General features: G+C 34.4%; 9 protein-coding genes and 1 long non-coding RNA gene across 13 annotated transcripts; 4 read left to right on the plus strand and 6 right to left on the minus strand.

Annotated features, from left to right (window-relative positions):
* Window positions 1–259: 259 nt before the first annotated feature.
* LOC125050295 (voltage-dependent calcium channel subunit alpha-2/delta-4-like) lies at window positions 260–20,806 on the minus strand. Its single transcript, XM_047650034.1, has 26 exons — window positions 20,377–20,806; window positions 19,697–19,973; window positions 19,036–19,201; window positions 18,801–18,932; window positions 17,554–17,715; window positions 17,144–17,262; window positions 16,659–16,885; window positions 16,298–16,520; window positions 15,748–15,882; window positions 14,964–15,056; window positions 14,842–14,865; window positions 14,593–14,619; window positions 14,269–14,349; window positions 13,711–13,785; window positions 13,177–13,284; window positions 12,719–12,978; window positions 12,263–12,420; window positions 11,466–11,603; window positions 6,448–6,641; window positions 5,664–5,801; window positions 5,020–5,274; window positions 4,768–4,864; window positions 3,930–4,096; window positions 3,568–3,726; window positions 2,602–2,724; window positions 260–393 (listed from the first exon to the last, which is right to left on the minus strand). The coding sequence occupies exons 1-26, from the start codon at window positions 20,604–20,606 to the stop codon at window positions 274–276; spliced, it is 3,888 nt and encodes a 1,295-aa protein (XP_047505990.1). The 5' UTR covers window positions 20,607–20,806; the 3' UTR covers window positions 260–273.
* A 1,320-nt stretch (window positions 20,807–22,126) lies between these two features.
* On the minus strand, window positions 22,127–27,818 carry LOC125050258 (uncharacterized PE-PGRS family protein PE_PGRS54-like). The gene is made up of 3 exons (XM_047649986.1): window positions 27,710–27,818; window positions 26,270–27,199; window positions 22,127–25,183 (listed from the first exon to the last, which is right to left on the minus strand). The coding sequence occupies exons 1-3, from the start codon at window positions 27,714–27,716 to the stop codon at window positions 22,236–22,238; spliced, it is 3,885 nt and encodes a 1,294-aa protein (XP_047505942.1). The 5' UTR covers window positions 27,717–27,818; the 3' UTR covers window positions 22,127–22,235.
* A 4,777-nt stretch (window positions 27,819–32,595) lies between these two features.
* On the plus strand, window positions 32,596–38,502 carry LOC125050460 (protein AF-9-like). Of its 4 annotated transcripts, none has more exons than XM_047650338.1 (5): window positions 32,630–32,752; window positions 32,824–32,909; window positions 36,316–36,427; window positions 36,498–36,684; window positions 37,251–38,502. In XM_047650338.1, exons 2-5 carry the CDS (start codon window positions 32,899–32,901, stop codon window positions 37,877–37,879), a joined length of 939 nt encoding a protein of 312 aa, XP_047506294.1. In that variant the 5' UTR covers window positions 32,630–32,752; window positions 32,824–32,898; the 3' UTR covers window positions 37,880–38,502. The 4 variants fall into 4 exon arrangements, with proteins under 4 accessions (XP_047506296.1, XP_047506294.1, XP_047506295.1 ...); XM_047650339.1 differs by having other exon boundaries at window positions 36,328–36,427; XM_047650340.1 differs by lacking the exon at window positions 36,316–36,427 and having other exon boundaries at window positions 32,596–32,752.
* Window positions 38,503–39,672: 1,170 nt separating this feature from the next.
* On the minus strand, window positions 39,673–40,072 carry LOC125050461. The gene is made up of 2 exons (XR_007117145.1): window positions 39,839–40,072; window positions 39,673–39,764 (listed from the first exon to the last, which is right to left on the minus strand). It is a non-coding gene; the product is annotated as an uncharacterized LOC125050461 (long non-coding RNA).
* Window positions 40,073–41,887: 1,815 nt separating this feature from the next.
* Window positions 41,888–42,418, plus strand: LOC125050598 (UPF0729 protein AAEL015238). Its single transcript, XM_047650536.1, has one exon. The coding sequence runs from the start codon at window positions 42,101–42,103 to the stop codon at window positions 42,359–42,361; it is 261 nt and encodes an 86-aa protein (XP_047506492.1). The 5' UTR covers window positions 41,888–42,100; the 3' UTR covers window positions 42,362–42,418.
* A 396-nt stretch (window positions 42,419–42,814) lies between these two features.
* LOC125050596 (46 kDa FK506-binding nuclear protein) lies at window positions 42,815–46,520 on the minus strand. Its single transcript, XM_047650533.1, has 8 exons — window positions 46,344–46,520; window positions 45,723–45,950; window positions 45,475–45,647; window positions 44,269–44,414; window positions 43,939–44,158; window positions 43,667–43,843; window positions 43,407–43,579; window positions 42,815–43,198 (listed from the first exon to the last, which is right to left on the minus strand). Exons 1-8 carry the CDS (start codon window positions 46,351–46,353, stop codon window positions 43,117–43,119), a joined length of 1,209 nt encoding a protein of 402 aa, XP_047506489.1. The 5' UTR covers window positions 46,354–46,520; the 3' UTR covers window positions 42,815–43,116.
* A 1,882-nt stretch (window positions 46,521–48,402) lies between these two features.
* LOC125050597 (40S ribosomal protein S17) lies at window positions 48,403–49,763 on the plus strand. The gene is made up of 3 exons (XM_047650535.1): window positions 48,403–48,516; window positions 48,656–48,807; window positions 49,494–49,763. The coding sequence occupies exons 1-3, from the start codon at window positions 48,514–48,516 to the stop codon at window positions 49,738–49,740; spliced, it is 402 nt and encodes a 133-aa protein (XP_047506491.1). The 5' UTR covers window positions 48,403–48,513; the 3' UTR covers window positions 49,741–49,763.
* Window positions 49,764–58,756: 8,993 nt separating this feature from the next.
* On the plus strand, window positions 58,757–66,873 carry LOC125050430 (ubiquitin carboxyl-terminal hydrolase 3-like). The gene is made up of 10 exons (XM_047650281.1): window positions 58,757–59,046; window positions 59,465–59,609; window positions 59,875–60,145; window positions 60,355–60,699; window positions 60,988–61,136; window positions 61,598–61,715; window positions 62,095–62,226; window positions 63,122–63,264; window positions 64,441–64,587; window positions 65,428–66,873. Exons 1-10 carry the CDS (start codon window positions 58,956–58,958, stop codon window positions 65,588–65,590), a joined length of 1,704 nt encoding a protein of 567 aa, XP_047506237.1. The 5' UTR covers window positions 58,757–58,955; the 3' UTR covers window positions 65,591–66,873.
* LOC125050431 lies at window positions 66,869–68,414 on the minus strand. Its single transcript, XM_047650282.1, has 2 exons — window positions 68,371–68,414; window positions 66,869–68,299 (listed from the first exon to the last, which is right to left on the minus strand). The coding sequence occupies exons 1-2, from the start codon at window positions 68,399–68,401 to the stop codon at window positions 66,888–66,890; spliced, it is 1,443 nt and encodes a 480-aa protein (XP_047506238.1). The 5' UTR covers window positions 68,402–68,414; the 3' UTR covers window positions 66,869–66,887.
* A 28,802-nt stretch (window positions 68,415–97,216) lies between these two features.
* On the minus strand, window positions 97,217–98,721 carry LOC125050449 (forkhead box protein L3). Its single transcript, XM_047650310.1, has one exon. It carries the CDS (start codon window positions 98,708–98,710, stop codon window positions 97,748–97,750), a length of 963 nt encoding a protein of 320 aa, XP_047506266.1. The 5' UTR covers window positions 98,711–98,721; the 3' UTR covers window positions 97,217–97,747.
* Window positions 98,722–112,336: the final 13,615 nt, after the last annotated feature.

Raw genomic sequence — 112,336 nt, forward strand, 5'->3', positions numbered from 1 at the left:
TGGATATAAATTTGATCTTAGCTTGAGTGTTTGATTATTGTGATTTTAACAGAAGTAAAAATTATACAATTCTGTTACGTTATACATACACAAAAGCGACAGAAAAACGTCGAGACACACAAGCTTTTTGCTAATCAAATTGTCGAAACTCACCAATTGACCCTTTTTTGAACTTTGTCTAGATTTATGTATTATTTATTAGTCTAGATATTATTGACTAATTGCAATTCGGGTATGAAGTTACATTCCAAGGTTACGAATTCAATTACGCTACTAAGTGAGATATAAAACGAAGTGAATTAATAATAGCCAAAATATTTTACTAAATTGTAACGAGTTTGCATCGTTTTCTGAATCTGGAAGCCAAGGCCCGCACTGTCTGTATCCTTCCTCCTGTGGAATGTAAAATAGGTTATAAAACCGAGATGCATTTAAGTATCAACTTATTTTATACTGGTAGACTCGGCCAAGCGTTGCTGTGGCTAAGATTTTTGTTATATTACATAGTAGTAAACTATTCAAGAGAAAAGGCAGGAGAACACCAATCCACCATGCTTTTTTGGTGGTTATGCCATTAAATTGTAGCTTATGTGAAACGTTGGTAATTATTTTGATAAGGATCAATACCTAGGTACGAATAAAGAGCCTTTTCTAGCGGTGGTATTTTATTTTTATAGATAGTGATGTGTGAGTGATTTTATTATTATAGATAGTGATGTGTCGAGAAAATTGTAATACATCATTTTGTTCTATCATTAATAGTTTTCACAGCGCACGCGATTGAAGGAAGTTTTTTGTTTATTTTTTTACACCTTGGGTTAGATTATTCAAGTTTTAGTAAGCATCCCTAATTTTTTTGAAAATGAAACATAGTCTATGTCACTCGGGAATAGTGTAGCTTGCCAACGGTGAAAGAATTTTTGAAATCGGTCCAGTAGTTTCAGAGTCTATTCATTTCAAACAAACAAAAAATCAAACCTTTCCTCTTTATAATATTAGTATAAATAAATTTGTTCATATTCTCGCATTGTTCTAAATAGGTTTTGTATATGTATGCAATTTGTAGGTTGACCACAAAGGAAGAGCTGCTAAGGTCGAGTAGTATAGGGTATTTCAACAAGAAGTTTGTTTTTCAATTGTGGCAACACCGAGAACGTGATAGTTTTGACATTTAGTTTTTGGCGGTATTCGTAGCAGGTGCTTTGGCAATTATTACAATGAATTCAATTTCGCTCGAAAATCGCATTAAAATAATTCAAATCCACTATAAAAATGGTGGTTCTGTTAAAGTTACATTTCGTAAAATTCGTGATATTTTCGGCCAGCATAATCGTCCTTCTGAGACCGCTGTTAAGAATTTGGTCGCGAAATTTGAGTCGACAGGCTCGGTACAAAATGTGCCAACACCAACACGTGTTCGACCGGGTCGTTCAACAGAAAACATCGCCGCCGTGAGCCAGTGTTGAAGAAGATCAAAATTTGTCAATTTCACGACGTTCTCAACAATTGGGGTTATCCAAAAGCACAACATGGCGAATTTTGCGAAAGGATTTGGCTTTGAAGCCTTACAAGATTCAACTGGTGCAGGAATTAAAGCTGATCGACTATTCAAATCGCCGCAGATTCGCTCAGTTCATTCAGGAACAACCTGCTGGTTTTTCTGAAAAAATCATTTTTTCAGACGAAGCCCATTTTCATTTGTCAGGGTACGTCAACAAGCAAAATTGTCGCATTTGGGCTTCTGAAAATCCTAAAGCAATTATTGAGAAGGCTTTGCATACTCAACGTGTTACTGTGTGGTGCACTATGTGGTCTGGAGGCGTGATTGGGCCGTTTTTTTTCGAAGATGAGGCTGGAAATGCGGTAACAGTCAATGGATCACGGTATCGCGAGATGTTAACCACTAAATTTTGGCCTATTATTGATGACATGGATATCACTGAAATGTGGTTTCAACAGGACGGTGCCACATGTCACACAGCCAATGAAACGATCAATTTATTGCAAACCAAATTTCCGGAGCGCATAATTTCGCGAAATTCAGCTGTTAAGTGGCCAGCCAGATCGTGTGATTTAACACCACTGGATTATTTTTTGTGGGGCTATGTTAAAGACAGAGTCTATACGGAGCCAATCGAATCGATTGCAGCCTTAAAACTCAAAATCCGTGATGTCATTAACGAAATAGACCCTCCATTTTGCCAAAAAGTGATTAAAAATTTTGATGAAAGAATCAACATCTGTCAGCGTGGTCGTGGTGGACATTTGCCAGATATCATTTTTCATTCATAATTGCCAAACTTTTCTCTTTGTAATACAATAAAAATTTTATTCATTTTCCTCTAAATTCTTTGTTTTATTTTGTTTTAGAAAACAAAGTTCTTGTTGAAAAACCCTTTATATCCTTAGCGGTCAAATTAACTTTGTTCGCGCGTTTTAGGCAGTGACTATATCGCAGTGATTGTAGATTGTGTATATCGGTACAGACATGATCCTATCAATTTGTTTTCCGTAATTAGAATTCTTGATAGTTTTAAGATTGTTATCATTGAAAAATACGTAAACATGATTGTGAAACGGTGAATAACCGTGGTGACTTACGGATGTGAAGTTATGTGGGTAGCAGGTTGTGTGGGGTTGTCTTGCAGGCAAAGGAATCCGGTTCCGCCAGCATGCAAGACGACTCGCTGAACCAAATACGTCGCCATCTTGTTCCATTACCACCTACAAGTATTTTTTTTATATATAATATGGGGGCAAACGTGCTTACGGGACGTCCAAAAAGGACAGTTATCGCAGCCCATGCTACAGCCCAGCGGTGTAGGGAAGACCCCCACGGGAAGTCGATTCCACAGTACGCTAGTTCGCTAATGAAAGTACCTTCTGAAACGAACTGTGGAAGACTTCCAGCCATCAAGGTGATGTTGATGAAATTTTGAATTGGTACCGGTGTTTAAACGAGGCAGAAGGGATCAACCCAAACAATTCTTCAGAACACTCACCGTAGAACACTTTATAGAAAACGCAAAGAGACGCAATGTCTCTGCGTAGAGAGAGAGAATGAAGCCCTTCAGTAATACCTTGGAGATTGACAATTCGAAAAGCCCTTCGCTGCATTTGGTCAAAAGGAAGAAGCTGGTATTTGGGAGCACAACTCACAGCATTTAATTATTTGCAACATCGAAATGCTAACTAATTGAATTATTTATTAGCAGGCCCGATATAATCACTCGGTCTACATAGTTTATGCTTATTATATATATTAGGGATAGGATCTATAAATGTAACCAGAATAAATATAACTTATTGACTGCTATCCACAGTTGTTTTAAGGGCAGGAGGCTCGCCTGATGTTAAGTGACACCGCCGTCCATAGACACACACATTAACAGATGGCATGCAACGCCAAGTCCGTTGCCGTTTTAAGATAAGTTTTATTTGGCTTGCTTGGTAACGTAATCTAGAGGTCTTAATTTCGATTCCCAGTGAAACATTGTTTTGAGTCGCTGAAAGGGAATGTCAATCAAGAACTTAAATTGAAAGTCAATAAATCAATCAGTTACTTACAGGCTCATTATATAAGGAGTCGTTTAACTGCATGGAGATTTTGCAAGATTTGAACACAGCTAATAGAAGTAAATTGGTTCGAGGGACCTCGGTGGCGACTAATGGCCATTCACAGATTTCCGCGGGGCGATTCAGTGCTTCCATGGAATTTTTGTTTCGCTGAAATATTGTTAATTAGGTAGCGATTTTTTTTAACATATAACTTTTGCCGCCTTAACTAAAGTTTTTTGGTAAGAAATGGACATTGTAGGTTATTTTTGATACGTTTGTACTATTTAGGAAAACATTATTTTAAGATTTTTTAGTGATTTAGAAACAAGAAAGACAAAGCTTCGCAAGTGCTAATCACATAAAAATCTCACCTGTAACTCGTAAATAGCTCGAGTCCTATCACAAGCAGCAAATCGCGTGCGATTCAAAATCACTTTGGAGTCAAAAAGTCGCTCAAACTTTTCACGTTCGTAATCATGCCTGATTCGTTCGCGACGTTTCTTCTTCTCTGTTTCAGTATCGCAGCTAACTATTGTGTCTTGTATAAAAATAGGTTTTAGTTAAAACAATATTTCGATTGATTGATACACTTATTAGCCCGAAGGAGTATGCCTAGACCACATGCATGCTCGTCGGCTATTGGATCAAAGATGTTAAATATTTATTTAAGCAAATCAATTTTTTACTTAAATATATTTGAAGTCCAGTACTGGGATAGTCTTACATTACCTATGTAATTAGAATCTTTCTTTCAAAACTTTGAAAAGATTAATCTACTAATTATGTGTTTTTGGTAAGGCTTGTCAATACTAGTTTTTGCTAGGGAATCTTTCTAAGTTGCCAGAAACCAGTCTGAAACTATACGTGAAATTGAAACGTGTAACACAACACGCTTACATACTAAAAGAAGTATATATATGATAGAGAGTTTTATATAAGTGTGTTCGAACCAAAGACAATTAAAAAAATAACTTTAATTGTCTTTGCGTATATCCATAAAATTTTAAGACCACAATTCTCACACTATCCAAAACAAGTAGCTATAGCTGGTAAGAAGTAAAAAATATATAAACACAGTTTTGCATAATTTTCGTTGTTGTGTTGGTGTGCACAACTGAACGCAACGCATACATTCAAACCATTTTGTAGGTGTAAAATAACGAACTATTATTCGATGCTTCAATTAATGCACCTAAGTTATGTACTTACTAGACATCATGACATAAAGAACAGTGAAGATATTGTGAGACGCATAAATGACGATCTTGATTGTACTCCACAAACTTATTATTATTGAAGGCAATCTCTGAAAAATTATTTGTGATTTTAAATATAATACATAACTTACATAATTAATAGTAAAGTATTTGGATAATCTTTCAAAATGATAACGATTGGCATGTTCTCTGCTTTAAAAAAAAAAATTAACCATTTAATATTAATAATTTTACAAATACTCACAGTAGATGCAGCCTTTGCTTTCTCATCCTCTGGTGGAAAGCAAACGCCTTGGTAATCATGAACCCAGCGAATACGGAACACTCCAGCATCAAGTAATGCCTTCATGGCTGCCGGATGCTCCGTAGACAAATGCTTATTAATTCTTTCATCTTCAGTCTGGTCTGCTATAACCCACCCCTCTTCGTCAATTAGAAGACACGCCCAAGTATCATTGTCACACCGTTGTTCACATTTGGATTCGTCTTCTTCGTTACACTGCCGAATTTGAGTATTTATCTATCACTAACCACATAAGAGATCTTTAAGAGAACTTCGAATATAAGAAACTAATTTGTCTTTAGCTACTCTCCGATACTTGCTGACATATTTTATTATAGAAAAATATACTTATTCATATTTAGACTAATATGAATTAATAATAAATCTAATATCATTTCAGCATATCATTCGGGTTAAATTGAGTATCAATGTTTTTGGCCACTTTCTCCACAAATCCCGGAACCAGATTAAATGTTTTTCGCCGAATACAATTTATTGAACGATAACTAGATTTCTCTTTTACAGTAAAAATAGTAATCTTGGTTTATTTTTAAATTATCAATTTATACTTCTGAGATCCATCGAAACTGTTCTTTTTTACTTACATGAAAGTTTGTGATGGAATCTAGGAGGTCGTCTAAATGTCTAGGATAGAAATGGTATCCCGCAACACCAATGATGCCATGTTTTGTCGGATGGCCCAAAGTACGCGCCGCAGTAAGCCATTGCCAACGTTCATCTAACTAAAGAGCAAATGTATAAGTTATGTTATTCAATATCGCTTAAAATTCAATATGTAGGTAATGTGTGTAACCGACCGTGAAAACCGTAAAAAGCCGACGACCCTTATTAGATGTTCAACAATATATGTGTTACTGTAAAAGCTCGAACTACGGTTAATCTTAAGATATGTGCCTGCATTTCCATATTTTGTATTTCATCATCGGACGTCAAGGTAGAATACAAAATTCCATCCGTATCACCTCGACGTCGGTCGTTCCACGACTAAGTGTTTTATAAGGCAGTTTTTGCCACTATTTGGGACCAGCTGCCCACTGAAGTATTTTCGAACCAATTCGACTTAGGTTCCTTTAAGCTGAATAATTCTTCTGTGAGTGTGTATGTCACTGAACTTCTCTCAAACGACTGGACCGATTTTGATGAAATTTTTTGTGTGTGTTCAAGGGGATCTGGGAATGGTTTAGATTCACAAATCAGCCCGCCAAATGGCGCTGCAGTCGGTACTTTCATACTTTGCTTTACTAATTGCTTGAAATATCATGCAGGACAACGTCTGTCGGGTCCACTAGTTTAATATAGGTTTCACGTATCAATTTCAAATATTTTCAAGTTCTCAATGGCAAAAACTAACGTGAAACAGAAACTTACAGCAGGTGGGCTAGAGTCAGTATTCCTCAAAAGCATCACAGGTGGTATTGGTGCATGAATGACCAAAGTGTCAGGATTGGCTGTAGCACGGCGGTAAAGAGGTTCTTCTGGTCCCAATGACCATACTGAACCCTCGGGGGGATCAGCATGTGCCGTAGTCGCGTGGTATAATTGCCAACGGGTTAAACCGCTTTCTGTCAATCATGAGTGAATTTTCAGATTTTTATTTCTATCTTGAATAGTATTATTTTTAAACAAATCTTAAATGGCTATATCATATCATGATAATTTATCTTTTAATTGTATTGAACACATAACAGATAAATATACTGATAATATTTTTTGAGTTTTTGCAAATTAAGCATGACTACATATTTGTGTTTCAAGTAATAATATTTATATAGAAAACTAGCTGAACTGGCCAATGTCGTTTTGCCATGTATATCATGCATTATTTACAAGACATGCATCGAAATCCGAAATGTTCCCAAACAATCACCAACCCCAACGAAGTCGGAGCTTTTCGATCTCATATTGAAACTTTGTTCTGGGCTTAGTATTGAGTTACACTCCGGTGATATAAGAGATGTTAGCCGTTTTACCAACAGGAAAGATAACATGAGTTGGAACCTTAACGTTGAACTGTCGAACACCCTCCTAAAGAACAACATTTTAAGTGCGACACGCAAGTACAACATTGAGAATAGATCTAACAAGCTGAACGCCAGCCATTTGGGACTAGGAGGTAGCACACCTATATATGTATCAGAATATTTAACACCTAAAGCAAAGCGCCTCTATTTTCTTGCAAGGGAAATTGCGAAGTCAGAACAGTACGAGTACTGCTGGTCTGTTAATGGTAACGTATATCTTAGGAAGAAGAACGGCTTTCCTTACATTCTAATAAAAAATGAAGATCACCTTAACTCGCTAAACAAAGCATGACTGGTGTTAATTGTAGTTTTATGTTTTTTAATGTTCTTGTTTATATTTAAATTCCTCACTTTTTTTAAATTCTACACAAAGTTTAACTCGTTCTACAAACAAATATCCTATACTGAACCACTCCACAGATACGATAAACCTATATTTTTAAAAACTACTACACATATATTGTTACTCATACACTACTCACTCAACTATATTCAGTCTAGTATACCTATTATGCAAGCTAGAACTATCGTAAAATACTATATCCTAAGTACCAATAAACTTAACTTACATTCTCGTCCTATTTGTGTGCACAGTCCGACCCAATTAAATCACAGTGTATAGACAAATCAACGATAGTAACCTTTTATATAACGACCTAGATTCATACAAAAATATTCAATTTTCAATCTGTGATCCTGAGGAATGTCAAAATGTGATCAAAAGTACTAGCAAATCCTTATCAATCCTGTCGCAAAATATAAGAAGTTTACCCTGTAATATTAATAGTTTTATCACTCTAGTAATGCGAATTAATATGTCCTGGGATTTACTCGTTTTGACCGAATGCTGGCTTCCGTCTACTAAATCTATACCAAATATACAAGGATACAACTACGCTGCCACTATAAATAACTTAACACAAAATGAAGGAGTCATAGTCTATTATAGGAAAGGTTCTAGTCCACTCATCGAGGAACCCCAAGAATTTTATGACGCTAACTGTTTAGTAATTAAATTTGATCCCTCTACTGTCATCATTTCTATCTATCGTCCACCGGGATATAGAGAGCCATTAATTTTTATTAATTCATTAACCCTACTTTTAAACAAATTAAAATCTTATAAAAACATAATTATTATAGGTGACATAAATATTGACATTGCACAAGGGACAAGTGACCAGCGCTCATGGGACTATCTGAATCTACTTGCAGAGTTTAACATCCACCCCGGGTATAACGTTCCTACCCACAACCGAACATGTTTGGACCATATTATGGTTAAATCAGATAATGAAGCACACTGCCTTATAATTCAATCTTCCATAACCGATCATAACAGTGTTGCACTCCTCTTAAAGATCGAAAAGGACTATCCTCTAACTCCCCTTCAATATAAAAACAGTATCAACCTTGCTGGCTTAGATTTAGCGATTCAGGGACTGGATTTTTCGCATTTGTATTGTCTGAAAAATGTGAATGAGGTAGCTAGGTTATTTAGTGACTTATTGACAAAAGCTATTACCGATAACACCAAAGAGATAGTTGTACCCAGACGTAAAAGAATTATTAAACCCTGGGTTACACCTGGGCTCCTCAGATGTATGCGTAACAGGGATAACCTTCACAAAAAAACTAAAAAGAACCCAGCTGACGAAATTTTAGCAGTGACATATAAAAGATACAGAAAATTTTGTAATTCGTTATTAAAAAAGGCTAGGCGTGCATATGAAAGGGATGAAATTAACAAACATAATACAAATAGTAGGAAACTCTGGGAGACCATCAATAATATTACTCAATACAAAAAACCTAGATCATCATCTACAGAACTTATGAAAAATTGTAATCCACAAGAAAAAGTAAACAGTGTAAATTCATTCCTTGCAAATGTGGGGAAAAACATTGCTGCTGGGCTTGGTAATTATAATTGTAATCGCTCCTATGCGACCACTACACCACCCCCATTAAGTAATTCTCTTGTCCTCTTGCCCACTGACAAATCAGAAGTAGAGAGCTTGGTGATGAATCTGCGCGATAAATGTGCTGTTGGTAACGACATGATATCTGGCCGGCTTCTTAAACAACATGCCAAAGTTTTGGTACCACCCATCACTTACATATGCAACCTCTCCATGGAAACAGGTGTGTTTCCGGAAATCTACAAGAAAGCTCTAATAACGCCTATCTACAAGGGAGGTGACGGAAGCCTTGTAGACAACTATAGGCCTATCTCTTTACTTCCCATCCTGTCCAAAATCTTGGAACGATTATTGAACAGGCGATTGGTTGATTTCCTCGACAAACACAATATTATTTCAGACTCCCAATATGGTTTTCGTTTCGGTAGGTCTACTGATGACGCAGTTCATAGCGTGACAGATTTTATTGTTAGGAATATGGACAGGAGGGAAAAAGTGATTGGTGTGTTCATTGACTTGTGCAAGGCGTTTGACACTGTTTCGGTAGAAATCCTCTTGCACAGAATGGAGAGGTTGGGCATCAGGGGTATGCCTCACCAACTCTTTACGAGTTACATGTCTGAACGCACGCAAGTTGTCAGGGTGGGAGAGTGGACTAGCACCGAGTTACCAGTCACCTTTGGTGTGCCGCAGGGCAGCGTTCTTGGGCCCACATTGTTCCTCATTTACATTAATGAATTATGTGGGATGAACCTAAGAAATGGAAAAATTGTTGCCTTTGCTGATGACGCAGCCTTAGTGTTCCATGGTCAAGATTGGTTTCAGGCCTTTCGACATGCTCAGCGGGGTCTGAATTTGGTATCGGATTGGCTACATCGCAGTTCTCTGGCCCTTAATACCGAAAAGACCAAATTCATGACCTTCGCAATGTCCAGGCGCGACATTCCTTCTGGTCAGGTACTTGTGTCACATGCTGGTTCATGTCTGACCGGGGAGCACTGCGGGTGTCCAAAGCTCAACTCCGCAGGCACAGTGAAGTACTTGGGAGTCATACTAGATACCTATCTAAATTTCCAGGCTCATATTGACCTACTGGCAGGTAGAATTAGAAAACTGATATATGTATTCAAAATTTTGAGGCACATTGCTAATAACACAATTATAAAAACTGTCTACCTGTCGCTAGGTCAATCCATTCTGAGCTATTGCATCTCCACTTGGGGTGGCTCAGCAAAAACCCACCTTCTGAAAGTGGAGAGAGCTCAGAGGGCAATACTCAAGGTTAGTGCCTCCCTTCCCTTCATTTGTCCCACCACAGAGGTATACAGACATTGGAAGGTACTCTCTGTGCGTCAAATGTTCATTCTTGCCACAATTTTACGCAAGCACTCACTTATCAATTATGACCAACACCTTAAAGATAACAAGCGTAGAAAAGGCATAGTGATCACTTCGAAGCCCTTTCGCACAAGTTTTGCCCAGAAATTCTTCTGTTTTTTGGGGGATTACTTGTATAATAAGGTCAACTCATGCGTTTCCACATATCCCCTAACTAAATACGAGTGCAAGAAGACGGTTGCACTGTGGCTACTGGACCTCAACTATGAGGAAACAGAAAAAATGCTGACAATAATTAAATAGTTGAGTTTAAAGTTGATTCTAATCTTTGTTAATAATAGGGAATAAATTTTTAGTATAATAGTTTTAGCTTTAATAGACTAACACTTAAGCAATAAAATATAAAACATACACAGACTCACACCCACACACATACACATAATTTACACCTACACACATACCCTATGTGGTTTCCTCTATATATTGTAATGTAATGTATTGTAATGTAATGGTTTGTATTGTATTGTATTGTATTGTATCTTCTGTCGATCCGAAGTGGTGGAGGCCTGATGACCTGTAACACAGGTACTATTACCTTTAGCAGGCATCAGTCTCACACAGACTTGCTTTTTTCATAAACAGAAGTATAATATAACTGTCACTTCCTTATGTCCTAAGTTTAAGTTTTTGTGAGAAAATAAATAAATAAATAAATAAATAAATAAATAAAAATTTATAATAAAAAATAGGGATTGATCGTAGAGGGGTGAAAATTAGGGGTTGTATGTATTTTTTAATGCTGTATCATAAAAAAAATTTTTTATCTAAAAATAAAAAAATAATAATTTAGAGGGATGAAAAATAGATGTTGTCCGATTCTCAGACATACCCAATATGCACACAAAGTTTCATGAGAATCAGTCAAGCTATTTCAGAGGAGTTTAACTACAAACACCGGGACACGAGAATTTTATACATCAGATTTATGTATAGAAACAAAAACGCAGATTTTTTCTTCAATTGTTTAGAAACTATTCTCCCTATTTAATACTCGTAGACTTGATATTGGTTGAATTTACTTTATAGTTAAAGAAATAAGATATACCTGTGGCAAAGAAAGCAGTATTGGAGCCAAGAAGACAACCAGAGCATTCCCTTTCTGTGTCAGGATCTTCGTGCTCGAGTGCCCATTGCTTCGTCGCAACTGCCTCGTGACTTAATCGTGCCATCAGCTCTTCATTACCTATAAAAATTGAGATAAAGTCACTCTAAAAACAATAAAGTCTATTTTATTTTGTTACTAATATTTTTTTTATTATAGTTGTGTGTATGCGTATTTTGTTATATTTTCTAATACCACGAACTTAAGATTTTTGTATGTAAAAGGTCTTCTAATCTCATATTTTGTGTAAAATGTAATTCTCAGCTAATATCTATGTTATCTAATTGGAATAAATGATTAGTATTAACTAAATTAATTTTTTTTGCAAGAAAGTGGATGATCAGCATGCAATAATTATAAAACATTTTTTTTTCGCAATATAACAGGCCTTGCATGTAAAATTCATTGAATAAATAGTAATCAATCGAGTTATATGATAGAAACGATTATAATTTAGGCACACATATTTAATTAGCACGTATTGTTTTTTTAAAGTCACGGTAATTTTGAACAAATGTCAGTGAAATGATAAATACACAAGAGAAATGATATCAAAGCCTGAAAAACTTTACTTGCACATCTTGCCCACTATTTAGTGTCCGTTTGGAAGCGCTTTATTTATATTTTTCGTAGTCGTAAGAAGATTTCTAAGTGAATATGAAAAAAATGCCGAGTAGAACGTCTATGAACCCGGCCATAAACTAAGTATAATTAAGCAATGGTAAACTTTGATACCGTACAGTGATAGGTTTTTTCAAGTAATGTTGGTGGAAACGCTGCAAAGATGTGTTTAATCTTTTGCATCGCGAAGTTAGGTTCGTCTTTCCTTCTTCTAAGGAAATGCAGTATTTCAAACTTCCGGGAATCAAAATGTGGTTCCACGTGTCTGCAGTAGAGCCTACAATTAAATATAATCTTCGTATAAAAAGCTTAAGACAAAATCAGTTTCACTTCACCAAGCTCACAGACACTTATATATAAAGAAACAAAATAACTGTTGGAAAATGCATAAGATTTATTCGAAAGTATATTATTTGGTTAGTTATTTTGCTATTCAATCTTCCGAAATCATGTTGGGGAGTAGGACTTAATTTAGGTATACGAAAGTTTGGATTTGTAATACTACGCTGAATAACATTTTCATTATAAAACAAAAGCCAAGGTCTAAAATCTTAAGTTTCATTTAACATACAAACCACTCAGGATGGACGGCAAAATCGGTGTTCCATAATGCTTTATAAGCTTCCTCGCCTAACTCTTGTGTAAATTTTCCATCTGGTACTGCATGTAATAAATTATACTTAGGCAAAGAGACAACCAGTGTGTAATGGTCATGAATCCTCTGCCAATGGTAATCCTTTACTTCTATTATGGCTCTCATACCACCTTCGAAAATACTCTTGACGTACATCGACCTTGAGCCATTAGGTTCGTCAATTACCAGTGCTTGACGAAACTAAAATTGAAGTGAACTTTGAAGCTACTAATTTGGCAGAACTTATGTAAATAAATTCAGAGTGCTTTAAGGGCTAAATTAAAACATGTTTTTTTCTTAATCGAGAAAACTGTACTATAATTTTTTGACATTTGTCTTTATAATATATATAAATAAAAAATAATACATTGTTCTATAGATAAAATGAATAATTCTTACATCGAGCCATTCTTGTGGGTAATGTCTGGGATAATGATCTATTCCTGGTTGCTCCACATCTAAGATGTCTACAGTACGATATCCAGGTTTTAGGATATCGCCGTCAAACTAGAAACGATCAAAAATATAATGCATCTTATACCCTTTGTAAAATATTCATCATAATATTTAGTACATATTTTATATCGTAAACATTGGATCATTACAATAAAAAAGGCATTATATTATTATTCTATTTAGCTTATAAACTTTTTAAACTATATATACATTACATACTATTTACTTTTAAGTTTTCTCATATCGTAAATATCACAAAGAAATTAAATAGTAATTTTATCAACGAACTTATTCTTGTCTTGAAATATAGGTTTAGGCGTTTTAGGAGGTGCTCTATGTCCTGTGTTTTGTTGTCATGCAAAATTGCATATTACTAGCATTAGGCAAAAGTTAATCCTAAGTTACCGACTCATTTGCTTGAGAACTAACATTACTTTAGTCCAAATGTAAGTAATATAAAATACTGTTAATACTCACGACAGGTTTTGTATTGTTGTGCAGTACGATATTACCGCGATGATCAACTATGAACATGGTTCCGCTTGCGCCTATCTATAATTAAAATAAGATCTTTTTCTCCTTTTCTTTATTATCTCTCTCGACCTTTTTTTTAATTTTCGTTCAAATTGTTTGTGTTATTCACGTGTACGCCAGGCAGATGATTAGGATAGTACGAAATAACTAATAAGATGATAGTTTCGAAGGCAAACACCCAGTTTGGATCTTAGAGGACTTAGTCTAAGTCTCGCTAATATCTCTAACTCTAACGAGCAACTTTGTTAATCAAACACCAGCATCTGTATGAGTAAAATAAAATTTTAACAACAGACGATACGATGGCGCGTTTCTTTTGTTCGTTGTTGATCAACAGCGTCACAGTTCCAACACGCGACATAAAACGTAATTTTTGATCTATCACGATCAAACGCACCGTTTTGACTTTCGTTATGTTGTCACACCCTGACTTTAGCACACTCGATTATCAAATTAAATAGGTTTTAACATACGTTACCTATATGTATACAATATACATACCAGAAAAAATGGCAATATGAGTTTTAAATGATCCAATGGTATGTCAACTCCAGCAACTCCTAGGAGACGATTTACTGGATACTAGAACGCAAAACATTTATTTCATTTAAAGATCGTGATTTTTTTAACTTTTACAACAATAACTAATATTTATTAGAAGAGATATTTCCACTTCATAAATATATTCTATTACAGAAAGCGATTTATCTTTAATCCATTAAATAATTATTACGTTATGTAAGATTTAATCAAAAAGATTTAATAAAATTAACGATATCTTATCAATAGATTTCTTTACGATATTAGCTCAAAAATTATATTTACCGCCCGCGTAGCATTACGTTGCATTTCCTGAAATAAAACTAATATTATATTTCCTGGAAAGTCCATTGATTTCAAAATGTGTATAAAAAAAGTATATATATTTAAAGAGTTCTATCATAAGAAAACATTCGCGAAAACAATCCTAGGTACTAACCTAAGATTGTTTTTAAATGTTACTAAACTGCCAGATAACAAATCGATTAAATAATATTACATATTATATGTTTGATAAAATTATACGATTCATACCTCGTCCAATTGAATAGTTATGTTCTGTAAAATAAACCATTTATCAAAACCACTCAATACAAAAGTATAAAATACATTATAATTATACATTTTTCAATAAATAATTAGTAATTAGCAATTACCTCAATAGTCGTGCTTTCGAAAACTGGAACTGAAACGCTCACTTGCAAGCGATAGTTCATGTCTTCGCCTTCATAATATTGACCCTTTTTATCCTGAAATGGGAACAAAAGGGATTAGAATGGAATGTGTAAGCTTACGCAGTTTCCTCGAGATTACTTTGAACCTCCGATCATTAATGTAATCCTGTATGAATAAACGAATTTTGATTCTTATACAAAAGGTCTCAATCACCAGCCTTTATTAACATAGGATTAATATTAACTATTATTAATATTCTATGTATACCAAACCACTATAACATTTATAATATTGTATATATCACGAGAATAACTATCATAACATTTGATTATTATATATTATGATATTTATTATATTCCATTTCCATTAAAAAAAACAACTACGAAGTTTTACGTAATAGCGTAGATCCTCTACGAGTCTTGTACCTTTTATTATTTAAATTAAATACAAGGATTTAATATATTTTATTCTAGGAAAGAGTTCAACGTATGTTCAAACGGACAAAGCTGTATTGATAAGGTTAAGTTTATTGTATTTTACAATTACAATATATTATTTCTCGTCTCTTCTTCTATCTTTTTATTTAGAGAACGGGCCAAACGAGGGTACTATCCGCTCACCTGAAACACCCGCCTATGAACATTAACACTTTCAAAAGGCTTGCAAGTGCGTTGCGCTCTTTTCTTGAAGGACCCAAAGTTCCCGACGGCTCATTGTTCCTATCTAGTTAGTATAAAATACTTTAATGTAAAAAATATTACTTACCAAGTTGTACATATGCATATCATCCTTATACAGATTTTTGAGGAACAAATCTTTATTTTGTCTTAACCTTTTGTACCGGTATTCTTGTTCGGCGCTTTCTTTTTGTTGCCAATGAAATTCTCCACGTCTTGGATCCTAATATTTTTCCAAATCATTATAATAAACTATTGCGTTATAGCCCTTTTTTTGTTAAAAAACCCCGTGATCGATATGGATCTTAGAAAAAATTATGAATAACGTCACTAAGCGTTTCAGGGTCATTAGCTCTTTTTGTTTTTAACTTTTAACGTATAAATAATGTACAAATACATGACATACATAGATTGGTCACAATTACCTATATATTTGTCATCCCATGTTATTTACATACGATGACCCTTTTACTATTATTAATTTATTATAGTTTTATAATGCGATACTTTGGAAAAACAAACATTGTTCGTGCATTGTTAGATATACTTTATTATAATTATAAAAAAAATACATAAATCTGCGACGCTAGGTAGATTTTTCACCGTCAAAGTTGCTCAAAAACATAACACTAACTTACCTCAATATGCGCATACACATCACTATAGGTCCGTAATCGTTGTTCCCTTTGCGCCACTAGAGGACGCTCTAACACTCTTAGAATTCTCATTACTTGTTCTGTGATCTCAGAGTGAGAAATGAACTCTGCAAAATAACCATCTCTCTCACAACTCACCGATTCCCCATACAAACGAGTGTAATCTCGCAGACCATTGCGATCGTGAAGCCACATTACAAAGAGCCTACGACAAAACTTCATTATAAAATTTCAAAATTATATTTGTTTCTGTTCAGTACTTAAAATAATTTATCAAGTGTCTTTCAAAGTGCGCCAAAGAGAAAGGTTCTAGCCCTAATGAGCGTGTGTCATTTCATATTACCTGATCTTCCCTTCGGGGTCGAGGCGTCGCATCAAAACAGTGTAATTATAATAAAGACTGTCAGTGACCAATACGATTGCCTGTTGACAAGCGCGTGGTCTATTCAATGTATTCTGCTTTTGAAGCAAACGTACTGAATACGTTAAAACATCTCCAATTAACGATTCGTTAACCAATGCCTGGCGTTTAAGTGCCGACATCATTGCTGCTGAGTTTACGTGGTTTGCCTGGAATAAACCTATAATGATCACATAAAAGATACCAAAAGCGACGATCTACGAGGCATAGACCCATTATTGCGTTTGAGTATAATGAGTAAAGCGACTCTAACGACGTCGAGGTTCGAATCAAATACGAAACCGGATATTGAACATAATTGTCATATGACACATTGTCTTTGTATTTCCCTTATAATATAATACGTAGACGTACCTACGTGCGTATTATCTTGATAAAAAAGTTTTTATTTTGTTTTGCTTACTTACCGGTACAAGTTTATCATTAAAGCAGCTAATTGGCGATTCGACCACAACATTGAATCTTAAGACATTCACTTGATCATCATCCGTCAGAGCGTTAAGGAGAGTTGATGTGAATAATTCGGCTAGAAAGAGTAAATATCTTTTTAAAAACCTTATTCTTTTGAAGTTCTCCCGCGTTTTTATTAAATGACAGTTTAGGCCGACCAAGCTTTCATTCAATATGACAAAAAAAAACCAACAAGTTTTATTTGTGGTACCAATTAATTTCACGTTAGTGTTTTCCTGCAGAGACCCATGATCCATGAGTCTATATTATTCTATACTTTTAATCTATTTTTATAAAAAACGCAATGTAACGTATATTAACCATGTATATTAACGATTTTAATAATTTAATACATAAATATTTGTACCAATAATTTGATTAGATGAGTTAGCCATCGATCCCGATGCGTCAAGTAGAATGAGTACATCTCTTGGTGCGCCACTGGCACTCACATACCATGGCCTCAAACGACAGTCGTACACATCCTCCGCTTCCACGTTCAAATTGTATAGACTTTGCCATAAAGCAGCTATATAAAACAAAAACGTGTAGGTATTGGTATCGGTACAATTATTAACGTCAAAAAGAATTTATGACTAAAATTGTACTATAAAATGGTGCAAGATTATTTAAATCAACTAACAATCGATGCGTGACATATAATGCGACTAAAAATTGTTGCGTTTGTTTTGCTAATATTTTTCTGTCAATGCAATTAGTGTCATTTTTCTTTATACATTATAGGTCTGATCATTTATGTATTAGTACATACCAGACAAATATCTAGTAATAATAGATCCAGAATTTACAGTGATAGAATGAGAAAGAGTAATTTGAGGGATTTAGAAAAAAAAATGTGCGTGTACTAGTGTACACACGTTAGAAGTGAAACTTCTTTATGACCTTATTTTTCGAAAAATTATCTATATGCAACTAACTTTACAGAAATTGGTTAAATAAAGTTAAATTAGATAAAGTTTAACAAAAGGCTTTTAATATCACAGACTTGAATACAAATAATACAATTATTTCATTTTACCTTATTACCACTAAGATTATTACAGAATTTCATAAATTGTAATATAATTTTTAGTATCATTGTTATAGTTATTATAAATTTTTGTTATTAATGGTTTAGAATCTCTTCGAATCAACCGTGGTAGGGACGAGAAAAAGACGCGCGTAACGGTCAAATGTGACGCGTAACCGAAACATGTGACGCGTAACCGAAACATGTGACGCGTAACTGAAAAATGTTACACTAAATTTTTTTCCAACCCCGATAAAGAAGTTTCACTTCAAAATCTAATTTTTATCCCTATTTTGTACGCAGAGTGCCCAACCATTGTTATATTAAAGAAAATTCAAGTCCTCAAATCTCATAGAAGACATCCAGCATATATGACACCGTTCGTTCTAAAAAGCTTTCGACGCTTTTGCTTTGTTAAGGTGGTTGTGGCCTACTTTAAGTGAGAAGCGAAGGTACAGAATCTATTCAATGTAACCAGCTTTTCTTATGTGTTTATACGTACTATTTTTCTGAGCCATCTTTTATGAATTTTTTTTTATGAATATTTAAATTCATTGGAGTTAAAATATTTAAATAGATTTTACCAGGATAATGTCTTAGAAATCCTTTTGCACTGCAGAAGTATTGAAAGTCCAGTGTGGCATCTTGAGCGTAGTTCTCACGAAAAGTAGCAAGAAGATTTTCCGACCAATAAATATGTGGTAGAACTCTATGATCTACATAAAAGGAAAGTTATTGTTAAAATGATTTAAGTATTAGTATTTAATATTTAACATTAACTGAATGAAAAATTTGAATGATTATATTTTAGTACCATACCACAAGCAAAAACTTCGGCAACGACATGAACGCTACTAGAATCCAATGAAACTTGTGCATTGAAATGTGAACTCTTTTGAAGTTTTATTTTATCTGTACTGATACAGGAAGATGATAGCTCCCATTCACTTTCAGTTGGCACCGCTTGCTTTAGTACATCTAAATCCTGAAATTGAGAATTTATTACAACATACAAATGCTAAACGATGTTTTTATTTATTTGTTTAAAGAAATTTAATAAGATTCCTGATTTCAATTAGCCACGAAAGTGCATATAACGTTTAACTGCATTTATGACACTGTACTGTAAACGAATGGTTTGATCAGTTGAAATGTTCACAATTCAAATATTAAGTAAATCAATGTGTAATTCATTTTCCTTGTTTGTACTTCAAGCACTTCAAGTGAACGACCATTAACTATGGCGCTTAAAGTACTTAAAATATAGCGCCGGTTAACATAATTAATTTATTATTTATATTTTTTGTGAACATAAAAAATTAACATACTTGACGAAATGGATTTGTTATTGCGGATTAACAGCACGCAAAATTAAAACAAACCCTAAAATTACTGACAAACAAATGAATATATAGTTACTTATTATTTATAAATATTAAATAAATACTGTTAAAAACATAAAAAAAATCAAGCTACTCACAACGCTATGATCAAACATATAGTCTGGGGGTGGTTGTATTTTATTTTCCAAAATGTATGTTGATAGCTCTTCCGCTTTCCTCATAATTGCCTCCGCCGCTTTCCCTCGCCTGTCCAACAGATCTTCGAGAGCTCTTGAAGCTCTTTGTAAAATTGCTGATCCATTCCTCATTTCTATCTTGATGTTTGAGAAACTTTGAGACAACACATCCCGTCGTACTACTTTTTTTTCTATTTCAAATAAATGCTCGTGGATTTCATATGCCCATTGCTTGAGACTGACAATTAAATATTTTATTAAATGTTTTTGAAATTATTATTATGTTATATTAGTTATTTTGTTTATATAAAAACACTAAACATAATTATAACTGAGACGACATCACAGGAGACCGAAGAGCTGGCGGCTACCTCGCACAAAGAATTAGTATAGCTATTTAAAGGGGGAACGTTGTCAGTATCTTCGGAACCTTGCCTAAAGGGACTCCTTTTAATAATATATTTTAGTTATTATATTTTAATGTTAGTTATTGTTTTTGTTATATTAATTTATGTTAGCTGTAGGATTACGAAATAAACTAAACATTATTTTTTATTATGTGACATTAAATATTTTACCGTTAGTGAGAGATTAAGGAATACAACCAAATTATCTATTTAATTCTATGTAAAAAAACTTACCGTTCACGAGTAATAAGAGTTGGTACATCTGGAGGTTTTCTCAGAGTGGTTTTTATTTTAACTTTCGTAACATTAGCGATTTTAAGATGTGTATTTTTTAATTTACTTTTATTGACCAATATATGCCCTTGGTGTTCTTCTAGTGACTTTTTAATTGTATCTTGTGTTACTTCTTTGGTTTCTAATGAGTTGATTAAGAATAAGAAAGGTATGATTATTTGTAAGCGCATTTTGTGAATGTTTCGGCACAGCTATCAACACGGCTAGTGAATAGGTACTGAGCGCAGCCTCTCATGATCTCTACGGATGGCTCCCGCCCGACTGGCGTCTACGGTCTCGCTTTCATTCCTGCCCTTCATCCCCTACTATCTAATACAATGAGTCATCTTGAGTCTTATTATACTTAATTTTGTAAGTGGAAATTATTCTTGTAATTTCTAGATGTGTTAAATTTGGAAATATTTGCCATAAATAAAACATACATAATCTTCTTTGACAAACTGTACAAAATACCGATGGGTATCAGATACATAATACTGATACCATACTTGCTTAAAAGTCGTCAATAAAACAATTGAATGATGAATTGTATGGTCAATTTGACCCACGCCCCATATATACGGGGATATGGTTACCTTTAGAAGCCGTAATCATAGATAGGTATTATCCTATATTAATAGGAAATCTTCACTTATAGTTATGACCGGTCGAAATAAATGTAAATTGATCCTCAAAACTCACAGTAAATCTTGTTTGATTTACATTTTCGTGTAAGTAAACACTTGGTACTTATTATGTTAGCATCTTTGTCAAATGGAAATAGTTGGATTCATTATTTATATAAAAAACATTATTGCATTCCATTTTTACTTAATTTAATTAATTGACAAAATGCGTTCAAAAACAACCTTTGTTTATGATGCCTGTAGATAGGACACGTCTAATATTACATTGAACATAATTAGCTAATTAAATTATCTGGTTAAATTCTTTGTCAAGCACTCCATTTTGAAGAGTTACTTTGATAACTTTCTGTATAAAATTATGGCCTATTGGGACATCAGTATCAGTTCAGTGAATTAAATAGAAAGATGAAAGGTAAGCATATACCACGTACAATTTCCTTAAATTGGAACTTACACATAAAACATATAAATCTTTTGGGTAAATTAATGTACAACTAGCCTTATTTAAAACTGTTGGGTCTGGATAACGAAAGGTGACTTTACATTTTAATTAAAGTAAAAATAGATATATATATATATAAAAGTTAAGTCCTCATTAATACGACTATTATATATTTGCGTCATACAAATTACCTAAAAGATTGGGAATTTGTTGAATTAGTTTCAAATTATTACTTTTTACAGCGGTTTTTGGTTACGTGCTGATAGCTATGGCTGTGGTGGTCGCATATTGCTGCGATTGTCCCAAAGATGGCACCGAAAAATACTATAAACACGAGGATTGCGACAAATTTTACCAATGTGCCAACGGCGAGAAAGTGGTAATGATATGCCCAGGACATCTCTATTTCAACGAGACCGTAAACCTATGTGATTGGCCTGAAAACGTAAATTGCACTGGGCGTAATATGCCTGTACGGAACGTGCTTGTAGAGGTCGAATAATTTTACTTTGCGATTTTATCATGTAATCAAACATATACCTAATATAATTTCAGCATTTCTCTTGTATTTTTCTTATTTACCTTTTAAATTAATTCTAAACCCTTAAATTAAAAACATGCCTATATTGTAATAATTTATTATAAAATTTTGAATAGAGAATACAGGTTATAAATAGTATATTAATTTAACATGGCAAATGTTTGTTTAAGAACAAGAAACTGTAAACTTGTTATGATCTAATTACGATTCTGTTGCCACATTTAACATTCTCAGGGTAGTCGCAAATCTTCTTGCTGGCGCTGTACATTAGGTTACCGGGACAGACAAATGGTATTGGTCGGCTATAAAAACATTTATAAAATTGATTACAGAATTCATGAACTAATAGATATCCCTCAGAATTGTTTTCTGCACACTTTTTAGGAGCTTCTTCTGGGTCATAATCAACATTACTGTCACTGTCATCTCCACCATCGTTTTCCCCATCGCCACCGTCTCCGCCTTCGTTGTCACCGTCATTTCCACCATTACCACCCTCTTCTTCTGGACAAGGAATGACTCTATCTCCACACTCAACATTCTGAGGCCAGTCACAGTACTCTTTGTACGGGTTGTACAAAAGATTTCCGGAACACGATTGGGTTACAGGTAAGCCGTGGTTACATTTGTAAAATTTGTTACAATTTTCGTGGGCAACCAAAGTGCCGTCCGAACCATTTTTAGCGCAAATAGATGGAGCTTCAGAGGGGTCGCAATTGCAGCTTTCTTGACCACCATCACCACCGCCGTTTCCTCCATCGCCACCGCCACCAGCATTTCCTCCATCGCCACCGTTTCCGCCGTCGTTGTCACCGTCATTGTCACCGTCATTTCCACCATTACCACCCTCATCTTCTGGACAAGGTATGACTCTGTCTCCACACTCAACATTCTGAGGCCAGTCACAGTACTCTTTGTACGGGTTGTACAAAAGATTTCCGGAACACGATTGGGTTACAGGTAAGCCGTGGTTACATTTGTAAAATTTGTTACAATTTTCGTGGGCAACCAAAGTGCCGTCCGAACCATCTTTAGCGCAAATAGATGGAGCTTCAGAGGGGTCGCAATTGCAGCTTTCTTGACCACCATCACCACCGCCGTTTCCTCCATCGCCACCGCCACCACCATTTCCTCCATCGCCACCGTTTCCGCCGTCGTTGTCACCGTCATTTCCACCATTACCACCCTCATCTTCTGGACAAGGTATGACTCTGTCTCCACACTCAACATTCTGAGGCCAGTCACAGTACTCTTTGTACGGGTTGTACAAAAGATTTCCGGAACACGATTGGGTTACAGGTAAGCCGTGGTTACATTTGTAAAATTTGTTACAATTTTCGTGGGCAACCAAAGTGCCGTCCGAACCATCTTTAGCGCAAATAGATGGAGCTTCAGAGGGGTCGCAATTGCAGCTTTCTTGACCACCATCACCACCGCCGTTTCCTCCATCGCCACCACCACCACCATTTCCTCCATCGCCACCGTTTCCGCCGTCGTTGTCACCGTCATTTCCACCATTACCACCCTCATCTTCTGGACAAGGTATGACTCTATCTCCACACTCAACATTCTGAGGCCAGTCACAGTACTCTTTGTACGGGTTGTACAAAAGATTTCCGGAACACGATTGGGTTACAGGTAAGCCGTGGTTACATTTGTAAAATTTGTTACAATTTTCGTGGGCAACCAAAGTGCCGTCCGAACCATCTTTAGCGCAAATAGATGGAGCTTCAGAGGGGTCGCAATTGCAGCTTTCTTGACCACCATCACCACCGCCGTTTCCTCCATCGCCACCGCCACCACCATTTCCTCCATCGCCACCGTTTCCGCCGTCGTTGTCACCGTCATTTCCACCATTACCACCCTCATCTTCTGGACTAGGTATGACTCTGTCTCCACACTCAACATTCTGAGGCCAGTCACAGTACTCTTTGTACGGGTTGTACAAAAGATTTCCGGAACACGATTGGGTTACAGGTAAGCCGTGGTTACATTTGTAAAATTTGTTACAATTTTCGTGGGCAACCAAAGTGCCGTCCGAACCATCTTTAGCGCAAATAGATGGAGCTTCAGAGGGGTCGCAATTGCAGCTTTCTTGACCACCATCACCACCGCCGTTTCCTCCATCGCCACCGCCACCACCATTTCCTCCATCGCCACCGTTTCCGCCGTCGTTGTCACCGTCATTTCCACCATTACCACCCTCATCTTCTGGACAAGGTATGACTCTGTCTCCACACTCAACATTCTGAGGCCAGTCACAGTACTCTTTGTACGGGTTGTACAAAAGATTTCCGGAACACGATTGGGTTACAGGTAAGCCGTGGTTACATTTGTAAAATTTGTTACAATTTTCGTGGGCAACCAAAGTGCCGTCCGAACCATCTTTAGCGCAAATAGATGGAGCTTCAGAGGGGTCGCAATTGCAGCTTTCTTGACCACCATCACCACCGCCGTTTCCTCCATCGCCACCGCCACCACCATTTCCTCCATCGCCACCGTTTCCGCCGTCGTTGTCACCGTCATTTCCACCATTACCACCCTCATCTTCTGGACAAGGTATGACTCTATCTCCACACTCAACATTCTGAGGCCAGTCACAGTACTCTTTGTACGGGTTGTACAAAAGATTTCCGGAACACGATTGGGTTACAGGTAAGCCGTGGTTACATTTGTAAAATTTGTTACAATTTTCGTGGGCAACCAAAGTGCCGTCCGAACCATCTTTAGCGCAAATAGATGGAGCTTCAGAGGGGTCGCAATTGCAGCTTTCTTGACCACCATCACCACCGCCGTTTCCTCCATCGCCACCGCCACCACCAATTCCTCCATCGCCACCGTTTCCGCCGTCGTTGTCACCGTCATTTCCACCATTACCACCCTCATCTTCTGGACAAGGTATGACTCTGTCTCCACACTCAACATTCTGAGGCCAGTCACAGTACTCCTTGTATGGGTTGTACAAAAGGTTTCCGGGGCACAATTGGGTTACAGGTAATCCGTGGGCACATTTGTAAAATTTGTTACAATTTTCGTGGGCAATCAAAGTGCCGTCCGAACCATCTTTAGCGCAAATAGATGGAGCTTCAGAGGGGTCGCAATTGCAGTTTTCTTGACCACCATCACCACCGCCGTTTCCTCCACCACCACCGCCGTTTCCTCCATCGCCACCGCCACCACCATTTCCTCCACCACCACCATTTCCTCCATCGCCACCGTTTCCGCCGTCGTTGTCACCGTCATTTCCACCATTACCACCCTCATCTTCTGGACAAGGTATGACTCTGTCTCCACACTCAACATTCTGAGGCCAGTCACAGTACTCCTTGTATGGGTTGTACAAAAGGTTTCCGGGGCACAATTGGGTTACAGGTAATCCGTGGGCACATTTGTAAAATTTGTTACAATTTTCGTGGGCAACTAAATTGCCGTCCGAACCATCTTTAGCGCAAACAGATGGAGCTTCAGAGGGGTCGCAATTGCAGTTTTCTTGACCACCATCACCACCGCCATTTCCTCCACCACCACCACCATTTCCCCCATCGCCACCGTTTCCTCCATCGCCACCATTTCCTCCATCGCCACCATCTCCGCCTTCGTTGTCACCGTCATTTCCACCATTACCACCCTCATCTTCTGGACAAGGAATGATTCTGTCTCCACACTCAACATTCTGAGGCCAGTCACAGTACTCCTTGTATGGGTTGTACAAAAGGTTTCCGGGGCACAATTGGGTTACAGGTAATCCGTGGGCACATTTGTAAAATTTGTTACAATTTTCGTGGGCAATCAAAGTGCCGTCCGAACCATCTTTAGCGCAAATAGATGGAGCTTCAGAGGGGTCGCAATTGCAGCTTTCTTGACCACCATCGCCACCGCCGTTTCCTCCATCGCCATCGCCACCACCATTTCCTCCATCGCCACCGTCTCCGCCTTCGTTGCCTTCGTCATTTCCACCATTACCACCCTCATCTTCTGGACAAGGTATGACTCTGTCTCCACACTCAACATTCTGAGGCCAGTCACAGTACTCTTTGTACGGGTTGTACAAAAGATTTCCGGAACACGATTGGGTTACAGGTAAGCCGTGGGCACATTTGTAAAAGTTGTTACAATTTTCGTGGGCAACCAAAGTGCCGTCCGAACCATCTTTAGCGCAAATAGATGGAGCTTCAGAGGGGTCGCAATTGCAGCTTTCTTGACCACCATCGCCACCGCCGTTTCCTCCATCGCCATCGCCACCACCATTTCCTCCATCGCCACCGTCTCCGCCTTCGTTGCCTTCGTCATTTCCACCATTACCACCCTCATCTTCTGGACAAGGTATGACTCTGTCTCCACACTCAACATTCTGAGGCCAGTCACAGTACTCTTTGTACGGGTTGTACAAAAGATTTCCGGAACACGATTGGGTTACAGGTAAGCCGTGGGCACATTTGTAAAAGTTGTTACAATTTTCGTGGGCAACCAAAGTGCCGTCCGAACCATCTTTAGCGCAAATAGATGGAGCTTCAGAGGGGTCGCAATTGCAGCTTTCTTGACCACCATCACCACCGCCGTTTCCTCCATCGCCACCGTCTCCGCCTTCGTTGCCTTCGTCATTTCCACCATTACCACCCTCATCTTCTGGACAAGGTATGACTCTGTCTCCACACTCAACATTCTGAGGCCAGTCACAGTACTCTTTGTACGGGTTGTACAAAAGATTTCCGGAACACGATTGGGTTACAGGTAAGCCGTGGGCACATTTGTAAAAGTTGTTACAGTTTTCGTGGGCAACCAAAGTGCCGTCCGAACCATCTTTAGCGCAAATTGACGGAGCCTCAGCGGGATCGCAGTTGCAGTTGGTGTTACCATCATCACCAATGTCTTCATCTGGCTGATTTACATCGTCTTCGTCTGGCTTCGGTATGATTCTGTCCCCGCAATTGACCGTAGAAGCGAAATCACACTGTTGTTTTTCAATGCTAAAGTAAAGATTGGCAGCGCACGTGTGCACTACAAGGTCTCCGTGGAAACATTGGTAAAACTTATGGCATTCCTCATGAGGGTATAGTTGTTCGACTGTATAATCTTCTGGACATCCCTTGGTATTTAACTGGATATTTCTTCCTAGTGCTACTGTGATTGTGCACGCCAAATAGATGGCTGCAGCTAAAAAGCAAAACAGTTTAATTACTTTATATTCAAATTTACAGTAACATTTTAATTAATTTAAAAAAAATGAAGTAAATATAAGCATAACAGCGTTTTAATATCATAAAAGAATAACTGTCTATAGAGCTTTATTTAGATTCCATTTGAATATAGTTTTAAATATAAACATCGTTATTTTCGTGTATTGAATAAATGTAGATTATTTCTACTATACATATCATGTATACTCGTATAAAAATATAGTAAGTTTTTATGTTTAGCCATATATAATCTGTAATAGACTGTATTTAATATTAATTAATAAATCAATTAATATTAATAATTTTGTAAATAAAACAGCATACAAAACATTTATAATAAAATACTAAAGTCGAAAATTTTCATTACTCAGGTGAGTATAACAAAAAATACCAAGACTTAACAAATATTATTTATTAAATAATACCAACAAAAGAAGTGTTGTGGAAAATGCTAGCTTTCCAGTTAACAAATAATTTTATACCTTACCTTTCATTTTGAAGCTTTTGAGAACTACACTTTTTCGAGTCTAATTAACTGTTTCCTCTTTAACAAGTGACTTAAGAAAGTGATAATTACCCTTTGTATTTATATAAATTGATAAAAATCAAAACACTTAGGCAACAATTTAATTATCATGATATCTAGTAATTAGATTAAAAGAATTGATATATTGTGTACAATATAGATCTGTAGATCCTGTTGATTTTGTGGAGCTAAGTTTGCACAGATATTTATAATCCTTTATGAGCTGTGAGCCTGTTTTATTACATACACATTAAAACTTTACATCTCTTCAAACAGATCTTATATATTAACCCGTAAATATTGAAAGTTATATACATAAACATTGCTCATAAATCCTTCTAAATGCTAGTGAAAATTGCATAAATTCTGTGCAGTAGTAGTTTTTGAGTTTATCGCAAAGAGACAGACAAATAGACATGACAGCGAGCAGACTTGTTTAAATATATCATAAAAGTAAGACACATGTGTCGCTGGCTTTTTCGTAGGCATTATCAAGCTCTACAATTTTTCTCTACTACACAATCGTATATCTCTCACAGTTAGTAAGAAACGTTTACTTTTAAAATCCGACTACCACGAAAATCTTTTAATTTTTCGGGTTAATACACTTACAAGAACGTGGCATTCTATTGGTAAAATAATGTTCAAAATCGGTTAAACAATACTACCTTACAACCTCACAAACTTTACCTCTTCATATTAGTATAGATAAAAAAATATTTAATCTTTCCTTAATCTATAGTCACTTAGTAACAGAGTTTCTACTTGTGAGTAAACAATACGTTTCGTAGAGCATCAACATTTGACTTCCTACTATTCGGTACATTGAGTCATTTGTACAGAGTCATATTTAGAGTGCGGGTTTTGGTTGTCTATCTGCTGGTACATTTGGTTTTGCTTAAGGTAAAAGAAGAGAAGCACCAAGCTAAACCGGCATAAGCCTTTTGTCCCACATTATGAGTTTATGTGTAACGATGTTTCAAGTGACAACAACCTCTATTAAATTTATTTAAAAATGTTTTTTATTAATGTGATAATATGATAAAGATAGGGCTATATCGATTCGAGATAGAGACTTGCATTCAAAGTGTCGGCATTATTAAATACATGATAATATACTCATTAACTAACCTCCCTCAAAGTTCTACTTAAAGGCTGAAACTTCTAAACCACGTTTACAAAGAAAATATATTCCTTCCTTGTATTAAAATTGAGTATAAATGTATTGTTTATATATGTATTTTTTAATATCTCTTTCGTTTCTAAGTAAACTTGTACTGTAAAGCTACACTTCAGGCACCAAAGTTAAATAGACCACTTAGTGATTGGTGTATTTGTGCACTTACGCCCCAATAATCAATCCACAATCTCAGATTGAAAACAATCTGAGATCAGACCGTTACAGTCGATCGATCTCCTATCTGCATCCCAATTTCCAAACCCTAAGAAGACGTTCCATTTTTGGCGACGGATAAAATGCTCTTTGTCGTTCCATTTTACCGAGCTTTCACTCATATTTGATAATCAATGTAAACCAAATAAAGTAAATAAAACCGTACAAATAACATTAAAATATACATGTGTATGTTTAAAACATAACAAATAGTTTTTTAATTATTAAAAAAACTGATTTAAGTTAAAATCCGTTAAAATAATTAACTGTAGAAATCAAACTTTCGTCAACTGTAATTTTCATACACATACAAGACACCACAGACACCGATACGACCTGCCATGGATAGCTTATATCGACAGATGGCTATTACAATCCGTCGATTGGTTATTGGCACCCTTGTAGATTAAGCTTACTATCTCAGATGGTGGATTACGGATTGAGTTAGGTTATTGGGTTCGGGCGTATATATAATGTTTAAATAATAATTCAAATTCAAAATCTAAATCATTTATTCATATAGGTAACACAATGTAGGTTATTTATACGTAGGTACATTTATGAACGTCAAAAATATATATATATGAAATGCTTCTAATTTTACATTTACTGCCAGTTCTCAAATCAAAGGCGTAGAACGGAAGAGAAGAACTGGCAATAAACTCTCCACCACTCTCCATTACACCATGTTCCACATGACATCTTAAGTATGAATAAAATTTAAAATACGTATTTGCATACTTATTACATTTTGGCACTTTTTATCAGGATTCGAACCCAAAACTCACAAGGTTACAGCTTTGATACACCGAATGAATAATTATGTTGCAATCATAAATTTATAGATACTTAATCAAAAACATGAAAGTTCCATTAATGCAGTTGCTGGAAAAATAATTAGTCATCCGATTGATGAAGTTAATTATTATATAAATGTTTTAGTATAGGTATTAAACTTAAAATATGGAATATATTTGAAGTCATAGTAACAGTATTTTACTTACCTTGCATTAATTCTAGTTAGAATATTATTGCACCACCCTTTAAGAGCGGGCATACCTAACTAAAAATCTAAGTATGTGACGTTTGAATTAACAACTCATTATAATATAAATTAGTGGAAAAGTCACCATTGAATCATTATTCAATTGTGGGGACCATTATGGAGCCAAAAATTAACTGAATTATCACATTAGCTTGGTCTTGACCTGTTACTAGTGATTTAATTTAATAGTGTATATTTTACAAGTTAGTTTTCGAGGTGTCAATCAAAAACAAATCAACGAATACTAACAATGGTTAAAAATATTAGAAAAAATCGTTCTTATGATTTTTCCTAGCGTATGTAAAATTTCATAATCCAAATTATGTTTAGAATCGATTTAGTACGTAGTTACCCTTACAGACAAACTAAAAAAAATAATAAGTTTTAAGTTTTTTATAATATGTATTAGTATACAAGATAATATAGAAGAAATTTGGGAAATTTCTACATTAGGTACGACACAATTGTATTGCATTGTAATTGTGTCAAAACACAAATCATAAACTAATATTTAATACGGCAAAAATAAATATATAATATGTTGGTATTTAGTAGTGCAATAGATTATTAAAGTCCCTATTCGGATCTGACAATTACAAAAACTACACTTAGGCGCAGATGAGCATGGGGCTTAATCAAGATGCCTTAACAGTACCTAGTGTATGTAGAAAGTCGAAAGCTAAATTTGTATAAGAATGACAGTTTGTGTCAACAAATGTAATTGTCAGAGCCGAATAGGGGCTCGTAACAATTGCTACTCTTGCCACGGGGTTAATCTGGGACTCGTTAGAAGTAACCTGTCAACATTATTTAACTTGATACCAATATTATATGACCTCACTAGAAATGCGTGGATAACCTTTAAACTACTTAGCAAATTTTAATTAAAGACACAAAATTATTACACTATACTTATTTATAAAAAAAGAAATCAGTCTAATTGCACCTGATTTAAATCAAAGGATCGTCTCGATATGAAGGTACAAGGTACATTCTAATTATTCGTATCTCAAGTCGCGCGCTGACAAAGTCAAACTTTATACAGATAAATATTTGATAGCCCATGAAAATAGACTTCAGTTCGATTTACGTTTTTACCGGCCTTAGTGCCGGAGAAATTCATGAACAAACATAAATCGGAAGGTTGATGTTCACTTACGGAATAAATAATAAAAAAACAAGATAAATTATTTAAATTGTAATTTGTAGGCAAGTAAATATTTCAACACAAGCCATTGATCTTTATGCAATATATCTACGGATTAGTTTTCAGTGCAGTGGTAAATGGCAATGGCCTGGCTATTGACTTAGCAGGCAATGAGCCGAGTATCCAAACTATCCAAAATATAAATATAACTACATATATCTAATATAAAAAAATCTCGTGTCACAATGTTCGTTCCCATACTCCTCCGAAACGGGTCGACCGATTATTATGAAATTTTTTATGCATATTCAGTAAATCTGAGAATCGCCTACTATCTATCTATTTTTTTAACCCCTAAATGATAAGGGGTAAAATTATTATTTTTATTTTTTAGACACTTTTTTTTGTTTTTATTTTTTATGATACAGCTTACAAAAATACATAACACATTAATTTTCATCAACCCTCTACTATCAACTCCTATTCTTTATTTGTTAGTTAGGATCTGATAACTTGAACTCTGCGGTTCAATAAATCAGTTCTTAACTAAAGAGAGAAAAATCACAGAAAAGCCTAAAAAGTTTTCATTCTGGAAAACCGAACAGTCCCTGGGGTAGCATAAGAAAATGTTCCATGTTGGTATGCACTAAAAAGGTAGCCTAAGTAAAATCACATTAAGGAGAAACGAAGTTCGTGGGGGCAGCTAGTATAATGCCGTATTTACATTCAGCCGTAGTGAGCAGGGAATTGGGCAGGACGAGTGTGTAAACGCGATATATGTATTAAAGTATCGCGAAAGGCTGAATGTAAAACTGGTATTACTATAAATTTTATAAGTCTAAACTATAAAAATAAAGCAAATTTAATAAGTAACGATAAAACAAAACATTGCTATTTACATATTGAAGGCGCAAATATTTGTCATAGTTTTTCTGACAATTACATAGTGATTTTCGCTTATCTTATACATGTATAAGAACCACAAATTTTACTTTACAAAAGCGAAAAAAACTATACTTAAAAATACTAATTTTTAAAAAAACCCACTTAGAGAATTATTTTTAATATTAAAATCAATGAAGACTGTTAAGGATTTCATTTTACCAATTTTAGTTTGTGAAATAATTTTGGCGCGAAAACAACGTGCAACAGACCATGTGTCCAGTACACGTCAGTGGGGCACGATAGCGTCAGCGGCAGCTGGCATTCGCGGTCAGAGGCAAGAGGTGCGGAGGAAGCGCCCTGGCCCGACGTCACTCTGACGTCACAGCACTCACGGCCGTTGCCTCTCAAGTCTCATGCAACCAGTGATAAACACACCTCGGCCACGGCTTCATGTCAGACATGCTGCGCGCTTAAATTACCGTCGAAAACCCATAACTACCTCATGCATCTTTGCCTGTCACCGACACAATACAAGTGAGACCTAGTTCACCTATTTGATTCTGTTTATCATAAAGATTATACATGACCTCGGTGGCCTGTTGCAGATGTCAGCCGTCGCCGCACGAGGAGCGGCGATTTTATCATATAATAGAAAATGACTGAAGGTCTCCGACAACAACATGAGAAGCCGGTGAGTGATCGACGTATTATAGTCGCGTGCGCAATTCACTTGTTTCAAGAAATCAGCGTAGCTAATATTAAAAGCGGCATGTATGATATCACTTGGAAAGTCCAACGTGACAGCGCCTAAATAGGATCAATATTTACATTTTCCTTATCGTGCGAAGCACGTAGGGACGTTGACCAAATCAATTTAATATTATATAAATGGTTTAATATCCATTTGTCCGACCGTTTAGTCTCGCTCGGCTGCATATCAAATGTAACTGGTTCCGATATGTAGTTATACGAAACACCTGCTAAGTGTTACTGTATAGCACGAGCGCCCTGAACACTTCCTTGTAATTAGATACATTCAACTTTTATCACAATTACGTAGCAGCATGATTAGTATTATAATTAATGCGCATCGCCGCTAATGTTAGGCAAAATAAACATGATAAGTGACATCTTTTGGACATATGTTTATTTACGAATCCTTAAATAGTTTATGTATATTTAGTATAAGTAATAAATTCTCAGAAACATTATTTATTTCCACCTAATTGTTTCCAAGAGCTTAAATCAGAACATTTTTTACTAAAATTATTAGTTGAAGCGTCTCCAACACAAATGTTGGATATAATATTTTCAAGTTATAATGCCTAATTCGGATTTACACTGCAGACCTTGGACCATTTGTACATAATAAAGATGACGTGGACTATTAAAATTTAAAATAAACAATTGAAGCTATCCTTGTAAAGAATTGATATCATTAAATTATTCATGACGTGAGTTATAACACAACATTTTAACCAATTTAAATTTTAAAACGTTAAAATATCTAAATAAATGTAAATTTTTCATACATTATAGAATCTAAAATCGAAGGTTTTCAGGTTTCATACTTGTGTTAACTACAATCATCTTTGTCATATGATGGCTCCTAATCTCAAGAACAAATTTAAATTTATGGTCGCTTGCATGCCTTTGATCTTATCTTTGATCAATGGTATTCCCCAAACATACTAATTTTGTATTTCTTGGCGAATCTAATAGAGTTTCTGTAGTAAGCTTATGGAATTCACTTGCTGTATGACCTGTATCAGATCGGCTTAGCACCCATTATATCCTTTAAATCGCTTTTGAAGCATTCCTCCCTCATCTCTAAATAATTTAGAATTCATTTATTTATTTTCTATTCCTACAGTAACTTAATACGAATACAATAAAAGAAAACTTATTAATATCAAAATTAAACTAAGAACATAATATTACATAATATAAACAAAATATAAAACATAAACCTTTTTATAACAACCTCTAAGGACTATATATACTACCTCTAAGGACCATAAAAAAAATTAATGTGATAGTAAAGTCTCTCCTTACCTCTAACTTGTTGTATCCTACCATACCCAAAACAAACAAAGTTGGATACATATCGGGGTAAAATGGATACACTCCATTTATCGTGATTCATATCAATTTTTGTCATGCTTTGTTCATATTTTTCTTAATTAATTTTTATTTCTATTCTATGAGTTATTATCTATTATTTGTAGTTATGCACTTCTTACGATATTCTATATTATTCAAGTTCAAGTTACGATTTAGTGCGATTAAGCCACCCGTTGCCTTTCTAATTATTTAAAAATTCTAATTGTACTAGTAGTGTTTTAATGAAGTGTTCAAACAACCAGACGATTACAATTAATATATAATTTAAAAAAATAATGCCATAAACTAGAGATGCATGAAACAAAATAAGTAAATACTGTTTACTTTAAAAAAAAAGAAACTCGAGCTAAAAATCCCCGATCAAACTGTTTAGAAACACATACCTATATACAAACTTTAACAAACTACAAACAAAAATTATAATATAAACATTTAAGGAACTTTTTGGTTATATTATTTTATTTATACAATTTTTTTTTGCTATTGGATTCCGATTTTATTTGTTTACATATCCATAATCGCTATCTCTGTCATTAGTTGGGTGGTAGCTATGGAGATACCCACATAAAACCAAATATAAGTAACCATTTTCTATATGATCATTATGTAATTATTTTGTCATTTAGAATAGTTTTTTTAATATATTATGGCAATATTTAAAATAGTTCATATTTTTTAATTCACTTTAATAATGTATACTCCTTAGAGGCTTGTACATAGATGATAGAGGGTCTTTAAAACTAACTACAGACTACGACACAATATTACATTTAGGTACAATATATTAAATCAATGTGTAAATATCAATTGAAAAAACGTCAGTCTAAACGACATACATGATACACATGCATTCTTTGTGTTACGCATTATAAATATATTGAACTTTAATTTCGGCCAAACAACATCTTACGAAGAAAAAACTCGTCTTCGGTTTAAACTTTAATTGGTATGTAAAAGATATAAAGAAATCTTATTCAATAATACACATTTGTTTGTATGGAAATTTTTCGTATTCAAATAGTTTTTAAATATTGCTTGATCTTGGTGCATTTACCGAATTTTATGCGGTTTTTTTCTGCAGTATTTGCTTATTTGTTAGCATACATCAAAGATCAAATTCTGTATCTATTAAGCCATTTGCGAATGATTGTCGCAGCGTCATTCGTTCTGTTGTGATGTAATATGATTAACAGCCACTCAGGGCCAAGGTCGTTTTAAACTTTCGTATTTGGTAAAGTAACCTAACTGCGTATACAGTAAACATTGAAGCTCGAATATAGTACTATACTTGTATTTGTATTGAAGTAATTTAACCGGTAAACAATAATTAATTTTTTGTTGTTTTTATTTTGTCTGCAAGTGGTGATTAAAGGGTTTCATTATTCAACGATGCGATGGTTGCCTGTTGGCTATTATTAGCTGATATGAATCGAGCTGATCGAATCAAACATTGACATTAAATTTACTGGTTATTTTAATACCATTATCTGTGAATTTGGTTATTAACCATTACCCGAGTGACTTATAGCCGGCAGTAGATAACGTAACCCACTCGTATAGGTACCTATATTATTACCTAACTAAATTACCTAAATAATAGATTATAAAAAAATGTGCGAATTCTTTAAGATTCCGATTTCAATAATCTATTCAACCATCTTCAAACAAACTTTCTATTAGAGGAAATAGTATAATACGCCACTTTTCTAATAGGCAAGTAGATGATCATCGTTTTGTGCCTGACACACTCTGCCGACATTTGGGTCTAAGGCATGCCGGTTTCCTTACGATGTTTGCCTTCACAGTAGAAGCGAGTGTTAAATGCGCACACAGACAGAAAGTCCATTGGTGCACAGCCGGGAATCGAACCTACGACCCCAGGGATTAGATTCGGATGCTCACTTCACTAGGCAAATACTGCTCTTATAATCGGTTGTAAAGATAACGAAAATCATGATTAATATATCCATTAGTTTTTCATTTAGTGATGTGAATGCTGACAACGCGCGCCAATTTCAGCCACAGTATGGGTGGCGAATGGCGATTGTGAATCAACATCAAATGAGCCGTTCACGTAAACCAAAAGTATGTGCGATTATAATTGCACTGCAACTGCTGCTATGGATTATAACTGCAATAACAGATATTATTTCAGATGTGTGTGCGCGTGTGGTTAGAGGTCGGTCATGCGTGTGAGCCGCGTCGCGCCGCATCGGGTCGCGCGTTGGCACTCGACTGGAGCGTGTACGTGCGCGGCGCGCGCGGCGCCGACATTAGCGCCTTTGTGCACAAGGTCGTCTTCCACCTCTACCCGGCTAGCGCCTTCGTCTATCCTAAGAGAGGTAACGCCTGTTTGAATTCAATTCATATTTATCTCAAGTATTTGAGGCTACTAAACGGTAAAACAGTCCTGCTCTGTTATTTCAATGCGTGTGTAGTATTCAGCTAAGAACAGGTTCACGGCTTAAAAATCGTTTTATGATAAAAAAATCGGCGGCCGAACCTACGACCTCGGAAACGTTTCACGTAGGTAAATTATTGATAAAAATATATAATATTTAGTGTATTGTTAATATCAGTCGTTGCCACTGCGTCATGCATTAAAAATTAATTATTTCAAAACACCGCGACCGATTAAATTTTCTGCTCATAATAATATTCACTTGCGGTCTAAGCGACTGGACCGGCAAGTTAGCTGACAGAATCAAGCGGAACAGGTTTTTGTCTAATAAGTATATGATGAGAAGTTAACTTTGAATATCGAAGCGAATCATGCTTATAGTATTAAAAACAGTCGCATGATATACACACGCTCATTATCGTTATCTCGCGTGTGTTGATAGTTGCCACGCAAATAACTTTAAACCCGTTATTACAAATTACTTAATTAAACATTAAACTGTTCCAGTACTTCAAGAGCCGCCGTATGAGATCCAGGAGTCGGGCTGCTCCTCCATTGATATCCCGATACACGTGTACCTAAAGTACAGCACTAAACCAAAGAGAATACGCCTCAGATACAGTTTGCACATAGAAAATAACAACGAGGCTAGTTCGGAGTCGAGGTGCCTTTATTACGACGTAAACAACCCCTCGGAGCAGCTATACAACGCCTTAATGAAGGGCGGCGGTGAGGTAATCGCGCGAACCAGCTCCGCAGATGCCAGCCACAAGCTTCTTGTGTTGCTCGATGAAGAGAAGAAAGACTTGAAAATACCACGCTCTAAAAGGTACAAGTTTGTGGAGCCACTTCGATGTAAACACGCGCCAAAAACCAAATACATTCTTGAAGAAATATGTCCTAAATGTGGCGATTCAATTAATGCGGGTTTCAGGAAACAGTTGCGTGCTGTTGATATGACACAAGACGAAATTGAACGAGTCTCGCACTTGTATTTGTCATTCAATAGTTACGAGAAGTCCTTGAATGCGATTAAGTTGCCGTCGTTTTCCGATCCAATTTATAGAGTGCCAGAACTACCGATATCCCTACGCGGTGCTCTCCGAGATGTGAAAACGGATTATACGGTGTTATGACGTGCCTCGCTTTCGACATATTTGTGCCATTGGAATATAAATATTTTATTTTTTCACTTTGTATGTGCAAATTTGAGAAACTATTCTTAAACTAGAATTTATTTACACGTTTTAATGTTACCCTTGTGGATATAGAATATATATTTTTTACTTTAACTAGGACCTAACATACGAAATATTGTTTGTTAAATAATTTTTAAAGCGTGCTGTGATGAAGATCTCAGAATTATTTACTTGATAAATAGTTTATTTTTAATTAACATTATATTGTAATATTATGAAGTTCTTAATATAAATAAACTCAAGAAAATTTATTGTGTACTGCTAAATCTAACGAATACCTACTGAAATATTTTTGTGCTCAAAAGTCAAATTATTATTTATTGTAAATAAAATATTATACATTCTACAATTATTACAGGGTACTTTTACGTAAATTTTAAGGGTAAAACTAAATGCTTTTTGTTTTTATGGTTAGGATTTTGTTTTTGTTTTTAGAAAATTATCATTTCGAAAATAATGTATGGTTACGATAATTTGGAAAGTTAAATGTTTAAGTTAAAATTTTTGTAGTCCTTAGTTATAAGATCTGTTGTTTTATTTATTTTACCAGAGACTCCAATTTTATAAGAATAAAAAGTTTTTCGTTGCGAATAAATTATAAAACGTTTATTTATTTTGTTTTGTTTCTATTCCATAGTCTTAAGTCTAAGCCCAGTCAAGCGAAGACTTCAAAAATATTTTTTTGTCGGAAATGTCGTTATGATTCAATTTTATTGTTTATCGTACCCATGATGGCATGTTTCATATTGATGTCGGTGAAAACCTATTTTTTTAGTATTAGATATGCTATTGTAGTCAAGTGTCAACAAAAATAAAAGAAGGCGTTAATTATGCAATTGCTCTTCGGCTTTGATTTTTCGGACGCGGGTCAAAGGACGGAAGGGGGGTGTGGCGAAAGAATCAATCACACTTTCGCGCTCGCTCCCTTTTTTGTTAGGATAATGACGCGCGCATTTTTTTTATCATCTCGGAGTGGATAAAAAAATGCGCGGTGGAGTTGCTCTATGTGTATTATGGAATTATATTAAATGAAACTAATCATTTAGAATCAAAAAGTGGGATCGGATAAGCAAAGCTAACTAAATATTATTATATTTAAAAAAATGAGACACTTGAGAAATAAAAAAACCTTAAATTAAATTATACCATTCCCTCTCCGAGCGGCTTGATCCTTTGGCGTTGCGTAGAGATGTGGGGTCACTCTGCATCTTCTACCGCATTTACCATGGAGAGTGTTCAGAGGAGTTGTTCGGATTAATACCTGCAGCTGAGTTTCATCATCGGACGTCGAGACAGAATACGAAATTCCACCCGTATCACCTCGACGTCCGCCGTTCCACAACTGAGCGTTTTTCAAGGCAGTTTTTGCCGCGCACCACCACTATGTGGAACCAGCTGCCCACTGAAGTATTTCCGAACCAATTCGACTTAGGGTCCTTCAAGAAAAGAGCGTACCAATTCTTAAAAGGCCGGCAACGCACTCGCGAGCACTCTGGCATTGAGAGTGTCCATGGGCGGCGGTATCACTTAACATCAGGTGAGCCTCCTGCCCATTTGCCCCCCGTCCTATAATAAAAAAAATTATACTGGCATATTATGACCTGTATCATATTTGGCTCTAATAAAGAAGTTCAAAGTTTAAACAATTGATAATGTTATTGTAATAAACAAATGATCTCACATTGTTGAACTTACATTATTTTAGTCAATTTATTGTTCATTTGTTTTTACGATTCACTATTTCGTTCACGATTTCAATCCAGTAGAAATATCGTAGCTTTGTATGCAAACCAAGTACTATGGTATATATTATCTTCAGCACCTGAAATTAAAGTGTTTTCTAGAATTAGTAGGGTTATAAAACTATTTAAATAATTGCCTACCTTTTCCTTTTACCTTTCCTGGTACCTGTATGTTTTGATGCTCGGGATGAGCTGGGTACCACAACACTGGTTTTGGTCTGTTTTAGAAAAATGCAGTTCGAGATACAAAGTTTTTTCTTTGTCTTCGTTGTCGTTCACTCCATATTTTCAAGAAATAATACGAGAGGAACGACGTGTGCTCGTGATGAGTACAGCTTAGCTTACTGAATACTGACTGAACCGCCTAACGCTCAAAGGATGCGCCAAAAAACCGACGTCAGCCAGACTAGTAACGCTCGAGGCTCATTGCTCGGTGGTTTCCCCGTAACACTATGTACTGACTGCAGGAATGCTCGCTGTGTAACATGTTACATTACACCTCGTAAAGTTGATCAGTACCCAGCTTATGAAGCTTTATGTTTTGTGGCAAGTTATTTTTCTATTGTAAAAGTTTTTATGTTATCTAATAATTAAAAAATAATAAACAGTATTAAAATTTATTGCTTTTTAAGAAAACCGACTCCGAAAGCACTCAAATTTATTAAAAAACAATATAGTTTTTGTATTTATTAGCCTTGTATTTCTAAGAGAATTAAATATATGTTGTGTTATAAGTTTATATAAACGGAGTTTATTTGAAGTGGGATGTTTTTACTGAATCGTAGGAGAGTTGGAGATTGGAGGACTTCAGGAGGAAAAGTAAGATCATAACGTCACAAATGATAACCTCGTATGTCAAAAAACCATTTATTTTTTATTCTTAGACTCTTGTCATTTAACTGGTGAAATAATAACATAAATAACTCCTTTTACAATTCAAAACTATGGACAAACGCACATAACAATATTTTAACAAACATTGACGAAATTATGTAATAGTTTTTTTCGTTTCCTGTAATGTTTGGTTCTCTGGACATACCAGATTATCATTCTACAGCGACGATAAACAATAAATAAATTATTTAATCCAACGCAAACAATATTTCGAGATTTCTGCAACTGTTTTCGCAAGAGTAACAGCATCAAAATATAAATAACAACCGTTTCTATAGTCATATTATATATGAAAGAAGTTACAACGTATTTTTACTTTATAATGGTTAACATGTATAATTATCCTATTGGGGTATTTTAAATAATAAAACATACCTCGAAGAACAAAGATTACCAATCCACTGTGTTTTATCGACAAAAATATCGATAAAAGACATTACTAGTGTTCGACTATATAACGTCCGTATCCAATAAAATAATGCGTTCAGGGTGCTGTTGCGGCTGCCTCGATTCTGCAGCGCATCGGGGTTGTTCGCTGAGGCGCGGGTGGATTGTTTCTACGCCACCATGCGCAAGAGATGTGCGTCCTTGGTGCGCAGGGTGCGAGCTAGCGGTAACAGCATCCTCCGTATGATCGCGGACCGAGTCGATTGCCCATGCCTCAATTACTGTTCCGCCATTTCATGCGGAATGATTCAGGTATGAACAATTGAAGCGGTATTTCTCCAATTCCTGTATTTTTGTGTGTTCTAATATGTAAACCTATTAACCCTTAGATTTAAGTTGTAATTACTAACATAGTTATGGAACCTCAACCATGTTTACTGAAATATTTTTTTTTATATAAATATTTTTTATTTTATAACGACTGCCAACCTAATTAAAATGATAAGAATAATCTCCACATTACGCAATGGTTTTAGAAAGTGAAGGACTAACATATTGTACATTTACTAATTTTTCGCGTCCATTCTATGTTATTCCGGGTTCCTGAAGTACACCTAGTACTCTTGGTAGGCACTATGTACATGTGGCCTAGGCAGCTAAGGCGTTGGGTTATCTCCGCCAAAAAAGGACAATATCGGTTCGCTAAAAACGTTTTAAGCTTTTCGATGATATTATTATTATATAATATAATGTAAAATAGAGATTGGTCTTTTATTATATTATGTGAGATTTTTACCTGGTATTTCAACTACTAATCTGAAAGTTAAAAATAATAAAGTTATAATCTGTGTTATGGTTAGAATTTGAGTTTGACAATTACTATAATATTTGGACAATTGGCATTATCAAAATTCGATGGGGACTTGTCATTCATTTCTAATTTCTGTCACAAATCACAATTGAAAATTTAGAAAAACCTTAAAAATATGAATTGCATTTCACAAAATCATTAACGTCACAACCAAAACGTGCTTAGTATCTCTCTAAATCTATTAAATTATTTCATATAAATATTAGAACGCGAGGGAAAGGGAGTTCTGAACCCAGTTGAAAGTATATAGGTAATTCAACAAAAATGGTTTGTGTCCCATGTTTCATCGTTCCAGTTCTGCTATTCTTATGGCACAAGTTTATTCAGCCTTACGTTTTACGTTTTTGGAACCCATGGGCTGTTAAAAATGCGGAAGGAAATACTACAACTGAATTCCCATTTAAGTGTGAAGGTGGTGTTTGTGCGTTTAAGAAAAATAAAGATGCTGACAATGTTGACAAGGTACCTACTGCCAACGTATCCAAAATTGAAAAAACTCCAGATGTGAGGCTTAAGTCGGAATAAAAATAACTGTGATAATTTATTATTTATACTAAATAAAATTAACGACCATTCATAACATACCTTGTTTTTATTGTTAGAGGAAAAAGAAAATATTGATTTCTACACTAATAATAATACTGACTGTGATTTAAATTTGTAGTTTTCTTTAATTTATTGAGGACTCCATAAAAAGCATAGAAGTACCTAGCAATGTTTGTTATTGTCCATTATAAATAAATGATTTATTCTACAGAACATAAGTAGTAAGACTATTTTTAGATTTTAGTCTGCAGATAGCATATCATAAAATAATTAGGAACCTATTGATATCAGGTGTACTTAAAAAATAAGAGAAGTCACTTATTATCATGAATGTATCAAAATAGGTGTAGTTAGTACATGTAAGGGTCTTAAGTCTTAACTAGAAATCATGGAAGGTGCATATTTAAATAAGGTTTGTAAGAAAATAGAATATATTTCATCAAATTTATTTCCGCTTAGTTTATGTCAATCAAGAGTAATTAGAGCATTACATTAACAAATCAGTTAATGACAACAGATTTTAGACAGACAAATACACCAAAAAAAATAAGCAAATATGAACTTAAACAAAAGCACTTTCTGTATTTTAAGACATATAAACTAGCTACACTAACATCACTTTTAAAGGTTCTTGGGAAGATGACAAATGGCAACTCTGGAACGTTCTCCACACTATAGTGTGTCAATATTATATAATAATCAAACAGTAACATAAAACACGGAATCTTAACTTTTTATTTAACATTCTTAAGTTCTACTTCAAAAACTAGTGTTGAATTTGGTGGAATAACTGGAGGCGATCCTTTAGCACCATATCTAAAAAAGAAACCACAAAGGTTAGTTGACCGGTTAGCAACCACGTTTCCTGACAATTTAAACAATCAAAAGTTTATAATATGTAACAGTACAATTCATTATTTACACTATTAACTATATTCTCTATGTTAAATTCTTTTAGTTTTTATTATATTATATAATTACATTTCGGAAAATAGGCCTAAGCATCATATTAATTAATACTCACGCCATAGCGGGCGGACAGACGATTTTCCTCTTGCCACCAACTTTCATACCAGCAACACCAACATCCCATCCTGCAATCACCTCTTTTCCACCTAATCTGAACTTAAATCCAGGTCCCTTTACACAGTTGTCAAACATCTTGTTGTTTTGTTTTAATCTTCCTTCATAATACACCTAAAAATTATACATAAAGTATTATTTTATTGATCAAGTCATAATATGCGTTTTTAACAGACATCACACAATTTTGAGATTACCCACCATTACAGTTTTGCCAGGTTTAGCTACAGGTCCAGACCCTACTTTAACATCTTCAACGAAAACACCACCACTAAGGGATTTCTTTTCCTTTTTTTCAGTAGCAACTACTGGAGACTCTTTTTCTTTTTTTCCTTCTGGCTTCTTTTTTTCTTGTTTTTGTGCCTCAGGTTTTTCTTTCTGCAAATGCAAATATAAACAAAATTTTAGTATTCAGATTGAATTTTTTTTTTGAAATTGTTATTTTACAGGTTGTAAATATTTTATATAGTTACCTTAGCCTTATCAACACCATTCTCTTGCCCTTGCTTTTCTTTCTGTAGTTTCTTTTTCAGGCGTTTCTTTTGGTTTTTGGTGAGCTTACTCATGTCAATCTGGCTATCATCCTTGCTTGTGTCCATAGACGATGCTTTGGATGTCTCAGCTTCATCTTCCTCATCCTCTTCTTCTTCTTCCTCTGCTTCCTCTTCATCATCATCACTCTCCTCTTCATCACTATATGATTAAACAAAAAATTATTACAGACATCAGTATATTATTATTTATAAAGCTGCCAGCTTTGCATGATCATGATAATAGATGTAAATCAAAAATTGTTATTCTACCTGTCAGCTTCTGCAGATGTATTCACTTTGAATGACTCATCATTTTCATCGCTATCAATATCTTCACCATTAAGGAACTTCTGCAATTGGTCATTGTTTTCATCTGAGTCTGAACTATCATCATCAGCAGTTGCTTTTTTGCCCTTCTGTGTATTAATAAATTTGTTTGTTATAAATCTGGTATATATCATAAGCTAGTACAAGAGACTTCATTGTAGCAAAATTTTGTTTTGTTATACTCCCTTCTTCGAAAATTTTAACAAGTTTACATTCAATTAGCACATAAAGGTTTTTTACAAAGAATTTTTTTTCTTTGCGTCACTATAAAATGGAAAACATGAAATATCGCGTAATTTACGACTAGGAGTTCCACCGTGCACGAGTGCTCCAGAAACGGCTCTAAGGATTAATAATGTATATGGTGGCGGTGACGCAAAAAAGATTTGATCTGCAGAAAAAGCCCTGTCGACGGGCGGAGACCCAAGTTGATAAACTACGTCTGAGTCTGTTGCTGTGTTAGTGATATAACTGTATTAATCATCTTGAGGCAAATTGGAGAGATGAATGATGAATGAATTCTCATGAATTGAGTGAAGAAAATCAATAAACGCGCTTCGACTGCTGCATAACATTACTCAACCTGCAGAACAATGAAGGGACTTTAAATCAAATCATTACCTATGATGAGTTGAGGACCCTGTACAATAATTTTTAAAGTTTCTTTAATTAGCTCCTATGTTAGGTCCATTAGAAAAAATTAAGATTCAGTAAAGAAAGCAATTCTTTAAATGTTTAGCATGTATTTTCTCAATAACTATAAATATGGAATCTTTTATTTACAAAGTACCCACTAACAAATACTTTAGCAAATTTACTCCTTCATTATATGAACTGTGAAAATAATGTAGAAATGCATCTACCATTTGCACAAAATGTAAAAGTACATTTCTGTGAAGAAATAGAAATAGTGCATTAAGTATAGTACTATGTCTAATGTAATACTAATGTACCTAACATTGCAAATCTCTTATCATCAAATCAAATAATACACTGCACATAGTTCTAATTTTCTGTTTAATTTTACAAAAAATATCCTGCGACTAAGGGTTAGGTTAATAAAAAATACCTAACCTCAAGTTTTGTAACTCGGGTTTCATGAATTCTTGGGAACGATTATATAAATTGTACATGTTTCATTTAGTTTACCTTCAGTTTTTTAGCTTGTGATTCACCGTTAGGTTCTAACTTCCTTTTGTTTTTAGCTGGTTTTGCTTCCTGTTGTTCCTCTGATTCCTCTTCCTCTTCTTCACCTTCCTCCTCAGATATTTCATCATCAAATTCAGGATCCACATATCCGGTCAAATGCACATTGCACTTTCCTAATCATTATTAATATTTAAATAACACAATATTAAGCAATAAAAAGTAATATGAAATCCCCAAAATGATCTTACCATTAGTCAAAAAAGCTACATTTTCACCAGTCTTGAAGTATAGGTCAAGAGGCATCTGAATAGACTGTTTCTTTTGTAATGTGCATACTAAGAAATTTTTGCCATCAACAACAATCATTACTTGGCATGGTTCATTGTCTCCAGTTGATATGTCCATAGCAGCGTGTGAGATGTGGAACGGCTTATCCACGATTTGTGTATACCGCTTGTTTGGTTCCATAATTAGTCCTATAAAGTTACAAAAGATAGTATATGTAAGAAACAGCATATAAAGCATATACGTGGAGACGAATGATTATTTCGGAATTTAGTTTCATATATATCAGAAATGATTAATTATGATATACAATCTTTATTCCTGTAAACAATTTCATTGAAGGCTATTGAATATAAGAAAATATCTTATATATAGTACCTCACAAGAACGTGGTGTGTGGTGGTAGACATTTTAGTGAAATAAGCATACGATGTTAAAATGATTATAAATAAAATCCATCAACTTTCAAAATCAATATTCAGTTGCTTTAATAACTTATTTAGAAATAAAAAACTCATGCTGAGTTTTTATGAGACACGTGGTGGTAAGGTTGCCGGTAGCACATTTATGACTCTATAACTTACCCCAAAACATTTTGCTGATTGTGTATCTTATTTTCAGTAATTAAAAGAATCTACGGCTAACGATATTCTTTAAGTAGATAAATATTTTAAGGAACGTTAGAAGACTAGCCGTTTCAACGCTTGTATCTTGAAATGTGCGCAAGCCTCAATCACCAATGTCGGCCCGCAGATTGCGCGCTTGCTCCTTGCCACAGAATATTGTTATAATCGTTTATCGTACTTCATATGCAGATAATGGTAATTCCATCTCGGTATGATACAAAACTTAAGGCCGATTTACATTATCTTAGTGTTTAGGAGAGTGCTTTAGGATAGTACTTTAGTTGAAACATGTAAACGCTACGCTAAAGAACTTGCCTTTCAAGTTGTACTAAAGCACTCCAAAACGCACTAATAATATTTTTTTATTTGCAATGATTGGTTTTGTTAACTGATAAAGACATTATATTATTAGCTGGAGCCAAATCATTGAATGTCTACATCATACGGTCGTAACTCGTAACTGCCAATTTATTCGTCAATCGCTAAACAGAGATCGAAGGTAAAGTCTTAAGTCACTAGTAATGATAAGATTCAGCAATGAGACCGCGAATTTTAATGTACGGAAGCCAGGCTTAACTCTAAGTCTCTCCTGAATCTTACCCTAGGGAACGGTGATGTGAACTTTTTAACTAGAATCAACAGTTGTTCGCTGTTGAAACCTTTTATTTTATTTTAGCGAATGATTTAATATATTATGTTAAGTAACCTGTAACAGAATAAACGCAAAGAAGCGCATAAAACATATTATTCCATGGACTGTTGAGTCGACAAAGACAGTCTATTAAATGTTTGTCCATTCATTTAATGAGATAGTTATCAAAATCGCTAGAACTATAAGTACTATGCTACTTCATAGCTAGAAAGGTCTTGTGCCAGCAGTTATCAGCTTAACATTAACAAATTATGTAATATACTGACGTGGGTTTACAAATGTTGGTTTAATAAGAAGGTTACACACTTGCACACGTACAGAACTACGAATTTCAGATCATTAAAACTATGGGTCCGATTGTCATAAGTTGTTGTAGCTGCAGTGACTGCGTACCTGGAAAGCAGCCACTAATAAAACTACTTACTCCAGAGAATGCTCGGTGAGAGTGAAACGCTTTGCTACAATTGCTTTCCATGTACACAGTACGCATTAAAGTATGTATTGAAAATTTTGTATTATTTTATTAATACCACTATGTAAATGATGGTGTCCTATCCTGGTGATCCTCAACCAGTTTAACCACTGTTTGACTGGCCGAAACCCGAGATTAATATCCAACAACTGTAATATCCTTAGCAGCCAGAAAAACGTTTTTGCGAATTTCAGTTTATGACATCATCGTAATGATTTGAAGGTGCAGGTTGCAGGTGTGAGTTATGACTGCACCACTATTCACTTCCGCTAGCGACGGTGAGCGGTTTAGATTTATCTTTGTCTCTTCATCTTATTAGTGCATTGAAATGTTACATTTGCTTTACATATTGTTAGAGGACGCAATTTATTTATCGGACATGTAGGGCAGGTCTATACAAGGTTAAGCCCATGTTTGTGGGGTTGGCAGCCTTGTCCCCCGGCCGCCATCTTGGAAAAAGGGGTGAAAACAAGTTTTTGGCTATATCTCCTAAACTATCCATCGTACAAAAAAAAATTAAAGACATATTTTGTAGCAAATCGCTTTGCCTACAATTATGTCCATGTGACTTTTTATCATAAAGCCAAAAGTTATAAGGGAAAAAAATCCTTTTTCGCTCCATAACTTTTTTACCCCAAAACAGTCAGTAATAAATAAGTAAAATTGTTGGAATTGAACAAAATGGACATTTCAATGGACTATTTATTTCAATAAACTGAAAAAAATCCAAGTAATGACATCTGAACTCTTTCTATGGGAACAATTCGCAAATATATCTTCTCTTTTTCTTCAGTGTTATTGGATCACGATTCACGTCTGTCTTAAAGTGACTTTGTCTCAAGCCCAGATTATTAATATTATATATCTGTACAGTGTATGTCACTTATTTTTAGGTTGACAGTGATATATGACCATAATGTCATCTCATGACGATTGAAGTTTGAACCTTGAAAACAATCCATCTTTTTGTGTATCTGTCAAGTTAAAGCTGCAGGTTTTTCACCATGGTAATGCATTTTAAAATTATTATCTCTTAAAATCAAGTTAATCTTATTAAGAAAGTATGGTTTAGGTTTTAAAACGTATTTCCCAGTTTCATTCTATCACCCAAAAGATGTATTTTACCTTATTATTATTTTCTTTTAGGGTCGCGTACGTACCAAAACTGTCAAAAAAGCTGCAAAAATCATTATTGAAAAGTACTACACCAGACTCACATTGGATTTTGATACAAACAAGAGAATATGTGAAGAAATAGCTATCATACCCACCAAGCCTCTTCGTAACAAAATTGCTGGGTAAGTTCTCTGTCTAACCTCAATCCAAGTTTTCTTTTATTATAATTTGGTATATTATGTTACTGAAATAAATTAAACTTCTATAGAATCATAGGGTAGTATTGATTAATTTAATTGCTTAATCAATAATTATGTATAATTTATGACAATGCATGAAAATAAAGTAAATAAATATCCCGTAGATATGTTGTGTGTTTATTAATCGAAAGGGAAATTTTTCTCGTAGGTATTCGCAACGTACTACATTGCCAAACTTAAACACAGCACATAATAACTGTTAATTCTCATTAAAAAAGTGTTTTTTTTAATCAATAAACTTGTAATAATTTTACTACAACTTCAAAAACTTATATTTTACAGAATTAAATTCTGAGAAATTTCAAGACTGAAACAACTTAGCCAATAAATAGAATAATAATTTTAAGTAAGGTTATTTATGGATAATAATGACAAAATTCATAACTATTGTATTTAAGTATATTTAAAAGACAATAATTTATATATAACAAAATGTTGGCTTAAAAGGTCTAAACCTTTTTTAATCAATTTAGATATGGGTGATCATTTTATTAAAGCTCATTGTCTTGTTGAATGTGTAGTTTTACTAATTGATTTGTTTAAGGAACATTAATACCTGCATTTTGTGCCGTGTGCTTAAATTTATGGAACTTACCATTATATTTCAGCTTTGCCACCCATTTGATGAGACGTCTCAGACATTCCCAAGTACGTGGTATCTCCATCAAATTGCAAGAAGAGGAGCGTGAAAGACGTGATAACTATGTTCCTGAGGTCTCCGCCTTGGAACATGATATCATTGAAGTTGACCCTGACACCAAGGAGATGTTGAAGATGTTAGATTTTAACAACATTAATGGCCTTCAACTCACCCAACCTGCTACACAGGGTGGATATGGTGGTAGACGTAATTAAGGATAATAAACATTAATAAAATATTACTGTTGTTTAACTATTAACAAACATTATCTTACATATTTTATCAAAAACTAGATAATGTACTATTACTTAACTTTTTTAAATAATGGTACAGTTACAGTATGCTTTTATTATTGCAATTCTCTTGCAATGTTACCTACACATTTATTTATGGGTTGATGGGCTGGAACTAAAGTTTCTCAAAGCTATGGCATCAATAGTGCATTTTCAACTAGAAAGTTTTAAGACATACTTAAAACAACAACTTTCCAGTATAAACAGTATATTGAGTGTATATTAACATGTTATCAGGTCATGAAAAATAATATGTAAAAAAGTATTAGCAAGTGTGCATACTGCCCTACGATATCATTATTCTCTTTGGTGTATTTTAGCAAAACCATCCAAAAAGATGTTTAAAGGCATTGTTAAGGAGTTATAGTTGAGAATTGATCACTAATTGATTGAGGGTCTTGAAATTAAATAAACTGCAATAATAACACGTGCGAATCGTATGACACTTTTATTTTAACTAAGTAAGAGTAGTGGACTGTATATACATATTTGGACATGCCGCCCACCAAAGGACGCAGTCCTTTAAAAGAAATAACATAAAAGAAAAAATAGACACTTAACAAAATTACAAACTATAGTTCACTACAATTGTTTCACGAAAGACACAATAGTATGCATCAGACATTGTCTTTCATCATATTTAAATGGCTTATTGACTATTGTACATAAAAATAAGACAAACCGCCCACCGTAATATGTCTGCATACATAGTTGGATATAGCATTACACAACAATTCACATGTTATAGTCTATTAATATATGTATATTATAGCGTAGTATAGTAAGTACACAGGCATCTAACACAGTATATAATAATTTTTAAAAACATACATAACAGGTAAGTATTAGATAGTTTGTATATTTTGTTTATTACATATTTCCAAATAAGGTTTTTGTTAACAATAGTAAGTTGATATATAAATTGATTTTCACTTTTAAATGACTAATGAACATTTATAATAATAAAGTAACAATTAAAAATAGACTAATTATTTAGTTAAAATGCATATTTTTGATACAGGTCTTTTGAGCGTTCCGCTTCTACATTTGATCGATACTACCCGAGTCACATTGTCGGGACCGATGTGCTTTTTAACTATTCTACCCATAATCCAGTTACCAGGAGGAACATTATCCTCCTGTATAACAACTACATCATCAATTTCCGGTTCTAAGTTATTTTTAACATTCCATTTGTACCTATTGTTTAGAATTACAAGATATTCTTTAGACCATCGGTTCCAGAAGTCAGTGACCATTTTTTGTGTTAACCGCCAACGATCGCGATAACTGATGTCTACATAAGCATGACTTTGGTCAGCTACATTAAGCACAGGTTCGCCGATCAAAAAATGTCCAGGCGTCAGTGGGAGAGGATCATTAGGGTTGTCACTTAAGACAGTCAGAGGTCGTGAGTTAAGGCAGGCTTCTATTTGAGTCAGCATAGTTGTGAGCTCCTCGTAAGTTAGAGTGGTATCGCCAATAACCTTTTTAAGGTGTGTTTTTGTGCTACGTACGCCAGCCTCCCACAAACCTCCAAAATTAGGAGCGTGTGGGGGTATGAAATGCCATGTAGTACGCTCTAATGTTAACATTTCTGCTATTTCACTAGGCACTGAAGATTTGGCACTGTTAAACATTGTCGTTAATTGTTTTTCTGCTCCTACAAAGTTTGTGCCATTGTCACTATAGATATCTTGACAGTGGCCTCGTCTTGCTGTAAACCTTCTAAAAGCGGCGATGAATGCCTTCGAAGTCATGTCTGTAACAGCCTCCAAGTGTATAGCGCGTGTGGCCATGCAAATAAACAAGCAAATATATCCTTTAAAGGACTTTGCTCCTCTACCTGGGGAGAATCTGATGTTAATAGGTCCAGCATAGTCCACACCGACCGACTTAAATGGTCTATTGGGAGTTACACGCACCTCTGGTAATTGACCCATTAACTGTGATGATTTACGTTTCGAATATCTAATGCAAGTCACACACTCACGGTAACATTTCTTTGTTTGATCTTTAGCTCGTAGTATCCAGTATTTTGTTCTCAAATAATTTATCATCAGTTGTGGTCCTCCATGCATTGTTTTCTGATGAGCATCCATAATTATAAGTCTGCTAAGATAGTTTTTAGCAGGTAATATTATAGGATGCTGTGTGTCGTACTCCACGTGTGACTGTTGTATTCTTCCGCTGACTCTTAGAATCCCATTTTCATCGATAATGGGCGTAAGACTTCGCAGTTTACTCTTTTTAGAAACATATCCCAGAGTCTTTAATTGTTTCATTTCATCCTTAAATTCAATCCCTTGAACTTGTTTAATGCAAATATCTAAGGATTCATTAATTTCTTTTGTTGAAATATAACTTGTATAACACCGACGCTTATCTTTAGTTGATTTTAAATTTAGCCATCTTCTACAGTATGAAATAACTCTCAATAACTTATTTAAATTAGAAAACTTAGACCATATAAATTCTTCTTCGGATGTACATAAAGCAGTTAAGGATTTAATCTTCTCTTCTTCTTGTGTATCTTCGATGTCGACCATACTCAAATTTACATCTAATAAAGATAGCCAGGCGGGTCCATTCCACCATAGCAAGTGATTTGATAGATCTAAAGCTTGTAGACCTCTTGACGCACAGTCGGCCGGGTTCATCTCAGAAGTAACGTGTCCCCATTGTTCGTAATTTAAAATATTTAGTATATCAGATACACGGTTACTTACGAACGTGTTCCAGCGACTAGGTCCTCCCCTTAGCCATGCCAGGACTATGGTTGAATCAGTCCATGCATGTAAGTATTCGTTAGATATGTTTAACACTTGTGATATTTCAGAAATTAGCTTGGCCGCCAACACAGCACCACATAATTCCAGTCGAGGTATTGAAATCTGTTTCGTAATTGGTGCAACCTTAGTTTTGGCTGATATTAAATTCACATAAACCTCATTGCCTTCAATGACTCGCATGTATACTGCTGCACCATATGCTGTCTGTGAAGCATCTGCAAAGACATGTAACTCTGCTTTAGATGTGGAAGAATAACGTAGCCACCTCGGTATATTAATGCATTTAATATGTATCAAATTTTCTCTAAATTGTAACCATTCCTTCAGTAAATCTCCTGTTATAGTGCTGTCCCAATCTAATCCAGTTAGCCATAACTTCTGGATTATTAACTTTGCTATAACAACAACAGGGGCTATCCATCCCAAAGGGTCATACAGTTTTGCTACTTCTGAGAGAATCTGCCGTTTAGTTATAGGTTCTTTTACTATAGGCACATTTAGAGTATATTCGAATTTGTCTATGTCTCTATTCCAACTCACTCCTAATACCTTAACTAGGTTATTTACCTTCAGAGGCAGTTCATGATCATCTCGTTTATTTTCACCAATATATTTTAGCACATTTTTACTATTACTGCTCCACTTTTGGAGCTCAAAACCTCCTAAATTCATTAATTTACTCATGTCATTATATATATTAATAGCATCAGCAACTGTCTCACATGACGTCATTAAATCATCGACGTAATAATCACATTTAGTTATATGAGCAGCAACAGGGAACTTCGATTGTTCATCATCAGCTAATCTCTGGAGTGACTTCACAGCGAGATAACGCGCACATGCTGACCCAAATGTTAATCTTAAAAGCTTGTAATGTTTTATTGGCTCACTCGGATTAAATCTCCATAGAACTCTTTGGTAATTTGTATCATCTTCTGACACCCTCACCATTCTATACATTTTAATTATATCTGCAGTAAGGCAAATCTTATAAAGCCTCCATCTCACCAATATGTGGCGCAAATCTTGCTGCAACTTAGGACCAATATGTAAATCATCATTTAAAGAAACATTATTAACTCCTTTGCACGAAGCGTCAAAGACTATACGAAGTTTTGTCGTCTCCTTATCTTCGCGAAGTACCGCGTGGTGCGGAAGATAGACTGCAGTGGGACTATCAATTTCTGCATGTCTAATTTCAACCATATGATTTAAATTTATATATTCGTTTATGACCTTGTGGTATTCTTCTTTAAGTTTCTGGTTTTTTAATAATTTTCTTTCTAATATTTCAAACCTCTTGGCAGCAATTTCTTTAAGATTTCCTTGCCTACATTGTGGATTTCCAGTCTTGAATGGTAGTTTAACCACAAATCTTCCTTCTTCATCTCTTATAGTTGTACTGTCATAAAAATGTTCACAAAATTCCTCTTCTTTTGATAGTCTCTTCTCTATAGTATTTGGTTCATTCTCGATTTCCCAAAATTTCTTGAGCATCTCGTCATCTTTAAGTTGAACATGCAAACTTGCAACATTTGTGTCCGAAGAACCCGTTTCTTGAGGCAGCTTTCCTGATAGCACCCAACCTAGGCATGTTCTCTGTGCTAGTAAGTTGCCCCTAGAATGTTTGATTATACCATCTAAAATAATGTTACTGTATACGTCTGCTCCCAAAAGAATGTCAATTTTTCCAGGTGTTTTGAAGGCTGAGTCAGCCAACTCTAAAGATTCTAGGTCTGACCATTCAGGAGCACTAAGTTTGGTAGTAGGCAGAAGTGTTGTTACTGAACGCAATACATATGCATTCACTCGTATTATTGTCTTAGGATCGTGGCGAGATTTCACGTTAAGTGAAACCATGTATTTGATTCTCATTTGCCCCTCTCCCACACCTGACACCCAACCACTTACCGATCGGCGCGTAAGATTAAGCAATTGTACTGTAGCTTCAGTTATGAACGATGCTTGCGACCCTTGGTCTAACAATGCTCTAATAATATGTTTGCAACCATTCCTACTCTCTACTAATACCTCAGCAGTAGCTAATAGGACACTATTTTGACAATTTTCCTTGGAAAAGTTAGTTACAAAGTGTACATCGTTTGTTATAGTATTAAGCTTACCTTTAGTTTGCTCAGTCATGGTACCTGTCAACGTGGATTCCCCTTCACTCGTAGTCACCGTATTTCGATCTCTCTCGTAGTGTAGCAATGAATGATGACGACGCCCACATTTTCTGCAACACGTTGGCTGACGACATCTGATTACTGAATGTGATGGAGCAAGACAATTAAAACATAATTTATTCTGCTGGACGAACTCTTGCTTTTCTTTTGTAGACATGTCTACGAACTCTTTACAATAATATATGTAGTGTTCACCACTGCATAACACACATTTGACTTCCTGCTTTTTCACATCATTGTGTATACCTGAATGAAAGGACTTAGGTTTAGCAATAGGTGTAGCAACAGGCTTAGGGTATGGTGATTTCACTCTGTGACTGTCTATCATTTCTAACGATCGAAATCTAGCTTCTAGAAAATCCCGCAGTTCTGCCCAAGTAGGTAATTCGGTATTACTCAAACTAAGTTGTTGTTCCCATCTCTTTATCGATTCATTGTCCATCTTTGATATTACTAAATAATTAATAATCATATCCCAAGTGTCGGTTTTAACACCGAGATTTTGCAACGTTTTTAAACATACCGACGTAGTGTCTACCAATTGTTTGATTGAACTCGATGTCTCCGTACATATACCCTTCTGTGAAAATAATGTTCTTAAAATTGCATAGCAATTCAACCGCTTATTATTATATCGTTTCACTAACTGGTTCCATGCCTCATCGTAGTTTGCGTCCGTAGTCGAAAAGTTGCGTATTAATAGTTCTGGGTCACCCGATAAATTACTTTTTAGATAATGTAGTTTTTGCACCGGCGTTAAAGACTTATTGTTATGAATCAAGGAGCAAAATAAGTCATAAAAAGTTGTCCATTCTTCATATTTACCTCCAAACTTCGGTATTTGTATTGACGGTAATTTAATATTATTTAATAACCTCTGTTCGTCGCCACCCGCTATTGAGGTATGTGATAAAGGAGACTGTTTGGTTAAGTTTTGAAAGTCCTCCTTCATAGTGGACTTGTACTGAATATATAGCTCATCAAAAATATCACTAAAGTTTCCTTTAAAATAGGTACTTTCCTTTTCTTCCTCTTTAGATATTTTTAAAATTAAACTTTTGTGTCCTTCCTTAAAGTCCCGCCATAATTGTTCTAACACTTCTAATCGAGTTTCTATATATGATATTTTTATTCTGTCTTTCGGTGATTTCCTATAATTCTTTTCTGCACTTCTTAATGTCTCCAACAACTTAAATTGATACTCAAAAAGACCCTCCATCGTACACTATGACTTTGAGCGTAGTTCGTAATTATCCGATTACTCAGACCCACTGAAAAAACTGAACACAGCCCAACGTAATAGTACTTCACAGTATGGTGTGTATATAACGTAATTTATTTCGTTTTTATAGGTTAATTTCACTTTTATAATGTTATTATAACACTGTAATGAAACACTGATCACACAAAAATCCTTCCAACTATTCCTTATCGCTTAGGAATGTGAGCATCTATTGTTCTCACTGTTCGCCAACTATTGAACAATAGCGATGTTATCCGGTTCGATTTTGGACCATATGTTAAGGAGTTATAGTTGAGAATTGATCACTAATTGATTGAGGGTCTTGAAATTAAATAAACTGCAATAATAACACGTGCGAATCGTATGACACTTTTATTTTAACTAAGTAAGAGTAGTGGACTGTATATACATATTTGGACAGGCATTGATTATTTGATAAACTTATTGTCTAAAATTTATATAATAATTTTGTTGGCATTATACACTTTAATATTAATTTTATATTTCTATTTTCATAGGATATATTTTATATAATAATATATATATTTAAAAAATAAAAATGCTCTGTTTCAATAAACCTCAATACATTCGAGAGGACTCCCAATTTTTTTTAATGTTTCCAAAAATTTCTATTTTAGTATATTATATAGGTGTTTTTGGTTCAATCAGTTTAATTTTCTTATTTAGTAACACATGAGAAAAAAGCAAAAATATTTTTTTTTTACAATGGCAATGTCAGTCATGTCAATAACTTATATATAGTCCTTTTCATGAAAGAAGTCCCCCAGACGCGGCGCTGCAATCGCATGACGTAATGTTGCCATTTATGAGTAAAAAAATTACCTATATTATTTACATTTAGCAGATGTAATTTATCAAATAATACTACATATTTTCTGCAACTTCGATGAAACAATATTTCTGTTATGTAAAAAGCATATTTTTATTTACTTATATTAGCGGTGCTCTACCTACTTACAGGGAAAAGATGAGAAAATAGGGTAAAGAAAAGCAATACAATTTTTTATTCAGAGTTTTAATGCATAATTGTTGGGTTACAATTTTTCTCGAAATACACGCCGCTGTTCTACCTTCGTTTGTAATTCTTGTTACAGTTTTCTCTGACACACCTGCAATTAAATTATGAACAATTAAAAATAATAGTAACTTTAAGTTTATAATGCATATGTAATATATGTTTTAATTTCAGTTACCTAGTTTCATCACGTTATGTATTTGTTCAATTTTGTTGCAAAAACTAATTTACTTATATCATAAAAGTCCTATCAATACAGCAAAAAATTATTAAATGGTAACTCTAAAAAATACCTGTTATGGCGGCAACTCTCTTCCGAACATTGTTTAGTGGTATTAAAACACCTTGATTCTTATATCGTTTTACAGAACTCTTTCACCTTTAATATAATTTCTCGAGCCGAACTTTTTACAACTTTTGGCATTGTAATCAATCTTCAAAATGCACTAAGCTAGTTAAAAATTCACAAAAATCTACCACAACAAACGAACTTGATAACATCGACGAATGACAACATTGCCGACCTGTCAAATTTAGTTCCAAAAATCACCGCGGGACTTCTTTCATGAAAAGCACTATACATATTTTTTCATCTTTCTTTTAATTTTAGAATATTTCATCGCGCTTAAGAATGGTTATTAAATAACTAAACTACAAGTAAACACAATGTTTTCAAGTATTAAATATCCCTAGAAAATATAAAAACATATGCAGTTTCTCTATGATTACGACGAAACAAATATTTTATCTTACAAATTAATAACTTTTATTTTCAGATAGGGAAAAATTATTCCTTTTAATACTTAACATAATTTAGCATATCGTTCGTACCTATCCCGTTATCGATATGCACCTGTACAATTCTTACGCACATCACTACTCCTCTCTGTAAGACCTACAACGCACTAGCGGCTGGCCGCAATGCGGTGTGCCGCTGCGGCGGGCCGCACATCGATTATTATATGAAACCGCACGATAACAACGCACTGACTTGCGGTCAACCGTCAACCGCTCCGGTTGATCTGGAGCTCCGGCGAGCCGCACCGGTTGAATGATGCGGCGCGCCGCGTCCCCTCCACGCACTCGGCGCGGTTAGCCTTCCTACCTACGTCATCACATATAATTATTTAACAAATGTAAACAAAATATTGTAAACCTATTTTAAAAGAGTAAAAAATAAAAAAATTAAATATGTTTATTATGGAACATAAGATACATGTATCACTTATTCCAGGTCATTAAATTTGAATTTGTAATATTTCAAGAAGCACTGACGAGTGACGATTGCGGCAGACCGCAATAGGACCGCAATAGGGACGGTTAGCCGGAATACGGCGCGGCATGCCGCTACGGCAGACCGTATATACTGCGGCCTGCCGCAGCGGCACACCGGATCACGGCCAGCCGCTAGTGCGTTGTAGGCCTGAGACCTGTAAGTGCGAGCGAGATAGGCTGATAAATATGATTTATGACCCGAAGCGGGAAGCCTCAGTTCATAATGCATCGACTGTAGTACAAGTGACGCTGTATCTCTTAACATATTCTGGGGTTTAAGACAAAATCCTTTTTCGACAATCGTGACCCTCTAACGCCAAACGCATATATTATGTATGAAAATGGTCACGTGACAAAGCGTGAGCTGTCAGCTGAGTTTAAATCACTGACTTGGAACACTGCTTCTGTTGTCCACAGATATCTAATATACTGCTATAATCATTTAGGTGTGTATGTAGTGTGTACATATTATATTTATTGTGGAATTTTAATTTGTACCAGTTTATCAACGTTTTATATTCTAAGTGGATTAATGAATTATTGTTTGTCCCTTTTATTGAACAAATTTTTACATATAAGTGTTTTTGATAGTATTATGAACTATGGAATGTCCACATTTATTAGATAACATAGATTCAAACAATATACAAAACATTGTAGACATCGTGACTACAAAGGGATTTGAATGTTCAGGTAACAGACTTTTATATATTTAATAAATTGTCGGTTTAACATAGATTAATTGAAATATATCATAAACTTCTATGTATAAGAGGTTAGCCAGAATAATCAATACAGTAAACTATATTAATCAGCTGTTTCCGAGGTGCGGGGTGGAAGGGGTAAATGACCCTGAACATTGTTTCTATCCAAAGTTATTCCCCATTACATTACAAATTGAATATTGATTTGAATATATGTTTAAATGAATTTTATTATATATATTTACAAGTATCTACCAAATTTAAGTAGTTTTTGAATAACGTTGAATATGAACCTCTTAAAACAATGGATGTAGTTTTAAGTAATATGTACAATTGTAAATAAACAAAATAACTGTAGTAAGTAGCAATAAGTCAGAATGTATATAATTGCGATTTTATTGTAATAGATTGTGGCGTATCTGAGCAGAATTGGCTATGTCTAAAGTGTGGTGTTGTGAGCTGTGGCAGATATGTAAATGGCCATGCAAAATATCACTCGGAAAGTTTTGACCATCAAATATGTATGAGCTGTGATGTATACTCAGTTTACTGGTATGTTTTTTCATTTATTCTAATTTAAAAAGATATTAACATGTTTTGTAACTTTGGTTCTTATAATCATCTTTTTAAATATAAAATTCAAAAATATTGTTGCATTTTTAAATTTCTATGACATTTATCAGAGATCTAATTTTTATACTTTTATTTCTGTGGTATTAACATTTGTATCTAAGGTTTTTATTCCTTATAATTCTTATGACTGTAAGAGATATAGCTAGAACATAATTGGACAGTACCTTATTTTTATTTATTTCAGCTATAAATGTGATGAATATGTTGCAAATGATAGTGAAGAGCAAATTATTAATAAAATAAGACAATGTATTATACCTATAAAAAATAAAGGAAATCAAATAAATGAAAATAGTGAACACAATACTAGAGCTGAATCTGCCCAAACTGAAACTTTGGTTTTAAAAACTAGTGGAGATACAAGTGAAGACTCACACCTAGATATCTCAAATGTACTAAATGCTTCTATAGATTCAGTGGAATCCTCTGAAAATCAGGATGACAGGTCATCAAAGGTATATTTGTTAGGTATTTTATATGTGCATGCTGAAGGTTTTCTGTACATTTGATAAAGAATAAAAAAAATATGGAAAAACATGATTTAATGTTTTTTTAAGGAAATTTGGTCTTTACCCTCAAAATTTTAATTTCAATACAATTTTTTTTATAGCCACAAAAGAATAGTGATAATAGTTTTCTCAAATACTCTTAAAAACCATTACAGAATCCCGAAGAAACAATTAGAAGTCTGCGTCCAAGGTCAAGAAAACGATCACACTCAGATGATAACGCAACAGATGCCATACAGTCAAATAGTAAGGAGAAAAGGTTATCTTCCACAAATGGAAAAAATAATAGAGAAAAGAGAATAGTTGGCTTAAAGAATTTGGGGAATACTTGCTTTATGAATGCTGTCCTGCAGAGTTTAAATAATATACAAGAGTTTAGTTGTTACTTTAGCCAGTTACCATCTCTGGAAGTTAAGTCTAATGGTAGGAAGATTTACCATTCGCGAAGTTATACCCGTCAAGAAATGCATGATGTTGTCATGGCCGAAGAACTTAGAAAGGTAAAGCTTTTGTAATTTTTAGCTAAAACCTGCTTTCATATTATCACAATTATTTTAAGCAATCGTGCTTCTATTACTCATCGAATTGGGCTCGAAATGACGAATTGGTGGGGTTGGTGTGAAGTGTGGCTTGAGACAACGTTACGTTCTTAGACGTGACCCACTCACGCCATGAATGACATTGGCTCACGCTGGTCACGTGACCATTTCCAAACATACCCGATTTGCGTTAATGGCTCCCAGTTGAATGACGTCACACAGCTTCAATGTATTATTTGATATTTTCAGGTGTTGATTAACTTAAACAATGGCGGGTGCAGTTCAAAAGGAGCGATTTCACCTGAGTGCCTATTCTTAGTGATATGGAAAGTGGTGCCAAGGTTTCGGGGATATCAACAGCAAGATGCTCACGAGTTCCTTAGATATATGCTTGATCGGTAAGTCGCTTCTTCAGTGCGAAAACAGTTTTTTTTAACTTTATTTCTCATAAGAATTGTATACATAATTCACTTACTGAGAAACAATATGTAAAACTAAAATTAGAAATTAGAGCGCACAGATGTAGGTACGTATATAAAATAACAAAACAAAACAGAAACAAAAATGTGGGTAGACATAATAAACGAATTTGATTTTTTACTAGATGTGGCATTGTCTGATATAGAAAGTTTATATTAATTATTTTGTAATTGTTTGAGGGTTTTAAATGTACAGTTTGGCTAGCTGTTGAGCACTTATTTAAAAATTTGTGAGGCGATTATAGGTACAAATTTGTTAAATGTGGTCATCTTTTAATATTTATTTAAAAGTTAGGAATCGGCTCCAACTTTCAGCCCGATAACTTAAGACTTGTTGGACATTAAAATTTGACAGATAAAACACGTAATTACGTTTATAGGCTTCATACGGAATTGCTACAACTACTTCCACCCGACAAGGCGGAAGGGGGCTTTGTACCTCGTGTTCCTTCGACGTCCATAGTTACAGCTGTCTTTGGAGGGACTCTGCAGAGTCAGGTATAATCTTTCATTTATTTATTATTATTTATATAGTTTATAAAATAGAAGTATATAGTAGTGCGGTGGAAACAATATGAAATTAAAATTGTGGGTACGAAGATACATTGTAACGTTTGCAAATCATTGTTACAAAACTAGTAGAATTTTAGATTTAGGTTAAAGAGAAAGTTGTTTGTTTATCATCATTTATGATGGCTCGTACTTTGCAGTTTTTTGGTTTAAATTTAATTAATTATTTTTTGCTTTGTATATATATACTGCATGTATTTTAATTTCTATATTAATTTATTTAACTCTATATTGCCTCGATATATTAAGAATTTAATATAACAATTAGGAAATTTAATTCAGCTACTATTATTAAAATTTATTACAGGTGTGCTGCCTCGCCTGTGGGACGGAGAGTAAAAAGTTCGACCCGTTCCTGGATCTATCTTTAGACCTACCCGAGTGTGGAAGACACGACGCCCCCGTAACCTTAACCGACTGCTTAGCGAGCTTTGTGCAGGTGATATATTACAATTCATCTTAAATTCCTGGAGGATTGGACGAACTTCTATTAACACACATCACACGTCACAAAAATAGACTTTGAGCACTCAATTTTTAAAAAAATGTTACAGATTTATTTTTTAGTTATTAATTTCGTTTGATAATAGAACAAAATCATGAAACAATTCCACAGTAATTACCAAGGATTTTAATTTTATTTTTTTCTAAGACGCATTTTAGTCTATGGCAATATACAATTTTACTTATCTGTGCTTGGCGCGTTTTTATTCATGCGTTATATTTATTATACTACTAGTAAGCTCCTCTGTAACGGTAGCATAATAGTATTTTATGTGAGTACCCCCTATCTGTTACGAAAGTGTATATGGAAATGTCAAAAAAAAAACAAAGATGAATGTCATAAGCTGGACGAGGCCTATACCCAAAATGGGCTTCTAACTCTACACTACACCCAAACGAACCTAACTTTATTTAATATTATAATAAAAACGTTGTCTTGCCATGTATATTATTTTTAGGAAACAATTTTTTGTTTAATAAAAATAACTATCTACTATAATAAAAAATAGGGGTTGCACGAAGAGGGGTGATAATTAGGGGTTGTATGCTGTATCATAAAAAAATAAAAACAAAAAAATTGTCTAAAAAATAAAAATAAAATGATAAGGGTGGACAACCCTTATCACTTAGGGGTATGAAAAATAGATAGTAGCCGATTCTCAGACCTACTGAATATGCATATAAAATTTGATAAAAATCGGTCAAGCCGTTTCGGAGGAGTATGGTAAGTGAGGTAACTAACATTGTGACACGAGAATTTTATATATAAGATGTATTTATATTATAAACTTTAAAATTCGTAAGTTTGGAAATATAATACTAAATTCCAGGTTGAAGAGTTAGCAGATACAGAACGCTACTTCTGCAGCAGCTGTAAATCCAAACAGAAGTCCACCAAACAGTTCTGGATTCGGCGCCTTCCCAACGTACTTTGTTTGCATCTCAAAAGATTTCGGTGGCATAATTATTTCAGGTAACTTTGACATGTTCCCTATAAAGATTTCGTTTGTTTTTATTTAATTAAGTCTAAATAATATTAATTTAATTTTAATTAACACTAAATTATTTAGAGTGAAAAAATATTTAGAGTGAAAAAATATTTAGAGTGAAGTCCCATGATCTTCTAGTGGGGTGGGTCACATTTCTGTGTCTGTTTCAGCGATTATTGTTTACATACCTTCCAGTCGAAACAATGATTTCGCCAAGATTTCTAATAAGGAATTCGCTATATAAATGTGTGACCATTTTTTTGTTCTATATAATAATACAAATTTTGAAACCAATGAGATTTTGAGACTATTCAGTATTACTAGAACTCTATTTAATAATATTTAAAATGAAAAATGAAGGACAGTAGTAGTATTGCCCACTGAAGTATTTCCGAACCAATTCGACTTAGGGTCCTTCAAGAAAAGAGCGTACCAATTCTTAAAAGGCCGGCAACGCACTCGCGAGCCCTCTGACATTGAGAGTGTCCATGGGCGGCGGTATCACTTAACATCAGATGAGCCTCCTGCCCGTTTGCCCCCCGTTCTATAAAAAAAAAAGTATTGACTTAATAAGTTTGTTTGTGCTTTCCTGAGGTGGCATTCATATCCTGTGCATCAATAGATAAGAAAAAATCGATGTGTCAGCCACAGATGGCTGCCTTCAGTTTGCCTTACCTTTCTATCTATTACATAAAATTATCTAATAAACAGAGTCAGTTACACCCATATAGCGTTTAACTTTATGAACGTCAAAAAACGTTTCTAAATTTTACTGCCAGTTGTAGCGAATATTTTTGAGCGATGTTGGCCTAGTGGCTTTAGCGTGCGACTCTCATCCCTGGGGTCGTAGGTTCGATCCCCGGCTGTGAACCAATGGACTTTGTGCCTATGTGCGTATTTAACACTTGCTCGTACGGTGGGGAAACCGGCTTTAGATCCAAAAAGTCGACATGTGACAGGCACAGAAGGTTGTTCACTGAAATCTGAGGCCCAAACCTAAAATGTCTGACGGAACTTATTTGAATATCGATATTTAATTAAATGTCTAGAGATTCAATTAACTCTCTGATTTAACTACCTTACTGCGACATATATATAGCGATTATTTATCAATTGTAGCCACCGTAATACAGTTTTTGTGATGTTATTTCTAATTCTAGGACGAAAGTGGACACGGCGATATCTTTTCCCCTAAATTCCCTGGACATGTCCAGTTTCGTGTTGGCGAATGTCCCGGACACGCGTCGTTCGGGGCGCGGGAACTATCTTTATGACCTCGCCGCTGTCATCGTACATCATGGCTCGGGGTGAGATTAAAAATTACTTTATTGTTATTTTTTTATAAATTGTCACTGCACAAAGACACAATTTACGGAAAAACGGATATTTAACATAACTGTCCAATAATTATTTACAGTCTCTATTAAGAGGAGATTAAGACGATACTCTTTTTTTTATTTACCTTTTAAAACTAACGTGCACATACACTAATTCACTAATTCGAATGATTTATAAATGTATTTTAATTATTATTAACAATAAAGTTAATATAGCATTATCATGTACGTAAGTGACGGTAATCCCTCCATGCGTTTAAATGTTTCGGTACCCAACGAACCATTAACTCATCAATTTTTTTTATTAAATTTCATTAGAATTACTGTAACATACCAAGCGGGCATTGTATACATTTTCACCGACTGAAAAAAGGTGTGTTCTACATCAAGGAAGCCCAGTTAATATAACTTAATTTTCTAATAATCTGTCAAATCTTTGTTTCTGGGGTGGCGAATATTTGCGCTGTCGTTGACTTACTGGAGACCCTGTATAATATCATATCTTTTTTACCTTAAGATTAGCTTTGAGATTTTTACTTCAGAATAAGTTTGGTAATTGTATAATACTTCTTGCTTGTGCCTTGCCCCTTGCCTGCAAGAGATCCTGCGAGAGATTGTTAGCCGCCCGTTGCATCCCAATAATTTATGTTGGTTTTATTTGTAATGAAACGAAGTTTTAATGATTGAATATACCTTAAAGCTAACCTACTGTTATAATATTGTAACTAACACATTAATAACCGGACTTATGCTTAAATAAATAAATAATAATTATTATTTAATGTACCTATAATAAATATTTTCTTTTAGCGCCGGCTCGGGCCATTACACGGCGTTTGCTATCAACGAGGAGCAATGGTTCCACTTCAACGACCAAACCGTGAGGCCGACAGATGCCGACGTGGTAGCCTCTTGCAAGCCCTACATTATGTTCTACATTCGCCGTGAATTTTCCCTCCCTTCGGCCACTTGACCAAAACAATTGACTTTTGAATTATTCTGACACTTTTTGTTTCTGTCAGATTTGTGCCTATTTATGCCCGAATTTCTGGGTTAGAATATTTGTGTCTGATGATGTTTTTGATGGATTAATTGTTCGCGTCGTTCCGTTGTATTGGATAAGGAAGAGATTGGTGAAAAGGTTTTTGAATCAAGAAACATAAAAATGATGATTATATTTTTACGGTATTTTTAGGATTTAATTATCTTGACCTGTTGCTTACAGGTAAAAATGATAGATTTAAAATTGCATTTTATTTAAATGTATTAAATAAAGATTAATGAGGTGTATGTTATAAGGTAACAATACCGAATCAAGTTACGTAATCGATTTTCAGCCCTTTTTTTCTAGAAAATTTCTCTACTGTGTCTAAATATGAAATCGTATTTCCTTTAAAATATTTTTAATTATATCTATCACCCGAAGCTAGTAAATAAATACTTATTAATATTAAAGTGATTTATGGCGTTAAATTTTGGTTCTTTTTATTGAAATAAAGTACAAACTGTCTTCTGTAAACAGTTAAATTTACTCATTTAAAAAGTTTATGTCTATTGCCTCACCCACCGATACAAATGTTTAATGCTTAAAGGAAAAAGAAAATACGCGTTTCGATCCGGTAACACTGTAAGCTATAATAGCTTTGTTTTAATAGAAAATTAAAGTAGATGTAAGTTTAGGTATAAGTTTAGGAAGATCTCGTATACAAGTCTTTAAGAATTCCAGAATTCAATATCATTTTAACAATAGTTAAAATCATTAGAATGAAGAAACTTAAGAAAAGGCACGTGTAAGGTTAAAAAGTGATTGGCGATTTATTTTTGTGATTTAATTGTAAAATTTAGTCTTTATTTATTCCATGTATTAACAACAAACTTTATTAAAATGGAGAAAAAAATAAGAAAGGGCCTGAATAAGTTTAAGCGGGCGATTTAATTTTATGATTTAATTGTAGAATTTAGTATTTCATTACTTCACCTATTTATACCGGCAACATCGCAAATTTACGTAATTTTGATACAAACATGCATTTATTTATATCCCTTTGGGACGTTTTAACATTCCCATTTTTCTCACCGCGTTGCTTAGTGGGTCATGGGTGTCAGCGAAATTGTTTCGACTTGGATCATTTAAAAACTATGAATTTACGGAACTTCAAATGCGAGCTAATGAATGCTGTACAATATATGTATAAGTGAATCTGTTGATATCGCCCTTTTGTCAATAACTAGAAATGGAATAAATTCGAAATTATGTATATGTGTTTAATTTAATCCTTTAAACATCTAACGCACTTAAATAACTTCATGAACCATGATTTTTTTGTGCCTACAGTACTTAAAATGCTGAGTTCTATGGAGGGCATGCTGTCTGTTATAGGCATATATTCGTTCCACTCAGCTGGTTTCAATAGAGGTAAGTTATTTATGAAGAAAGTATTTTCGATTTCTTTTTTTGGAGTTGGAGGCGGCGACTTTCGTGGAGGTAAATCGAGTTGGTAAACTATTGGTGGATCACTGTGTGCTGTTATGTTTTCACCGATCCAATTCCCTTCTAATTTTTCTATTGGATCTGATATTTCACAATCTTTCGACAAAGGCTTAAGACATATTTTAATGTGCGGCTTTTCAAGGAGTAATGTATCATTATCTTGATCGTCCCTTCTGTTACTCTCTTCGTTGGCTATTTGATCAGATCTACTACTGATTATAACTGTTGGTTCGCAGTATACCTCTTCTGTTATATGATCTGTATTGCTTAGTTTTTGAATTCTTGGAGAAAAAGAGTTTTCATTAATTAAATTAGTTTTTAGATTATTATTTGTCACATTAGTTTCTAAAGGAGATGTGGTTTGAAATGCCTGCGCAGGATTGATGTCTGTAGCACAAGAGGAATGTTTCGTTGGTTCTATAACTTCGGTAACTGTAGGAAGAGTTGAGGTTAAGTTTAAATTAAGCCGGGGTATAAAAGGAATCGGAGTCGCTAATCGAGTACTTTGGCTTTCTTTAGTTGGCTCTAATTCTAAATCATCCGTGGAGCTAGTGCAACTACTTGAATCCTTACTTGGTATATTTGTTAGAATGTAATCATTTTCTGATAAAGTTCGTCTATTTTTAAAGGAATAAATCCAAATTGTTCTTTTATCTGTGTCAGCATCTTGTGAGAAATATACTTCATCATATTCAGTGTTTTTATCAAAATTCTGATTTGGGTTTGTATCGCCACATTGTATTCTATCAATGTCAACATTTTGATCGTCCGACGAAGTGCTTGATGTTCCCAAATTATTTGGGATAGTGAAACAATTCACTTGTCGATTAGCATATGACCTATAGTCGTGATATTTTGAATTATCTCTTTCAAAGCAGTAAAAACTGGGATAGGTTTGTTCAGGGTCACGCTCTTGATTGCTAGTGGTATTCGCTAAACCGTCCGTAGATTCTTTCAAACGCCGTCTCTCCCTGGCTGTTTTATTTATCCTGTAACTATCTTCATCAGAGTATAGATCTTGACTAATATATGACCATGGATGAATTTCGGGTTCGTAATTAAAACTATTGTCTGTATTGTCTTCACAGTCGTCTGAAGAGTTATTCAGTTCGACTATTTCTACGGCGGTGTTTTGTCTACACTCAACAGGATCTAATGAAATGCTGGGGTGCACCACATTACGATTGATATCTGAAAAATAAATTTGCGTCAATAATACTTAAATAAGAAATGTATAACTACTTAAATTACTAAATACTTACGACTATAAAGAGGAAATTTTTTATTGAACATAATATTTTGATAAAACAAATATATAATAAGACTACAGTTATGTATCTACTGTCAATGTCTCTTGTCACGTAGATACCTAAAATTTTTCTTCATTATTCTTATAAATATGTCACAAAAAGTTTTATATACCTAATACTTAAGTTACATACCTATAAGTAAGTTAAATAATTCGAAATTAGGTAGCTACTCTGCTAAGGCTGGCAACATACACATTGAGAAAGTGTAGGTATATAAACATTATATAGGTTTTTGTAATATTTTATAAAGGCTTAAATAGCCGAGATAGTCTTTACAAATTAATTAGGTATAAAATATGAGTCTTGTGAGGAAAAATACTATTACAATACCTATTGTACCTAAGTAGAAACTGTTCGCTCATCTAGAGGTCGCTCTTTGCCAGTTCATAAACAAGAACAATGTGAACAGAACGTCCGATAAAAGCGAAATAAAAAGGTCTTCCACTACGTTAGCACTCAAAAATATTTTCCAACAGAGCGTAGAGTAAAAGCGGCAATTTAGTTGTCGCTAAAAGCCATGGCTGGCGGTGTAGCGACGTGTAGTGAGAATGTTGGCGAAACAAAGTGTAAATGGAATGATTGCGCCAATTCTCCTACAAAGGGAGACGAAATTGCATTAAAAGCTCAGTGGCACGGGCCATTTGTCGAGCACTTACTCCATTAGACGCGTCCAAATAACATTATTGATGTTACTCAGATACGAACAAAATTAATTCAACATTATGTTCATAATTTGAAATCTAACACTTTCGCAATTAGCACAAACCATTTTTTAAAATCTTATCTACGACAAAGGTGACTATCCGTGGTCATTTCTTAGACTGAAAGAAAAACATATCGACGTTCTTTAATAAAGCAGTGAGTGTTTCTTAGTAGTAGTGCCTTTATAAGTATTTAAGTCAGTTGGAAAAAGCTGGTTTGCCCGTGAAGGGGTCCCGATGAAAAAAAATGTATAAAAATGCAAAATAATCTAAACTGTGTATTATAATTTGTTTTTGACATGATTGGAAATAAAACGGGCTTTATTATTATTAAGGCACGTCTCACCAGGGACTTTTTCTGGTACCTAGTTAGTTTGTTCCCAATTGAGGGAAAGTAGTTGCGCGAAATGTTCATAAATATGTCTGTTTCGTGCATAATCCTAGAAGTTCTATAAGCTAAGTTTCCCAATGTGAAGCGTGTCCGCGACAAAGGTTAATTAATTGAATTGCAGCGAGAGTGGCGCGCGGGCACTCATCGTGCGCTAATTCGCAAATTAGCAGAGCGGCCTTTGTTCAATTCATTGTTACCGATGTCACATTTATCTTAAATTACTTCACGCCTAAAATGGCTCATTCATTAGAATGATTAGCTGGGTATCTATAAAAGCAAATAGACCCTACTAATCTAACCTCAACGTTCAGACTCGTTTAAATTTAACGTTATTATACTGCGGTAATTATACCTACTACTGCTGATAAGTTTCAACGATAGTAATAAAATTAAACTAAATTTTATTCCCTTATGACAGACAAATTCAATTACATTACATTTCCCAAATATTTACGTAATTATTTCCATCTTTAGCACAAAACAAATCACGAATAAATTAACGAAAAAACTCGCACAAACCTTCCATTAAGAAGGTACTCTGTCGGCCAATGCGCGTTATAATTTGAATATACTTTTGTCTATCAAAATATTTTTAATTGGTTTTAGCGTTGGAAAATAGTGTAGTCTATGATTAGCGGGTTTCAAGCTGTATATTTGCTTAATGGAAGGCGAGATAAAAGCTAGCGCTATCGGACGTATCAGGGGCGTAATTAGAGGGGCAAAGTCGCCGCTCTGGCGCTCTTCCTTTACATGCCACTTAAACCTACACTGCCTTCTCACACTTAGCTCATTACGTTTAAGGCGTCAAGATTTGCACGCCAAATCAGATCATATAACATAGTAGAGTTTCTTAAGGTAGTATCTGCGACATATTAGTAATGATTATTATTAATTTCCTCTATCTTGACATTTTTTTATAATAGTTAAAATAAATATTAGTCTTTGATGGTAATTCCTATTTGTATTTCTGTTAAAACATTAAAAGAATCTATAGTGCTATTTTTATTTTTTAAAGCAACACTGATTAATAAACCTCATTCGTAAAGGACATCTGTTTGATATGCCTACATTAAAAGTGTGCTGCTTTTAGTGAAATTGCTTAATAAATATTCAAGAAAAAACTTAATAACACAGTATCGGCGGACGTTAATTGCAAATTGTTGGTGCATTAGCGCTTTGCCGTCATGTTATTTTTACATAACCGCTATTATGTTTGATAGATGCATACCTATACGCGAGAACTATAGGTAGTATGTATTTTAATAGTGCATGACCAAAAGCAAATCTGTAGCATGAGTTAGTAGAAGTATTACTAAAGTTAGTGAATAAATTAGTATAAAATCTTAGCTTTACGCATAACCAGCGCTGTAAAATTTTTCAGATTTTCATTGAAGTCTACGCCATCTAATTGGTCAAATTCATACCTAGATACTAAACTTTTTACTGCATTATGAGAATGAGAATGAGAATTATTAAAGTTATTTCTGTGCCACATTAAATACCTAAATTATAATATTTAAGAACGCATTGAAATGACTGATCAAGGTTTTATTTGCTTGCTATAGCAAATAGCAATAGACATAGGCATAGATAGAAATGGTAGAGTATTGTGGGAAACAATAATAAAACAGATAAATAACTCGCTAGCGCCTGGGACTGTAAACATCCAAACAATCACTCATGCCGACTCGAGTTCCTAATTTTCAGGGATCACAAACTATTGTCGTATGTACCCAATCGTGTCTTTTATTATATTTATAGGAATATTGTTTTATTATATTATATAATATTGATATTTTTACTGTTTATATAATTTCTTACCTACTATAAAATATATTGCTTTAGACATGCAAAAGTTTATTAAATTTCCACAATAATTTAATCCTTTTTTTACAGTTTATTATTTATTATTGTAATGGATAAAAAGCCGTTAAATTTTCATAATTTTACAATTATTTATTTTGATTCTAAAATTTTAAGTGATCTGAGGTCTTGCTTGCTGTTGTGCTGTTGAGCACATTCCGTGTGTATTTAATTTTATTTTTAATGTATGTATAAAGTCTTTGAGGGAAAATAAATAGAGAAAGTGCGAATAAATATTTTGAGTTTTACGAGAGACATCATATAATAAAACCATATTGAATAATGTGATAAAATTTACGGAAACAGTTTTTATTGACACGGTTCACATATCTCAACATATCCTTTTAAATTATGAAATGAGGAAATCGACGTCTTATTGTTTTAGTAAACAGCTCTGGCAATACCATTACAACATCGAACGTTTGCCGCATCTGTGGATTACTGTAAATGGAAGGCATGATTTGACACTTTCGAGCAAATGTTTTAGGAAATGTCGGCGTTCTCTCTGTTATTTAACAGGCTAATTCAAACTCCCAAGCGCCTAATTGTCACGTTTTCACACAAAATTACTATTTAATTCTACACTTTCAATATTAACCCAAATATTTTATATTTATGTGGTGAAAGGTACAAAACACGAATTAAGTGCAACTTGTAAGGAAAACGGATACTATTTAAGTTTAAGATTGAGATAGTGTTTAAAAAACCTATTAGATTAAGCTTTTAACACTTAAAATTAATTCCATTTATTACTTCATCTATTACTTTATAACATCAATGTCAAATATGTTTCGTCGCACCTCATTTCTTATCCGCTACGTGTATTTATCGATTACGCAATCTTTTGCATATTTTCGACATTACACCGAGTAATCATAATAAAAATAGGCTTCTTCGTAAAAATAATTAAAAGTAATCGATGCGACAATAAAAAGATTGATACAAGAATAGCAATAGCTTGGAAGAACTTTTGGGCGAAGAAGAGAAATAGAGCGGTTATGAAAAATACGATAACATATGGACCTCAAACTTAGGCGCTGGGTAAAGCGCAGCATACAAAACAACAGGTGTGTCAAAGATCGATAGAACGTTGTATGATAGGAAAGAGAAGAATATATTAAATAATTAAGAAGAATAACTAAGACAGCGGATGTCACAATGAAAATAAATAAACTTAAGTGGAATGGGCGGGGCACATGGCAAGAGGAACAGAGAAGTGGAGAAATATAAATGTAAAGTAACGTAAGGAAACAAATATGTTATAAATAATTGTACGTGTAAAATCATACTTATATGTAATTACATATTAACCAATATTTGAAAAATATCCGTATAATATAGTCCAGGTGGAGTGGAGAAAAGCGCTAAACATATTCAGCGCTTACACTACACTTCTATTAATTATTTACTATCAAAATACAGTTTTTCTTTTTGGAATAGTTATATTTGGTATTCTACATGTATGTTTTAAGCTGCTGCTTACGATGGAACACAGTTATTGATTGTCATGACAATAACGCAGATGTAAGATGCCACTTGGAAAGTAACGCAATCAATGATTTGGGCCCCACATGAAAATAAATACTCAACAATAGGGGAGCGAAAACAAAATTATTTTACTTGCTATATCTACTCGCTTATGTATACGGTATTGGTACTTACGGGTCTGGCAGGATACACTCTGCTAGGGGTCAGGAAGTTCTAGCTATTGGTCACTACCTATTGGAAATTCTTACGAGTACCGTACAGCTGTGAGGTTGGGGCTGCGAGTACTAATTAACCGCACTAGGCATGGGAAACGGCAACTATTGGTGATTGTACCGGGGGCACTAACTTGTTCAGAGATTCAACACTTCTTCTTCTTCTTCTTCACACGTTCTTTACGTAACTTTGACGTTTATAAGTGTAGGTACACTGCCATTTTAATTTACAATTCGTCATTTGAGATTTCAATAAATTATTTTGCATAAAATATAAAATACTAATGATTGAGAAATGATTTTTGAGTTTATTCAGTATAACATTCGTAAGAGTGGCATTGTCCATTGAGTATTTGTCATGGGAAATATTAGGTAATTAAAAAAATCGAATTAGTGCTAAGCTGTGATGGTAGATAATTTAAAAATTGATAAATATTTCAATCAAAAAAATTTCAATCAAACAAGGCAGCAGTTAATTTTATAGTTAATAAAAATTGTAAATAATTATTTTGTGCTTGGCTTTTATGTAAACTGAAATACACTAATGAAATGAAATGAAATGAAATGAAATGAAATGAAATGAAATGAAATGAAATGAAATAGTTTATTCTTGCAAGTAGGACTATATAAATCACTTTTACAATGTCTTCCTAAACTAGATGAAGTCGACATTTCCTAACTGACTGCCCTGAGAAGAAATGTCGAAACAAACTCGGGGGTCTTAGTCTCTTTTATAGTCCAGATAATACAATAATAAATTAATAAATTGGTGTAAACAAATGCAGAGTATTTACTGGACTGGTCTTTGGAAGAAAGAACCAGATCGATCTGAGCAAGCCTGTGCCAGCAGACGGCTAGCATGCCCCGAATAGCTCATGCAGCTCAACCATTTTTGAGGGAGCTGCACAACCCGGTACACAACAATACCGCCAGTGGCACCATAAAAATATGTGGGGCAACAACTCACTCAGATCGCCAGCCCAAAATAACTATAGACTAAAATGTATCAAATTATAAATCAAGCAAAAGAGTTTACGATATACCCGCATAATGTTTACACTTACAATGGATACAAAATGTATTTTTAAGGTGTACCTTAAAGCAAGGAAAAAATAATGAAATTGAAAAATATAATCGAAATATAAACATTATTCACTTGGCATGTCAAAGTGTAAAATATTGTATGCAAAAACACACACACAAAACATGTCAGTATTGTAGAAAAAGAAAAAATGAATATGCACTAAGCACAAAACATGTCAGTAATATAGAGAAAAAAAAAATGTAAAAAAAATGAATATGCACTAAGCACAAACATGTCAAAAGAATAAAATAAAATGCATATGCAAAAGCACAAGACATGTCAGATTGTAAATATGTACAACATGCAAAAAAAAAAAAAAAAGAAGTGAAAGACAGCTTAAAAAAACCACAAGCGATAGCTGTATAAGCGAGCAGCTCAATCCCAGGCGTTTCTATCATTTAAATAATCGGATATCCTGTAATATCCTTTAGTTAATAATTTTGATTTAATAAAAAATTTAAATTTCTTAAGGGGAAGTTTACGAACATCCATAGGAAGTTTATTGTAAAAGCGTATACATTGACCCATGAACGAGTTGCTTATTCTATGAAGGCGAGTAGCATGAACTGTTAAATTATTTTTGTTCCTAGTATTTCGGGAGTGAAGATCAGACAATTTGACAAAATCCGGTTCGTTTTTGTAAACATAAAGTAAATTTTCAAAAATATATTGTGAAGTTACAGTCAGAATGTTTATCTCTTTGAATTTCTCTCGGAGAGAAACTCTAGGACCTAAGTTATATATAGCGCGGACAGCCCTTTTTTGTAATAAGAAGATTGTATTAATATCCGCACAGTTTCCCCAAAGGAGAATGCCGTACGTCATCAAGCTATGAAAATAACTGAAATAAACAATTCTGGCAGTATCCACATCAGTAATTTGTCTAATTTTCCTTACAGCATAAGCAGCTGAACTGAGCCTTCCAGACAATTTGTTAATGTGTGGGCCCCACTGTAGTTTGGCGTCAACAGTAATGCCAAGAAAAACAGTTGACTCAACAGGGTCCAACTCTACTCCATTCAGTTGTACATTGGTGCTTAACTGCCTCACATTAGGCGTAGAAAATTTTATTAATTTAGTTTTACTTGAGTTCAAAAGCAGATTATTAACATTAAACCAATGGACAACCTTAGATAGTGCCAAATTAACTTGGTCAAAATTTTCAAGTTGACGCTTAACTTTAAAAACAAGCGAAGTGTCATCCGCAAATAATAGGATTTTGTGATCATCCCTTACACAAAAAGGTAAATCATTGATATAGATAAGGAATAAGAAAGGACCTAGAATTGAACCCTGCGGAACATCCATAGTTACCACAGATCCTTTTGATTTTTTGCCATTAATATCTACACTTTGTATTCTATTGTCTAAATATGAACTGAGAAGTCTAAGAGCCTTATTTCTAACGCCATAGTGGTGTAGTTTCTTGATAAGTGTGTCATGGCAAACACAGTCAAAAGCTTTGGACAAGTCACAGAATATGCCTAAAGCATCCTGTGAATTCTCCCAAGCCTCGAATACATTTTTGAGTAGTTCCACACCTGCATCAGCAGTAGACCGACCCTTAGTAAATCCAAATTGTTTGGAGTGAAAAAGATTCTGTCTGTTAAAATGCTTTAGCATTTGCTTTAAAATTATTTTCTCAAAAATTTTGCTCAGTGTAGGCAAAATTGAGATAGGGCGAAAATTCGTAGGATCGGTTGTACTACCAGATTTGAAGAGTGGAATCACCTTGCTTAACTTCATTAAGTCCGGAAACACACCAGATGCGACACAAGAGTTGAACACAATTGCCAGAAATGGGGAAATACATTCAATTATTGAGGATATTATTTGAACTGACAACCCCCAAAGATCGGTGGACTTTTTTACTTCCAAATCTTTAAATGCATCTAGAATGTCCTTAGCACTAACATCTGTAAATTCAAAACTTGTCCCACATTCTGCGACACAGTCTTTAAGTATGTTGTATGCGGAGCCGGAAGACGACAACAAAGTTTGAGTTGTTAATACAGGAATATTAGTGAAAAAAGATTCAAACTCGGTTGCCACCTCCAAATCCGCCCTAACATCTATATCATTAATTTTAAGATGAAAATCATTATTCTTAACTGTGGTTCTTCCTATTTCAGAATTAATAATATTCCAAGTAGTTTTAATTTTGTTTGCAGAAGATCGTATTTTGTTTTTAATGTGTAAAGATTTTGCGGCAGCGCAGGCTCTCTTAAAAGTCTTAGAGTAATTTTTAACATACTCCCTAAACCTTTCACTATGATCATGGTTCCTTTCATTATATAATTCAAATAATCTTATTCTGCTTTTAAAAATACCTGGTGTTGCCCAGTCACTAAACAAAACTCGATCACTAACAGAAACTGATCTAGATGTAAAAACCTTCTTAAACTGAGAATTAATCATGTTAAATAATGAAGAGTAAGCTTGGTCAGGGTTATTGTGATAAGGCAAACCAGGCAGTTTTTCATTTAAATTATTTTTAAAAAGTTCTAAACGATAACTGGTTACTGGAACAAAATTAACATTTTTTCGATTTGCTTTAACAATGTCTTTAGTAAATGAAACCAACTGGCCACAGTGATCTGAATCTAACAGGTTAATAATTGAATAGAAAGTTGGCTTCACATTTGTAAAAACATTGTCAATACAAGTGGCACTGGTGGCAGTTATTCTAGTTGGCTCAAGGAAAATATTATATAAATTATATGATTTCAATAAGATTAAAAATCTATTAACAATACTAGATTTATCTAATAAGTTAATATTAAAGTCTCCACAGACGGCAACTGTTTTATTAGTATTAGATATTTTTATTAATACATCGTCTAGGATTTTTTCAAAAGTATCGTATAAAGTACTAGGGGGATACTAAATATAGTTAGCGCGTCAAAGAATTATTAATATTGTTAATTTATTTTACGAGTAATTGCTTAACATTAAAATAAACAAAAAAATAATAGTTATAATGAGAGAACACAAATTCGTGGGAATTAATTTTGCTACAGTTTCACTAAAATCAAAAAGTAAGTAACGTGTGATTTTTAAATCTTTGACCCTTATTAAGTTCATGAGGATCTTAGTTTGACTTTTTCTGTTATTGAGTGGAGAATCAATTATTACATCACGAGTTCTATCAAGCCGCCTGCGACTCAATGCGTCAGCATAAAACATGCTTTTTTTTTCTATTAGCGACTTCTTATAGACTGTGAGACTCTTTTCTTATTTTTTGTCTAATAATCTTCGCACAGACTAAGCTTTATTTAAACCCTTGCTGGGTTTTTAATGTGCACAATTTCAACTTTATACGCCAAGGAAAGCGACAAGTCTCTTTTCCCTATACATCTTCTACCGCATTTACCATGAAGATGTTCAGGGTTGTTCGGATTTTCGAAATCGAAATTCCACCCGTAGGTATCCGTATGAGCTCGACGTCCGTCGTTCCACAACTGAGCGTTATTTCAGAACCTTTTGAGCTGCCCACTAAAGTATTTCAGAACCTATTCGATTAAATCCTTAAAAAAAGAGCGTACCAATTCTTAAAAGGCCGGCCACGCCAGCGCTCTGGCATTAAGTGTGTCCATGGGCGTCCATCACTTAAAATTTGGTGAGCCTCCTGCCCCCTGTTCTATAAAAAGCAATGTCAAACCGAAATCGGAGACTTGGGTTAAGGACGGAGGGGTTAGTAGGTGATACTTGTCTATGAAAGAAAAACTATTGAAAAGGCAAATATGAAGCAACTCAGAGGGTTGTTGAGCTGTAACTTTTTTAGTCTACAAGGGAAAAATCTCGCCGCTGCTTGGTTGCTGGTACAGTTCCAAAAGGTGCCGTACCAATAATTAATCATTAATTATATATTGATCTTATTATAGTTGTAGTCGTTATGTATAATATTTTAATTTAATATACAGTAAAACTGCTTTAATAGATCTTCCTGTAACTTGTAAGAGTAATACTCGGTTCTACGTTAAGTTCCTAATTGCTAAATTTTCCACAATCAACACAGAATTGTAAAATATATTGTCTTATTTATTAATTTCACATCAATTTGTTTTGTTAAAAAAATAACTATTTTCAATGTTTTGAACAATAAAGGGCATACTAGTCAAAATCCCCAAATTAATAAAAACTTTGTTAATATTTTTCAAAACAATTAGATATTGATGAACTTAGAATAATAACATCCATTACATTCAAGAGTTAACGATGACCTTGAAGAAAAAAGGGGGTGCAAATAGCTATACGTCAAACTAACTTTAATTTTGAACTTGATTGATTAATACCAAAGTAGTTGATTTAGTAAAATTCTTTCTTAACATAGTTTGATTAATAAACTATAGTTAAATAATATAACTAAATCTCAATTAAACCAGAATAGAGTGATGATATTGCTCCTAATTGAAACACTACATTACGTCAGATAGAATTACAATAGAGAAACTGTTCGCCTTTACAAAATATAAAACAATCATTTGAAAGGCTCAAAGAGCACCGGCTTAACGCAACGTATCACTGTAAGAACATGGCATGAGCGAATTGCGTATAGTGGGAATCAAAAATAGTTTGGATATTCGCAATAAAGCTCTGGACTAGCTCAGTCATGGAGCTGTGTATGTTGAAAGATGAAGATGAAATAAACAGTTAATTTATTTTTAATACAAACAATTTCCTTACAGTACTCAGCTAATACGATAATGTAGAATAAAATAAAATATATAATACCAAAAGCATAAGACACACTATATCGCTACTGTGACAGTTAAGATGTCGACAGTGTCGGAGACATTAACATTTTAACAAAAATAAGATGTTTATTTAATTTTCATGTTTTGTGCCTATATAGCCCATAATTCAAATTTGCGTGCATTAATTAATATACCTATTATGGAAGCAAAAATCGAAGTAGTAAAATTTTTATTTTGAAATACGCCTCTTATCTTCAATGTTTCATAGCATTGTAGTCTGCATGCATAGCATGAGATACTCAACTCCGCAATTGCAAGTTAAAACAGCTTTGCAGTAATAGATATTGTCTCTTTGTACGTATGACACGTGTCACATGCTTAAATGTCGATGACGTGCGCCTAGCAGCTCATTGCCTGTAAAAACAAATGATCAACGAAACATACAGGAATCTGAGTCTATAAAAGTTTGGGTATTATTAAAATAGATCCCAATACTTTTAAAACCTTAAACCATTGTCATTTGTTTTTAGTATGCTTAAAAGTGTTATACTCAAATGTAAAGCATATCACAAGTATTATTTTAATAAAAACTAGCTCCTATTACTTGTGCCAGCCGCCGGCTCGCGCCTCATCATCGCGCGGCGCCTTTCAATTCACATCTCAAACGTTTGGATACTCCCCCACAATGGCCCCACTACAAAGAGTTACTGCGTTTGCCGGCTCGTTATGTAAAATCGACCAAACAAAGCACTATCGCTTTCGGTAAGAATCAATCGAATCAAATTAACAATGGAGGTCAGAATTGACATCCGATATAGTTTGACCCTCATTTCTATACTCACTAGTTTGATTAGCGGCTCAAAGAAAGTGGTTTTTCTTTGACTACATAAAATGCGCGTTGAAGCTTCGTACTGAATGGCAGCTATGTTAGTTGAAAGCTATCATCGGCTTGTCTGTTAGGGAACTTTGATATCTTTTGTTTGAGTGTCATTGTTTTATATGGATTCATTTAATTATCCTATTGATTGAATATAATTTTCTATTAAAGGTTGCAGTTTGCGTTTTTCTGTTTGGGTTATATTTTAAAGTAGGTGTTGTGGTAAGTGTTTTCAAGTGTATGAAATTTAGTATGCAATAGACAGATACGATGAAATAAGTACGAGCAGTCAGAATTTCGGATGCGTCGAAAGAAGCGTAGGAGTTACCTATATTGTTTCGTAAAGCATTATTAGATTTTCACTAACATTATATTAGATAATAAAAACATAATTTTCACTTAATAAAAGGCGCTCATAGTATAAATTAATATTAGAATAGGTACTAGTACTGCTTCCACCGAGACTCAGCGACCTAAGACCTCTCTAGCAAGGTATATCCTTCAGTCTAAGGGAAGTAGAAACAAAAGGCTTGTCGGTGTGAGGAGAAACGTGTTTAATAAATAATTGTAAATTTAAATAATTTTAGTCTTTGTTTAGAATAATGGTACTTATTATCTATCTACTAATTGTTTAGATATCAATAAGATAAACGAAGAACGAGAAAACATCAAAAAGTTTTTAATATTTTGTAACAACACAAATTTTAGTTATATACTATTATGTTATAGATTTTTTTTTGGTAAATAGACATCGCATACGTTAGTTAAGTTATAGCGTAGTAATCTAGTTTATTAAAATATGCTTAGCTACTTTAGTCTTTTAAGGCAACGACATTCAGGTACAATAACTATAAAGAACATAACACACCTACGAAGCCGTGAACCGTAGCGAAAACAAAACAAAAATATATTCACCCTCCTCAAGTGGGGTTAGGGGTATGTAAAGTCGTAGCACATAGCTAACAAACATTACCGCACAAACAGCGCGCCTGAGGCGGGCGGTGCCGCCACATTTGCATACAGCCTTTACACGCGCCACAGACTGCCACAATATACGAATTCAACAAAACCTCCTTTGGTTTTATTTCACTGTTTTAAAAAAGAGAAGTAAACTAAATAAGAAAATTAAATGTCACTCTAATCATCTCTATGTTATGTCGCGATTAGTTTCCTTCGTTTTTTATTATCCATAAACTGTAAATAGTTAAAACAGCGAATTATAAAAATCTTATACTTGACGCTGGCTAATGTACAAACCGTGCCAGAGCCATAAAGGAAAAAAAATATCACTCTCAAAACGTTAAAACGTATTAAGTAATTGAATAATGATAAAACACATGGGTAATATTAAACAAAACCCTGTCTTAAACATCAATATTTCTACGCCGGATCACACCGGGCAATTATTCGAAGAAACGCGTATGAACTTAAATTTAGTTTTAAATGTTGATATTTTAAAGTCTATAACTATTTTAAATATAAATTAACCGAATGCGTAATTGTAATGCTAAATTATTATTGTTGTTAAGTTCATCTACATACAAATACATCTTACGGTAGGCATATGTTTATTTTTATTTTGTCGGAACTAAATTTTATCGCCATCTTCCTGGCTAAGTAAAGTTTGATTCTCGGAGAAATAAAATAAAGTTTCAGATTTCTCAGATGAAATGATTTCGCGACACTCCACCGGAAGAGGTTTTATTTTTTAAATAGCTCTTTTCACAGATACTAAATTGTGTAATCAATTAAGAGCCTCTTAGTAAAAATATTCTTATAATACGTTGTACGACAGATATTGCGAAAATGGAAAATGTTTTTAAGCTGTTTTTCCTAGTCTGTGTTCATACAACACTTGGACGTTAACCTAATACGACGTACGTCAGTTACTCACAGTTACGTGCTGGGAAACTGCTCTGCAAGGGTTACAGTTGATTTTCAGCTAGTTGGGTAAATTAGAACGTGTGCACGTATTATGCAAAAGTATCTTGTCTATTTTTTACGTTTTATTTTATATGTTAACTTTTAAAAATTCTATTATTCCGGCTGAATGACTTGTATCCATGGCCATGTAATTTTTTTTTTTTACTACAATCGCATATCATACATGCATCGAAAACTTCAAAACGACTGTAACATTTGTATTGAAGTGTTGTATACACAGAATATCGAAATGAAACCCTGATATTATTTATTAAATTCATATTGATACAAAGTTTGTATGGAGTTCCAATTTTTTTTTGTAGTACAAATATTCAAATATTTATCTACTGTTCTGTGGATGCGCGTAGCTTTGGCGCCATGCATCGTATTATAAGAAAATGGCGGGGGGAGTTGACCATCCGTTAGTATTTACTATATGTTTTATTTCATCAAATTGGGGAGCTTAGATAGGTAGGTACGAAAAGGCTTAAAGGTCGTTAGACTTGCCTGGACTCATTTTATTATTCTATCTTTTGATATTTTTTTTATACTGGCTTGACACCGGTAAAGTAGGTGTAAAACTGATTGTAATTTTGTTTCCTTTCCTTATAAAGGTATACTATCTATCTCTGTAAGCTACGAAGTATTAAGTATGCTTAAATGAATAGATCTACCTACCTATTTGCAAATCTTCTTACTTTAATATCGAATACAATAAACAAAATTGTGCCTTTATGCGATAGGTATTGTCACCTTGGTATATTTTAATGAATTATAATTAATATCAATTTAACAATTAAAAATTCAATTAATACTACGAAGTTTATCCCGATTATGTCTACTTAGCTTAATTGAAATAAATGTGAATATTTTATACAAATATATTAGGTTTATAACTGTTTATACATATTTAATTTTATAATATGCCATTTATAATCACTGCCTATAATTTAAAATGCTAGTGTTACATGAATTTTTTATATTAATTTAGTTATGCACTTCTTGTACTTTACCCTCAGAAGGTTTTTTTTTCATGCTATGGTTGCCTGGACGAAATCGGTTGTTAGCGATAAGGCCACCCATTGCCGAATAATATATGTAAACTTTTTTTTATATGTACGTTTAAGGTAATGCAGTGTAAATAAATAAAAAATAAATACAATTATTTATTAAAAGCAGATTCATCTCTTTTATTGTATTAATAAACAAACTAAAGCGTCACGTCATTATGGGTCAAGTCGAGGCCCTTTAAGAGAATGTTAAAGCAAACAAGAAGACAGACAAACACAATGAAACAAATATTAGGAGTTGAAATGAACCTTGCACTTGAGCAAGAGTGGTTTGTGAACCTTGGGAACGATACAATAATATGAGAAATATTGACATGTTCTCTGCTTTTATTGAAAATATGTTTAAAATTTTATTATTTTACTATGTAAAGTATATTGTATTATACCTATAGTAATCAAAAAAGTTGTTGTTAAAAGTGTATTTTGTAATTTAATTGTTTAGAATAATCTCATTCCGAGTTTATTTAATTCGTCTAACATAAATTACCTATAGGTATAAAAAAACATGTGTGTGTACACGCGTTAGAAGTTAATATTTCTTTGGCGAAACAAGATAAATACCTTTTTTTAAATTTTATCTTTCGCCTTATTCTACGTTTGTAGAAAAAACGACACTAACAATAGAAAACAATTATTTAATACATTGAAAGTTTTATTATAACGCATAATATAGTTAAATAAACTTTATTTAAATATCCCAAAAAAAAATATTTCTACATAATAAAAGAAATGGACATTTTTTATTGTAAATTGTTTACTCTGCTAACTTCAGGGTGTCGGTTTTTTGTGACGGTGTGCGCGCGCATCGTAAAAATTTACTCTCATAATTTTTCCCTAACGCGCTAAAAATAACTTCAAAACAATTATACTTAACTGATATAGGCAAAAATAGAATACATAATAGGTGTATACAAAAAGGTTAAAGCATTTACGAAAGGAAAAAATATTAAATACATTTAACTGAGTAATATCTAATTTGGCTGTGTTGTGTGATGGTGATAGGGTATGTACCTGAGGGTTTGTATGTGGGGTGTGCTCATGATGTAGGTTATTTAGCGCTATGGACATTCTTAATACAAGGAGTATTAGCAATTCCGCGATAGCTTCGACAAGTCAATGTATAATTCGAAATGATAAGTCGACCACGATAATGTCGGTTAGATAATTATTATATTTGCGTATGTTTTACCTGGAATAGAGAACAATTGAAGCGATTGTCACCACTGGAAAGAAAATGATTGACAGGCCATGAAAACGCGTTATCAAAATTTCGTTTTCCCATTTTGAAGCGGACGAAAGGGCGCGGAGATATCTAGTACGCATTCTTTTACAATTTAAGTGAGTTCAGTTTTTTTTATAGAACAGGCTGCAAACGGGCAGGAGTCTCATGTGATGGTAAGTGATACCGCCCATGAACACTCAATGCCAGAGGGCTCGCTAGTGCGTTACCAGCCTTTTAGGAATTGGTACGATCTTTTCATGATGGACCCTAAGCCGAATTGGTTTGGAAATACTTCAGTGGCAGCTGATTCCACATAGTAGTAGTGTGCGGCAAAAGCTGCCTTAAAAGCGCTCAGTTGTGGAACGATAGGTACTATACAGGTGGAATTTCGTATTCTGCCTCTACTTCCGATGATAAAACTCAGCTACAGGTCCTCTCCGAAACAACTCCTCTGAACACTCTCCAAGGTAAATGCGGTAGAAGATTCAGAGAGACCCCACATCTCTACGCAATGCCAAGAGATCAAGTCGCTCAGATAGTGACAGGTTGTCGACAAATGTTTCAATTAAATAATTGGTTGTAACTTGAAACTAGGCTAGTTTCAAGTGATCAATGATTCTTACTAAATCTAGCGGCTACAAAACCTTTTCTTTGTACAATGTACATTCACTTAGTTAGGTATCGTCTGTCGTATGTTTGCACAGTATATAAGATGTAACCCGAAACGGCTCCTGCGTTGTTGTTAATGCTCTTGTACGCACTCCTTGATGACGCACTGACACACGAGTTTTTTTGACATAAAATATTATGATATTTTTCGTGTTATTTATTCTGTTAGCTTTGGATTTACTTCTATAATAAGCGTATATAACACATACTTTATTGTCCACATATACATTGAAATAAATAACTAACCTTAACATATAATAACTAAAATATATTATTAAAAGGAATCTCTTTAGGCAAGGTTCCGAAGATACTGGCAGCGTTCCCCCTTGGAATAGCTAGACTAATTCTTTGTCTGAGGTAGCTGCCAGATCTTCGGTCTCCTGTGATGTCGACTAACCTTTTTGATATTTCTTTAAAAAGCCTTAAAGCCCTAGGACCCCACGGACCAAGGGTCTGGACACCGAATGGGACAAAATCACATTCTGAGCCTAGACCCCTGTATTTGCATGCTTTAGTTTTTTCAGCCGCTTCACAAGCCGTACCAGCTCTGTTGTTGGTTCCAATAGCGTATATATATATATACATTTTTTTTAGTTTAGTTATAATATTTGCTTCGTATGTTTAGCAATCTTTGGAACAATTGAAGCGATTGTCACCACTGCCCTGCGATTCTGTAACTCACTTTTCGAACTCACACAGCGGTTTTCGCATCGGCGGTCGCTCTCAAATAAGTCGTGAAGCAGTCATTTTATGATTTGGCATTCTGAAAAGGTGGGACCTTGTAGTTTATTGTTTATCAGAATGCCAAATCATAAAATGACTGCTTCACGACTTATTTGAGAGCGACCGCCGATGCGAAAACCGCAGAATCGCAGGGCTGGAAAGAAAATAATTGATAGGCTATGAAAACGCGTTATCAAAATTTCGTTTTTCCATATTCACGCAGACGAAGAGGCGCAGACATTCTAATAAAATTTAAGTAAATTCAATTATTTTTTTATAGAACAGCCTTGCGATTCTGTAACTCACTTTTCCAACTCTCACAGCGGTTTTCGCAGCGGCGGTCGCGCTCAAATCAGTCGTGAGCAGTCATTTTACGATTTGACATTCTGATAAAGTGAGTTACAGAATCGCAAGGCAGGGGGCAAAGGGACAGGAGTTAAGTGATATGGATAGACACTCACAATGCCAGAAGGCTTGCAAGCAAGTGCCTTAATATGGTGGATGGTGCTAGACTTAAATGTAATTAAAAGGGCTTATTATTGTTTTATTATTTGCTATTTAGAGAGTGCTTTGTATCTAATGTCAGTGTTTTAGCCTAAGCAAGAAATATTCTACTGTATAGTACTTATCTGATATCTTTAAATAATTGGCTATCATATCAGAACGAATAATCTAAAAAATTTTGAAAATAACCTATAGAGAAAATTACACAGTTAATTAGTCCGTCCAGATAACTCGTATGTACCATAAAAACAAAATATGTTTCGTCTCCCCGACTCGCTGCGTATTTATTGACACTTGTACCGTGATGTGTTTCTAATGAGCCTCTGCCCAACTACCAGTCTTCGTACACATCCATAATTACGATAATGCCGCAATCAACAAATATTTGGGCAAAACTTTCGTCCATTAATGAGCTACCGATATCTTTTAAGTTTTTTGAACTCTGTTTACGCAACGAACGTGTCTTCAATAAAATGTGTTTGCGCTGTTTGGATTTCGTGTTTGTCGATATACCTGGCATTTAACAATATCGCGATTCATACGATGAGAAAGTAAATACTTATTGAGATTTAAAAATATTATTTTAGTGATTTGCATTTTGTTTAATCATTATGGAGTTCCGTTATTCGTAGTATTCGAAATAAATAAATTCCCTGATGATATACAAGCGAATGTGAAATGTATATAAGGGAAATCCTGACGGATATATCAGATATGACCTTACCGAATATTTTTATTTGTTTATTTAATGGTTTGTTATATGCAGTACATATTTTAATGACGGCTTCTTAGCCTACGTTCGCATATAGAAACTTAATAAGTACCTATGCACATTTATACCAAACAGCGTCAGCTAGATAATCAACGTGTTAAAGTAAGTGTGACCAAATTATAATAATAATAATATGAGCCTTTATTCAGACAGATTTTTTTTACATATTTGTTAAACTTAAACTAATGTAAGTGAGTCGGTGACACCAACAACCCATCTGTTTGCCCAACTTTGGCAAAGGCCTCCTCCATTTCTTCCCACTCTGCTGTGTTCTGAGTTTTCCTTGTCCATATCCCAGTTACGGATTTTATTTCGTCTTCCCACCTTCGAAACTGTCTACCTCGTTTTCTTCTCTTATTTCTTGGGTACCAATATATGATCTTTTTGTTCCACTTTCCTATACCTCTTATTATATGACCAGCCCATTTCCATTTTAATCTTCGTATCCTAGTTGTGACGTCTTCAATTTGCGTGTGGTTTCTTATGATTTTATTATTAATTCTATCGGACTTCCTGATATTTAGCATGCTTCTTTCCACTTTAGTGAATGCCCAAGTTTGGCAGCCGTATGTTAAGACGGGAAGTATACAGGTGTTATACAGCTTTGATTTACGTTTATTTTTATTTCTGTGTTTTTCATGACTTCCTTCACGGCGCTTTGGGAAATTGTGCACACAAAGGAGTTACTAGAGCCAACCATAATGGAATCAAATCTAAACCAAATACTTAATTTGTTAGCTTCCAGGACGAACAACTTTCAAAGGTAGAAAAGGTACCTTAACGTTAAGAAGAACGTCAAAGAAGACTTGAAAGGCCTTTTGAGCTAGTGTTTAAGTGTAGAACTAATTAGACTAAAAATCTCAAGTGCTAGTGAAAACTAAGCCGAGGCTTAAAAACTATTCTTTAAGTCACTTACTATTGTCAAATAGTAAGTGTATTTTAAATTAAGTAACCATCATTATTTGTTTATGTAATATTATAACGGTTTAAAATTTAACTAGATTATTTATAACATTCAAAATATTTCCTTCTTTAAATTTAGATCCATATACTAGCTCCTTATTAACACGGTCGTGGGATATATGCTGATATACCTATAGTAAAGCACCAGTCATCTTGTCAAACGTTTGTCATAATCTCAGAAGGGCATATCTTAGTTTGGGTCCATTGTCAATCGCGTTGTGTCAACACTGTTGCTTCCACGAAGGGTTCTCTTACAAAACTTCACGCCACAATGAGCCAACTGTTGATATTGGGATCAAGTTTTTGGATTTTAATATGTTTATAGAGGCACATATTTGTTGGTTTGATGTTGAATATATTCTAACTTAATAATAGATATTTTAATTTACGTGCTGGGATTAATTTTAGACAGACATAGACATAACATATTACTAACAAAAACACACACATAAACACATAAACGCACAAAATAACAATAATCAAAGAAAAAAATATAATGAGAGATATTAAAAAAAATCCCTTTTTCCCATTCGGTTCGTGAATAATTAAATACCTACTTATAACTTATTTAATATGGAAATTATATTTAGCAGCCTAGGTTAAGCGTGCGATTAATAAATGCTGTACGAGCATTGGAACAAAAGAAAATTTCGTGAGGAATTCGGCATGTTTTAGATCCAAAAGCTGACGACGTGTCAACGACATCATACAAAACTATTTTTACTTATTTATGTTGGTGGGTTAGGACATTGTGCATGTTATACCTAAGTTTATTGCTATTCATTATGATTCTTAATAAGGGCTTTTTTTTCTTAAAGCTCATTATAAAATATTGTAATTTAGTCACTCTTTCTTAATTCCTTCAACAAAAGAGCGTACCAATTCTTAAAAGGCCGGCAACGCACTCGCTAGCCCTCTGGCATTGAGAGTGTCCATGGGCGGCGGTATCACTTACCATCCTGCCCGTTTGCCCCCTGTTCTATACAAAAAGAAATTGAAATAAACTTTAAAGATATGACTGATGAAATGTAAAAATTCACACTAACTCACTTACTTTTTGTGATCGAATTATCTGAATACGCAAACAAACAAAAATAAATATTTTATATCTATAAGTTGGAGAAATGAACGTAGGATAATATAAATACTAACATCTTCAATTAACGTTTTTACGATAAAACAATCTATGATCACATATTTAAAAAAAATATTTGTTTTAATTTGACGTTCAATATTTGCTATACAATTACTGATTGTACGTCATTAAGACGCAAAATGTCAGATCATTTTTATTTAAACTTGGAATCAATTGTAATAATGTGTCTAACAGTTTTCTCTTTAATGTAATATCAAACAGTATTTAAAGGGACTCCTTTTAATGATATATTTTAGTTTATGTTAAGTTTCGTTATTTATTTCAATGTATATTATTTTATTATTATTAGTTTATGTTTATAAGATTAATTTTATAAACAGTATTAACTTCATATATGTAGGTAAGTCACGTCAAAGTTAGAAAACATGTTAACGTAAATGTATTATTTTAATAAAACTTATTTAATATAATAAATATATTGAACTATTTTACATCTCATAATTTGCGTTTTGTCATATAAAAACACAAATGAACCCCGTCACTATTCCCATAATAATTGAAATAAAATGTCGATTTGTGCTTGAGTGAGGACATTGGAAGCCGCTCGCGTGTGCACATTTAATTGTGGCTCAGAGGAAACAGATGCTGATTACTGGGGCTTGGGGCTGGGGGCGAATCGTAATAATTTGTCTCTGTATAAGAAAGTTTTATAGTACAATTGAATACGACTACCACAAACTAATGTTTCAAGTAACTTTAGATATCTTGAACTATTAAAATGGATATTGTTAATCATGCTTGGGTTAAAAAGATGAAGTCTATAAAAAATAAGCAAACGCAGATATGTATGGATTTCTATTCAACTTATATAATATTACTCGCAATTCCGATAAATTTTCTGTAATCTTTGTTATATGTAGTCGCTTTGCTCAAAGTATCGGCTATGAACAACAAAGTTTCTACAAAATTAACTAACAGTTGTTTTGTAGTTACGGTGTAACAGTAGTGATAAACAATAAACTACAAGCACCCACCTTTTCAGAATGCCAAATCATAAAATGACTGCTTCACGACTGATTTGAGAGCGACCGCCGATGCGAAAACCGCTGTGTGAGTTCGAAAAGTGAGTTACAGAATCGCAGGGCAGACTTCTTAACATTGACGTAGTTTAAGCTCTGGTTGACCACCAATTATAACATATGTGCAATTAACTTGCTTGTACGGAAAGGAAACTACTGCTGGTGGTGCTTGTAGGTTCAGAACTAGTGCAAACTGACTTTTGTGTATCAAAATTCAGTACACTTTTGGCATGATGATATACCTATAAAGAAAACTGATAATATGAGGGAGACTCATAGTGGGGTTAAGACGCTAATAGCGATTTTATTTTGTGCAATAAAGTACATACAGTCGATGTAATTTTTGAAAGCGGATGTAAGCTATCACAAAATAAATATAAGACGTTGATTATATTTGTGAGTGTTTATCAACAACATTAGACCACCGGCAACACTTACATAAACGGTACTTAATGTTATTTTGTTAAATAAGTACGTTTTTTATTCGAAATCAATCCGCTATCGAGTGGTCGAGGCGTTGGTGTTTGTTTGCTTAAGAGATTGTCAATCCAAACCCACGCGTTTGATTGATTGTAATCGATATTAGTTTTAAATACACGCACATAAGTTTCGTGGGTCTAAAATTTAGAATACCCAAAAAATCTAGTGGCAGTGACCTGATAGTAACATAACGTTTTTATTTTAAGAAAACGTAAGGATGATTGAGCAACCTTCGTGCCTCGAATGACAATTCACAATACATAATAAACTTTTATTCCCGTAGTTAAAATGTGACTGTCGCGTTTGTTTAATGACAGTATTATTAATATGAGTTTAACTACTTATAAGTTAGTGTAATGTGTAATTCACTTGTGAAGATAACTGGTCTATATTGGGACAGGTTGCTATACAATGTACCAACTGGATTTTTCTTTCTAGTTTCGCATTTAACTTGGCGATCAAAACGAGTGGCGGAGTTTCTTGCCAGTTCTTCTAGCCCGCTCTACGCCCTTGACTTGCGAACTGGTAGTAAATGTAGATTTAGAATCAATTTAATATATTTTCTGTTGATGTTCATAAGTGGTCTTGGTTACCTATATATGAATTAAGTTATTGCAAGTTTGAGTTTGTAAATTTGAAGAAAAACAGCGCGAGGAATCCTACGGCTTGTCAGGCACAGAAGGCTGATTTCTTTAAGTAGGGGACTTGAAGAAATCTGAGGTGTACTAAAGATTGTAGCGTACATACATATTTATAACGTTATATTCTGTACAAAAAATATATATCTACGGGCATGCGTAACGATGACATTTTTCTTCCATCTGCCCCATATCATATTCTATTCCCTGAAGGGTCTGAAGTGCGAATCTGCGGGCGGTCCACTCCATACCTCTTCAGCGGTGTTTGTTTTGTTGGTGTTTGAACTAGAACCATCTACTCGACTACAAATTACATCACACGAATATAACCCTTAAGTTTATTGATGCAGTAGCGATAATAAAACCCTAATTGGCATCACATTGTGGCGTCCTGAAACCACCCTTTGTTTGCTCGAGTGTTGACCGGTTTATTGCGCAATGACGCCTCTAATGTTCTTTTTGATAGATATTAAGTTACTTACAACCACAAACTATCATGTAACATGTTTGTAAGAAAATTCTACCGATAATATTTTGTTTTAACCTATTTTATTTGAGGTTAGACCACGGTAGAAGACAGACGGTTGACCGGTTGCCTGCCTTTCAGTCTTCCAAAGATTGCAGGGAGAATGCTCTATAGAACTACACAAACTGATTCCGTCATCCCCTTTCAAAAGCTCATCTATAAGCAGAGTTTCGCCCTTTCGTTGTTGACATCCCCAGGTACCACACTGCACTATTTGGATCGTTTCTTGTAAAAACAGCAAAGGATTGGAACTCTTTGCTTCCTTACATCTTCCCTAAACACTTTAATATGGGTTCATTCAAGCAGCGGTTCAATAGGCCGCATCTCACTTAACATTAGATGGGTTTGTGGTCACAGGTTTGTGCAGTTCTGTAAAAATTATTAATTAACAGACTTCTAATATTGTTATTAATATAAATCATATAACGAACTGCTATAAAATAAAAATCTTTCCCTCAACCCTTTAAACGCCAATGCAAAATAAAGAAATAAAACATTCCGTTACAAAACAATTGTCAATAATGAAGTCGATGATTTGTTATAAAAATAAGCGAGGGCGACTCCCGCGGCGACATTCAGAATGCTCAGCAATTCTGTCACATTAACACCTATTACTTGCACCCTTTGTGAAACGCACTTCACGCAAAATACTACACTTTCCTTTTTACTGTTTATTGTTAGCGTTTGTTTCGGCGTGCAAACCGTTCGTCGACGATGCGAGTCCATCCGCTCCGATGAGCGCTTTCAAGAGGCGAAAAAGCCGTAATTTGCTTCATTCACTCATTGTTGCTGCTAAAAGTCGCCTTTTGTCGTCACTTGGAATTGGAAGCGTTTAGATTTGGAGGCAATTCGCGAGGGCCCGGTCACTCTCACCTCAATGCTCGCTTAATGGACTCTTTCAGTAGACGCTATGCGAAATTACGTTTGGGGATATATACCTACCTACTTACCTACTCCTAGAGTGCCTGCATACTATTGTAAAAATCTTTAGAGCAGTGTTGGCCTAGTGGTTTCAGCGAGCTCTTCCTTGAGGTCGTAGGATCGATTCCCGGCTGTGCACCAATGGACTTTCTGTCTATGTGCGCATTTAACATTCGCTCGAACGGTGAAGGAAAACGTCGTGAGGAAACCGACCTAAAAATTGACGTGTGTCAGACACAAGAGGTTGATCACCTACTTGCCTATTAGATTGACAAATTATGAAACCGATACCTAAAAAGGTTGTAGCGCCACTAGTTTTTTGTTGTAAAAGTCCTAATGATTGATGAATGAAACACATGCAGAAATGTGATGGTGGTATAACTTAAGTTATTATAGTTATTTTTTGTAAGTATATGGCTTTAGAAAACAGTAGGTATATTAATTATTATTGTATTGTACTTAAGGTATTTTTTCCTCTGCCATGTCCAAGGACTTTTTACCGTCTCTTATATATCTACTTAAATGATAGTTGTACATAAAATAAAATCATAAACTCGTCTCGCGAGATTCGACCCCGGCTACATCGGTAATATTATTATTTACAATAATTTCGAGCCGGGGCGCAATTGCGAGACCCGTTTTTCATTCTTGTTTGCCACCTTTACATATTAATATTGTTTGTAAAATTGTTGTTTCGTTCTACTGTCATCCGTGTTTGTTGTCCAGGTCGTGCCTGGACGGTGCGAATATAGGGCAATAGATAAGGTCATGTTCTATAGTTTGTTGGCCATGTCCATCTTGGACTTGTCTAAATTTTTAACCTATGCAGGTAATGCGTGAAGGTACCGTGCCCTATAAGAACCGCGCCAACTGAGATGTGTATTAACCTATACCGTACTGGAAGTACGTTTTTTTATGTTCCATTAGGCAGATAGGCAGGAGACTCACCTGATTTTACATAATATGATATACCGCCGCCCATGGACACTCGCACTGCCAGAAGGCTCGCAAGCGCGATACCGGCCTTTAAACGTTGGCAGCGCACAATTTTTTTTGTTTAATTAGATTTAACATTAAGGCTACTTTTAAATCACCCCATAAACATTACTTTTCCTACCACGGAAGTGCTGTAGTCTAGTCGCTCAATACAGGGGTTCAGTATGGGGTTGGCGTCATATCAATTTTATACAACCATATTTTGTTATGATTTATTAATATAGTAGAATATCTTCGATCTTTCGACATATGGGCGTAGAAAATACATAGTTATATTATTTAAGTTGATTGTACCATAATTAAACTCTCCTTTAACCGGTTCCATGACCTAAAGTAGCCTTATAAGCCAAGCAAATTGATCAACAACGAATATTTGAATAGAAATATTAAACGCAAATTTTACTCATTTTACCTGGCACTTAGGTGAACTGACTTATCCTTTATTGTCTAAACCCTCACATGTGCCCATTCTTACGCATTTCTATGGCTTTGTTACAACTGAATGTTATCATGTAATCGCCGAAACAATGGCATCTGTGATAATCCATAAACTACAAACAGGTTGAAGGAAGAGTGCGTCAACTTCCTGACTATTTCTTTCTATTGTGCCTTATACTAAAGTTAGGATTAACTGAAAGAACATTGGTTTGGTACCTTTTGTATACAATTTCTCACCTATGTCCAGAAAGGGTGTTTTATCATTAAGTAAAAAAACCGGAGACTGACGTGTCCGTAAAGCTCGTGAACTCAATAAAATTGATGAAAAAAATACCTTTGATTAAATAAAAATCATTGGCGTTACAACCTTTTAGGTCTGGACTTCTTTCTATATCTGTTTTATGGTCATTTGTCATTCTAATAGGCAAGCCGGTTTCCTTACGATGTTTTCCTTCACCGTTCGAGCGACTGTTAAATGCTCACATAAAAAAAGTCCAATGGTGCACAGCCGGGAGTCGACCTACTACCTCAGGGATGAGAGTCACACGCTGAAGCCACTAGGTCAACACTGTTCTTTTGATCATAGTTTATAAAATAGAGACATGGAGCCGGTTGGAGGAGACTTATACTCTATAAGAGGTCCTTGGAAAAAAATATAATTATTTCTGTATTACATTTTATGTGTATCTTTTGTAAACATGGATGAATGTTGCAAGGAATGAATAAGGGTAGGAATAATAATTGTCGTCTTTTTATTTCAAATATGGCCTCTGCATTATCCCGAAATAGCCATACAATAGTTCCGTTATCACAGATGAATAAATATATAGGAGGGAATGCAAAATTATATACTTGATACGACATGTACATATAGGTATATAGATACTTATACGCTTGAAATGTGCTTAATCGTTTTCGGAACAAATCATTAAACTAGATTTTTATAAAACATCTTTTTAATTTCTACAAAAGACATAGGTATACGTAACATACCTTACTATTAACTACTACGAAACAGCAAAAGATACCTTCATTATTAAACAAAAACCATTCATAGAATTAACGAGAAATATAAAATGTTTTTAAAAACAACTCACAATCTTAACGCCGAGTTAAATTGCCTAAATATTTCACACGCAGATAATAACGTCATTAGTGTTTGCAGGAAAAAAAACAAATACGCTTTAAGTGATTCATTTGTTAATCGGTTCCTTAAACTGCGTGAACAAAGAGTTTTAATTTTGGGAATCCAGATTCATAGGAGATTTAATTTATGCGCATTACATTAAGTAGGTGATATTCATATGTTAATCCGTACTAATGTCCTATAATACTTTAATACATATAATCGATGGTAGTCTAAAGCTAATTTTTTATGAAATTGGTAAAATGACACCTTTCCTGGGTTCAATGGATCCATCAAGTTTCGACGCCACCTACGCATAACGCAACAGAGATGGGAAAGAGAAATATAGTAGTTACTTAAATTACATATACATATTAAAAAATGTATAGTAGGATATACCTACTATTATTTTTAAGGGCAGAAGAGAAAACGGGCCTTCTCGATAAAGGGCAGTCATCTAACTAGGAGAGAGCCCAGAGTTGGTATAGTACCTACCATATATATACCACATACTTACCAACTTAGAGATATTGCTACCTACAAAAGTAATCTCCGAAATTATTTAAATTATATTTATTTTTTTCTGAAAGTACATACTGAGGTAATAGTCTGTGAAGTTTTTGTGTTTTCTAATTTCTACGCGAGCAATGCGCAGACCTTAGTATCATATATGTTTCAAGCTTTTGTCATAGATAGATGTCACTCCTAACATTCATTCCATTATCTGTTAATAATATTAATTTTTTTAGCCTCTAAAATCAGAATCAGAAAAACAAGAATAATTTAATGTCATACAATTAAACACAACCAATTTTCACGAAACACAGCAAAATTCTGTTTCGCGTAAAAGCCTGCAGAGTGCAGATAGCGATCTATTTGTCACTTGATTAGCCGTGTTAGTGTAAGAACGGATTTTAGATTTAAGTAACTAGCTCAAGTACCTAGTAAGTAAAGGTATGTCTAATTATCTGCATATTATGCTGTATTAATTAATTTTAAAAATTCTAAAACATAAAGTTGTTTAGGAACTTAATAATATCAAGTCTTTATTGCTCCAAACTCAATGGAATATAGTTCAACATCCCATTAAATCGCAGTTAAAATACTAACTCAACCGCAAAATAAAAAATAATCACTTCTAACGAAATGACAACGATTAATAAATATTTCTCGGTAGGCGCCATATAACACTTATTAGTTTTATCAAATAATCAATTTAGAAATGTAAAAATTACGATTTACAAGTAACAATTATATGGAAGCCACAAAACAATAATTACGAAACCGCATAAACATTTAATAAATATTATTAAATATTTCTATGAATGAAGAAAAATGTTGATAACACATTCTGTCTTTCAAGAAACGATTAGGATCGGTGGCCGGGCACAATATTAATTAATTTTCCTAAAAACTTATTATTAGACACAAATATTACAAAACTAAAACCAGATATTTAAAATAGATTATTTTTCTCATACATAGACTAATTAGTTTTACTAATTTAACCTTTGGTAGGTATTAGGTAGGTAGGTACGTGATTTACGTATGTACTATTCGATGATGACCAGAGATGGCAGAGTTAGTCCGCAGTTACCTACTCATATAATATTATAGCTATAACCTTATCATAACTAAAGGAATATAATTAGAGGCTATTCTTTATATAGGCTTAATGGTATTGGTACACCTAGAATAAATATTAAGTTATAATGTAAAAAGGAATGCATAGTGGAAAACATTTGGGAGATTAAAAAAACAACTTTTAAGTTAAGCTTCTTAGTAGCTCTAAATTGATAACTGCTATTAACGACACTACGAAGAAATTGTAGGAAATTATGTACCATATCATTTACCAATCAGTCGTATAATATATGTCTGTAAGTACGTAGTTTTTGTATAGTAATATTATAATGAAGTAAAATTATCAAGGAAGTTAAAAGGTAGAAAGTCAATCGAGAAGGGTCAAAGCACTCAAAAGGATATATATTTTGAGCTTATGCAAAATCAAATGCACAAGATGTTACAGGTCGTTAATAAAATTTTAAAAATATTTCTTAGTTATATTTTTCTAATGACGGCAGCAATTCTCGACTGCAATGCTAATTGCACAGATGTACCTACTAGCCTACATTGCGTAAGAAAAGCGCCAACTCTGGGGTCTCCGCTATTTGACAGTTGACAATGAATAATAAAAAATCGTGTATATAAGGTACAAAACCTATTTTAAAATGTTTGGATAGACTAAGGGTATTATGTAGATATTTTTATATAAGGTTTTGAATGAAAAGTAAATTAGATTTTAAAATTTCTATTTATTTCTTATAGATTTGTCTTACTTTAAGAATATGTTACATATTTCTAGCAACAACATAAGTGGGTATAAGTAGGTATACTATACATAATATAGTAACAAAGACTAACCATCAAATATATACAAAAACATAGTCACTAAGTACATAGCCCTATTTACAATCGCTTGGTCGTTTTTCAGACTTTAATAAAGAGTAAACAGTAGGTTCACCTACTAATCTAGATTTGACTTTTACGAATTAACTATAAATGTTAAAATAGCATTTTTAACTATATATCATTACAATTTATTAAGATTTCTACTATTTCAAAATGACAAAACGTTCGTATTATTTCTAATTGGCGTCAAATATTGTAAAAACAATTAGGTATTTTCAAGAGGAACGAAAGAAAAATATGATTTTTTAAGCACCGATTATAACCGAACAACGAAAATAATTTCTTAAAAAAAAATTGAATGATCAATGTATGAAAACTAAATATTCTCACTATTCACATTTTGTACATAAATGTTCGCTTTTATTTTACACAATGAACACTGGCTAACTTTTGTTTATTTAGGTGTCCGGTGGGCGTTGTTGATCTGACGGACTAGGAGGAGCCGAAGACGCAACTGAAGATGTATGTCTTCTCAATTGCTGAAGAAGGGCTGGATCCAGCGCAGGCCACCAGCCTCCGAGCAGCGGGTAGTGGGCCGTCGGAGCGACCGGCGTCCGAGTCTCATCTTCCCCTAATTTCACATCTTCTTGATCACTAGCAACTACGTCTATATCTTCTTCGACCTCTTCTTCGCAGCTACTATCACGTCGAGGTTTTTTATCCGGTGCGTCGTCCGGCGCCAATAAGGAAGCTACGTCGAACTGTCTTTTTCGCGGCGGAACAACCCCTGGTACGCGGCTTCCGCTCCAGAAGGGTAAAGGCAAGGCTGTAGGTGGAGGAGACTGCGGCGGTGGAGATGGAGAGTCTTCTCCATCGTCATCCACAGCCAATCCCATATGTTTGCGCACCTTTCGTTGCGCTTTACGTCTTCGAAAATCCCCTTTCCGAAAATCTTCAACGTTTGCTGGATGGATCGCCCAATAATGTCCTTTTCCATTAGCTGATCTTCCCGCTTTCACGAAACAATCGTTCAGAGATAAGTTGTGGCGAATTGAGTTTCTCCATCCAGGTCCCCGGGACCGAAAGTACGGATAGTTGTCTAAAATGTGTTGATAGATGTCAGACAAAACAAGTTTTTGTTCGGGTGAACTCAGTATTGCCATAGCGATGAGACCAATGTAGCTGTGTTGAGGCTTCGGTTCTTCTGGTTGCAGGGCTCGCTGCTGCAGTAGAGACATGGAAAGGGCGAGTCGTGGTCCATAAGGTCCGTAGCACGGGGCAACTGAAGGTGGATAAAGACGTAAACGTTCAGCAATGGCATAATTGTATAGCTGAAGACGGTAATGGTCGATCGCGGCGGCGGTCACAGAGGGTGCGTCTTTGCCGAGAGGCCACGGGCCTCCCTCAGCTCCACTGCACATGTTTCGGCGACGGTCTGAGCACGAGTGCGTCCTACCTACGGCGGCCCCGGCAAGCGGCAGCCGGCGGAGGGCGGGTAACGCGGGGGGCGGGGGCTTGCGACACGCCAGCCAATCAGCGCAAGCCCGCGCTTTGTATACGTGTTTTTGTTTAGCGACGCCCCACTCTAGCGGCTTTGCAACTCCACGCACCCTGACTTGAGTCCACCGGTACTAAACGCAGAGTCAATATGGGGGTTTGGTACAGTGATTCAAACTTAACACTGTAAGTTAATTGTACACACAATAATATGTTATTTTTTTTCCGAAACACCATTTAAACCTTGTAAAGGTAGTGAGATTTTTTGTCAGAAGAGTTTAGCGTGGTAAAAGTTATTCATCATAATCCCAATCTAATAAAATTATGTCCTAACGGTATACTTAGAATATATAGACACGAAAATTGTGAATGAACATATGGGTAGCATTAACCTACAAACTGCAGATCAGTACCTAGTAGAAATAATTTTTATGTCATGACAATTAAGTATTTTATAGTAAATATATTATCAATTTATTCGAGAAATATAGCTTAGACATTAGTATAATTTATGCTGGGTATTAATGAGCGGCGTTGCCTTAAGCGTGCTTGTCTTAAATCGTTGGAATCACTGCTGTATTTTCCTTTCTATGTGGGCAATTAAAAATGTTCCTATGGTAAAAGAAAACATTGTGAAAAAAACACGCAAGTCGTAGACCCAAATATCGACGATATGTGTCACTGATCCACTACCAACTAAATAACTCTATCATTCAAATTATAATAAAGTAAAAAAAGGTTTCCAATCTGAGGCCAACACCTACCTATATAGGTTTGCACTGCCACTGCATTATTATTATTTGGTAATGAATGACTAAGTAATTGGCTCGATATACCTAAATCTGATAATAATTATCCAATATCTTTGACAATTTTTTTTTTTGCAGTCCCTACTTCAAACCGTTACAAATGACAACTTCGTACCGAGTACTTCCCTGTTATTTCCAAGATATCACAACAAGCAATAACACATTACTTCTCAGGAGGCGCGCTAGAGAGAGATGCACATATAAAAATACACTTTATGGCACAAGAGAAAAGAGGATAGATAAACATGCAACAGTTTCACATGTGACATAATCTATAGCGCGATGGGGACATCTAAAAATTAACCTTACCAGCTAGTTTTAGAGTATATTTTCTTTAGTGAAGTTTTGGTTATAAAGCATTGTGAGCACCGTGAACGAGGAATGAAAATAAAGCTTTCAGAGCGAGAGCGAAGAGTGCAGAATGAGCGAGCGTTTCGCGCCAACAATGCCGTCGCCGCCCATTTAAATACGCCATCTTGTTTGTGTCTCCTTTCGCTTTGTGAAGCAGTGTTTCGGAAAAAGGAAATTACAGGAAATATTTACCCATTTGTTAAGTATACAGCTAGATTGCTACCAATTTCATTTTATGTAAACGAATTCCTTAATTGATTCCGTTTATCGAAACTTGAAATATTTTGTTAAAATCTCCCCGAAGTAGACTTCTAGTTCTAGGAAATTAAAGAAAGTTAGATTACCGAAAATGTATTAAAATACCATTCGTATATGAACTTATTAAACCTACTTAAAGGTACTATTGACTTTTCGGGTCAATGTAAATTTTTTTCTTTTTTTTTTTCTTTTTTTCAATAGGTAAATTTTTGTATGAAACACTGTATTCTCTGACTGGGATATCCAATTCCAAAGTTAATCGGAATTACCAACCATTCGCAATTATGAATCATAATTTGAAATTATCCTTTGTAAATAGGTCCCAGCAAATTAGAGTATATACATGTCTAAATATAAAAATGTCTCTTCCCTGTTAGGTAGTAGTGGTATAAGTAAATTAATAAAAAATACATAGGTAGGCATAGAGCACAGACCGTTTATCAACCAATCGGTCGTGTCACGTGCGGGTAGTAGTGACGTAAAACAAACGAATTGATCGACAAACAACAACGAAGACTCGACGTGGCCTGAACGCTGAACGAATTCTAATTTTTAGGTAGGTATTTGTCCAAACATTTCTAAAAGGAAAACAAACAATGCGTTGTTTATTAAAATAATATGTGCTTTTACGATTAAATCATTTTTATTATGTAACTTAGGAATGTGTTAACTTAGTTAGTTTTTTTATTAATAGCGAAAAAGTTAAGTACTATCTATAGATAATGACTAATACTTATTTACCGTAATCTTTATTCTTATTAGGTATCGGTACTTAGGTATCTACCTACATCTTAATATCTTAAAGAATACAAAATAGAGAATTAAAAAAAATCTAATTTTCAATTAATTATTTTTCCGCTTTGTTACCATAGTTGTATAATGACATCATACTCGTAACTAGAGATTTTGTAAAGAAGATAGGTAAACTCTACCTATCTGAGGAAAGAAAACCTTTGTGGAATTTGTTCTGTTTTATATAACGTCATTATGGTTTGACAGTAATATCAAGATTATACTCATTATGAAAAAAATAAGTTACATAAAATTTCTGAATACATATATGAAATAAGAAATTACGGAATTAAATCACTTCACATAACGATTACGCCGGTACGCCGTACAGACTGTAGCGTTGTATATTTTGTCTGCGGTATAATTGCCACATAGTTAAAAAAAATAAAACAGTTTCAGAAAAAGAAGAAAGACTGTAGAAAACAATACGTGTGCTTTCGAAACATATCGACGGTAGAAATTGACTTCAGAATCTTTAAGTTCGATTCACACTAAGCTGTTTCGTTTCGGTACAGGCTGAAAATCTATTTTAAAAACAAATGACTGGCGCCACATTGGAAATAATTGACTTAACATAGCAATAACACTCCATTATAAACCGTCATTGTTTTAATTGCTGAGGCAAGGTGAAGGCGGTTCGCCCCGCCCCGTACTTCGCATTGTACACCCCGAACCAATATTCACAATGCCTCCCTTAGTTTGTATTGTTTATTCGACAACTATGTATTATTACTGTATAACGTGCAGGTGTGATGTTTAACACGGTAGGTATATACAAGATTCATTATTATGAATAGGTTAAGTAGAACTATACAAATATAGTTGAATGTAATGTAGGTACCTACCTACGCTTTTAGTAGGTACGTCTACTGCAACAGTTTCGTCCATAACAAGCAAGCAAGATATGTACCTACTTAGAAAATCCGAACTCGATTCAAGAGTTCCTCTGTATACTTATCAAAAGGACTACATAGAAATTGAAAATTGTCATAGTTATCTATTGAATTCAGCATTATTAGAGATTGCTAATTCCACCCAATTATCACTTTAGATTAGTTTGCGGTATAAAATTATTCTACGACTATTTCACTTAATTGATAGAGATTGCAATAGATTTCTGAAGGAATCCTATAGGAATTTGCTTGTTGCCAGATAAAATGTATGAAAAATAGCTAAACGTGTAGTTTTCATAGTTACTGCTATAGCGAATCGTATGATTGATGATGTCATTGGTGAACGTGTGACGATACGTCTTTCGGTTTGACAACTGACAATGCAACGCAACGCGCCATTGTCTTTTGTTGTAAATTGTCACCTCAAAACTCAGGAAAAGCTGAAAATCTATATACGAAATTTCTAACTACCTAAGTAAAATATTTTCCTACGTAAACTCTGCGACATCAAATTCGAGGCAAAACTTTGGCGTAATATTTAGAATGTAAATAGCTTTCTTGTTAAATGCCGCCCGCTTCTATATTGAATTACAGACTTTGTGTGGAAAACTGTTCGCAAAATATTTTGGCGTCACAAAGGAGGTATTAACTGCGCGGCGTCCATAATAATTTTGTGATAATTTTATGCAAATCGGGGAGGCGAGCTCCGACGGCGCGGTCGACTTTACTGGCTTGCATGTGTTTATTCCTTATTCAAAAAGATTTTATTAATGTCACATAATTTTTGTTTAGGGGAAATATCTAAAAGTATACTTAAATAGTCTTAATAAAAACGCAATATTAATTATTTTCAGGTCTCTGTCGAGAAAAGTCCAAAGATAAACTTTTTGTTCCTATCTACAGCGAGATATATTACCTACGTATTTCTTGGATTCCTTGGAACCTATACTTAGATTTGAAATAAAACACCATTTGAAAACTACATGCTTTGTTACCTGCATTAAGAAACCTTTAACATATTTTCTTAATATCCTAAAATAACTTTAATAGCTAATAATAGACACTTAGGTATTCTCCGAAACTATCCCACAAAAACCGATTAATGCATAATATCAAAACCATTGCGACACTTGAACAAGCATTTATTTTATTCAGCAAGCGATTATAAAGCTTACTATAGTATTATAACGTCGATTTTTCTATAAACATGTTTGTATTTTTTAAGGTAACATAACACTAGCGCCCTGCATTCAATGTGTTAGCACCTATTGTAATCCTCTGACACTTTTATAGTTACGATTAACAAACGAAATTAGAACCCAATAATATTATTAAGTGTTTTTTTTTCAAATTATCGCTAAGAATGACGTCCCCTTTCCCGAGTTAATATGAATAAGTACTCGTATTACCACCTACGTTTGTATAAACACAATAAATATTTTTTAGGGTGTCGCTTTATCTCCTTCGTAGATTTAAGATTAGGAATGTTAAAGATACATGGTTAAGATATGAAATTGTCATATTTTGCGCATTGTGTTGTAAGTGCCAATTGTGCTGGATTTGCAAAAATTTAATCTTTTTTTGTTTCGTATGTTACGAATTATATCAGCGCTACAAACTTTTTGGTCTGTGCCTTAGATATATCTGTTTCGCGTTCATTTATTTTGTGTAATACGCAAGTATCAGCCTACTGTGACTGACATACGACAACCATTTTTTGAGTCTAAAACATGCCAGACAAACATCGTGAGGAACACGATGTTTTCCTTCATCTTACGAGCGATTATTAAACGCGTTCATAGACAAGTAGGAGTCTGAGACCTACTTAGGGTTCTGAAAAGGCCGGGTAAAAACTCCTTTATACCTTCCAATTAACACGACCGCAACTCAAAGCTGCCAAAGAGTTTTTCGCATTTAACTGGGGACTCGACGGTAAAGAAAAGTTTTGTTGCACTAATATTTTTTTCATTTAATAACTATAATAAAATAAGTATATGCCCATAGCATAGTAAAGCTGGTCAATCTTTTAATTCCTACTAAAAATACAGGCGCAATGTAAGTCGTCAAGAATATCGTAGATAACTTGTAATACCATTCTGAAAAAAAAAACTTAAAAGGAAAAACTAATGGTTAGTTCAAAAAGAAAGTGCACTAGCCCCCACATTAGGATTCCCTGTGTCATGGGCAGCTAGTCTGGCCATTTGACATATTGTCGGTACTTGACATAATAATTTCTACATAACACAACATTTTAATTAAACTATTGTTGCACAAAAAGAATACTTTCCGTTTCAGCATATGACAGGTTGTTAAGATTTGACAAACTGTTGTTTAAAATTGTTAGTGAATAAGTATATGTATATGTATTAAGTTTTAAGTCGTTAGTGAAAATTTTGTTTTAAGAGAGTGGTTAAAAGGAAGCAACTCAAGAAGCAAGAAGCGGTTTGCGTTGTGGTACTAATACAAAAATTCTCCTGTGACGGTGTTTGTAATTAAACTCCTCCGAATTGGCTCGATCGATTTCCGTGAAATTTTGTGTGAATATCGGTTAGGTCTGCGAATAGGAAAACATCTACTTTTCATCTCCCTAAATTTTAAGGGAGGTCAAATTGTTTATTTTTTATTTTTCAGACAATTTTTTTTGTTTTTATGTTTTTTTATGACACATCCCTACATAGGTAGGTACATAATTTTCACTCCTCTACGATTAACCCCTATTTTTTTTTATTGAACTAACATGTTTTCCAGAAATAATATAAGTACATGGCAAAACAATGTTTGCCGGGCCAGTTAGTATTTTATGTTATTAGGAATTATGTCTTTGCTAGTACCAGGTCATTTGGCACTTACACTAACTTCATAAAGAATAATTGTAGCGGTTAAGCGCAATGAAGCGAAACAAATCACAGCGGTATCGCAGCAATACATTTCCGTATGAATAATGTAACGTGGCTGATCGAATTAAGCACTCGAGCAACAATGACAGGCCAGGATTAACAGACACTAAGTGGATTACTTGCTTCCGCTCCTTTGTGGGACTCTCCAACTTGACGCTACTGGTTATGGCCTACAAATGTTTGTGTTAACCACTGCTTTCAATGTAATAGTCTATAAATTAGTACTTCACTAGCCTGTATGAAAGTTGTATGTAAACAAATTATGTTAGAATTATCGTTATTACATGAATAGCACATATATATACATAAATATAGCATTAAAAGATGAGAACCTGTAAAACCTATACTTAAAATTCTTATACTTAGACCTATTAAAGTTGATAAAGCAATTTGTTTTTAAATCGAATTCATAAATATTTTTAAACCTGAAACTAATAATACTTAATATTTTTTTTTAAATTCAGTATTAATCAATAAAGTACTGAAATGAATTTATAAATAAATTCCAACTGTCACTAGAGTTGATGAAAGGACTACAGCTAGCATGTTTGAATTTTAAATATAAAAGTTTATGAAATTAAAAACTATAGGTACTATAAGTTAATATAACGAAGCCAGCGTTTGGATTTTATTTTATCTATCCTTTATTTTGACATTGACATTTCAACTTTTATATTTTACTTCAAGATGTAATCGTTTTTTAATTGCTTAACGCCAATAGCGAAAATCCATGAATATCTTACGCACGATGTCACTAAGCGATAATTACTTATTCGATTAAATACTCAAGAGTAATCTGTCGATAATGGCACCAAATTATAAAGAAGCACCCTCGACACTCGTCCGGCCTCAATATTGATACAGCTCAATGAGTTACAATGGCTCTTAAAATCCACAGATTAATTCCCATTTGGTCACGGAAGCTGAGTGCTCGAAATAAAAACATTTAGAAGAACAATGCCATTGTTCCGCCGCTGTCGAATTATTCTGTTTTGACAATACGAAAATAGTACATAAATATTTAAACAGCTTAAATTTTAACCCTTGGGAACGTTTTGTCTCGTTTTTGTGCCCCAGTTTTAAGTTTCTGCTGATTACTATTTTAGTTGGCATTTTTTTAAACTAATCTACGAGTAGGTTAATATGTTTTAAGTATTCCTACGGTTCTCTAGTCATATTTTATCCTACCATAAAAAAAGCTTTTTGATAAGATGATATTAAAACATTCATTCACATTACATATCTAGGTACTTATTTAGGTATTTCATTTGGAAGGTTTACTTACGACCAGTGTTGGAAAAAACTAACGATTTCTTTAATACGGAGTCGTTCTAACCTCACCTGCAATGGCTTAAATTATACCTGTATATGCCACATTCAACGATACCTAGGTATACGATACCTTGCCATCTGCGCGGTCACTCAAATTTCACACCAAATCTTGGTGAATTTAATTGAATTACAAGAGGTATGTCCGGCTATTGGACGCATGCCCACAATGTATGTTTTGCCAACAATAACTGTATTATTGATCACAATACATCACATCTCCGATGACGGGCCGTCATGATGGTCAGTATTTTTTCTACACTTCAAAATAACTGTACTTGAGATTGTCTAGGAGTTGCTGGTTATTTTAATTAACGGACTTTACTAGGCGTTCGGGTTTCCATTCGGGGAAATGAGTAGGTACAATTTATATACAGAATATGTTGAAGAAGACGTCAAAAAACATTCCCTCTGACTTAGGTACTTAGGATGTTGTTAGCTTGAGAAAGGCGTTAAATGATTGAGAAAAAGCACTGCATTTTGCTCTTATACCTATTGCTAATATTTTTTATATTTTATTTGGATTGTCTTTCCACATAGCTAGCAAAAATTTTAAAGTTATATATTATATTATATTTTTTTGTATTCCTTACGTAAATTTATACTTAAATACAATTTAATATTAAGACAGAATAGAAACGTTTAGATTTATGGGTAAATTGTATACATAGAAACAATTGTAATATATCAAATTATATCACTCGACTATAACCTATCTATTTTTGTTTCTCAATCTCAGTTTAAATGTCATTAGTTCAGTATAATAAACCTACTAACGTTAAAATCACATTTGGCTCCTAGACGGCAATGAATTGTATTTGCGCGTGAAGTGTTTATCGAGTCCTGCACAGATACGATCTTAATCTCGGATTAGTTGAATGTTAAAGAGCATTGTTGGGTCTAAATGCTTCAATTGGGAGATGTTGCCCACCTATACTACACAAAAGACTTAGTATCTGGGTCAAACTCCCACGCGAAAGTATTAAGGAAATCTTTTCCGATAGTGTATCCGGTGAGCGTCAGTTGTCGTAATATTGCCATGTATTTGAATTTCTTTTTCATAAAAACAAACAGATAAAAATAAAATATGTTTATTATGGAACATAAGATACATGTATCACTTATTCCACGTCATTAAATTTGAATTTGATATAAATGATAAGTTTAAGTTGCCTGGTGTTCTCGTCATAGATATTTAGGTTTTCTCGCGACGTTAATTGCGCTAATAACGTGGGGTTTTAAGTCGTAACAGAGAGTTCAATATCGCTTCATAAAATTGTTCGCTAATCGATAACATATTTAGCTGCTGAAAACATTATTAAAACATGAACGGTATTAATTAATTCCTGTCTTTTGTCCCCAAAAAAATATTACAGACAAAAGACAAGAATCGTTCTAGAAATTAATTCACATATTCTCTAGAATCTTTATACAATAAGCCAACATGCACTCCGAACAACGACGGCTTCGTCAATTTGAAACGTTTCGCCTGGATTCGGATATTATGTGAAGTTACTTTGTTGTACGAAACCTAAAAGGAGATATCGTAGCCCCAAGTGAACATTCAACCTGCCAAGGCAATTCAAAATCTATTTCCTTTGAATAAAGTCTATTTTATATAAGCATTAAAACAACAGCTTCGCTAGTAAGCCGATAGCTTCAGAGACGAATATTTAACGAGGCTTCAAGAACACCTATTCGATTTTGCACTGAGAATTGATGTGTATTGAAAGTGCTCACAAAATGTCTGCTCGAATGGCAATTTGGAGATGTATTTCTGTACCTATGGACTAAAATATTCTTTTTAATTACAAGTATTAAGGACAGTAAAGTAGAAGGACGCAATAGACACATTAATTTTGAGAACTATATTATATTAGTTACAAATATAACGAAAAAGAAATACAATGGTATTAGGAATTATTATATTGAAAGGTGTTTCGGTTCGAAAAGTTATACTTATTTAAAAGAATTTATAATTTCGTACAATGGTTACAAACCAAGAATATGTAAGTCACAATAAACGCTTGTGCTGTTCAGTGCTGCTACCTAGTAGTGCAAGTAAGTTAATTACTAGTAAAAAAGACGAAAGATATATACGTTTTGAAGGGAAACCAGTAAAAGTTTTTAAAAGTATACAGATAATCTTACGCTTGTAGCTCCAGTCACGGTAACTATCTATTGCACTACAATTCCGATAGTAGGTAGGTACCTATAGATTAAACCACTAAATAAAAGTAAAAATGAACATGTTTTATTTATAAGTAAGTACATGTACAAGCCGTGCAAAAGACCGCATTTAGTTTTTAAAATGGTGTAATTTAATGTTCTGTTTACAACATAACTGTCTTTTTACAATATTTTTCATATTTTCTCCTACGTGCTAGAGAAATAGATCCGTTTAATTTAGCTGTCGCTACGTCAAGCCATAAAAGATCAAAGCCTTCGTGGAGCGTAATTCAAATGTACGTGCTGTCTGTGAATACCTACCTAGTGTACCCACGAAGCCTTAAATATAGAGCCTATACGTTCCAAAAGAATTCAGACCCACGTGAAACGAGGTAAATGGCATGAAATGATAGTCGGTCATTTTCAATCAAAGAGCAACGAACATTTATTTAAAACAAACAAATTAATTCTTGTTTGACACTTTTTGTTTAGAGCACCCAGGTAATACGAGTATAATGTACATATAAGCCTTCGTTTTAAAACATATCGTAAGCTTGAAATGTTGTAATAACATAGCCAAACAGATTTTAATGAGGATGTTTTTCTGTTTAAAATCATAATTGATGGCCCGAATTTTATATTTAATTCCAAAAATAAAGAAATCTTCTATTTTTAAGTGAAAAAATTAGAAAAACTAGTAATAGATTCTACAATCTATGAAAAATATTTGTATGAAAAATGTACCAGCGCTCGTTACAGGCAGAACTACATTTAATTTAGGTATTTTAAGCGTTTAAAAACTGTCACATTCCGTTGATTCATAGAATTCAGTATGATAAGTGTTTTCAATGGGAGCTACAAGATTCGTATTCGTAGAGTCGTGTAGGGAGAAAATAATTGCGAACATTTACATACATGTGAAGTCTGTCGCTCCACCGACTGATATTTCATGTAAATGGGAATTGGGAAGGCAGTTACCCCGACGCTAAATATTTTGGTTTGCGTTTCTCCATTTGTTAACGGATATGATAAACATTGTTATAGTAATGAGATTAATTTTGTTATTATTAATCTAATCTTCATACACTAATACAAAAATTATTAGTTTTAATAGGCTTTAAAAACGTGGAAAGGTTTTTGTTACGCTTAGATATGTCACCGTAAAATTGTAAACACCGTTAGATTGTAATCTATCTCGCGAGATTGTAAACTGTCGAAAGATTGTGAACCTCAACGAACTGCTTACAATTTAACGTATTATTATTCGGTAGTTATATGAAATTGTTGGGAAGTAAAATTAATCTGTAATTGACCAAAGAAGTTTGAATGATAACTAAGTTAGTGTAGTACAATCTACCGAATAATAATGCGTTAAATTGTAAGCAGTACGCTGAGGTTCACAATCTTTCGACAGTTTATAATCTCGCGAGATAGATTACAATCTAACGGTGTTTACAATTTTACGTTAACAGATATATTTAAAAAATGTGGTACAATCGTAAACATAGACTTTTATAGCAAAGAGACCAACTCCTTTCACTGCTTCTCTAAATTCCCTTAATTCGATTAGCTGATAGAAGCAAACCACAGCCACACCTTACAATATACCTAGGAGGATTTATTAGTTAAAGTTATAATTGTAATTATTTTTATAACAGTTATAGTTTCAATTCATTTTAAATTGCTCCATTTATCATTCCTTCGGGATCTCTAGGTATATATGAATTAAAAAATCCAGTTTCAAAAGTGTTGAGACTCCTTTGTCTTCAAACGCGTCAAACTTAGTTTATACAGGCTTAATGTTTAAACACAAATTCTCTCGGTCGTCGGTCAAAATTTCGGTAGTAATCTGTATCAGAAATACAAAATGCATTAGGCAAAACTAATCAGACTTATAAGAGTTCGTTTCAATAGTTTTCTAATCCGTCTCTCGTTTAGAGCGTTATTAATTTCGTACAGCGCACAAAAGAGCATGTTGCCACAAATACGACACAAAGACGGTGAAGTAATTAATGTTCAGTATTGGTTGAATCCAGCACCCGAGGGGCCTACACAATACGGTAGTTAGAGGGGCGCGGCTTGGGACGTTTAACGAGCAAATTATTTAGTAAATGTTGCCAAATAATAACATTAACGTGGCTTTCGGAGTCTTCGCATTCTAGTTTTTATGTGATATGTATTTATATCGATTTATATCCGCAGCATTTGACAGAGATTCCGGCGTATCTCTTTATGACACGCTAAATTAAGATTTTTATACAAATATTTCGTAATTCTCAATATGGATTAAATTGCAGTTAATGTTGGTAAATAATAATACTAACCTCTTATCAGGACTAAGAATTATATTATTATAGAATTCATTAACAAGTTCTTAGTTAAGTAGGTCTAATTGCGTTTTAAGCGCGTGCGTGGTTCAAATAATATTCATTCCAGATCCGAAGAAATGTTTGGTTCACGTATAAAAAGCACAGAAAGCCTAGTTGCCATTCATTCTCTGTTGGGGTTAGGTGGAATTGCAATTTTCCACGAGAGAGAAGATTAGACTTAATACGGGAATTTTCTTAGTATAAACTAATTTAGCTGTACGACGTAATTTGCTGCTTAATTAAAGCAGGTGAATCTTTAATTAAAATAACAAATGCAGTTGAAATTTTTCAAACTAAACATATGCTTATAATGTTGTAGTTTTTAAATAAAACACGTAGTTTTAAAGTTTTAAAGCTTTTGCCAGTAGTAGTCTTCTGTCATTTCAGATCATTACATTTACATTTCGGTCTGTCATAAAAGTAGGAGGCTGACAATCGTCGCAACAGTCATGAAATAGGTAGATATTAGCTGTTTTTCATATAGCATATGCATTTCCCCTAGCCATAGACAAAATATATCTATGGTCAATATTTGTGTTTTCTGTGGATAACGCTAAATAGACATGCCATCGGCCTAAATGTCTAGATACCAGGCCATAAACTTCAACAAAAAAAAGACATGCCATCAAACTTTTTTAACCGAACACAGTCTTTAGATTAATTGCTTAGTTTTAGTCCTATTCAAATAAATTATTTACTCTATAACCTGCTGGATGGGACAACATAAGAACCCTGACCAGGACAAATCTCAATCATGTTGAAAAGTGTGACTGTGAGAAGTAGGGGGTCGTGAATGGCTCCTAATTGAGTGGCTCCTAGTGGTTGATGCGTGTCCATTGTTGATACTGTTCGGTTATGATTAACGAATAATTATTGTCTTCGGTTCAATGAACATAAAAAGTCGAGGAGTCTCGGTGTCGTGGGGTGTCCGTGTATAGTGTCTAGTTAATATTTAATTTAGTCTAAATAATTATTGAATCAAAATGGAAAATATAATACAGAGGATTTATTAAACTATATAATATATATATCAACTAGTTAAGAGAACTCAATGTGTTTTATACAACAATAAATATTTATTATTAGGTATTCAGATAAATTGTTGGCCTAGTGGCTTCAGCGTGCGACTCTCATACTTGAGGTTGTAGGTTCGATCCACGGCTATGCACCAATGGACTTTCTTTCTATGTGCGCATTAACATTTATATACTCGAACGGCGAAGGAAAACATCGTGAGGAAACCGACATGTCTTAGACTCAAAAAGTCGACGGCGTGTGTCTTGCTGGCACTTGAGGCACTTGAGGCTGATCACCTAGTTGCCTATTAGATTTAAAAAATGATCATGAAACAGATTCAGAAATCTGAGGCCAAGACCTCAAGAGGTTGTAGCGCCACTGAGTTTTATTTATTCAGATAAATTAATATACCAAAATATTGTTAATCTTTTTTTTTATTTTGTTTTAAATTTTTATTGGAGTACACATTACAGAGTACATTCGCTACCCTTTACTTTTTTCCATCCACGGTAGAAATGCATTGCGTATTAGTGGGGATAGTGGGGATACATTACAGAATATTTTTAACTCAACCTACCCCAGGCCCTCTGCCACTCAGAAAACCGTGTAGGAATACCAACTAAAACCACTTCTGGGTGCTTCTGAACCAACCGCCTTTTGAACCTT

The sequence above is a fragment of the Pieris napi genome, chromosome 6 (genome assembly GCF_905475465.1).
Source record: "Pieris napi chromosome 6, ilPieNapi1.2, whole genome shotgun sequence".
NCBI classification, from domain to species: Eukaryota; Metazoa; Arthropoda; class Insecta; order Lepidoptera; family Pieridae; genus Pieris; species Pieris napi.

What these genes read in the sequence shown, in the direction of transcription:
- LOC125050598 (XM_047650536.1), top strand. Translation starts at nt 42,101, where the DNA reads ATGGTTTGTGTCCCATGTTTCATCGTTCCAGTTCTGCTATTCTTATGG.
- LOC125050596 (XM_047650533.1), bottom strand. An exon ending in ACATCTGCAGAAGCTGACAG is followed by an intron (nt 44,159 to 44,268) that starts GTAGAATAACAA and finishes TTAATCATATAG; the next exon opens with TGATGAAGAGGAGAGTGATG. An exon ending in GTCTGTCCGCCCGCTATGGC is followed by an intron (nt 43,199 to 43,406) that starts GTGAGTATTAAT and finishes TTTCTTTTTTAG; the next exon opens with ATATGGTGCTAAAGGATCGC.
- LOC125050449 (XM_047650310.1), bottom strand. Translation starts at nt 98,710, where the DNA reads ATGTGCAGTGGAGCTGAGGGAGGCCCGTGGCCTCTCGGCAAAGACGCA.
- LOC125050431 (XM_047650282.1), bottom strand. Translation starts at nt 68,401, where the DNA reads ATGTTCAATAAAAAATTTCCTCTTTATAGTC. An exon ending in AAAATTTCCTCTTTATAGTC is followed by an intron (nt 68,300 to 68,370) that starts GTAAGTATTTAG and finishes TTTATTTTTCAG; the next exon opens with ATATCAATCGTAATGTGGTG.
- LOC125050258 (XM_047649986.1), bottom strand. An exon ending in TGGTGGCGATGGCGATGGAG is followed by an intron (nt 25,184 to 26,269) that starts GAAACGGCGGTG and finishes GTGGTGGTGGAG; the next exon opens with GAAACGGCGGTGGTGATGGT.
- LOC125050460 (XM_047650338.1), top strand. An exon ending in GCCGTTCACGTAAACCAAAA is followed by an intron (nt 36,428 to 36,497) that starts GTATGTGCGATT and finishes ATATTATTTCAG; the next exon opens with ATGTGTGTGCGCGTGTGGTT. An exon ending in CTTCGTCTATCCTAAGAGAG is followed by an intron (nt 36,685 to 37,250) that starts GTAACGCCTGTT and finishes AAACTGTTCCAG; the next exon opens with TACTTCAAGAGCCGCCGTAT.
- LOC125050295 (XM_047650034.1), bottom strand. Translation starts at nt 20,606, where the DNA reads ATGCGCTTACAAATAATCATACCTTTCTTATTCTTAATCAACTCATTA. An exon ending in ATGTGTATGCGCATATTGAG is followed by an intron (nt 15,883 to 16,297) that starts GTAAGTTAGTGT and finishes GAAAAATATTAG; the next exon opens with GATCCAAGACGTGGAGAATT. An exon ending in TACTGCTTTCTTTGCCACAG is followed by an intron (nt 6,642 to 11,465) that starts GTATATCTTATT and finishes CATGATTGACAG; the next exon opens with AAAGCGGTTTAACCCGTTGG.
- LOC125050430 (XM_047650281.1), top strand. Translation starts at nt 58,956, where the DNA reads ATGGAATGTCCACATTTATTAGATAACATAGATTCAAACAATATACAA. An exon ending in GATGTATACTCAGTTTACTG is followed by an intron (nt 59,610 to 59,874) that starts GTATGTTTTTTC and finishes TATTTATTTCAG; the next exon opens with CTATAAATGTGATGAATATG. An exon ending in ATCGTACATCATGGCTCGGG is followed by an intron (nt 64,588 to 65,427) that starts GTGAGATTAAAA and finishes ATTTTCTTTTAG; the next exon opens with CGCCGGCTCGGGCCATTACA.
- LOC125050597 (XM_047650535.1), top strand. An exon ending in CTTCGTAACAAAATTGCTGG is followed by an intron (nt 48,808 to 49,493) that starts GTAAGTTCTCTG and finishes ATTATATTTCAG; the next exon opens with CTTTGCCACCCATTTGATGA.